Source organism: Mixophyes fleayi, chromosome 4 (assembly GCF_038048845.1).
Source record: "Mixophyes fleayi isolate aMixFle1 chromosome 4, aMixFle1.hap1, whole genome shotgun sequence".
NCBI classification, from domain to species: Eukaryota; Metazoa; Chordata; class Amphibia; order Anura; family Limnodynastidae; genus Mixophyes; species Mixophyes fleayi.
In genome coordinates, this window is record NC_134405.1 from 312,306,395 (window position 1) to 312,450,573 (window position 144,179).

The 144,179-nt window shown below is 42.0% G+C and overlaps 3 protein-coding genes across 10 annotated transcripts; 1 reads left to right on the forward strand and 2 right to left on the reverse strand.

Annotated features, from left to right (window-relative positions):
• Positions 1-28,372: 28,372 nt before the first annotated feature.
• On the forward strand, positions 28,373-84,505 carry TCOF1 (treacle ribosome biogenesis factor 1). Of its 6 annotated transcripts, none has more exons than XM_075210052.1 (29): positions 28,373-28,558; positions 35,322-35,374; positions 37,861-37,937; positions 38,107-38,171; positions 40,154-40,340; positions 40,942-41,036; positions 41,909-42,040; positions 47,073-47,222; positions 47,370-47,537; positions 47,922-48,107; positions 54,101-54,271; positions 63,007-63,168; positions 63,386-63,550; positions 63,891-64,016; positions 64,109-64,360; positions 64,488-64,619; positions 65,912-66,091; positions 66,209-66,373; positions 66,504-66,689; positions 68,648-68,848; positions 69,092-69,148; positions 69,915-70,049; positions 70,191-70,355; positions 71,573-71,677; positions 71,794-71,998; positions 72,312-72,749; positions 81,951-82,069; positions 82,931-82,989; positions 83,966-84,505. In XM_075210052.1, exons 1-28 carry the CDS (start codon positions 28,451-28,453, stop codon positions 82,952-82,954), a joined length of 4,209 nt encoding a protein of 1,402 aa, XP_075066153.1. In that variant the 5' UTR covers positions 28,373-28,450; the 3' UTR covers positions 82,955-82,989; positions 83,966-84,505. The 6 variants fall into 6 exon arrangements, with proteins under 6 accessions (XP_075066153.1, XP_075066155.1, XP_075066154.1 ...); XM_075210054.1 differs by having other exon boundaries at positions 71,573-71,650; XM_075210053.1 differs by having other exon boundaries at positions 47,073-47,213.
• An 8,408-nt stretch (positions 84,506-92,913) lies between these two features.
• On the reverse strand, positions 92,914-114,655 carry CD74 (CD74 molecule). 2 transcript variants are annotated; one of them, XM_075210058.1, is made up of 10 exons: positions 114,448-114,655; positions 108,824-109,002; positions 106,793-106,875; positions 104,703-104,765; positions 104,089-104,184; positions 100,288-100,375; positions 99,387-99,518; positions 97,543-97,737; positions 97,001-97,051; positions 92,914-95,497 (listed from the first exon to the last, which is right to left on the reverse strand). In XM_075210058.1, exons 1-10 carry the CDS (start codon positions 114,525-114,527, stop codon positions 95,478-95,480), a joined length of 987 nt encoding a protein of 328 aa, XP_075066159.1. In that variant the 5' UTR covers positions 114,528-114,655; the 3' UTR covers positions 92,914-95,477. The 2 variants fall into 2 exon arrangements, with proteins under 2 accessions (XP_075066159.1, XP_075066160.1); XM_075210059.1 differs by lacking the exon at positions 99,387-99,518 and having other exon boundaries at positions 114,448-114,653.
• Positions 114,656-137,698: 23,043 nt separating this feature from the next.
• Positions 137,699-142,759, reverse strand: RPS14 (ribosomal protein S14). Of its 2 annotated transcripts, none has more exons than XM_075210061.1 (5): positions 142,667-142,759; positions 141,384-141,534; positions 140,371-140,532; positions 138,472-138,548; positions 137,699-137,811 (listed from the first exon to the last, which is right to left on the reverse strand). In XM_075210061.1, the coding sequence occupies exons 2-5, from the start codon at positions 141,530-141,532 to the stop codon at positions 137,744-137,746; spliced, it is 456 nt and encodes a 151-aa protein (XP_075066162.1). In that variant the 5' UTR covers positions 141,533-141,534; positions 142,667-142,759; the 3' UTR covers positions 137,699-137,743. The 2 variants fall into 2 exon arrangements, with proteins under 2 accessions (XP_075066162.1, XP_075066163.1); XM_075210062.1 differs by lacking the exon at positions 142,667-142,759 and adding an exon at positions 142,392-142,527.
• Between the last annotated feature and the right edge of the window lie 1,420 nt (positions 142,760-144,179).

The window sequence follows — 144,179 nt, forward strand, 5'->3', positions numbered from 1 at the left end:
GCTGCCCAGGTATAACTTTATTGCATTCTCTGAGTGGATATTTTTAACTTAAAGTTGTAGTTAATAGAGGTTCACGAGAAAAGTAGCATTTAGCCTTTGTGCTAAAGTCGGTGCCTTCATTCCCAATCAGCTACAAATTCTCCCACCCATTGAATTTCAGAATGGCTTAAATTTTAGGGTAAAGTGCCGGTTCCCATGGCAACAGACAAAATATGTACTTTTATAATCGCTCACAGAAAAGAGTTTCCGAGAATGTTGATAAATTCAAATATGTTTTTTTTTCTTTTAAAAATGTCTCCATGGGAAATAAAATTAAAAAAAGTGGTTTATGTTACTATATGAATATAAAAGTATTTTATTGTACTTTGAATGCCATAATTGCCAACTTAAATGCCAGAAGAGACAGAAACAAAACATTATTGATCCCTCTGGTTCAATTTCCTCAAGACGATGGAATTTTACCACAAAATGGCTCTGGAAACATTATCTGTGCCTCTACATTGATTTTAAAAAATTAAATTACTTTAAAGAAGCAAAAGTGTTAAAAAATAAAACATGGTATTTTCCTTGCAAGCCTGGAAGATGCTATCATCTTTCAAAATATTCATAAATATACAGAGAGAGAGATAAAGACAGACAGTGAGAAACAGAGACTTAGGGATATATTTATTAAACTGCAGGTTTGAAAAAGGGGAGATGTTGCTTATAGCAACCAATCAGATTCTAGCTGTCATTTTGTAGAATGTACTAAATAAATGATAACTAGAATCTGATTGGTTGCTATAGGCAACATCTCCACTTTTTCAAAGCCACAGTTTAGTAAATATACCCCATAGAGACAGAGAAAGAGAGAGTAAGTTTTACTTCTAGTGGTGTGATTGAGCACATCCCCCATGCCTACTCCTACTGTACTTTCATAGTAATGGTATAGAGTAGGCAGGGTTAGTGTTGTCAGTGTCTCCCAGCGATATTTTATTAATAAATTATGGCAATAGGAGGTTTTTCTATTGCTGTAACAATGCCAATAGAAAACCAGTCCTATCGAGCTAAAGTGGGAAGAGGACTTTGGAGTGAAACTGGAAGTTGATGATTGGGCTAAAATCAGGACTCGAATAGCTAAAAGTTCTATTTGCCTGCGGACCAAAGAGAATGCATATAAGCTACTTTATAGGTGGTGGTACCTGGTCCCCACTCGTATAAAAGCTATATTCCCTGATGCTTCTAGTTCTTGTTGGAGATCCTGTGGGCAAGAGGGCTCTTTTTTGCACGTCTGGTGGTCATTTCCCAAGATGGTCAGATTCTGGCAAAAGATACATAATATAATCCTTAGAGTTACTTTGATACAAATTCCTCCATAACCTTCCTATTCACTCCTGCACAGGCCAGACGCTGCCAAACATGAAACAGCATTAGTGAGCCACATTCTTAACGCTGCTAAATGCGCGATAGTGGCAAGTTGGAAACACCTTGAACCCCCTACTCTGCCTGAAATAATCAACAGAATTTGGCAGACTTATCGCTGCGAACATATTACGAGTATACTTAATGACCGACCTAACAAATTCCGTAATACCTGGCAACCTTGGCTTGCTACTTACAGAGTAGAACAATCAAGCACCTCTCGAGATAGATACTGACACCATAAACTTAGTATCATATCTCATACTAAATATTTGATACTTGCTAAGACATTGGGTTGAGCTCCCCCCTTTTTTTCTTTTTCTTTCCTTTGCCCCCCCCCCCTTTCTCTTCTGGTGCTCCTCCCTCCCTCCATTCTTAAAGTTGTTGTTTTATTTTGCTATAACAAAGTTCTTAATAACTTTATATACCGATTGAGCGATTTGTGTTCTAATCTGTATGCTGTTAAAACTTGAAAAACCCTCTAATAAAATATGTTTAAAAAAAAAAAAACAGTCCTATTGCCCATTCTTTATGTTATACTACAAGAGATTCTGTGACCATATAAAAACATAAGGCCATTGACCACTCCTATATAAGGTACAAGAATTTGAGGTGACATCTAAAGTCCATTATTATTTTCTGAATCAATGTCAACCCACCGCAGGTTACGTGTTTAAACACCCGACATTGCCACTTTTTCCTTAGGGAAAATTTGAAAATCAGGTTGCAAACTTCATTACCGAACTGGAGAGGGATCACTGTAGATGCTCTCAGAGAGTCAGCTATAGAACACAATAGAAAAATAAATAAACAGAAAGAGACACTAAGTGACAGGTTAATGATGGTAAGTATCCAAGCACTAGAGGGACTGCACACACGACCACAGTATAATAAACACTTATTATAAGCAAAGAAAAACAAAATGTTTGTTTTTCTTTGATATTTGAAAATAACTATCTTGTTCTTCTTTTTCCATATATAAAGACAAACAAAAGAAATATATGCTTAGTAATTAAGGGGATTGATAGAGAAGTACAAAAATTTCTCTTGAAAGACAAATTAACAATGGATCATTGTAACTTTTCATTAATTGCAGTGGCTCATGATAATTTATTTGGTAGAGATTCATTATTCAAAATGAAGTATGTACATACTTTGCTCTTATGTTGTTTTTATGTATTTCAGGTAGAAACACATGTGAGATACAAAGTATGCGTAACTAAGGGTTAATTTTGCACTTCTCTATTATTGTCAGAAAGTCTATCGCAAAGGTATATAGTTATTGTGCTACCAAGTTCCATATGAGCTAACGATGGACGACACTTTGGTAGATGTAGTTCAGCAAAACCGCGAACCATATGGTAGATACACATTTTATTGCTCCTTATATAAGCTTTCAGTTGTTTCAGGTGCAAGAGTCCAGTAATGTCCACTCTGTCCAGCTGATAATGTAGTATGTGTCCAAATTAAGCTGTTGAAATTGCCTGACACATTTGCCTGCATCAGGGACTTCAGAGTGGGGTATATAAACACCGATCATTTAAGAGGTAACTACCTGGCTTGAGAAGCTACAGAGACACACCAGTCGGCCAAGCTACTTAGACCTGAGTGGAGGGATCATGAGCGACAAAGTTGAAGTCGGTGAGTTAGAGAAGGTAGAATTGAGAGAGACAAAGCTGAAGTTGATAGATTGGAGAAGCTAGAATCGTAGAATTTTGAGTGTTGAGTGCTAATGAAGTGTTATTTAAGAGTGTTGCTTCTTCCACAATCCTTTAGTTGTGTAAAGTGATGTTGCTGCAGTTGTCGGTGTTAATGGTGCACTGCCACCTGTTGTGTATAGTCAGTATTGCAGCAAATCCTCCCATTCATCTTTTATAGCTGAATGCAGTTCTAATCTATCAGCATATCGATGTAAAATAACAAACTAAAACAGTATGTAAATGAGAGATTCCAATTAAATGCAACATTCATATATTTAAAATAATATTTTATTATATATCACTCTAACAAACATTACAATCCAATATTCTCCCCTGCAGATAATATAAAATATTAAAATATAATATAAAAAGTAAATTGATATATGTATCTAACTACTACTATCATAAATGGAAATTATCCTGTTTTAATACAATTGCAGTGGCTGTCCAATCCTATCTTGAGTCAAAAATATATTTAAAAGTATCACTACTATGAATGATTAAAACATTGTTAACTGTACAGACATATAATTAGTTCACTTAAGTCAAACTAAAGTATAGGTATAAAGATTTTATGTATGAATCCTCAGTATGACAGTTGAAGCAATAGCTATAAAACAACATTCAAAATATAATATAAAAAAGTATATAAAAAAAATAACAAATGAATTTATTAAATATATAATATTTTTCGTTAATGCAATTTCTTTATAGATTATTTCAATAATTGTACTATTTTCACTACATAGTAAACATTGATTAACAAGAAGTAGACCAATTTGCCATAACAAATAGTTCCCAATTCTATATTATCTGCTCTGTTTAAATAAAATGAATAGTGCAGGAAGCCTATCACTATTTGTAAGTAATCACAAATTCCACAGCACTGTACAGTCAGCATATCATCTACAGTTTCTTTGCGGTCGTCTGGATAAAAAGTTTTATAATTATATCTCCAGAACACTTCCCTTACACATAATTTCATTATATAGTCTCCTTCTCACACCATAGGTTGAATACATTCAACCCCAGTAACATTTAAGTCTTGGGGATTACTCAGATAACACAAATTAGAGATGCCATGGGTTTCATTCTTAATCAAAATGTTTCTCTTGTGTTGAAGAACCCTAACTTTAAGTGCACGTATAGTTTGTCCTACATTCTGAAAGTTACATTGACATTCAAGTATGTAAGTTATGTAAAACATATGACAATTGATAAAACTCTTAGGGCATGATTCATTAAGGAAAGTAAGGCAAATAAAAGAGTAAATGTTCTCCGGGACAAAAAAAGGAGTAAATGTTCTACAAGACAAACCATGTTACAATGCAAGGGGTGCAAAGACTTTATTTTTGCACTAAAAATTTAAAGTTAATCTAGGAATGCCCTACCCCAACTATAAATCTGTCTCCACATTTTAAATTTACCTCCCCCTCCAATGCAACATGGTTTTGCCCAGGTGCAAAGTTACTCATTTTTTATGCTTTGCTCTCCTTAATGACTCTTAGGGGCGTATTCAATTGTCAGCATTAACACTGCAAAACGAGCGCTCGAAAAATATTACCGTTTATACGGTAATATTGCGCGCGAAAACCGTTAATACGGTAGTTTACTCACGGAATTTCAGCTCGCAGCTCAGGGAGCTGCGAGCTGAAATTCCGTGAGTAATTACCGTATTAACGGTAAGATTTTTCGAGCGCTCGTTTTGCAGCGTTAACGCTGACAATTGAATACGCCCCTTAATCTATGGCTTTGGTTTCATTAAATCTGATTACTGTTCTTCTATGAGTAATAAATAGATACAGTACACAAAGTGTTTTTCCACATCTATAGCATCCCAGTAGTTTTGAAAGTAACCATGATAAATTAGAGATAAGTTCCCTATCCTGGCTGATTTATTTTCTTGTAGAAAGTAGCAGCTGGTATATTTTTAAGGCTGTTGGTTTTTTATTTAAAACATAATCAAAGGTTGATTAGCAATAATAGATTTTAGTATAGGAAAATATTTTTCGACTATTTCACTTCATGTGATGAACGTGATATTTAGATATGAATCATATAGATCTGTCCAATTAACTGTTGTTCGTTAATGTAAATTTCCTATATAATAAATGATCCCTCTCTAGATTAAGATATTCTGTATAGGCTAAATGAAATAGATGCAAAGGATATTTTCTATCTCATAAATGCTTCAAGTATTTCTCTAGCTTGTTTATCAAATAACTCTTTCATAGAACAATTCCAAGTCTATGCAGTGGTCTCCTCTGTATATTTTTAGTGCATATTTTTGTAGGTTACTATTAAAATGTAAATAGTTATCGCCATCTACACTTTTCTCTGTAATTATGGTGTCATTGCATACTGAGAGGGTAATATCCATATAATTAATTTGGGCAGCACAGTGGCACTGCGTTTATCTATTCTGCCTCACAGCATTGGGGCCATGACTTCTATAGTGCCTTATATATAGCACCTTATATTATAGTGCCTTGTGTGGAGCCTGTATGTTCTCCCTGTGTACAGTACTGTGTAATTTCTGGTGCTATATAATCAAGTAAATAGCAATACATTTGTGATAACTGCTAGTGAAAATGAGATTAAATATATTATTAATGTTTGTGACAAAACTTTCCCACATTTCCTAGGGTCTCTAAGTGAACTGTAAATTTTGATCAACAGGCATTCCTTCTATTCATATTTATTTAAAAAAATAACATTTATTATAATTAGAGCACAGTGACAAATGCAAAGGTATATTTAGTTTATCTTTCATTAATTTTAACGTTGATTAAATCACCAACATTTAGTTGGCTATTTCTCACATTTATTTATTGCGTAATCCTTCTCTTGCTTACTAATTGCACTTATTATTACTACTTTTTATTATATTTTACAGTCTTTGTTTACTGTAGTTACCTCAAATTTAGATTTTTGCCTCTAGCCCCATATTATGTTGAGATGGACTATTTTCTCTAATATATTCAAATGAATCCCTAATTTCATCAAAAAATATGCAGGAATATTTCCTCATATTCAATAAATAAAGTAATGTATTTATAACCTATAGCAGTAAATGACACAGGTTCAAATATGGCTCTATTAATAAGCTAGTAACACAATTCATATTTCTGTAACACTTTCAAATCAGAAAACTCTCAAAATCCTAATAATAAATCAATTAGTGTGCAAAACTAAGTGACTGGGTTGGATACAGTCTTTATTCAAGAACAGGAAAGACTAGGGTTTATATTTACTAAACGGCGGGATTGAAAAAGTGGAGATGTTGCCTATAGCAACCAATCAGATTCTAGCTAACATTTTGAGGAATGTACTAAAAAAATGATAACTAGAGTCTGATTAGTTGCTATAGGCAACATCTCCACTTTTTCAAACCCGCAATTTAGTAACTATACTCCCAGGTTTTTGATATGTTAATGGTACAATTTCAGTGTATGACAGACTTATACCTCTGGAAGAAAGCAATTACTTGTCAATTAGTCACACTTCTTGATTACAAAAATGTTTTTCATTAAAATGCATTACATATAATTTTCCTCATTTTATTAAAGTGCATACATTATTATGGCATATGATTATTTTGACCCACTTTTATCCCTATAAGAATGATGTACTAACAGGATACAAGCTTTATAGATGTGCATTCTTGGGGCTATTAAGGAGACCCATTATTTGTAAAGCATAATAACAAGTCAAATATTATGTTTAATCATGCAGAAGCTACAATAATGAAAAAAAACAGTTGCAGGGACAGCAATATCATAGCACCACCCAATTGCTGTGTGACTGGATCATTCAAGCGCACACTCGGTACGTTTTTCCATTCCAACCTGGCTGGATCATTATGCAATCTGTGGCACGTATCCTCATCTATTATACTCCTATTTTCCTATAGGTCCTCTTACCTCTCTGTCTGTTTGTTAGTACCCAGTCTTATTTTAGCACTGTGTTTGCTTCCAATTGTAAAGTGGTATTATGCTGGTGCTAAATATATATGTAAAAGCAGTATCGTATGTAAAAATCAGGTTGTTGTTTTTAACAAATATCACAATAGTAGGCTATAAGAATTTTAATAACTAACATTTTCCCTATTTTTCAGAATGCTTTTGAAATGCAGATAATGATTTGGAGGAGGATAGCTAAGAAAATTGACAGACACATGCTTAAAATGTACTTAACTTGTTCTCTAAAGAAGAAAATAAATATATGTGTGACTGCAGCTTTAGTAAATAAACAAATATTTTAAATGCTTGCAGATTATGCTTTTTGACCTCCATCGGATTCCACTGTCCAAAAGATGTGGGAGTGGCTTTATCTGTCTATAATTAAGTGTCGAGTAGTGGATTAAAATAAGGGTAGATGGGGTGACAGCCTGGGACACAGGGCAATGGAGAACACGATTCCTATACCATTCAGTATGGTGGGGTATTTCTGTGATTTTATGCTTTTTTTAAAAAAAAATTCTGCCAATCAAGGTTCATAGAGGCCAGCCCTGACCATGGTGTCCTCCCCAATAGATGGCCCTACCAGGTTCACAGCCAGTCAGAGCAGGGGTTGATCTGCTTTTCCTCCTTCATGGCTCAGGTGGCTCACCCCTACTAATCCTGCTCCTCTCTTCCCATCTCCTCCTCACCTTCCCTCTCCTCTATTTTTTCCTTTCCCCACTGCTTCTCCCATTCCTTCCTCTTCACCCTTCAGCACACATGGGGCTAGTGCCAGCTCCCCACGTGTGCAGAGACCCTGTGGTCTGACTCCCACAGCAAACATTTGCAAAGATTAGTGTGTGGGGAATGATACTAATGTAATGTGTTATGGGGTTTTCAAGTACTGTGGGTGGAGAAGTATATTAATGTAATGTTGGGGCAGCACGGTGGCTAAGTGGTTAGCACTTCTGCCTCACATCGCTGGGATCATGAGTTCAATTCCCGACCATGGCCTTATCTGTGCGGAGTTTGTATGTTCTCCCCGTGTTTGCCTGGGTTTCCTACGGGTGATCCAGTTTCCTCCCACACTCCAAAAACATACTAGTAGGTTAATTGGTTGCTTTCAAAATTGACCCTAGTCTGTCTCTGTCTGCCTGTGTCTGTGTGTATGTTAGGGGATTTAGTGAGTTCTCTGTACAGCGCTGCGGATTCAGTGGCGCTATATAAATAAATGGTGATGATGATGATTATGTGTAGGGGAGGGTATATAATGTAAGGTGGGCTTTAAATGAAATGTGTCTATTAGTCTAATGTTGGGACTGTTCGTGTAATGTATAGGTTGGTGGTTGCTGTTATTTGAATACGGGCCTCTTTATTAATATGGGGAAATTCAAGTAATGTGGGGTTGGTGTTATCTATTAATATATGGCAGGGGCTAATAATGCAATGCAGGCACTCTGTATAAAATGTTGGGGCTAAAAATGTAATAACTGGGCTAGCTGGTGGAAGAAGGCTACTTATTAGTTGTGAACAATATGACAATTAATTAAGGGAGTAGGATACAGAAATCACCATTCTGCTCTTGTTAGCTCATATCCCTGATATAGTTTTCCTCGTTTTATCACAAATACAGAATCCATAAAAGCAATAGGTTTATGCAGAGAATCACATTATTCTACATTCTAGATGTATTGCAAAAATTACATATCAATTTATCTGCTGAGTTTAGTTAAATATCATCCAGAGCTACCAAAAGAGAGAAGCCAATTGTCAAATTAACAATGAACAATATGATACAGTTTTTGCCAGACTGTCACTCTTGAATAATACATTTTACAGTGAGGTCTACAAAATTCACCATGACCGAATGTAAGTCATTTTTCAATAAAACATCCCTTTCAAGGAAGGAAACCACAGGCATACCAGGTGAGGACACCGTAGTACACAATGCAAACCAAGAGAAGGCCTGAATAAACTCAGATTTTTCTTGCTTTAGAGGTCAAATGTTTTGTCTCCTTGAACTTGTGGGTCTAGTTAGTGAGCTAGACCTGGAAATGTCCTTGTTTATATCCCCCAAATGCTTGTTTAAAATGCAATTCTTATGCTTCAGTTACCAACATTTCAGAATACTTTCCAGGACACTAGTTTGCTGTGTAGGTGCATCTAACATCTAAGCCAGTGGCAGGCAATAAGCAGACTTCCCCTGCTGCCCTGCCTCTATTTTCCCGATCTGCCATATGCTTTGCATTGTTATAAAGCAGAGAATAAGACTGAACAAGAATAGCCAGCTTCCGCGTCACATGACCTATGCTGCACAACACAGGATAGATGGTAGTATTGGAGAATACACTGTACCACATCCTCCTTCTTCTACAGGCTCTGGTTGTGAAGCTAGCATTTTACACTTTACTCAGTGAATCACTGAGTTGGTCATGTAGTGAGGAAGGTGTAAGTAGCATGTGGGGGAGATGTGAGTGGCTTGTGGGGAAGTGTGAGTGGCATGTGAGATCTGTGGACTTGTGGGGATCTGAGGGCATTTTATGGTGATTTGGGGTCTGTGGGGCCCTTGAGGTATTCATCAAGCTACTGGAGGATATCGGGTTAGGGGTACTGTCTCCTGGGGTTAGACGGCTGCACCTCACACATTACAACCAGATAACTCTCCCAGTCCAGTGTCTTGGTTTAACAAGTCTCAGCTAGATTTATTCTCGAGGCATAAAAATAAACAAACAAAAACAAAATCCTAGTAGGTCTGTCTTTTAACTAGTACACAGGAAGTGTAGTGTACTAGTTAGTGTACCTCTCTCAAGTGAAGGACCTTGTGTCCCACACACACACAAAATAACAGCACCTACTAGTCATACATTGCAGTGTCTCTCAGGAAACACCTGGCATCCTCCCCAGGTAAGGAGAGATTCAATGAACTGCTTAAGAGGCCTTTTAACTGCACCTCATTAGTTGCAACTCCTGATTACTTGCAACTTGCTAGCTGGTTGTAAAATTCTAAATGGGCCTTATGAACGGAGCCCACACTTCTCACTCCATTTATACCCCAGGAACCCTTATACTGACTCTTCCTACAGCCGAACACACTCTTTGGGAATCTTTTTCACACACACACACACACACACACACACACACACACACACACACACACACACACACACACACACACACACACACACACACACACACACAATCTCCCTTGGGTTTTTAAAACAAAAATGACAAAAATTCAGAACTTATATGCCTGCCATTTACTACATTCCCAGTGCTTATGTCACACTACCCATCACTAATCTAAGTACTTTACAAGCGATACTGTATTGGCGGTCTTACAATCACCATCATGTCACATTTACTAAATTTAATTAGAACATTTTTTGGGTGTTTTAGATATTGCTCTTCAAGAAATATTAACTTATAAAGCGAAGAGAATAAACATATATGGTAAGAATAGTATCTAACATGTAGAAAATTAGTATTTTTATTGTGCATATGGTCAGTATTGAAAATTAGAGTCATCTGGCACTGTCCCTAGAAATTAGAGACATTTGGCAACTGTGTTGCTTATATACATGATCATATACATGCAGAAGCATCTAGATGTGGCACATTCATATAGGTGGTGCATTCATCCAGAAAACGTAGCACGGCAAAGCACAGACATTCATAGACAACCAAGAAAACAGACACAGAGAGATATAGAGAACAGGGCAGAGGTTTAGGGTACACAGATGACCAAATGAAAGACACACTAGAGGACAGACATCTAGGAGTACAGGGAGTGGCATAGATTGTAAGCTTGCGAGCAGGGTTCTCTTACCTCTCTGTCTGTATATATTACCCAGTATTGTCTTATTAATGTTTGTTCCCAATTGTAAAGCGCTACGGAATTTGCTGGCACTATCTAAATAAATGTTGAAGATGATGATGGCAAATAGGCATCAGGGTAGATATCCAGGGTATAATGAGAAGGGTAAATACACAGCAATACAGAGATCCAATACACAGAGCAGGAAAATAGCAGTACGTGATAGGTATTCAGGAAACATAAGGGGACAAATAAATATTAGAACAGACACCAGAGCCAATCAAATGGCTAACTGTTATCACCGCAGAACAAAAGGGCAAATCAATATTAAAAAAGGAATTGAGAACACAGAGAGGAAATGGTAGAAACATACAGATAAATAATATATACATATACTGTAGGTCAGTGGTTCCCAAACTTTCTCAGCTCGAGGCACCCTTAGGGTCACCATAATTTTTCCAAGGCACCCCTAAGCAAAAATAATTACCAGGTAGTCCCGTTTTTTAAGTAGTTGGGTCAAAATGACGTAAGATGTATTTAGACCCCTTCACCATCACATTGTGCCCCTTTATCATATCATTGCACCCCTTCACCATATTACTCTGTATCCCCTTCGCCATCTCACACTGTGTCCCCCTCTTCATCAGCTCTCTGTCCCCCTCATTCAGTGTCTCTCTCTGTCCCCCTCCTCCAGCGTCTCTCTGTCCCCCTCCTTCAGTGTCTCTCTGTCCCCCTCCTTCAGTGTCTCTCTGTCCCCCTCCTTCAGTGTCTCTCTCTGTCCCCCTCCTCCAGCGTCACTCTGTCCCCCTCCTTCACTGTCTCTCTGTCCCCCTCCTTCGGTGCCTCTCTGTCACTTTCCTTCAGTGTCTCTCTCTACGTCTCTCTGTCCTCCTCCTTCAGCACCTCTCTCTGTCCCCCTTCACTCTCCGTTCCTGTACTTACCTTCTTTCTTCATTTTCCGCCATCTTCTGTCCTGATGTCCTCTCTGCTGCTCCTCCCTGACACTGTCAGACGTGATGACGTCACGCCCGGCAGTCAGTGAGAACAGCGAGGAGGATCCGGCGCTGGATGGGTAAGTTGTTTTTTTTTTGTTTTTTTTCTTTCTTCTTTTTTTTGCAGGGCGTTCGCGGCACCCCAGTGACAGCGCCGCGGCACCCCAGGGAGCCGCGGCACACACTTTGGGAACCGCTGCTGTAGGTAGATACTTAGGACCCAATGCATTAGGTAAAAAAATATACTGCAAAGAACATACTTGCCAACTCTCCTGTAATGTCCGGGAGACTCCCGCATTTTGCGAGAGTCTCCCGGACGAGTGTGGCAATCTCCCTGATTGTAAGTGGGAAAAAATCAGTTTAAACGCCGCGATTCACCCGGAATCGCGGCGTTTAGCCCCGCCCCCGCTGTAAAATGACGCGATTTGCGTCATTCCGTAACGGGAGCGGGGCCAAAATGACGCGATTTCGCCGCCCCGCCCCCTGCACGCCCACCTCCCAGCCGGCATCTCCCGGAAAAAGAAAAAGAAATGTTGGCAAGTATGGCAAAGAATACCAGGATATACACTGGAATATGGAGAAAACAAGTAAAACAGACATCAAATTATAATAAAGAAACATAGAAAGCAGAAACTGAGAAGCAGACAAGGAAGAAGACAGCCACTGCTGGGCTTGGCAGGAAGTTAGTCACATGTGCAGAGCAGACTTCCGCCCCCTCAGTTTTATTTGCAGTCCAGAAATCTCGATCGTACCTGGGTATGACCGCAGCCACCATGACAGACTGTTTCTTGAACCAAAAGAATAAATAATAAGGTAAATTCATGCAAGGCAAACAGGTTCAAACATGCTTTAGCCAGTCAGACAATGGGGTATATTTACTGAACTGCGGGTTTGAAAAAGTGGAGATATTGCCTATAGCAACCAATCAGATTCTAGTTTTCATTTATTTAGTGCATTCTACAAAATTACAGCTAGAATCTGATTGGTTACTATAGGCAACCTCTCCACTTTTTCAAACCAGCAGTTAGTAAATATACCTCTCTGTGTGAGCCTGCTCACACATGAGCGAGCAGGTTCATTCTTAAATTACATTTACATACATTATATTTTAACAGCTCTTGAACGCAAATGGCGATCTTTAATGGGAAAGGTGAAAAATTTCTTTAATTATTTTAAAAATATTCAAAACGTACACTTTTTTTATGTAACCCCCCTGTCACTGTGTGTGGTGTGCGAAGTTACACAGTGCACCTCCTTCTTATGCCCTAACTAGCTGATGGGCATGGGTGTAAATGACCAGGGGGTCCCTGCACATGCAGGTGTTTCTTTGTAAGTAGTGGGACACAGGTGATGTCACTTTGTGGTGCAGTGCAATAAACGTCAGGATAATTTGGGCGCCAGACCATCTCTATGACAAACTGAACTCTTTATTTACACTCCTCTTCCTCCAGCACAATAATCATAATGTTTGCAGCAATAAAAGAAATATACATATACAGCTCCTCTTCAGCACAGTTCTTAATGAGCAATATGAATATGGTTGCAAGTATCTCTCCTTACTCCTCCTGCACAGTACTTAATGTTATCTAGATGTAATATAACATAGTTAACCTGTCTCTTACACTCCAGTACTCCATACTTCACGGCAGTTCACCCCTTCTGTGCAAGGGCATTCACATGAATGCTAACAGACAGGCAGCTTCTCAATGCAGTTCTGACACATGCTGTGTAACTCTCAACTCTTCTCTGCAGGTATGATTTCTCCTTTGGGCTCTGGCACTTCTCTCTGTGTACTCTCAGCCCCTGGCTCTGACACTTCAGCTACCATGCCTCTTGCAGCAACCCCCACTCCAGGGTCTCTTCCATGCAAAATGTCCCCTTCTCTCTCTTGGGTTTCTCTTTAGTGATATGGGGTTCTCCCGCATCACTGGGATTAGGGACTCCTCCCCTTTGTATATGGAACCACACTACTGCATTCAGCAATCCCTATTACTCTTCTGGGGTCTTTCGCTTTATGGGCTCCCACACTCTTGCTTAGGGGACAGTAGGGATTGTCTCTAGGCAGCAGCCACCACTCACCGACTCCTGGGCAAAGCCGGGGGACCCTGGGACATCCATCTCTACTGTGCCAGGGTCCCCAGCTTTCACATCATCTCTCCTGGTCCTGTCCCTATCTCTTTCTGTCCCTGGGTGTCTCTTTCTCCCCTTGCTGACAGCCCCTCCTTCTTCTCAGTCTCTAGCAGACTGAGCTGGGTTATCACCATAGCAACCATCTTGTGTCGCTTTTCACAAACACCTAACTTGCCCTCAAGGTGACCCATCCTGTATTCACTGGGGTGCAAGGTTTACTAAAATGCCACTAGGGGCATTATAATTAAAATGCACACTGTGAATACCAGCTGCAAATTCTGGACAACAAAGTTGATTTGTAGTCTGTTGTACCTCTAACATTTTCATGGCCATTAAACCACTAAAATTTGATAGATTATTGAACTGATTCTAAATTTTCAAACATCTTCTCCCTATTTATTTTTAAAAAAAGATTATTTCAAAAATAATTTATTTTTTTCAGACCAGTACTTCTGCCATATACTACTACCACGATACTTGATAACTAAGCCATTTAAAAGTATGATAACTATGTTATCGCAGATGGTAACCCCCTACATATATATGGTTAAGCAGGAAACCCTATTTGCTACCAAAGAGTGGTGAACTTTTTAGATGCAAAAGTGCTAAATATGGATCAACACCAGCGCTGAATGATTTTGTAAAAAGATGTTATAATCTGAATCATCCTCTCAGCTTGCCTGTTGGAATATCTTTAAACAAACATAGGACATACTTTTGAGCCGGTACAATTACATTAAGTAACAGCATATATGGGGTGGATTTTTCTGCAAGTACCCCTTGAGGTTACAGGGTGTTACAGCGAGAGGTAGTTGAAACTGAGCTACAGACAGCAAGAGATCAACTTGAACTAGCTATCTTAAAATAGAGCATTAGAAGGCACAATAGAAAACATAGGAAAAGCATATATATAATATGCACAAAATGTACTGTATAAGGTAGTCACTTACTCAGGAGTGATGCTAGCTCCACCAGCTATTGACACAAGTCAAGAAACCACCTTAGAGTTACTACAATGACTTGTTCTACACTATGGGATGCCTATAGAAATGCAAACCTCTTCCTGGCACCCATTTCCATGAGCAGAAAATGCAATAATGGGCACAAGAAAATGGAATACACTTGGACTTCCATAGACAATACCACCCACAAGCTGCTGGTCTGATTGAGCAAATAAATGGTTTATTAAAGGAGCATATACGTAAGCTTACACCCACACATACACAGAGGGGAGGGGATAAAGTGCATATAAGAGCTCTGACATTCTTGAACAATAGGCCATTGGCAGATAGCATACCATTAAAGAGAATGACTTGACAGGGGGGAAATCAGCAAGAGCAATGGGTGGTGACTGTGACAGACATGACAGATGTTACATAAACTGTAAACACCCTTACATTACCAGTAGACTAAGGAATACATAGTCATAGGAGACACTTTAAACAAACTTACTCCAACAGCTGCAACACAAGGTATACTTAAGTACATCCCAATAGGTATATGGGACATATTGTAAGATATATCCACAATATATGACATATTCCTTCATTCCACACTTTTGTTACTGTTAGGAAATGCAAAAGATAAGGATTGGGGGAAACAGGTGGAAAAAGAGAAACAGAGATTAAAAAAGTCAGTTCTTGGCTAATCCTATATAATACATGGTACCAGCAGCATGAAAATATACAGCAAGTGCCCTATATGTACACAAAACAACAAGACATTTGTTGTCAGCACTTGTCCTTATCTCTACAAAAGTGTATGTATCTAGCAAAATGATATAATGAGATAGTAGTACATATTTTAATCAAAACATTTAAGCCTGCATCCCAGCCTCAAGAGTACCTCACTGTATGCAAGCTTAAATGTTTTGATCTAAATATGAACCGTCTATCAGGCCTGTTTACCCTACTTGGGAGTTGAATACATCTGATTTTAACTGCATTTTAGTGGCGTTTGAAGCATATACTGTATGTTAGTGTAGGACCAGCATACACTGAGGTTTCTTTGATGCTGGGGTGGAGGCTTAAATGTTTTCTTCAAAATATGAACTCACCACATCATTTCGCTAGATACACACAGATATGCAGTAGTAAGGACAAGCGCTAACAACAGCTCTTATGAAAAAGAGAACATTTAGAAGAAAGTTATGAAAGACAGAAATAATAGTCTGGGGATCAGATTATACCACTGCTATTCTCTTAATTGATGATTATGATATCAGATATTTTCATTTTTACAGATTACTACCTCTGCCATGGGATGAAAAAATGTTTTTCTGTGACTGCAAATTAGATGTACTGCTGCATTAAATTGTTGAATTTATGCTGACATACCAATCAACTTGGAAACTAACGTCCTCTTTTACGGATTATCTCTTATTTTAACTCATGTTTTGTGCTTTTAGGTTTTTTTTTTCTTTTTTACTTAAATCATGAGTCAAAATCATAAGCAAGTATTTGTACCTGTTCTATGTATAGCAGGTGTCAATGATATGCCTCCTAACTGGCATATATGTGTGTCCCTTTGGGTCTGCATGAGCCACATTTGCGTGAACATGTCTTAACAGGCTGCGTTTGCACGTCCATTTCTTCCCATGTCCCAATGTGGATGTATGTGCCAGAATCACGCAAGTCTGCATATGTGCACTCCACTTTCTGCATAGGCCCCATTGTGTCTCCTCAATGTGAAGATTTTCTTGGAAGCAAAGTGCAATCCAACCTTGGCCAGAATCGTGAATTGGGATTCCTGGTTCAGAAATTATCGATAGTAAGCTATTATTAATCGAAGCCAAGCAAAATAATTTTTCTATTACAAATTTTGTGTCTGTTGTCATTCTTTCATTGTGCTAGTATTTCGTGATTGTAACCCTGATAACCTGATACATAGTTTGTTAAGAATATTTGTAAAATGGCACAATTCCAGTAATTATCACAATATCGAAAACAGTTTGTAGACTATTTAAGATAGATTTTATAGGACTTTGTTAGCTTTTTTTTATCCTACTTGAAGCAAGATATACAGAAGACCAACTTAGTTGACAAGAAGAAATCTTTTTGCATAAGTATATATTATAATTTACCAATTTTATAGCAGGGTATCAAACATGTTGCAATCCAGTCAGAACCTAGAGGAGATAGAATGAAGATTTCACCACATATGGCAGCTTTGAAACATAGAAATCAATGAGCAAGAAACAGTAACTACAACATAATACAGAAACATAGGTGCAAAACATTACAGGGCGGGATGAGAAGAAAGACAATAAGGGAAAGAGTGCATTCTCCTACTGGTACTTCAGGCTTAGGTTATGGATCATTTTTTACCTTGTCATTCTAAACATACCACATCAAATCATGATTCATGATGGTAATGGGGGTCTCCAGGTATGTCCCCTAAATTGGTTTGCAATAGTTATCTCTAATTTATCAAGCAGTGGAAGAAGGTGTAAAGGAATTCTTCATCTGTTCATCCACTTCTCAAAAGCATTCCAGGTTCCAAGCAAGTCAGTGGCAGGATTCAGAAGATCCAGGTCATTACTCAGTGACGGCTTTTCTCTTTCAGAGGAGGAAAATGAGAATCCTGGAATTTACTGATTTGACTGTGCCCCTACCAGAATCCTGACTTCCAAAGAGAAGAGTAAAGCTCTTGTCCAGTATGTGGAAAAACCTTCTCCATCATCAGGCAATAGTGTATTGTCTAAAAAACAAGAGTCCAATGCTGCTATTCTCTAATTTTATTGGTAAAAAAGATTTCAGGAGAAGTTCATTCATCTACCATCTCTATAGTGAGATGGGCATTATGGTACGTGAGGAGATTGCATTGCAGACAGTTTCTTAAGCAGTGGAATCATCAGAGTACATTCCCTTCAAAGGTCCTATCCCCTTGAAAGGTCCAATCTTAGGTGGTAGAAGAGAGAACCTAATCTAAAGAAGGACAGGTCCCTGGATCTTGGTAGTTGGATAATGTTTATATCAGATTGCAATTATTGAATTGAAGTGTTTTAATCAGACCCTCTGCCAGAGGTGTATAAAATCAAGCACCGAGCCATGCAGTCTCCATTTGCAAACATTTGCGATACAAAATGGGTCATTCTGAATAAGAACCTGAAATTTCATCCCTGCTAGATTGTCCACGGTCAATTGTAAGTGATATTATTAGAAAGCGGAAGCATTTAGGAACAACAGCAACTCAATCATGAAGCGGAAGACCACGTAAAATCACAGAGTGTGGTCAACGACTGCTAAGGCGCATGGTGCGTAAAAGTTGTCAACGCTCTGCTGATTCCATAGCTGAAGAGTTCCGAACTTCCGCAGGCATTAATGTAAGCACAAAAATTATGCGGTGGGAGCTTAATGGAATGTGTTTCTATGGCCAAGCAGCTGAATGCAAGCATCACCAAGACCAATGCCAAGCGTTGGGTGGAGTGGTGTAAAGAACAACTACAATGGACTGTAGAGCAGTGGAAATGTCTTCTGTGGAGTGATGAATCACGCTTCTCTGTTTGGCAGTCAGATAGGCGAGTCTGGGTTTGGCGGATGCCGGGAGAACTTTACCTGCCTGACTGCATTATGCCAACTGTGAAACTTGGTGGAGGAGGGATAATGGTATGGGGCTGTTTTTCAGGGTTTGGGCTAGGTCCGTTATCTCCAGTGAAGGGCAATCTTAATGCTTCTGCATACCAAGTCTTTTTGGACAATGCTATGCTTCCAACTTTGTGGCAACAGTTTGGGGAAGACCCTTTTCTATTCCAACATGACTGTGCCCCAGTGCACAAAGCAAGGACGGAAGAACCTGACTGTCACACACAGAGCCCCGATCTCAAACCAATCGAACACCTTTGGGATGAACTGGTATAGAAATTTTGATCCAGGCCTTCTCGTCCAACCTCATAAATGCTCTACAGAATGAATGGGCACAAATTCCCACAAAAACACTCGAACATCTTGTGTAAAGCTTTTCAAGAAGAGTGGAAGCTGTTATTGCTGCAAAAGGGGGGGCAACTCAATATTAAAGTTTATGTATTTGAATACAAGGTCATTACAGTCCCTCTTGGTGTAATGGTCAAGCGTCCGAATACTTTTGTCCATATAGTGTGGGTCAGTGTAGGACCTGCATAAAATGAGGTGCCCTTGAGGCTGGGATGCAGGCTTCAATGTTTTGATCAAAATAATAACTAATACCTCATGTTTTCATTTGCTAGATACACACAGATATGCAGTGTTAAGAACAAGAGCTGTCGACATGTCTTTTTATTCTGGTATGCTAATCTGTTTTACAATCAATTTATTTCCCTATTGTCCAAGAACAGGTCTAATAATGGGTTCTAAAAAAATATATCACAACTCACTTCAGGAACATAGCTGAGATGTCCATCACCTCTGTCACCCAACTCCGCTGCCTGGGGGTCACCCTTGACTACTCTCTCTTTTTCGCCCCCCACATTCATTCACTAGCCCAAGCCTGTCGCTTCCAACTACGCAACATTGCCCGCATCCGTCCCTTTCTCTCTCAGGATGCCACCAAGACCATCATACACGCACTCATCATCTCCTGCCTGGATTACTGCAACCTCCTCCTCACCGGCCTCCCCCACTCCCATCTCTCCCCCCTCCGCTCTGTACTCAACGCGGCCGCTAGACTCATCTTCCTCTCACGCCGCTCCTCATCTGCCTCCCCTCTCTGTCTCGCCTTACACTGGCTCCCCTTCCCCTACAGAATCCTTTTCAAACTCCTCACCACCACTTACAAGGCTCTCTCCCACTCTACTGCCCCCTATATCTCTAACCTCCTCTCCATTCACACTCCTGCTCGCTCCCTGCTCTCAGCCAATGATCGCCGACTCTCCTCCACTCTTATCACCTCTTCAGACTCCAGAATCCAAGACTTTACCCGTGCAGCCCCCCTTCACTGGAATGACCTCCCTTGTTCCATCCGCCTCTTTCCTACTCTGTGCTCCTTCAAACGTGCACTGAAAACCCACCTCTTCCTTAAAGCCTACCAACCATCCGTATAACCCCTTCACCTCCACTCGCTCTCTCCTTTGCCTCAACTGGCTCCCCTTGTGTCTTTCTGTTTTCCTTCCCTTAGGATGTAAGCTCAAATGAGCAGGGCCCTCTTCCCTCCTGTCTCCCTACCTGTTCTTCTGCTCCATGTTTATTGCTTTAACTTGCCTGGAGTTTCTGAAGTACTGGTATCTTTGTTTTTTGTTTTGTGCTGTTTCACCCTGTATAGTGTACTGTTTGTATGGTGTACGGCGCCGCGGAAATCTTGTGGTTCCTAACAAATAAAGGATAATAATAATAATAATGTGGCATTACTTACACTAACATAATTTAATTTTATGCACATATACAGAGAAAAGATGATTTGATTATATTGAATCCAATGGAAGATATGTCATCCTTATAAGTTCCTGATGAAGCATGTTTATGCGTCAGGATTGGGAACAGAAGCTGAAATAGAAACAGCGGCAGATTTAGGATGTTATAACCGTCTGTCTGATGTCAATGTCTCTCAGGTGCTTAGAATTACATAAGTGCTGAGTGGGCTGATTAATCCACTGCTAGTATTGGTTTCTGCTGATTGACTTAATACCTCTTATAGCGTTTGTTCACTTGGGGGTTGTGCTCTGTATCAGTTTGCAGTCTGCTTGTGTTTGACCCTGCCTGTTCTGACAATTTTGTCCCTCCCTGACCATGATTTGAAACCCCGATAATTCTTAGCCACCTGCCCCAATTTTTGGTTTGTTTCTGAATATTACTGCCATTTATATTACTGGTTCATTTTGTTCGTTTACCTGATGTTTTCCTTGTCTCTGCATAGGGATCTAGTCTCCACTATATTGTTTATATGCACCAGATCTGAATATAAACTATACTATTGCACACAAGACCTGCGGACAACTGAGTACTGGTGAGCAGTTAGTGCTCTATGTGAAAATAGGGTGTAACGATTGTCTCATTGTCTGAACGCAGAGATCCCTGGGTAGATGGATACACGTGTTAGCCTGGTTTAGCACTGGCCGAAAAGAGGCGCAGAGTCTAACGGTTTCTCCGGTCTTCACCAATAATAGCCGCAAGGCAGGATGGACTTTAGCGGCCGGGAACACGCAGGTCGCGGCCCTCTGAACAGTCACTAGGCGTAACAGAGTGGAGAGAAATGATAATCTGAAAGCAGGTCAGCTAGCCGAGGATTGGTACACTGGCGGTAGTGAGGTACAAAATCAGTAAGCAAAAGGAAGGTCTAACAACAAACCGGAATCTGGTACACAGACAGTAGCGGAGTACAGAATCAGGATCCGAGGAAGAGAGGTCAAAACAAGCAAGGACTGGTACACGAGGGATTAACAGGCAGAAGCACTTTCCAAGGAGGATTCACGAGACAGCAGCAATACAGGACAGCCAAACCAAGGACAGCAGCAATACTGCATAACAGGGAGTCAGTCTGGGTATGGAAACCTGTTGCTCTGACACTGTTAAGAGTGTGAGCTTTATATATACACTGCAGAATATGCCGCCTTCCAGACACAATCATGTGACCGCCAAAATCAGGAAGTGCTGATTTAACACGGCAACAGAGAGAATCAGAAGCACAGGTGTGTGAGCAGGGAGGTTCGTGACATAGTTGGCTGCAATAGGTGAAGACTGGGTGCAGTTTGGTTTATGTGGGAAGCTGATGGAATATATTACATTAGGTCATTAACACATGTTACTGTTAAGAAACATTTTGTTCACTCTAGCACGTCAGATCAGTTGCCTTGCAACAGTGGCTGGCATCCTCTCCCTGTCATCATGGCTGCATATCTGATTGATACTTGTGTCGAGGAACCTTTTGATCAACACTACCTGTCAGATCGTGTAACCGACATTGTCTCCTGACAGCCGCTTACAGTATTGCCCTCGTATGTTTGTTTTGCTGTAGTCTCCCTCACGTGTCCGGTCAATTACCAGCATTCTCCTTGCTAAGCAGTTACTAAGCTCTGCATGTCTGCAGGATGTCTGCCGTTGCACTCAGGATGATTGCCTATCACATTAGTGTCAACTCCTCCTATGCAGCCAGCACTTCACTAATTCAGCTGGTTGCTATGTAAATAGTTACCAGCTTCTCTACAGCTCTATGTCTGCAGCTCTCACTTACCACACTCATGCAGCTAATCATCCTGCAATTTCTGATTGATGCTACTGCCTTTATAAACCTCTTTCTGGCTTCATAACAATGCTTGTGATAGTTTCTGCTTGACCTAGTGTGCTTTGTTTTCTGACCTGTTCTGTTATCAGTTTGATCCAGACTGTTTAAAGGATTCTGCTGTCTTCTCCACTCCTGATCCTGGCTTGTTAAACAGATCTGCATATATATCTCTACCTGCCCTGACTCCTGGCTTGTATAAAGGAACTGATGTCTTCTCTATCCTGATCTTGTCCTGTTTGTTATTTGCTTAACCCATGCCTGTCTGATTCTCAGTTTGCAAAACTACACCATCTGTTTGCTCACTCTCTTCTACCATGTTCTGTCCACTCCATCGGGCAATTCCTAATCAACAACTGCCGCTACCCAAGCTTCAGTCCTGGGGGGCAATTGTGTACTGGAACAAATCAAGGTCCTCAGAAAGGCGGCTGCTATAGGGGAAAATCTTGAGAAGCAGTTCTAGAAGATGAAGAGCATATATTATTATTATTATTTTTTATATTATCGCAGACTTGTAAGGTACCACAGTGCCGTACAATAGGGAAAACAGTACATACATAAAACAGAGAAACAAGGCAGACAAAACAATTGCAGACATGAAAACAAAAGGTATGAAGGACCCTGCTCATTAGAGAGCTTACATTCTAAGTGGAATAAGGCACAGCTGAAACAAGATGAGCAAATTTGTCTCAGAGTGGAGATTGGGACAGTTGTGAGGGTGCATTAGTGTAAATAGTGTTATCAGGAATAAGGTCCCTTCTAAATAAGAGATGTGTTTTAAAGAGCATCTAAATATTTGAAGGCTGTAGGAAAGTCTGATTGAGCATGGTAGGGAATTGCATAAGTGAGGAGCAGCACAGGAGAAGTAGGCAGGAGTGAAATGAGATAAGACAAGGCGCAGGTCAGAGGTAGATCTAAGAAGGCAGGAGGGAGAGTATTTTGATATGAGATTTGAGATGTTTGCAGAGGTAGTGTTGTTGAGAGCTTTGTAGGTAAGGGTGAGTAATTTGAATTTGATTTTGGAGGACATATGGAGCCAGTGTAGGGATTTGCAAAGTGGTGCAGCAGCGAGAGGCGAGAGTGGAAGATCAGACTTGCAGCAGCATTTAGGATGGATTGAAGTGTGGATATATGGGTGTCAGGAATGCCAGATAGCAGGAGGTTGCACTACTCAAGACAGCAGATGATGAGAGAATGGATAAGAGTTTTGGTAGCATGCTGAATAAGAAAAGGGCCTATTCTGGCAATGTTTTTAAAGTGGAGTTGACAGGACTGGGAGAGAGTCTGGATGTGAGGAATAAAGCAGAGGGCAGATTCAAGAGTGTCACCAAGGTAGTGGGCTTGAGACACTGAGGAAATTGTGGTGTTATTGACAGTGAGGGAGATTTGAGGGCAGGTGGTGATTCTGGCAGGAGGAAAAATAATAAGCTCTGTTTTGAACATGTTGAGCTTTAGGTATCGTTGGGACATCCATGTGGAGATAGTATAAACACAGTTGGTTACATGAGATAGTTCAGAAGGAGAGAGGTCAGGGGAAGAGATATAGGTCATCAGCGTAGAAGTGGTATTGGAGGCCAAATGAGCGAATTAGTGCTCCAAGAGAAGAGGTGTATAATGAAAAAAGTATAGGGCCAAGAAAAGAACATTGTGGGACACCAAAAGATAGTGAGAGTGAAGGGGAGGATGTTCCAGAGGTAGAAACACTAAAGGAGCGGTTCGATAGGTAGGAAGTGAACCAGTAAAGAACTGTATCGCGAAGGCCAATGGAGTGAAGGGTGTGTAGGAGAAGAGGATGATCAAAAGTGTCAAAAGCAGCAGAGGTCTAGGAAAATGAGTATGGAGAAATGAATCTTAGACTTTGCAGTAAATATATTATTGATCACTTTTGTGAGAGCAGTTTCAGTGGAATGTTGGAGGCGGAAGCCTGATTGCAGAGTGTCGAGAATGGAATGAGAGGAGAGAAAGTGAGACAGGCTGCGGTTTGGTTTATGTGGGAAGCTGATGAAATATAACATATACATTGCCCTTTAAAGTTCCCTGGCTACTTTTTATACAGAGGTCTTCCCAAACATGTATTTTGAGAAATATTGCTTTGATACATTATATTTCTTATACATAATACATCATGAACTTGCATTGACCCAAATATTTTAGCTAATCTTTTAGGCCCATGGAACCCTTAACAGGGTACTGAAATAGGCAGCACGGTGGCTTAGTGGGGTCATGAATTTGATTCCCAACCATGGCCTTATCTGTGTGGAGTTTGTATGTTCTCCCCATGTTTGCGTGGGTTTCCGCCAGGCACTCCAGTTTCCACCCACACTCCAAAAACATACTGGTAGGTTAATTGGCTGCTATCATATTGCCCCTAGTCTGTCTGTGTGCATGCTAGGGAACGTAGACTGCAAGCTCCATTGGGGCATGAAGTAAATAGGATTTATTGATGAGCTAACAAGAACCTAATATAGATAATCTAATATTTATTGCTTCTGGTACGCACATATACCTATGGGTGTGATAGGTTCCACTTATTGGTCTGAAAATACTACACTATCTTTGGTATCTTTGTTTCTATCTCTATGGGCACGCATGTTTGAAGAATACGTATATGGTCCTTCTTGAGGCATCCAGGATACATGTGTTGATAAGCCTTTAAGATATTTTCATCTGCTACGCATATTATTATCACCTATTAGTTTGGGAATTTTATGCCTAAACTACTACATTATCAGGTGCCGTTGTTTTTCTATTTCCTATTCACTGTGTATACCAATATATATTTGATTTGTTTAAATTTCTATTGAAATCTAAAAATTAAGCTAGAGTACCTGGGATGTACAGCACTAAATCTTACATTTTTTAATTTTTACTTTTTAAACCGAATAATTGGCTATATGTTGCGAGGTTACAGTTATAGGGGTAAATGTATCATAATCCGGTTTGTACAAGTCGCCGGAAATCGGCGAGTTGACAGCTAAAATTTAAAGCGGCGCTGCCTTGTAAAGGCAAGTTTCCCTTTACAAGGCAGCGCCGCTTTAAAGTTTAGCTGTCAACTCGCCGATTTCCGGCGACTTGTACAAACCGGAGTATGATACATTTACCCCCTAGTGTTATCCCATCTGCTTTGTCATCCGTAAAAATTGCGCTCTTCTATCTTGGTTGTCTATAGTGAAACCCTTGATGTCTAGGTTGAGTTTAATTGAAGCTGATAGGGGTTCTATACATAATACAAAAAATGAAGGAGGCAGAGCACAGTTCCAGTACTCACTTGAATTTATTGTAGAAGGGTTAAAATATAGCATTTTCATAGGTGTGAGATATTTTCCCTTATAAATGAGGGAGTGGAGAGTTTGAAATATAAACAGATATGAAGTGTAATATAAATTCTATCCTCATGGACAATACGACTAACAAGTTTGAATCTATTTTTTTGGAAAAAAGCCTGGATTATAATGTAATAAGGGATTTTGAGACAATAACTAAGGAACACATGTTATGAAGCACCTACACAAATCTTCCATTCTGCATCTTTTGACAACAATATTAATAGTACAAGGTTTATATAAATAAATGATGATGATGATGACAGTTGGGAGGTATGTGATTGGCTGAGCGGCTGTCATCACTGTGACACCCGCAAGTTACCTGCTGCCCATTTTTCGGGGAGCAGCTCATAATCATAACCTTTTTTATGTAGAGAAACTGGCTGGCCTTTTAATGGATTTTTTTCTGACACATCCAAGCTTAAATGTTGTGATTAAAAAGAGCTGGAAACATGAAAAATATGACAAACCAAGACAAATTTAACATATTTCTTTTAATTTCGGGATACATTATATTTTTTCCGTATCATAACTTCTGCATCTCATTATTGCAATTTTATCTCTAAAAAATGTTCACCTGTCACTCCTAATACTTGTTACTCTCTGAGCTAATGTCTGAATGCTGCCTGCACAGAGCTAACAATTCCAGAAAAACATTACAGAGAAAGAAACATGTGGCAATGATGGGGATCCAAGCTCAACAGGATTACGCCACAAGCACTCAGGTAGTACAACCATCAACTAGGGAACTTTTACTAGTGTAAACTAAGCCTCACAAGTACCAGGTGCTAAGCAATTTAATGAAAAAATAAATGCTCACACCTCTCAACCTTTCAACTTGCAAATCTTGAAAGAGGCGTGGTGTACATTGAAGTGGGTGTGGTTTTGCCAGGAAACGGGCGTAATTGGGCAGATTTTGTGTGGCTTAGACAGATTAGAGTTTACTTGGTTTCAATTTTGCCTATGTAAAAAGAGGTGTGCATGTTTCCTGGTGGGCATGCCATTTTAAGGCTATCCTCAGCCCACATATATAACATGTAGGGGGTATTCAATTGACCGCAAGTTAATTTTTAACACCCAGTCTTTCTCCATTTTGGAGCGCGTTAACTTTACCCGCTATTCAGTTCAATTTTTAACGCACCATTTTTTTTCTCAAACGGTCCTATCACACTCAAGTTGAAGATCTATTGAAAGTATAGGGTGTACTATTCAATTGTTTTTTAATGCGGTGCGTTAAACAAGCCAATATGCTGCTTTATCTCGCACCTCTTTGGGGTGTGCTAAAAAAAAAAAAACAAACTAAGAAAACTATTTGAAATCATGTATTTATGAAAAAAAAATGATAAAACTATGTTTATTAGTGATGCATAACATGAAATAGTAGACTTTATTTTAAAAAAAGAATGAAAAAATAAATAAAATAAATACATAAAAAAGCACAAAAATCACTAAAATTAATAACTTCTGCCTTACAGCACTGGGGTCATAAGTGCAAATCCCAAGCACGGACTTATCTGTGTGGAGTTTGTATGTTCTCCCCATGTTTGCATGGGTTTCCTCCCACACTCCAAAAACATACCAGTTGGTTAATTGGCTGATATCAAAATTGACCCTAGTCTCTGAATGTGTATGTAGGGACTGATGTGAGTGAGGTCTCTGTACAGCGCTGCGGGATTAGTGGCGCTATATAAATAGCTGATGATGGGGATATTAGCTTGTCTCTAAATGACTACCTTATCAAAACTTGTTTTTTTTAATTGGATCCATGGCATTCACGTAGTGATAAAGCCACTAACTTATTTCAATTGGAGAGTGTTAATTTTGTCCATTGTTTGGAGAAATTCATCATGGGTCGTAAATGGGCCCCCTACTGTGATTTTTAATGGCTGAAGAGGAAAAATATAATTACCAAATTGAATACATGGTATGCTTCACTTTTTTTTTGCAAATTGATGCAGTGTGGGGGCCCAAAAGATATGCAAGCATGGTTATAATAATAAAAATAGTGACAAGTAGATGCAATAAACAGAAGAACAGGGATTATACTGAAACTAAACATTCTGTCTCTGAACGAACAAATTAATTATTCTTTCAATGAGCGCCTAATTACTATATTGTTAACTTTTAATATAAGGGAGGGATACCCTTCGTTAGTGCAGCTCTTGCAACCATTAGGTCGAGAGCGCGATTTCACCCTATTCTTAATGATCGTTAGGTGATTGGCCGGAAAATATAAAAAAGTACGATCAACCAAATGAGCCGGACACTTTGGAACGACTTTCGACCATCGTGTCACTATACACGAAAACGCTCCAGTGTGTACCAAGCCTAAGCAAGTATGCATTAATTAACCACAGATACAAAACAATAATAAAAAAAAATCTAATTAGCATGTCTGTGCACTAATTCACTGATTTACTACTGTGTGGAAACCTGTAAAACAAGTTGACGTGCAGGATGAAGTATCACTGCATGGTGGCTCAGTGGTTAGCACTTCTGCCTCACAGCGCTGGGGTCATGAGTTCAATTCCCGACCATGGCCTTATCTGTGTGGAGTTTGTATCTTCTCCCTGTGTCTCTCTCTCTCTGTGTGTATGTTAGGGAATTTAGACTGTAAACTCCAATGGGACAGGGACTGATGTGAATGAGTTCTCTGTACAGCGCTGCAGAATCAGTGGCGCTATATAAATAAATGATGATGATGTTTCCTTAACCTATTAACCTATTAACCTATTAACCGCAGTCAGCAAACAACAACACACAACAGTCTTCACATTTACAGTTGTTTTGCTCGTTTTACATAAAGTTGTTACAAAAAAAAAGAAGTCCTGGAGAAACACAAGCAGCTTGAGGAAACCCCGGCATGCATCTTGTTTACAGCAGTTTCCGGAAGTGCTGTGATAGGAAGCACGTGGTGGTACAGGTGGGATTATCGGAGCCAGGATCACAGGTAGCCAGCACCATGGTAAGAAATCAATACACCGACTCGATATTGGCTCTTATTCACCACCACCTGCTGCAATATGGATATACCAAGACGGCTAGAGAGCTGCAAATCGAGAGCGGAGAGGTAATGAGAGACGTGAATGTGTCTTGTTATGGTTCTAGTATTCCACCTATGGACATGTCTTCTGCAGTATTAATGTATATCCATACATGGTGCTTGTTCTTTCATGTGTGTCTATATGCTTCCTTTACTTAGCGACCTAACACATATTCCAGGGTGACACATGTGACTTAAGCTGCTGTGCATAGCATGCTGGTACCTGTAGTTTGGGCAACATGGCATGCTGGTACCTGTAGTTGGGCAACATGGCATGCTGGTACCTGTAGTTTGGGCAACATGGCATGTTGGTACCTGTAGTTTGGGCAACATGGCATGCTGGTACCTGTAGTTTGGGCAACATGGCATGCTGGTACCTGTAGTTTGGGCAACATGGCATGCTGGTACCTGTAGTTTGGGCAACATGGCATGCTGGTACCTGTAGTTTGGGCAACATGGCATGCTGGTTCCTGTAGTTTGGGCAACATGGCATGCTGGTTCCTGTAGTTTGGGCAACATGGCATGCTGGTTCCTGTAGTTTGGGCAACATGGCATGCTGGTACCTGTAGTTGGGCAACAGCTGGAGAACCACTTGTTGCCTAACCCTAATATATAGTTTCATGTACTTACATTTTTGTGGTCTTAATACTAGTGGTCCAAATAAAGATGCTTACATGTTATCCCCGTTACAATGGCCACGTGAAGGGGTACACATTTGTTCTCTTGTTTGATACTGGTATGCAAACGCAAGTAGCAAAAATAAATACATTAAAGCAAAAAACTTACTAATATACTATTGAGGATCATAGGGGAGTCTGAGTAGTGAGTGAATGGCAAGTTGCTTCCTGATGCTATCTTCAGTTTTTGTCTGTTAACGCAGTCTAGTTAATTGCTGTCCCATTGTGGAAAGGTGGCTGACGTTTAGATCCTTTATTGTTTGAAAATACTCATCTTAAAGAAATCCATTTAAGTTTTGAAAATACAGATGTTGGGATTTTTTTTTTAAAAAAAAATCTTTCCATCACACCTCTTTCACATTGGCTTATCTGCTGCATACAGCAGTTGTTCATCCTTATGAAAACTTTTAGGCCAGGCCTGGCCTGGCCAAACTGGCTTTCCAGGTGTTGTGAAACTACAAAACCCCAGCATGCTTTGACAGTAGATGGCTGTTAGATAGCTGGCAGGGTATGATGGGACTTGTAGTTTCACAACACCTGGAGAGCCAAATGTTGGCCAGGTCTGTTTTAGACCATGTGAAAAGGTACACAATAAAAATGATGCAGCTGGTATTTTTTCAGTACAGACTAATAACTAAGAAAAACAGGAAGTTTATGGTTCACCTTATTGTCATTTATTTGGAACTCACCAGAGAAGCCATTAGGGCTGATAACACTGAAATAACTGCAATGTATATGGTTATCCATTTAAAGCAGTGTTTCTCAACTCCAATCCTCAGGACCCCCTAGCAGTACATGATTTCCATATCTCTTTGCTGGAGCACAGGTGTATTCATTACCGACTGACACAGTGTACAGATGGTATAATTATTTCACTGGTCACCTGGCAATCCTGCACTGTTAGTGGGTCCTGAGGGCTGGATTTGAGAAACACTGATTTAAAGGGTCATTGATTAAACTTTGTAAAAGATGCTGATGGCATTTACAAATATACATGTGATTGCTTCAGAACTAAAGATATTACAGATAGTTTTGGGGAAGATGTTTTCTTACAGTAGACTTTTTGTTACCTTGGTAATCTCCTTGAAGGGTCCTCATTCTACCTCTTCTCTGCCCAAAAATCCTCGATAACAGGGAACCACAGCTTGTACTTGGTTGCATAGCAAATTTACATACAGTGTGACACGAATCTTGTCAAACCACATGAAATTGACCTGACCTGATTCCCTCCTGTTTCTCTCCTGCTATATAACCTGTGTTTGTCACTCTAAACAATGGTTAACAATCATAACATGACATTTGATTGAAGTTTTTAAATAAAAAATATTATTAGGATAACTGTAGCGATGTTGCAGTCCTGAAAATCTGCACCCTACCAGTTTCTCTTACATTAAGGGTCTCTTTTGTCATATGATTTTCGTTTGAAATAATCACTTCAAAAACATACTAGTAGGTTAATTGGCTGATATTAAATTGACCTTAGTGTCTCTCGGTCTGTGTGTGTATGATAGAGAATTTAGACTTTGAGTTCCAATGGGGCAGGGACTGATGTGAGTTCTCTGTACAGTCATGGCCAAAAGTTTTGAGAATGACACAAGTATTGGTTTTCACAAAGTTTGCTGCTTCAGTGTTTTTAGACTTTTTTGTCAGATGTTGCTATGGTATACTGAAATAAAATTACAAGTATTTCATAAGTTTAATTGACAAGTACATTAAGTTTATGCAAAAAGTCAATATTTGCAGTGTTGACCCTTCTTTTTGAAGACCTCTGCAATTCTCCCTGGCATACTGTCAATCAGCTTCTGGCCCACATACTGACTGATGGCTGCACATTCTTGCCTAATCAATGCTTGGAGTTTGTCAGAATTTGTTTATTTTTGTTTGTCCACCCGCCTCTTGAGGATCGACCACAAGTTCTCAATGGGAGTAAGGTCTGGGGAGTTTCCTGGCCATGGACCCAAAATTTCGATGTTTCGATGTTCGAGCCATTTAGTTATCACTTTTGCCTTATTGCAGGATTTTTTCCATGAAATCCTTTTCTCTGAATCCACTGGGAGGCAGTGTATGCCCTCCCTTTGTTCTAGTTCTTAGTTATCTTCTATTATCTTGGTTAGGATTCTCATCCACGTTGGAGAATGTTGGTCTTATCTCCTCCCTCTTCTGTACTTCAGGTTCTGTCCTTTGGGGAATTGGTAGAAAAATACTGAATTCCTAGGCAGTCTGTGGGGTTATAGAGGGAGAGGAGCTTGAGTTTTTGCTGTTAAATTTGAAAGTGCTAAAAAGGAAGATAAGAGTTGGTTTTGAAATGGTGCCCAAACAGTCTCTGAATCGCTGTATGCTTAGTGTGAAACCCATTTGTTGCATTAAAATTTGACTTTTATTAACCATTTTGTTAAAAAAAAAATATTAAAACAGCAAAATAAAGTGAAACGTGAATTTTAAAAATTGCAGAGTGCTCTGTGATTTATTTTTATTTATTGTTCCTAGTGAATCTTTATCAAAAGTTGATCTTAATTAGTTTACACATTTTTATGTAGATATTCAGAGTTTTCATTTCCAAAAGATATTTTGATGTTTCAAATAAGATTCTCATTTATAACATTTTGGGAAGTAAGTGTCATACAAAAAGACTCATCAACATTTGGGGGTAAATGTATCAAGCTGAGAGTTTTCCGACGGGTTTGAAAAGTGGAGATGTTGCCTATAGCAACCAATCAGATTCTAGCTGTCATTTTGTAGAATGTACTAAATAAATGATAGCTAGAATCTGGTTTTTCAAACCCGCTGAAAATCTCTTGGCTTGATACATTTACCCCTTGGAATTTAAAGCAACAAATAGTTACCATATAATTTATCTTAATCTCTCAGAATTGTTCTGAATTTTTGTTATTGAATACCCCCAATACCTCATAGAGAATATGCCCCAATTACTGTATAGGTTTTGTCTCTACATCTATCTTCTTTATTATAATTTCTGTGAAACTAATTCTATTTACTGATTTATGCAAAAGCCAAATATAGAGATAGGGATAAAGAAACTATTATCCATTGTCACAGACTTACGCTAGGTACTCACTACAGCCGCGGCTCCCAGGGATGCCGCGACGCTGTCACAGGGGTGCCGCGGGCCAGCCATAGAAAAAAAACATACCACACACAAACTTACCAATCCGCGCGGCGCTGGGACCCAGCATCCTCCTCTCTCACGCAGCTTGTCTTTGACAAGCTGCTGCGTGAGAGTGGAGGATGTTGGGTCCCAGCGCCGCGCGGATTGGTAAGTTTGTGTGTGGTATGTTTTTTTTTTCTATGGCTGGTGCGAGGCAGAGTGAGGGGGGACATCGTGAGAGGGGACAGAGGAGGGGGACATCGTGAGAGGGGACAGAGGAGGGGGACATCGTGAGAGGGGACAGAGGAGGGGGACATCGTGAGAGGGGACAGAGGAGGGGGACATCGTGAGAGGGGGCAGAGGAGGGGGACATCGTGAGAGGGGGCAGAGGAGGGGGACATCGTGAGAGGGGGCAGAGGAGGGGGACATCGTGAGAGGGGGCAGAGGAGGGGGACATCGTGAGAGGGGGCAGAGGAGGGGGACATCGTGAGAGGGGGCAGAGGAGGGGGACATCGTGAGAGGGGGCAGAGGAGGGGGACATCGTGAGAGGGGGCAGAGGAGGGGGACATCGTGAGAGGGGGCAGAGGAGGGGGACATCGTGAGAGGGGGCAGAGGAGGGGGACATCGTGAGAGGGGGCAGAGGAGGGGGACATCGTGAGAGGGGGCAGAGGAGGGGGACATCGTGAGAGGGGGCAGAGGAGGGGGACATCGTGAGAGGGGGCAGAGGAGGGGGACATCGTGAGAGGGGGCAGAGGAGGGGGACATCGTGAGAGGGGGCAGAGGAGGGGGACATCGTGAGAGGGGGCAGAGGAGGGGGACATCGTGAGAGGGGGCAGAGGAGGGGGACATCGTGAGAGGGGGCAGAGGAGGGGGACATCGTGAGAGGGGGCAGAGGAGGGGGACATCGTGAGAGGGGGCAGAGGAGGGGGACATCGTGAGAGGGGGGCAGAGGAGGGGGACATCGTGAGAGGGGGACATCGTGAGAGGGGGCAGAGGAGGGGGACATCGTGAGAGGGGGCAGAGGAGGGGGACATCGTGAGAGGGGGCAGAGGAGGGGGACATCGTGAGAGGGGGCAGAGGAGGGGGACATCGTGAGAGGGGGCAGAGGAGGGGGACATCGTGAGAGGGGGCAGAGGAGGGGGACATCGTGAGAGGGGGCAGAGGAGGGGGACATCGTGAGAGGGGGCAGAGGAGGGGGACATCGTGAGAGGGGGCAGAGGAGGGGGACATCGTGAGAGGGGGCAGAGGAGGGGGACATCGTGAGAGGGGGCAGAGGAGGGGGACATCGTGAGAGGGGGCAGAGGAGGGGGACATCGTGAGAGGGGGCAGAGGAGGGGGACATCGTGAGAGGGGGCAGAGGAGGGGGACATCGTGAGAGGGGGCAGAGGAGGGGGACATCGTGAGAGGGGGCAGAGGAGGGGGACATCGTGAGAGGGGGCAGAGGAGGGGGACATCGTGAGAGGGGGCAGAGGAGGGGGACATCGTGAGAGGGGGCAGAGGAGGGGGACATCGTGAGAGGGGGCAGAGGAGGGGGACCTCGTGAGAGGGGGCAGAGGAGGGGGACCTCGTGAGAGGGGGGGGACATCGTGAGAGGGGGCAGAGGAGGGGGGGGACATCGTGAGAGGGGGCAGAGGAGGGGGGGGGACATCGGGAGAGGAGGGGGACATCGTGAGAGGGGGCATCGGGAGAGGAGGGGGACATCGGGAGAGGGGGCAGAGGAGGGGGACATCGGGAGAGGGGGCAGAGGAGGGGGGAATTAAGTATTTCTGTCCTGACCTAAATACTTATTAATTTTTTTTTAACCCAACTACTTCTAAAACAGGACTGCTCAGTAATTATTTTGGAGGGGTGCCTTGAAAAATTATGGAGACTCTAAGGGGCATATTCAATTAGCTTTTTGATTCGCGGTAACGCGCGTTGCCGCGAAAAGTGCGCGTTCTTGCGGGTATTACGGTACCGCATTAACGCGGATTTTCGTTCGCAACCCTATGGGCTGCGAACGAAAATCCACGTTATTGCGGTACCGTGTATTACGTTTCGCGGCTGTTCCGGCGCGTTGCCGCGAATCCAAAAGCTAATTGAATATGCCCCTAAGGGTGCCACGAACTGCAAAAGTTTGGGAACCACTGCACTACGGGGTTTTTGTCCAATAATCGGCTCAACAAGTCGGGTCAGTGTGTGTAGTGACACGATGGTCGAAAGTCTGCCCAAATGGATGATTGTCACCTCATTTGGTTGATCGTACCGTCAAATATTTTCGTTCCAATCTCGTTTCTTTTGTGTAGTGTATATAAACTTCTGACCGATCCACGACGAAATTGCAATCATTGCTCACGACAACATGGCTGTAAAAAGTCGCTAAAGTGACGTCCGCTCGTCCCTTTATCGTCTAAAACAAGGCTAGTGTGTGCAGTCCATGGACCAAGCGATCGGACCATCGATCGCATGTAAAATCGATCGGCATAAAAAGTTGGTGGAAAATTCTGTAGTGTGTACCCAACTTTAGACTGTTAATGGTATGTGGCTCGCTACAGAGGTTATAATGTGGGGAATGGTCTGCTGTCTGCCTAAATGGTCACTAATACTCAGGATTTGGACATAGCTATTTTATCTTATAAATGGTCCACATGACAATCACTAAAATAAATATCGGATTTCCCAATTCTAACGGTGCTTGAGGAATATTCTAATATTTAAAGATCAAGTGCAACCAGCAAAAAACTGCGTTTCCCTGGTTGTGCTTTGTCAGGGAAAGATCCAAAAATTTGAAAGTGGCCAAGCTCATGTCACCGAACTCTATATATACCCCATTGGATTCAGAGAAAAGGATTTAACGCAAGTATGACAATCCCATTGTTCTTAGTATTCTTTGTTTGGAAATATTATGTGTGATCTGGGCAGTGTAGTCCTTTTTTATATATAGTGGCTGATCATTTGATATAGGGATGCTGTTTATTTTGTAAAGTTACATTAACTTTTATCCTAAACTCATTTTGTTTCAATACAGAAATTCACTCCACCAAAAGTGACCCTTCGTACTATCATCATTTATTGGAATAGGTAAGGGAATAAACAATGTCATGTGTTTTAATGAGGAATGAATAGTAAAATAAAATAACAGAACTTAAAAAGGGATGCTGCTGCTTTAAACCTGAACTTATTTGAGTTGTAGATGTTGGAATATCTAGTTAAATACTCACACATACAATATCTATTCTGTATGATATTTAGTGTATACAGCTCTGTGAGAGAAAGCCATGGCATCTGAATTTAAAAGTGCTTATTTTTTTTGTTAACATTATTATTGGACTTCTGAATGGGGTGGGACCATAGGGACATTTTCTGTGCATTGGAACATCAATCAAAGATCATTAGCACAAGTTATAAAACCATTATACCCCAAAACTGAAAACTGCAGGTATCATGGACCTTGAAGTTAAAATATATTTTTCGCTGTTAACCTGATTTTTCACTGCAGATCCTTTGCAAACTAAAATATTATTATACGTCGCTCCATTAGATAGCTAAAGTTCTGGCCGCACCTTTAGTATCTGATACATGTCAGATTTGACTGGTCGTTCCAATGACTTTTATTACTCTAACTTTTTTCACGTTGCACAGAAAGGGTGGCTGCACACTTGGAGCCTGACTCCAGCTGTACATTGGGTAATACACGAGCAGTGGGCACAACACTACCTAACAGAACGGTGGCAGTCACATGACCATGCGTTAATTTCTAGGGGACATCCGAAGTTCAACCCTAACTTCATATGTTTCTCCCACTTGACTCTCCACCATTAGACTTTTGCTGGCCTCCTGTGTATTCTTTTTCGCTGTTGAGGCTCCTTTGAGCACTGTTTTACCTTGTGGTCAAGCTGGAGTCATAGATCCACACTTGCCCAGGAGGTGCATGGTACCTGGTATTTTCTGCCTTGACTGGACCTGTTATCTCAGGTACCAGCAATGCATCCCAACCTATGTATATCAACAGCTTGGCCGTTGATGCCTTGTGTTGTGTGATCTTGAAATCCAAACTATACTTGGATCAAGGAAACCATAGTCTGCCTGAGTAGAACGGTGTTTGGAGATCACTCACCCAGAGCCTTTTTGCCTCCCATACTTTTGGGCATCTTGCAGTTGCTACTTGATTTTTGATGGAGCCTTAGTTTCAGACCCCTGCACTTGTGGTTCTTTTCCAACTTTCTCATCGCTTTCATTTCTCATGTATGGACCCATTTCTGCATTGTGTGGGTCATGTGGCCCCACCCTAAAATGAACCTGATGCTCAGTGTTATAGGAGAGACCATTTTAAGCTCTTCTCAGTTCTTCTAGAGCTTGTAACAGGGATAGTGGATGTTCTCATGGTCATCACCTCAACCTTGTAAGGTACCATTGCTTTTTTCCACTAAGACTGTTTTGTTGCTGCTGGTTCCTGTATTTGTTAAAAAAAAAAAAAAGTATCCTCTCTCCACCTGAATCAGGAACGGAACCTTCCACCTTCTCATTGCCCCACTCTGACAGATCCTTGGGGGTGGCACTTCAAGACTTGCCTTTAAGCAATAGTTTTGTTCAGAAACTCAGACTCTCTATTCTTTCCTCAGGACCTTGCCAGGAAAAGCAACTACTAGAACCTCATCACTTTGCCCAAGCTGTGTACACTTCCTGGGCTTTTCAGAGTCCAGTCTCTGGAATAACTGCATGCTGTTCTCCAACACACACCTTCACTGAGTTTTACAATACATATTGTGGTCCTTCCAAGCGCTGCCATGTCATGTTAAACGGGGGAGAAGGCTCCATGTACGTGGCAGCAGAGCCCTTGCTCAGAGGGGAACTGATCAAACAGGCTCAGTCTCTGCAGAAAACAAATGTGTGATCCGTTCCCCTGTGAGTAAATGTGAAGGAGCAGTGGTGCTGGAGATGGAGTGGTTAATAATAAGTGATTGCAGTGGCTAATATACTTATTAATCACACCAATACTCAGTCATAACGGGCTCAATCATAACTTGTGGATGGTGATGAATCTGAGATGTTTTGGGATATGAGGGGGACAAGGGGATGGAAAAGGGGATTGAATGGTTAGTGATGCTAAGTAATGGGGTGAGTAGGAATGGACTGAGGGGGGGGGGGAGTAGAAAAGCTGTGTGTGGATTGAAGGAGGTGTAATATCTAGAAGCTGTATCTAAAGGGGCTATGTGTATAGTCCACTATCTATTATAATATAATAAAGGTTTAAAACGTGACCTAAATTCAGGAGCAGTTTCCTAGAGCTCTGCATTGGCAGACCCCAGTTTGGGTGTAAGGTGTTGTAGACCATTGTGCCTTACTTACTTTTGGTTTGTATTTGTTTCCCACCCCATTGGCTCATTTGGGGTGTCCCACTGTAGGACTGTAGCCTAAGAATAGAATATTACAAGAGATGAGCATTGTGATTTGTTTGAGCCAGATGTAAGGCTGTGCAGCCAAGCAACTTGTGCATGAATGGTGTTTATGTAAGAATAAAACGCTGTGATGGATAACACTTTATGAATCTGTCTTCACATCCACAGGGAAGCAAAGAAGCGGAAAGACCACCGAGTACTAGATTCCGATAGTGCGCCTGAATCCTCTGACGATGAGGATAAGGGTAAGATAGCTGTAGAGGTTCAGACTGTGTATGAATGAGTGTACGCATTTTATTTTTTTGGTGGGTTTATTGATAACCAGTCTAACCTGTTGTTTGTTGGTGTGACTTCTTTACTGCCGGAGATTAGTCCTCTGCTGCTTTTATGTTCATATTTTGTATTTTCATTTAGCTCTTCAAAAAGAAGCAGCTGATTGTAAAGGAACCAAAAAGAGTTCTGAGAAGAAGACAGCTAAAGTGAGTTATTTCTTTTAAGTAAATAATATTCATTTTATGTTTTTGACATCTGTGATTCATTCTTTTTAAATACCACTAATTGGTGTTTCTGAACTGTTTGTTATGGCATTATAAGCCTTATTTAACGTGGACCATGGTCAGGGTCCTCCTTCCGCGGCGCGCTGTAAGCTGCTTACTGAGGAGATCTCGTGACACTCTCGCGAGATCTCCTCAGTAAGGAGAGTACTGAGCGCCGGAGAAGGAGGACTGCAGTGACAGAGCTCAGCATTGATTGGGCCGGGGGCGCCCCCGCCCTTGTCCCGATCAATAATTCTGCTGAGCTCTGTCAAGGGCCCCCTGGATGCCCGAGGCCCCTGGGCTGTAGCCCAGTTAGACCTCTGGTTAATCCGGCCCTGACCATGGTGCTTGTATGTGCGCTAACCCATAGCAATTGGTTAGAGGTTGGCTTTGATCGGTGTAATGCAGCATGGAGGTTACCGCCTGCATGTTTGTGTAATATATCTCCTGTTTCAACTATATTGAAAGGTTGCAATTGTTCACATTACACCAGGGTTCTTCACGGTTGCTATGACCAGTACTGGTGGCTGCAAGTTAAAGTACGCTCGTTTTTAGTTATTGAATAAGCATTTTTCAATGTTTATTAAGCTTTGTACTGTTCTATGTATACCAGCATGTTAGTGAAGTGGAATAACATGCTTCTAGCAACTTAATTATTTATTTATTTAAACATTTCTTCACTAAATAAACCTAATTCTGCAGAACAGTTAATGCACTTTTACCCATAAGATGGCAGCACAATTGAATAGATCTCTTCTAAAGCCCACTAAACCCCAAAACTGAAATTCAGTTATGAACCATGAGGGTAAAATACCGTAACCTAAAATTGCATTGCCCTTCTGTTTAATAAGTTAAATAAAAAAAATGAAAGATACAGGCATGTACTTTTTAAGTCCAAGTGTATCTAGGAAACCATTGTCATTTCAGTGGTTAATGTGGTTAGTGTCTACCAGCATGTCTTTAGTCAGATGTTAGCCTTTGACTTGATGATTGGTATACTTTAATATTTATCTGTAAGGGTATTATGTTGCATTTCCGCTTTACTTAGATACTTGAACTTGATATCTCTAATCTTTGAAAACACCATTCCACTATCTAGTCTTCCGTAGGTGTGTTTATAGACCAACTATGTATAGAGAAATCTGATTTTTATGTGGCTGAAAGTATTTGTGCATTCACAATTGTCAAAATGGCGTTTCTCACAATCCCTATTTATTGTCCATCTTTGATGTTGGTGCCCCAGTGAATGCAGTGGGCTTATAATAATCTGTTCCCATGACGAGCCATACAGTGTGTGATCCAGTTTCTCTGTCCAGCCTGTTAAGCCAGCCACTGACTTTCCCCATCACTGAGCTCACATTATTAAAATGCAGACACATGGAAGAGAATGTCTGGGTTTTATCCTTTTTGCTGCGGGCGGTGGGGAGGGGAGGGGGGGGGGGGGGTGAAGCATTGCAGTCACGTCTATCAGACAGGGCACTGGGATTTGGCTTGGAGAGCAATGCTGTGCCACATGTGTGTTGCATTCCTGCAGTGATCATTCAGTAGAGGGTAAGTATGTGAAATGTTCATACTTGTTGATGCACACCCTTCATTCATTGCTCATTGAGTCTTGGGAATCTTGAGAAACTGCCCTGAAGTCTTGTTAGGTTGTTTTTTTTTTGTGTTTTCCTCACCTGGAAAGACCTAAATTGCATATCCTAATGCTGTATTGTACCAGAGAGGAAGGATCGCTTTTCTGCTTTAGGATTTCATATTGCTCGGCTAGTAGAATGTTGGTGTGCATCAGTCCGGCTCTGGGAGATTACATTTTACAGCACAGTATGTAAGCCCTAGAACTGCTCCGAAAACAACTTCATCAGGGAAACTGCAAATCTGGCTCTGTTAGACATTTCAGAATTTATAGTTTTATTTTTTTGTACTAGGTCAAACCAGTAAGTGCTACATCAAAAAAAATGAATTCCACAAAAGAATCTGAAGTAAAAGTGAAAAGCACCCCGAAAATAACCAGCCCTCCTTTGAATGACAAGTCTGCGGCTCTGGACGCAAAGGCAGCTGCAGAATTGGCAGAAAGCAGCGACTCGGACAGTGAGAATAAGCCTCAGATACAAGGTAAGTGAAGGCTACATCTCTGGTGTCTGAGTAGGAAGAATGTTGAGTACTGATCTTGCAGATCTTCAGCTTTGTAAAGATTTGTGTGCCCACATTTTACAAGAGAGTATTTAATCATTCATGTCAGTCCCTGTACCAGTGGAGCTTACAATCTATATTCCTTAACACACACATACACAAGGGTTAATTTTGTCAGAAGCAAAATAACTTACCAGTGTGTCTTTGGGTGGGAGTTAACCCATGCAAACACAGAGAGATCATACGAATGCCACGCACATACACTTTACAATGTAAGACTCTTAGAACTCATTGGCTGGAATGCAGAAGAATTATTTTCATTGATAGTTGGTCAACTTATTGAGTTTTGTCTCCTGCATGTTGTCACTTGTCTAAGCTCCATGACATTGTGATTTCTGGGTGAACTTTTTAATTATTATCTGTTGAGGTGTTGTGGGTTTATATTGATTTGTTCATCTTAATAAAAATGTGAGCAAATGACTATTCTAACATACCTGCCTGCTGCAAAATTGTTTTTTTATATATATATATTTTTAATGGGTTTTGTTTAATTTTATTTTTTACCCTATCCCTGGTAATGTAGCATCCACATTGAAGCCCACCCCAGGAGCAGAAGAGACGAGTGCGAGCTCTTCTACATCTGAGTCTGAAGAAGAAGAAACTGCAAAACAAGTGACAGTAAGGAAGTAGTGTGTTATTTATTGTAATTCAATGAAAGTCTGTTGTACTTACATGGTTGAAGAGTATAGGGGCTGCTATTGGGGGGGAAGCTGAGAACAACATAGGAACACCCAAAGCCACCACTCCCAGCCTTCAAGCATACACAAGTGTTCAGTACGTTGGAGAAGATGTTGGTCATGCAAAGAGAGCATTTTTGGCAATAATTGTTTTGCACGAGCCACACCATTTCCAAGGTATTGAACACTTCTGCTTGAGGGCTGGAAGTGGTGGCTTCAGATGGTCTTTGTTCCATTCCCATGTTAGTCCATGACCACTTCTTTTCACTTCCCCCTGAAAGGTGCAATACATATTTTGCCAAAACCATACTCATCACTCACAACTTGTAATATATACCATGGAACTAAAATTATTTTGAAAGTGCCTCTCAATTCACAGAATTCTAACACCTTTCAGTTACTGTCACTTTGAGTTTAATACATGTTTGTCCTTGACGACAACGATGACAGTGATGTTTAACAATTGTAAATATTAACACACACAGTGCATCCTGCATTCAAAGTTACTGAAACTAATACATGGAGATGTTTTCACAGTGTTTGTCCATGACTGTGGAATTTCCCCTTTGCTTTTGATAATTGCCTTTTAATGGATCTAAAAAAAAAACCATAAAAAATCTCCTTACTTCAAAATACAAGTAGTCTCCAGGTGTCGCACTGAGCAGCAGGCGGTGCTGCCTCATTGTTCTCCCATGCTAGGAACTCGTTTATACATTTAGGTATATCTTGTGTCCTTTTTACTATATAAGGTTGGTGGGTTCTACTTTTAAAGCCTTAGTGTTTTCAGTCTAATCGTCTTTTTATTTTTTACAGACCAAGACAGTATCTGCTAGATCAACTCCAGCAAAAACACCTACTGCCAAGAAAGCAACGTCTAACGGGAAAGCAGTAGTGACAAATGATGTAAGCGAGTCTTCCGATGATGAAACAGACATTGATAAACCGGTAAGCCTTATTGGGTGAGGAGGGGAATTTATTATAAAGCCATAATACAGGTCAGATTTTTTTTACATGGTGTCTTGTGCATAATGCTGCTTACTGCCTTCCCTTTAGTGTGAGACAGGGCATTTGCATATAGAGGATGCTCACCCAGGCAGTTCTTACACTGAACTTTTTTTATTTGGCCACTAGGTGGCATTGTACCATTGTAGATTTTAGACTGAGTGTTCTATTCAAAGATGCTGATAACATTCACTGTAGAAACGCATTCAGTGCATTTTTGTTTTAAGCCTACATTAAAAATGGCTATCGGTGAAGAATATTTTCTTTTTAAAATTCAAAATGGCAATTTAATGTATTTGAATACATGGATTATATTTACGTGTTTGTGGAATTCTTCCATTTTTAATGTGCATTTGACTGGGGTCAGAACACTTTGTATTGAGGGGAAAAAAAAAAAATCAAAGCAAAAACTTCATTTGCTGCTTGTCTGGTATGTACTCCGTTTTTGAAGTGGGTGAGGATGGAACAACCGTTAACCAATCACCTCCTTGGAATGGTCAGGAGATGTGCTGATCTTGTAGGAGGCAGTGACCCGACCAATGTTATTGGATAAGCGAGGATACTTCCACATATGACTGGCTGCGTCACGATGTGACGAGGTAACTTGGCAAGTGGGAGATATCGGACAGTTAAACAGTAGACGGATTCCCAGACGACACTGAATATTGATGTTCTTTTTCTTGCTTTGCAATGATGGCACTCGCCACACCTGCATTAAGTTCTCCCCAAGCCAAAGATGCCATGGAAAAGCGCTCATGTAAGGTTAGCAATATAAATATTGCGCCTCTGCCTGAAACCAGTAGTATGGAAACTTCAGAAGCTAATCTTTTGGTCGTGTGAAAAGAGATCACCTCAAGCAGTCGGGGCTTAAGTGGTTAAAGAAAATCTACAGTTTACAACTGAGCTTTCCTTGGTAGTATCATCTAAATATTTTATTCAATACTCAATGTGATTTATGGATTGGAGTTTTTGGGTTAGATTTTTCTCCTGCATCCATTGGGGGACCCTGGGTACATTGTGGTATAGTGTAGGGCTCCAGACAAGTGGGCATCTTAATGAACTAAACTACCCCTGTCCATAGCTCTCCCTCTCCTGTTAGGCCTTCAGTTTAGTTTAAGAGCCCAGCAGGGCAGGACGTTTATTACTTGACAGCTTTTTTTTTTACTAATTATATTATTTTAAAAAGTGATTGTTCTGGAGCTGCATCTGTGGCAGTCTGTTCTGCAACGCACTGATGGCTGTGCACTGTCAGGAACGAGGGGCAGAGGTGGTGCCTTAGCTGCAGCCCTATGCTCCCAAGGATGGATTCCTCAGCTGGAGTTGGTAAATCTTGGTGGGACTCGGGGATAGCTGCCTCTTTTAGTATAGGGGCAGCAATTGGGTTCTTTAGGGGGATGTGGCAGGTGGAGTTACAACACCAGAGTAATTTTCTGCTAGGCACTAGATTAGTGGTGGAGGCTGTCCATCCCAGTGATGGCCCCTGGGGGGAGGTGCTTCTTCCCTCTCCCTGGTGGTCTTTCACTTTTAACACCAGAACAGCAATCATCTTGGAGCTCCAGCACTCCCCTTCTCTGTCCTCCTGTCTGTAAACTACCAGGTTGTAGGTTTGGTGTTCTGAGTGGCTAGTCCCTCAGATTTATTGGACACTGGGGCTGTATTGGAGGCTCACTTTCTTTTTCGTATTTGCGTCTCGTATCAGAGGGAGATCCTCGAAGGCTGAGGCTGGGGTGACTTCTATGACTAAGCTTACTATGCACGATGCAATGCTAAATTGACTTCTGGAGAGCCAGGCAGAGACTATATGTGCACAGGCTGATGGTCTGTTGATCGGATACTGTGTGCACCTGGGGGCTCTAGTTCTGACATGTAGTAGCCAATTGGGTGCCAGTCCTCCCCAACTTTACTCCAGTTCTTCAGGGAGTCTGACTGATTGTGTCTGTAGGGAGCTAAGTCAAGGTCCTGTGGTGGCAATCTCTGAGGAACCAGTTTGGGTCAGAGGTCTAGAGACTTAGCAGCAGGGTCTACTTTTGTTTTCCTCCTCTTTAGAAATCCACTCTGCCATTTTCCTTATGGAAAGATCAGTCAGAATCTGACAAACTACAATCCCCATTCTCTGTACAGACTGTAAAGGACGAGGGCATCCTTAAGTTAATTTTCGTGGCAGCAGATGCCTCCTAAAGGCCTGCCTTGGCATCTGCCTGGGCGAAGAAGGCTGTGGAAAGCTGGGACCAGCCCGTCTATTCCTCTTCCAGGTTCGTTGGTTTCAGACCACCAGAGATGCCTGGGTGAGACGAGCGGTACATGATAGATCTCCTCAGGTACCCCCCTCCCCCCCCCCCCCCCCCCCCCCCTTCCACAGTGCTTCCTGCAGATTGAACAAAGCATCTTACTCATCCACTCTGATTATCTGGAACTGATATAACCACTTCTGAAGAAATCAAAGAAGTTTGGAGTTTTATTCCAACCTGTTCCTGGTTCGTCCATGCCAATCCTGATCCTCAAATCTTTAGACACCCAACTGTATGCTCAAGTTCAAGATGGAGTAAACAATGAACAGGACTAGTTCTTGGTGGCTCTGGACATCAAGGACGCGTATGTACATGTTCCCATCTGGGAGGCCCTTCAGTCCCTTCTTAGGTTTTCCATTCTATTGGAATATTACAAATTCTTTCATTTGGTCTTGTCACGGTCCTGCGGGTCTTCACTAAGATCATGGTGGCTCTGTTGGGGTCCACGGGTGATACGAATATTCCTTACCTGGGCAATCTTTTTGCCACTGAACAAGATTCGGGCCTTACAGACTTAAGTACACGTCTGCCTGAAGGTTCTGGGCAAGATGGCATAGAGTTCTGGGGCGGTCCAGGTTACTCGGTTTCATGCAAGGGAATTTCAGCTGGAACTTTTTGAAGTGGGGAAAAAAGTCTCATCTGAACCTTTCCAGTGAGGTATTCCATTTTCCCCCATGTGTGCGTCGGTCGCTCCTTTTTGTTTGTCGTCCATTCTCAATCTGGGATTGAACCTTGTTTACGAAAAATGGCAGCCTTTGGGTTGGGTAGCTGTATGCCAGTTTTCAGGGTCTTTGGACCTTGCAGAACTCCATCGCTCCAATCAATGTGTTGGACTTGCAAGCAGTTTTCTGTGCTCTGGTCAGTGCAGACCACTTTCAGGACAGTGAAGATGCAGTTGGACAGTTCCAATCACCATGGCATACCTCAATTACCGGGGTGGTCTCAAGAGTCCTCTAGCCGTGATAGACACTCAGGATCTTTCATTGGGCCAAAAACTATGTTTAAGTCATCGTTGTGGTCTTCATCCCAGGGGTGTAGAATTGGGAGACCGATTTTCTGAGCAGACATACTCTTCACCAAACATATGGGCAGCACGGTGGCTAAGTGGTTAGCACTTCTGTCTTACAGCACTGGGGTCATGAGTTCAATTCCCGACCATGGCCTTATCTGTGAGGAGTTTGTATGTTCTCCCCGTATTTGCATGGGTTTCCTCCGGGTGCTCCGGTTTCCTCCCACACTCCAAAAACATACTGGTAGGTTAATTGGCTGCTAAGAAATTGACCCTAGTTTCTCCCGCTCTGTATGTCTCCCTGTGTGTGTGTGTCTATATTGGGGAATTTAAGACTGTAAGCTCCAATGGGGCAGGGACTGATGTGAATGAGTTCTCTGTACAGCACTGCAGAATTAGTGGCGCTATATAAATGATGATGATGATGATGATCAAGACCACCAAGTCAAATTTCTGTACAGGAACTTCTTAGGGCCCCCTCCATAGCCACTGAAGAGAGTGGGAGCCACACCAGGTTGTTGGCTCCTCCCACTACACGGGCAATCCTGGTTCTTTGTAACCGCTCCCCACCAAATGCTGCCTCCCCTCTCTCCTTGGCGCTCTAGCTGATAACAAGAAACTACACCTTGGCACTGTTCCACATCAAGTATTTTTCTTAAATCCCATGCTGAATAGTGAATGAGCAACGGTGGTGAAATATGGATCACCCAACTATATTTTCAAACATTAGTAAAAAATGGATGGGGAGCGCTTGTCTCCTTGATTTGACGCGAAACACGTTTCCACGTGTCTCCTAGTATGTCACTGAGAGATGGCAAAGCTTTCCCTTAAACACATAAATTTCTGTATTCTTTCAAAGAAGACTTACTTTGATGCATGATGTGCAGACGTCCTTACAGGGTGTACTTCATGTACAGTCTCCAAATGTTGCTCCTTGGGATTTAAACTGTGTCAAATACTTTGCAGCATTCCACCTTTTGAACGCTTGGACTCTGGACTTGAAATTTCTTACATGGAAGACTCTCTTCCTTTTGGACATTTCTACAGGTTGGAGAAGATTTTCAGAGCTAGAAGCCTTGAAAGGGGGGAGGGAGGGGGTGTTCAGAATCCTGTATAACTCGGGAACCAGTAAGCCATATTTAAGAGGAGTCACCAGGAACTTTTTAAGGGGCCAGAAAATGTGTATCCATTGACCTCAATAGAAAAGACTAATTTAGGCACCAGCAGTAACTTAATGTGTACTGGCTCATGGTTCAAGCATTCAGCCAGTCATTGGAAAAGCAAAAGCATCAGTTTTCATTATTGCTGCAATTTCTATTCTTTGACAAATAGTCTATAGGGATTATAAAAGGGCCTTTTTTAAAGGGCTTTTACCTTCTGTGGGCTTTTTTTATTTTTTCTTTTTTTTTTTCTTTTATGGGATTAATATGTTCGGGAGGCTAGGTGTGTTCATTCCTCTGTGTATGTCTGTCCCGGCCGCTGCATCATCTTACAGACGTAAGGGCTGAACTGCATTAAGAAGCACTTCATGCTGTTCTATTCAAAACCAATGATCTTGGGTTTGAGTTATTGTGGTATGTGAACCCGCCCCTGCATTGTTGTGTGTTTTTTGGCTCTGTGCTATAATTATTTATGCACCAATGTTTTTTTTTTTTGTTTTTTTTTCATTTGTTTGTAGGTGGTGGCATTGACTCCCAGACCAGCAGGTCCTTCTAGTATACAGACCGCAAAGTTAAAGGCACAAACCCCACCCACTGCGCCACAACCAGAGGCAGAGAGCAGTTCAGGGAGTAGCGAGTCAGAGAGTGAGGAAGAGTCTGTAAAACAGGTATTCTCATAGCACTGCACATAGTATAACCGTTGTTCCAATTATTTCCTGTGCCAGATAAGTGAATTAAAATGGTTGCTCTGGAATCTTATGCTTAGTCAACCCATTTTCTAATTTGTTAATTTTTACATTGTGTTCATGGAGCAGAAGATGCCAACGCCTGTAATCGCAGCTTCTCAGGTCAAAATAGACACACCACTGACCAAGGCCATAACCACATCCCAGACTGACTCTTCCCTAGGGAAAACCCAGAGTCTTACCAAGGCAGGGGCGTCTGAGAACAGTGACGACTCAGACAGTGAGGAGGAGCCAGAGGTAACATTGCTTGTGTGTTTAATCCACACCATTAACCTGGTGGCTCTGGAGGTGTCCAGGGTTAGGGGACCCCCATGTAAGTACTACGTGGTGGGATGCCTACCCTTTGGGTGAAATTGGTAAACAAGCAGTTGTTGCCCAATTTTAAATAGTCGTATTTAAAATGTTAGACAAATGTTACTGGTCAAAAAATGTGATCATTTCTCTCATGTTTGAAATAGAACCATGAGTATAGCTCATCTGGCTAGGGTTAGGATGCTAACGAACTTCTCTACTATGACTGGTTTAGAAATGTAGAATTTTGGTAATCTATCTTGCTTTACTTTTTTATATTTTTTTATATATTTTTTCCTTATTTTTTTTTTCTCTTTTTATATATTGCAGCACCAGAAGGTAGCTGCTTTGGTCCATGCAACACCAAAGAAAGGAGTATCACCGAAGAAAGTGGCAACTCCAGCATCTTGGGCCAAGGCTTCCAAGCCGGAAACAACTGCAGCTGACCCCAAACCACCGGAAAGTGGAGAGTCGGGTAGCAGTGACTCTGATAGTCACACGGAAGAAGTGTCCCAGGTAAAGATTTGGTTACGATCATTGTACCGTTCTATATAAATCGCAAAAGAAGTAGTAATGTAAAACGGGAAATGGTGTATATTGGAAATGGTAGCTTTTGGGAGATCAGTCCAGGTGTTTGTTAGGTGCAAGATTATCTGGGTTTCCAAGAGTTTAGGTTGGAGAACCTTTAGTTCAGGCAAGACTTGGGAACTCCTTTTTGAACTTAAGTCTTATTGCACAACACAATGGATTTTCTTGGATTATGAACAATCTATTGGTGGCACAGTGATTAGTATGGCTGTCTTGTAGTACGGTCACCCTGTGTTTGATTCTGACCAAGGTGCTTTCTCTTTTATCCAGTCTGGGGGACACTGCTTACCATGGGTTGTTGAGGGGAGCACAGGAGTTGGCACCTAGCTAGTTAAATTTAGCACTGCTGACAGGCCCCTCCCCTCTACAATCCCCCTGCCTTTTCCTCTTCAGTTTTTTCTAGGTGCCCAAAGGAGTTGGGCAGGTTTTTAAAAACAGCTAGTTATTTCTTGTATTTTTTTTTTAATAACTTTAATTTTACTTTTATTTTTAAACAATAGTTAGGCTTAGGGCAGAGCTGGGAGTGTGTTCTATAATAGAGAGCACACTCCCAGAAACAAGGCAGCATGACCGGGCTCTGTCAGAGGGAGCAGACTGCTCTCAATGGCAGAGCATTAGCGGTCAGATTATAGTAACAAGCGGTCTCCCGGACCACTGTCACTCTTGGTGGCTCCCCCGATTACCGGCGCTGCCACTGCAGGCATAGAGCGCCGGTTATCGGAATACTTTGCCGGCAGCCATGATGACGTCATCGGTCCGCGGAGGTGCAGAAGAAGAGGAGGAGGAGGAGAGATCAGGGGCCATACCAAGATCCCCCCTCAGATGAAAAGGAGGGGGCATCTGGGTATCTATCGCTGCAGGAGACCTCTTTTAAGGGGTCTCTATAACTCTGCCAAGAAGGATAAGTTCCTTTTTAAAAGAAAATTAAAAAAAAAAGAGACACAAAAGGCTGCAAGAGGGGGAACTATCACAGAGCTCCCCTGCTCTTCAGCACAAGTGGTACAGTCCGGTCTTCTGGCGCTAGAGAAGCCCGGGAAGGAACTTATCTTGGAGAGAGCAGGCACCAGGACACTGCAGTTGGACTTCTCCCCTGTGTGGCCCTTTTGGCTAAGTACCAAAACCTTTCTTTAACCATTTACAAACTGTATTTTGTGGTTTGAAGAGGGAGGCTAGTAAGGGTTATATTGTGTTCTCTTACTTGCACAAATATCGCACTGTCTGTTACACACATACATGTACATCTTTTATTACAGATTAGTTGGTTACTTGTTGCTCCCTCTGTCTATCTCAATATATCTTTAGCCAGTGTGTTTGGTGTGCTTTTCCTTGTAAAATGTCAGATAAAGGAAAAGGCCCTATGGCTAAATATTTTATATGTTCTAGATGTAAGGTTAAATTACCATGTGGGCAGAAGGACCCGTTGGCGCTCTGCTCTGACTGCGAAGGAGGGGTCCCCTCTGCGCAATCCCAGCTCATTCCAGCCCCACTGACTGAGGAACCGGCCTGGGTGGCCTCCCTGACAGTCGGTTTCCTCTTTAGCACAGATTATCCCTCAAACTACTCAGTTGCTGACTAGTGTGGCAGCCTCTGCGGCTAACAATGCTGTTACACCCTTGGGGCTCCCTGCTGCCACAGGTTCTACTGGAACGGCTATAGCAGAACCTTCCTCTTTGCTTACGGACCAGCCCCCTGTTCCCACAGAACCGGCATGGTCCTCAGCATTTATAAAGGGTTTGCACAGACTTAACCAGTTACTTGAATCCCCAGACCTGCCCCCTGCTAAAAGAAAGCGGCTTAGATCCGCTTATTCTCTTTTGGTCCTTTCGGATTCGGAGGGATTTTCAGAAGAGGAAGGGGAAACAAATTTTGATCCTGACCAGGTTCAACCTTTGGAACAGGAAGAGAACACTAAATATCAGTTTATTGATGATTTGGTTTTAGCAGTAAGACAGGCGTTGGACCTCCCAGAAATGGAGGATCCTAGTCCTAGAGACAGAAGTCTTTTTAAGAAGGCCAAAAGGAAGGTTATCCGGTTTCCCCCTTTTGTAGAACTCAGAAATATTGCAGAGGGAGCCTGGAAACAGCCAGAGAAAAAGTTCTCTGTTCCCAGGAGGTTCTCTTCCCTGTATCCATTGCAGGAGGAGGACGTGGCTCGCTGGGAGGGAATCCCTAAAGTAGATATTCCAGTAGCCCGCTTGGCCTGACACACTCTCCTACCAGTCCCGGGCTCAGCAACTCTGCAGGATGCCACTGACTGCAGAGTGGAATCTCAGCTAAAATCTATATTCGTAGCAGCGGGTTCTTCCTTTAGACCCACATTTGCTTCAGTTTGGGTTGCTAGAGCCATGAAAGCATGGGCAGAACAACTGGCAGAGGCCTTACAGGACTCTGATTTACTTCCCCTAGCTTTACATTTGAAAGAGGCATCGGGGTACCTTTATGAGGCGGCTCAGAGCACAGCGTCTGTGTCCTCTATTCAAGCTGCGTCAATTTCAGCAAGAAGAACGTTATGGCTGAAATCCTGGGAGGGGGATTCGGAATCTAAAAAGTCCGTCTAAACCATTCCCTTTTCAGCAGCAGGTTTGTCCCAAGACCCTTGGATTCGGGGCATTATATCAAGGGGGTACATGATAGACCTGCTGGGTCCGGTACCACATCGTTTCTTTGTAATCCCGCTATCCCGAAATCCACAAAGAAGACAGGCAATACAGGCCTGTGTCGCCTCTCTTCTTTCGCAAAAAGTTATTTGCATGGTCCCAGACGACCAGAAAGGGAAGGGATTTTATTCAAATCTTTTTCTGGTCAAGAAACCGGACGGGTCCTTTCGACCTATTTTAAACCAAAAGAACCTCAATGTGCACTTACGAGTGGACAAATTTCGGATGGAGTCCCTGAGGTCGGTGATAAACAGCTTAAAGAAAGATCAGTTTATGGCTTCCATAGACATAAAGGACGCATACCTCCACGTTCCCATTTGGAGCAATCATCAGTCTCTACTAAGATTCACAGTGGGGGCCTCCCACTATCAGTTTCGGGCTCTTCCTTTCGGCCTCTCCACAGCTCCGAGGGTCTTCACGAAGATCATGTCAGTGATGGCAGCGTGTCTTCACTTAAAGGGAGTTCAGGTCGTGCCTTATTTGCTCATCAAATCCTCCTCAGAGATTTGCTTACGTCAGCACTTATCACTATAGCGGTTCTCGAGAGCCATGGGTGGCTGATAAACTTCAAGAAATCCCAGGTGGTCCCGTGCCAACGTATGGTCTTCCTAGGACTCATCATGGACACCAGTCAGCAGAAGGTGTTCCTGCCTGTGGAAAAGATCAGTTCAATTCAGAGTATAACATCTCAGGTCTTGTCCTCTCCCAGTCCCTCAATTCATTTGTGTATTGGAAAGATGGTGGCCTCCTTGGAGACGATCCCCTACGGTCCGGCTCATTCTCAATGCTTCCAGTGGGATCTGTTGACAAAATGGTCAGGATCCCACCTGCGTTTGGATCTCCAGAGGATCTCGCTTTCCGGGGGCGAAAGTGGTGGCTGATTCAGGATCACATGTCGATGGGCAGGTCTTTTGCTCCATGGTCATGGATCATAGCCACAACAGACGCCAGCCTGAGAGGTTGGGGGACAGTAGTCCCGCACCTCAGGCTCCAGGGGCTCTGGTCAGTTCAGGAATCAGCCTTATCAATCAACACGTTGGAGTTGAAGGCAATTCTTTTAGCTCTTCGGGGGGCCCAGACTCTCCTTCAGGGCCACCCAGTCAGAGTTCAGTCCGACAATGCCACGGCTGTGGCATATGTCAACAGACATGGAGGAACCAGGAGGGCAGCTGCAATGCGAGTTGCAGCTCAGATTTTTCAGTATGTTCCAGCAATCTCGGCAGTGTTCATTCCAGGAATAAAGAATTGGGAGGCCGATTACCTCAGTCGCAATGCGATGATGCCGGGGGAGTGGTCCCACCATCCGGAAGTATTTCCGTCTCTAGTTCAGAGGTGGGTCTTCCGGATATAGATCTCATGGCCTCCAGACACAACAAAAAGGTTCACAGGTTTTGTGCAAGGGCAAGAGACCCCTTAGCGGTAGCGGTGGACGTGATGACCATGTCATGGGATTTCAGGTTGGGATACCGGTTTCCCCCGATCCCCATGCTTCCTCAAATACTCAGACGAGTGAGGCAAGGCGGTCGGCCGGTAATTTTAATAGCTCCCTCATGGTCGCGTTGAGTGTGGTACGCGGACATAATCTCCATGGCGGTAGGACAAGGATATCGTCTTCCGTCACGAGACGACCTTCTTCTACAAGGTCCTTTTCGTCACTAGAACTTACCTCAGCTTAGTTTAACGGCATGGCTGTTGAAGCCAGCCTTTGGAGGGCTAGGGGTTTCTCCCCCAGTGTAGTGAACACTATGCTGCAAGCTCCAAAAACCGGTTTCGGCTCGCATCTATCATCGTATTTGGCGAGCCTATATCAGATGGTGCGAAAATAAGTCCTGTCACACGTCTTTTCGTCTCCCTTGCTTATTGGCCTTTCTTCAGGATGGGCTGGAAGCAGGATTCCGTTTAGGTTCCTTAAGAGTTCAGGTATCTGCGCTTTCAGTTTTCTTTCACCTAAAGTTAGCGGAGTTGCCAGACTTCAAGACTTTTCTTCAGGGAGCCTTACATATTCAGCCTCCTTACGTTCCGCCTACAGCACCATGGGATCTTAACCTGCTACTGGATATGCTTAAAGGGCCTCCTTTTGAACCATTACTTGCGGCAGATTTTAGGTGTCTGACCTGGAAGGTCGTCTTTCTTTTAGCGATTGCATCTGCACGCAGGGTTTCAGAATTGGGAGCTTTGTCTTGCCAGGTACCATATCTGGTTTTTCACGAGGACAGAGCGCTATTAAGAACACTCCCTCCTTTTGTTCCAAACAGGAAATTGTTGTTCCGGTTTTCTCATCGACTTCTCATTCTAATCGGCAGTCTATGGAAAAGTTAGATGTGGTCAGGGCTCTCCGTATTTATGTCAAAAGAACTTCTCAGATTAGACGTACTGATTCTCTGTTTGTTCTTTATGATGCTAACAAAAGAGGCTGACCAGCCTCAAAATAGTCCATTGCAAGATGGATTACGGCTACCATTAAGCAGGCTTACATAAGGGCTAACCGTCCTGTGCCGGAGAGACTGACGGCCCATTCCACCAGATCGGTAGGGGCGTCGTGGGCAGCGAGAAATGGGGCTTCTGCAGACCAGCTTTGCAGGGCAGCCACCTGGTCCTCTGTCCACACCTTTACAAAATTTTATCAGTTTAATGTGTTTGCATCCGCGGATGCAAATTTTGCTCGTAGTGCTCTACGAGTGGGGCTTTCAGAGCGGTCCCACCCTTAGGGGGCTGCTTTAGAACGTCCCCATGGTAAGCAGTATCCCCCAGACTGGATGAAAGAGAAAAGAGGATTTTTGTACTTACGTTAAATTCGTTTCTCTGATTCCGTCTGGGGGACACTGCAATCCCTCCCTTCTGCTTTTCCTCTGTGTGCTCTTGGTTGATTTTCTCTTTAGGGCTTTTTAATTAACTGAAGAGGAAGAGGCAGGGTGATTGTAGAAGGGAGGGGTCTGTCAGCAGTGCTAAACTTAACTAGCTAGGTCCCAACTCCCGTCCTCCCCTCCCCTCCACAACCCATGGTAAGCAGTGTCCCCCAGACGGAATCAGAGAAACGGATTTAACGTAAGTACAGAAATCCTCTTTTTTTGCATGGAGATTGAATATTCTCCCCATGTTTCCATGAGTTTCCCCTGATGGTCCACTGACTTGTAAATTAGCTTCTGATTCAATTGGCACCACTGTTTCCTTTTTCCTAAACTTCCTAAATTTCTTTGTAAAATTAAAATCATACTGTAGATATAATACATCATAGCTACCTGTATAATTCTGATGCTTTACCAGAAGATTCCCACTCCCCGTCGGACTTCCACACTCAAAAAACAACCAGCGACACCATTGCGCTCTACACCTGTGGCTGTTGGAAAGGCTAAAACACCACTGCAAGCAACACAGCCTGCAGATGACAGTTCAGAGACTGAGTCATCGGATAACGACAACGAGCCACTAGCAAAGGTATTGTTAAAAATACACAAAGGTCCAGCTTTTATGTCTGTCTTTATGCACTAGATTTTGTCCCCTAGAGTCATCCTCATATATGCATCATGCATTTATATGAACTAAAGTGTACACATTTACCCCTGTAAGTAAAGCAGTTCTTTAAAATAATAATACTTTAAATTATATCATTACTTTCTGTATAATTCTGATGTTTTTCATTCCTTACGAGGCACTTTAAATATTTTAAAGGTTTTTTTTTTTATGTTTGAGCTTCTCCCTCTTTTCTATAAAGATTGCCCACAGGACATGGTGCTTTTTTGCTGGGCTGCCTTTCTCTATTGTGTACCCTGTAACTGTCCCTTTCTCCTCTTTACCTGTCATGTCTGAGACTGAAGATGTTTCAGAAATAACCGTTTTTATAATTGTTTAAAATGTCAGTCTACGTTTCTCAGTGGACACTGACAGCTTATGGCATCATGCAAGGCTGACCGTCGCCTGACGCACAAGCCTGCGGCTTTCGCCACTGATCTGGCAGAACCAGCCTGGGCCAAAAACCTGCTCCCGCAACATGCTACATGTTCACAGGGTGTAGCTGAAGGAAACGGACCCTCCTTACTCTTTTCACTGAAGCTTCAACGTATGAACCCAGATGTCTGAGCATGCCCTTAGGCAGTACCTGCGTCCTAACAATCCTGTCTAAGTCAGTGCATGGGCTGTTTAAGTTTTCTTCTCCCATGGAGAAGATTCTGAAGAACTCATTCGAGGTTGGGTCCTGCAAGCGTCCAAGTTCTTCCTTTGTCCTGTCCTGGGGAGGATCTGATCCTGAGTATTCCTCCCAGAAATGGTGCGAGGTAGCAGAGGGCTCTGTTCTTGAAGGTTCCTCATGTTTTGTCAAGCTGTTTGCGAGGAGTAGGGTGAATTTTAATTACATTAATATGCTCTACTTTTACCAATATGGTTTGATGAAAATAAAGGGAGCAAGCTGTGCATCATCTCGTAAAAACCTCTGTTCTCTTACAACCAGTATTGTTAATAGGTTTAAAGATACACTCCATAATAAATTGAGGAGATATATTGCTTTTATTTAAATAAGGGTGTCTTAGCTTCCTACAGTTAGTGCTGACAGGCTCACTCCCCTTTTACTTTACACATATACAAGACCTGGCAGGTGTTTGAACTTGGAGGCTCTGTCGTAAAAATCTACCTATCTGAATTTCCAGGATGGATAGGGCTGTTCTCTGTTCATAACTGTTTTCAGCCTAATGTGGTTTAAAAATTCCGCTTAAATCAGGACAGTGTGTTTTCCGATATTGGATCAGAATCTGTCTTCAGAGGAAGAGGAATCATGACTTATTGGCTCTTAAGTCGTTATAGATATGTCGGAAGGACATTAGAGTTTAGGAAAGCTGATGATCTTCTGGTCCTCTGTAACGCAGGTTGGCCTGCTTCTGAACAGACTATATCTAGATATAGTTCATCTAGACAACCATTTAGAGAAGCTTGTGCATATAGACCTGGAAGACAGTATTTCAGACAGCTGAATACCATGGCAAGGGCAGTCCTTTCAACCCTTTAAGACAAGAAGGTGTAAACAAGGATAGCAAAGGATCCAATGACTTCTCAGATCCAGTCTCTGCTAGTTACGGCCAGCGGCAGGGTTGCGTGTTTGGTGGAGACTTTGAAACAAACCACCAAAGGTCCAGTGGTCAGGGGCTACACCATAGAATTTCACACCTGGCCACAAAGAAACCCATTTATCCAATCACGGAACACAACATTTTTTTATAGAGCAACAAGCCCTAAGAGACGGCCTCTGAAGTCTGGTGGAAGCAGAGGCTATTGTGTCTGTCCCGGCAGTCAAGGAAGGCATGAGGTTCTATTCAAAACTGTTAGGCATCAGGAGTCTGTGTTGGACTTACATTCCCTCAATCGTTTTGTACAAGCAAGACGTTTCCGTATGGAATCAATCAATTCAATCCTCAAAGGGATAGAGAAAGGAGACTTCTTGACTGCAAAAGATCTGAAAGATGCATATTTTCTCTTTCATCCAGTCTGGGGGACACTGCTTACCATGGGTTGTGGAGGGAGCTTGGGGAGTTGGCACCTAACTAGTTAACTTTTAGTACTGCCGACAGACCCCTCCCCTCTACAATCCCCCTGGACTCTTCAGTTTTTTTCAGGTTCCCTGGAGTTGGGCAGTGTTTTTTTATTCTAGTATCATTTTAAAAGATTTTATTTCTTTTATTTCTTTTTTTATTCACTATTACAGGTGGCAGCGCTGGAGTGAGTTCTATAATGGAGAACACACTCACAGCCAGCAGCGCAGGCATTCTCCTGTCAGATGGGAGCCAGAGGCTCTCACTGACGGGGAAACTTAAAAAAAAGGGTGCCTAAACTGAGCAGTGACAAGCGGTCTCATGGACCGCTGCACTCCTCCAGCCTCCCCGATAACCGGCGCTGGCATTACAAGTAGCGGCGGCCATCTTGGATTTTCGGGCCAGCAGCGCTACGGAGAGAGGAGGAGGGGGGCTATACCACGGTTCCCCCCCTCATGCATAGGAGGAGGGCGCCGGGTATGTCGCTGCGGAGACGTCTCCACTGTCTGCCACGCTCCATTTTTTTTTTTTTTTTTTTTTTTTTAAAAAACGTTTTTGGAGCTATTGAAGGGGGGGGAGCTAATACATAGAGTTCCCCCCTCCTTCCACAGAGAGATGGTATATCCCAGTCTTCTGGCGCCAAAGGAAGCCCGGGAAGAGAGAGCAGAGCTGAGGGAGCAGGCACTGGACAAACTGCCGTGGACTTTCTCTCCTTTATGGCCCTGGGCTAAGTATTGCCTTTAAACACACATATTGTTTATTTCTGTGGAAAAAAGTAGGCTTGTAAGGTTTACATTATAGTCTCCTACTTGCCTACAAACATTTGGTGTTTAATTATTACAAGTACAACTTTTATTATAGATTAGTTGTTTCTTGTTATATAATCTGTTTTCCTGCATACATATCTCTCTCTATTCTCTCTGTTTACACAGCTAGATTAACCCTTAAATCTGTGTGATTGGTGTGCCTTCCTTTATAAGAATGACAGATAAGGGAAAGGGCCCTATTGCAAAATATTTCACTTGTTCAAAATGTCAAGTTAAATTACCGTGTGGGCAGGGGGACCCTAAATTGGCGCTCTGTTCTGCCTGTGATGCAGGGGCTTCCACTGTGCCGACTCATCAGTCCACAGCCCCTCTGACGGAGGAACCGGCCTGGGTGGCCTCCCTGACAGTCGGTTTCCTCCTTAGCTCAGATGGTATTACAATCTAACCAATTGCTATCTAATATGGCTACTTCGGTGGCTACTAATAATGGCACTCAGCTGGGCCTCCCTGTTACCACAGGGTCCATTGGAGGGTCTTTACCAGGACCTTCCTCTTCCTTTTCTGACCAAACCCCTATCCCCACAGAAGCGGCATGGTCTACAGCTTTCCTTAAAGGTTTAAATAAACTTAACTTGTTGCTTGAGTCCCCAAACATCCCGTCCGCTAAAAGAAAGAGACCTAGATCGGATAACCCTATCATGGTCCTTTTAGATTCTGAGGAATCTTCTGAGGATGAGGGGGCAGTTTATTCCGATTCTGACCAAGTTCAGTCTTCGGAACAGGAGGATAGTTCTAAAACCCAATTTGTTAATGATTTGGTTTTTGCAGTTAGACAGGCGTTGGACCTCCCAGACCCGGAGGATCCTACGCCTAGAGACAGAATTCTTTTTAAAAAGGCCAAAAGAAAGGCTTGCCGTTTTCCCCCGTCTAGGGAACTCGTAGACATTGCAGAAGGAGCATGGAAATTACCTGAGAAGAGGTTCTCAGTTCCCAGAAGATTCTCCTCCTTTGTACCCCTTACAGGAGGAGGAGGTAATTCGTTGGGAAAGTATCCCAAAAGTAGATGTCCCCATAGCCCGTTTGGCTAAACACACCTTACTTCCAGCTCCTGGTTGTGTCCCTTCCGGATGCCAGTGACCGGAAGGTTGAATCCCAACTGAAATCTATTTTTGCGGCTGCAGGTTCGTCCTTTAGACCCACATTCGCTTCAGCTTGGGTTGCTAGAGCCATGGAAGTATGGGCAGACCAGCTGGCAGAGGCCTTACAGGGTTCTGAATTACTCCCCCTGGCCTTACATTTAAAAGAGGCATCGGGGTACATTTATGAGGTGGCACAAAATTCAGCAGCTGTCACCTCCTCTATACAGGCTGCATCCATTTCAGCTAGAAGAACTCTATGGCTGAAATCCTGGGAAGGAGATGCGGAATCAAAAAAGTCTGTTGAAATCATTCCTTTTTCAGCAGCAGGTTTGTTCGGTCCGGAATTAGATACCTTGATATCCCAGGCAACTGGGGGCAAGAGTACTTCCTTGCCGGTTTTCCCAGATAGAAGCAGGAAACCCAGGTTCAGCTCAGAATCTCTGAGGTCGGTCATAAACGGTTTGGAGAAAGATCAATTTATGGCTTCCATAGACATAAAAGATGCATACCTCCACATTCCCATTTGGAAGGGCCATCAGTCCCTCCTCAGATTCACTGTAGGACCCTCCCATTATCAGTTTCGGGCCCTCCCCTTCGGCCTCTCCACAGCGCCGAGGGTTTTCACAAAAGTCATGTCGGTTATGGCAGCTCGTCTTCACCTTCTGGGCATCCAGGTCGTGCCTTATCTGGACGACCTGCTCTTCAAATCCTCCTCAGAGAGTTGTTTGCGTTATCACTTATCCGTTGCCTTGGCGGTTCTCAGGAGCCACGGATGGCTCATCAACTTGAAGAAATCACAGATGGGTCCGTGTCAGCGCATGGTCTTCTTGGGCCTCATCATGGACACCAGCCAACAAAAGGTGTTCCTGCCTGTCGAAAAGGCCACCTCAATTCAGAGTATAACTTCCCAGGTCTTGTCCTCTCCCAGACCCTCAATCCACTTATGCATGCGGTTGCTGGGAAAGATGGTGGCCTCCTTCGAGACCATTCCCTTTGCTCGAGCCCACTCTCGCTGTTTTCAGTGGGATCTGTTAACAAAGTGGTCAGGATCCCATCTACGCCTGGACCTACAGAAGATCTCTCTATCCCCGAAGTCCAGAGAATCTCTCTAGTGGTGGCTGATTCAGGATCACTTGACAGTGGGCAGATCCTTCTCTCCGGGGGCGTGGGTCATAGCAACGACAGACGCCAGCCTGAAAGGTTGGGGGGCGGTAATCCTTCACCTCCGGCTTCAGGGCCTTTGGTCGGTTCAGGAATCATCCCTATCCATAAATTTGTTGGAACTGAAGGCTATTTTCTTAGCCCTCAAAGGAGGACAATCCCTCCTCCAGGGCCACCCTGTCAGAATTCAGTCCGACAATGCCACGGCTGTGGCATATGTCAACAGACAGGGAGGAACCAAGAGTGCAGCGGCAATGAAAATTGCAGCCCAGATTTTTGGCAGAACTTCATGTTCCGGCAATATCGGCTGTATTCATCCCAGGAATACGCAATTGGGAAGCAGACTATCTCAGTCGCAACCAGATGATGCCGGGGGAGTGGTCTCTGCATCCGGAAGTGTTTCAGTCCCTGGTTCAGAGGTGGGGCCTTCCGGACATAGATCTCCTGGCCTCCAGACACAACAGGAAGGTTTCCAGGTTTTGTGCAAGGTCAAGAGACCCCTTAGCCGTGGCAGTAGACGTCATGACCATGCCATGGGAGTTCAGGATGGAATACCTATTTCCTCCTATCTCCATGCTTCCTCGCGTTCTCAGACGGGTCAGGCAGGGGGGTCTGCCAGTAATTCTGGTAGCTCCCTCATGGCCACGCCGAGTCTGGTACGCGGACATAATCTCCATGGCAGAAGGGCCAGGGTTTCGTCTACCATCTCGAGACGACCTTCTCCTTCAGGGTCCATTCCTACACCAGAATTTACCTCAGCTCAGTTTAACGGCATGGCTGTTTGAAGCCAGCCTCTGGAGGGCTAGAGGTTTCTCCCCAAACGTGGTAAACACCCTCATGCGAGCTAGAAAACCAGTTTCAGCTCGCATCTATCACAGGATTTGGAGAGCTTACATTAGATGGTGCGAAGGTAGGACTTGCCACTCATCCTCCTTTCGCCTCACTCGCTTGTTAGCTTTCCTTCAGGGTGGCCTGGAGGCAGGTCTCAGGTTAGGTTCCCTAAAGGTCCAGGTATCGGCACTTTCGGGTTTTTTCTATATGAAATTAGCCGATTTACCGGATATCAGGACTTTTCTCCAGGGAGTACTGCATATTCAGCCTCCCTATGTTCCGCCGACAGCACCATGGGATCTCAACCTGGTACTTTAAATGCTTAAAGGGCCTCCTTTTGAGCCCTTGCGTGTGTCAGAATTAAAGTGGTTGACCTGGAAGGTCCTCTTTCTTTTAGCTATCGCTTCTGCTCGAAGAGTTTCGGATTTAGGAGCCTTGTCCTGTCGGGAACCATATTTGGTTTTCCACGAGGACAGAGCGGTCTTAAGAACCCTTCCTTCCTTCGTTCCGAAGGTAGTTTCGGCTTTTCACCTTAACCAAGAAATTGTAGTTCCGGCTTTTTCATCCTCTTCACAATCTGATCACCACCAGACTATGGAAAAGTTAGATGTGGTTAGGGCTCGCGCATCTATGTAAAAAGAACTTCTCAAATTAGACGTACAGATTCTTTGTTTGTTCTCTATGATGCTAGTAAGAGAGGCTGGCCAGCCTCAAAACAGTCCATCGCTAGATGGATTACGGCAACCATTAGACATGCTTACATAAAGGCTAACCGTCCTGTGCCGGAGAGACTTTCGGCCCATTCCACCAGATCGGTAGGGGCGTCGTGGGCAGCGAGAAATGGGGCTTCTGCGGACCAGCTTTGCAGAGCAGCCACCTGGCCCTCTGTCCACACGTTTACAAAGTTTTACCAATTTTATGTATTTGCATCTACGGGTGCAGATTTCGCTCGTAATGCTTTGCGAGCGGGATTTTCAGAGTAGTCCCACCCTTAGGGGGCTGCTTTAGAACGTCCCCATGGTAAGCAGTGTCCCCCAGACTGGATGAAAGAGAAAAGAGGATTTATGTACTTACGTTAAATCCGTTTCTCTGATTCCGTCTGGGGGACACTGCGATCCCTCCCTTCTTCTGTTCTTCTGTGTGCTCTTGTTTGACTGGCCTTACTCCTAGGGCTTTTTAATAAACTGAAGAGTCCAGGGGGAATGTAGAGGGGAGGGGTCTGTCGGCAGTACTAAAAGTTAACTAGTTAGGTGCCAACTCCCCAAGCTCCCTCCACAACCCATGGTAAGCAGTGTCCCCCAGACGGAATCAGAGAAACGGATTTAACGTAAGTACATAAATCCTCTTCTCATATCCCCATCACAACCCAATACCAGCAATTTCTAAGATTCTGTATACAGGGAAAACACTTTCCGTTTTCTTGCCTCCCGTTCGGCCTTGCTACGTGCCCAAGAACCTTTACAAAGGTCCTGATACTTCTGATAGCAGCACTCGGAGAGCGAGATATAGCTTTATGGCTGTACCTGGAAGACATTCTGGTCACAGCAAAGTCAAAGAAGTTGGTCCAAGAGGCTACAGCTCAGGTAGTTCTCTTTCTACCATAACACGGCTGGTTGATCAACACATCAAAAGGTCATATGGTACCCTCACAGCAACTCCTGTTTTTAGGTGTACAAATAGATACAGAGCAGGACAAAGTATCACTCTCACAGGAAAGACTGGTCAAAACTCAGTCTCTGACACATCAGGTTCAAACTTGAACACGAGTTTCATCATGAAACTGCCTCCTTCTGTGAATGTACTAGACTATAGGCATCCTTCCGTGGACAAGGTGGCACGTGGGGAGACTTTGCTAAGTGACTAGCTCCCTCCCCATTGAAGGTACAGATAGGCGCTCTTTGCATTCTGCCTGATGCCAAGCTGGCATCACGGCGACGTGGCCAAGAATAAAACCGTTCCTAGCCCCCCTGGGACCTTAATACACTTCTGGATTCCTTAACTGAAGGTCCATTCAAACCATTACAGAGCATTTCTCAAGTGGGTCACTCTAAAAGTACTGTTGCTAGTGGCAATCGCCTTTGCTAGTCAAGCGGGAGACATACAGGCCTTTCACAACATCTATACGGACACTATATGGACAAAGTGGTATTAAGAATTAACCTAGGTTATCTGTCAAACAATTATACTTGCGTTAATTGCCTTGAAAAATTCCATGACAGCCCTATGTTTCCCACCTGTGTTCTATAGTGACTTTTGAAGTTGCTAAAGACGCCAGGATGGAGGAGCCATCTTGTATACCCTCCAGGTGAGGATTTTTTTTTTTCTTGTCAACAACTCCGCTAATTAAGTCAACTAATTGTCTGCCGTGGAGTATTTCAAGGAAAGAAAGTTAACGTGAGTATAATTCTCTAATTTTTATACTTGCGGGAAACATTTCTCTGAATCCCATTAGCGGGACACTGACTTCCCAATCTTTTTTCGCTCTAATTCTATCAAAAACTTATTGTTTTTTGGGTGGTGGTTTTTCCCTCTTGGTGGTTGTTTCTTATGGTTCTGTCCTGTGGAGCGGCGTTGGAAACATTAGCTAAACTCACTGCAGAATGAAGATATAGAAGAGGGAGGAGCTTTGGCCATTTACACTTCTGTAATTCCTAAAGAATGCTCTATATCTCCATGGCCCAGTGTATTCAGATAAAAGGATTTAACACAAGTATAAAAATCCTGTTTTTTGGTTTTTATTTCTTTCACTTCACCAGAAAATTGCCACTCCTCATCTGGCCACGGGCAAAAAACAACCAATGATGACACCACTCTCAACACCTGCTGGAAAGTCCAAAACCCCATTGCAGGCACCACCGCCTGCAGATGACGGTTCAGAAACTGACTTATCGGACAGTGACGACGAGCTACTAGTAAAGGTATTCAGTTAACAGTACACAAAGTTCCAGCTTTTATGTCTGTCTTGAAAGTGTGTAATTGTTGGCAGCTAAGAATGTATTCCCCCCCCTCCATATGATCTTGCCTATATATATGCAAACATATAAAATAAAGTGTGCACATCTACCCCTTTAAGTTGAGCAGCTATTTCAAATTTGATAGTTCTGTTTAGATTTCTCATATTTTGCACTTCACCAGAAAATTGCCACTCCTCACCTGGTATCCACGGGCAAAAAACAACCAGTGACCCCATCGCTCTCAACACCTGCTGGAAAGCCCAAAACGCCACTGCAGGCACCAAAGTCTGAAGAGGACAGTTCAGAAACTGAGTCATCAGATAGCGACGACAAGAAACCAGTAACGGTATTTAGTACACGATACACAAAATTTCATCTTGTTTGTCTGTCTTTATTTAGCCAGCTTATAAGTATTTCCATGCGACAAATTCTCACCTTTCATTGCATCCCAAGTTCATTGTTATCGGCAAGGAGAATGTTGGACACAAATATAAAAGTGCACATGGCAAAGGCGATTTTATACCCATTTAGAAATGTTTGAATTATAATTTATTTATTCTAATAATGACTCAGCTTGTTTCCATATTTAGTTCTTGTACAATGAATTTGTTTAAAATCAGTTATTGTGTAATCTTCCTGTATGCAATATTTATACAACTAACTCCCTAGTTTACTGTTCTTTCCAGGGCAGTTCTTCTGTTCCTGTTAGGAATTCAGTTCCAAGCACACCCTCTACGGCAGTTAAACAATCTGCACCAGATTCAGATGCTGATTCGGAGAGCAGTGACTCCTCGGATTCCGAAGAAAAAACGGTAATCTGTGAGGGACATCATTCTTGGTTGAAGGGAGGGTCAGTAAAAATGACACTATTTTTTCTATGTACTTTTTTTTCTTTTTTTTATAGCCTGTTGTAACCACTCCAAAACCAGCCACACCAGCAGTAGCTGCAATGGGAAAACTACAGACATCCACAGCCTCCCAACCAGGTAAAGAGAGCAGCTCAGACGACAGTGAATCGGACAGTGATGAGCCTGTAAAAACTGTTCCTAAAGCAACAGTAGGGAAGACTGTACCGGTCAAAGCGGTAGCAGCACCTATACTACATCCAGAAGACGGCTCAGAAACGAATGGTTCTGACGAGGAAGAAGAACCTAAGGTACAGCATACAATTTGTGGTGCCATTCTCTGCAACTTCTGTGTTCTTATTCAAGGGAAAGTCAATAAATAATATGAATAATTTGCATAACCTTTTTGTATCTTATATATTTTTTTTTGTCCTGTAGCCTGTTGTAGCAACTCCAAAACCTGCCACACCAGCATTAATTGCAAAGGGAAAACCACAGATTTCCGCGGTCCCCCAACCAGATGAACAGAGCAGCTCAGACGACAGTGAATCGGACAGCAATGTAAAATCGGTATGTGTTATCTGGGGACTATTCCTCTTATGTCTATAGATGACCCCTTTCCTCAGTTTTCTAATAGTCTTGATCGGCTTGTAGAACCAAACTATTATTATTCTGCTACCATGTTTTGCTTTATGTCTCTACTTATTTAGCACATTGTGCCGTTGACAAACTATTTAAACAAGTTTGCACCAAGCGTTATAGTTTTTTGCAATTTAATGGGTAAGAAATTATTTGGATTTGTTCAAGAAAAGGGTACATTACAATTATTGGAAGATAGCCTTTGCTCAGTCCTACATAAGAAGTAACAGGTACTCTTCAGTCATGTTGTTATGCTGGTGTATGTTTTATGCTTGGCTTGCTGAAGTCAAGGCTACTTCTCTCCGAAGACCTCACAAGTTATTGTTACTGAAGAGAAGACTACAGCTTCAGACCTAGTAAGTTGGCCCAAAGCCATGAGTAGATAGATCTGAGGTCGGTCTCTCCTCTCTTTGGTGAGGACCCTTCCACAAGTGCAGAATCCAATGTGTATACTCTTCTGAACCCCACATAACCAAATGTCCAACTATCATTTTACTCTAACCATAAGATGCAGGTGTTAGGTCTTCAAAATTCTTTATATGTTGTGGTTCCAATACTAAGGTTCTATGCTGCCCCCTTTCAGGTTGTTGCACGTGCCCAAGATGAAACGCCCGCTCTAGAACACTGGTCATCTTAAAGACTATGCTAAGAATGCTGTATGCTGCCAATTATTACAATGGGTCAGGGACATTGGCATTGTTGGGGAAACATAATTTACTGGAAGGGAGTTGTATCTTGACTCGTACTGTGTTCCTGGGTATGGCAGTAACAGGGAAGTGAAGAACAGCGTAGAGCCGTTGCCACCTCTAGACACAGCTGTTGGGCATTTCGGGGCCTGGTTCAGCAACTTCTTGGGGGCATGGCCACACAAGGTTGGCCCCTCACATTATGAAGGCCCCAGGTACTTTTGTCCCTGCTCCTCTTGGTCCGGTCAACACCAGATACTTGAGCTGAATTGCGTGTTTTCTTTGAAAGTCGAGCTGGATGCCAGTATGTGTGCGTGATGTGTGGGTTCTATGCCAATATATTATGCAGGGACAGCCTTGTAACTTTGTTAATACTTCACTGATTGATCTGGGTATTTTCATATGATGGATATAAAGTACTAACTTTTCTCTGCTTAGCCTTTTTGTATGTACTGCAGATCACGTGGTGTGTTTTCAGAGAAATAAGGGTTTTACCTTAATTGTATTTAATGTCAAACGTGTGACTTTACATTCTAGGTATTAAATGCATCCTTGAAAGTTGCTCCACCAGCACTAAAATCTGCAATGCGACCAAATTCTGCGGCCAAAGTAGGGAGTCCTGCCAAGGCTTTCACAAACACAAAGGCAGCTGCTGCAGCTAAGCGTTCAGACAGCAGCGACTCATCAGATGTTGAAGAAGAGCAAACAGAATCTCGGGTACTGCTATATGCTGCACTTCAGGCTATTAATTGATGTCCGCAAGCTGCGCAGTCTGTCAGTCTATTGTGTTTATTAAAGGGGGCTACTTTTTTTTTTCCTATTTTTATTTATTAGAAACTGCCGACAAAGCAGAAGTTGGATTCACCTACTCCATCTAACACCAATGTAGCCAAAGGGAAATCCTCTCAGCTAACAAAGACACCACCAGTGGAAAAGCTGGCACCAGCGGATGCCTCTGAGAGTAGTGACACAGACAGTGATGAGGAGGAAACGACACAGGTATTCTTGGCATACGAGGTCACCTCCTGTTGGTGTAATATTTCCCTTCCACCGAACTAGAGAACGTGCTTTTTGTGCATGTCTTTCAAGCAAACCCAATTTAAAAAAATAAATAAATTGTGGTTTATAGGTTTTAACTCCAACACCGAGTACTGTAAAGACAAAGGATGGAAAAGTAACTGGCAAGCTGGCAAAGACCCCCACACCGTCCAGCACCAAAAAGGTGAAGGCCACAAGCACCATTAAAACACCGGTTACAGTGAGGCAGGAGTCTACTGAAAGCGTGAGCGACTCTTCAGTAAAGCCTGCAGTGAAGGTATGTTCAGCGTGTTTATTTCTGGTAACATTGCTGAATAAAGCTGTGGTAGTTCAGTATCTAAGGTGTGTGTTTGTTTTTTTTATTTTGGTTTTTTTTTTTGTGCTTTATAACCAGCAAGAATTCAAACTATGCTCAGAATGGTAGGTCACTCAGGAAACTCTTTTATTTGGAATCTGTAAACAGTTTCTCTTTCATCAATCTGGGGAAAAATAGCAGCTCATGTCACTTTCTACCCCTACCCAAGCCCCTTTGCAGTCAGGCAATGTCAAGTTTTTTAAAAGTCCTCGGAGCATGTTGTTCATCACAAATTTTTTTTGTACTTTTTAATTAAAGTAAAATGGCCCCGTTTATTTTCTCCCAGTGTGCTCCTGTCAGTCTTATTGAAATATGACAATCCTCTAACAATATAGTAGGTGAGTGCCAATGGATATGTTTGATGCCAATGGGGCTCGTGGTCCAGTCCAGAAAGGACGGAGACCTGCCGCTCAAGTAGCAGACACACAACCACTTGAATTGCTAGTATCCTGTACAGAGGGATAACCTGAAATGGTCTATCAAATATTCCCCCTGGTTCTCAGCCCAGGTGTATAGTAAGAATTTTGGAAAAGATTGTGATTTACATGCTGCATTTGAAAGCCCACCATTTTTACTAACTGATTTAAGAAAAAAAAAGTCTTGTGTACTCCTACCTGTAGCAGCTCTGCTTAGCTTTTTGGTTTTGAATTTTTACATTTTCTTTGTTTTGTGTTCTACATAGTAGTAATAAGCCAGCTGCAAATATATATTTTTTTTATGGGTATTTTTGTGGAATCACCTTTGCTCAAACTGGTTTAGTGTACCACAGTAAGAAAAAAAAAGAAGAAATTATTATTTATTCAAATTACCATTAATCTTCTCGCCATTACAGTAGAAAAAGAAACTTTGCAGTATTTCTCATTGGCCTCAGCAATGCACCTTTCCTCCTGAGATTTTTGCACTAATCACCCACTGCTAGCATATTCATGCAGTAATACATTAAATTACAGAGTTAAAGGACAATCTTGCACATGGCCACTAACCCAGTGCTGCTGGTGCACATTACTTTTTTGTGTACTGTGGAGATGGAGAGGTAGTTATGGGTGTACGGTACACTGTATGGTTTTATTACATTTTCACTTGAAATAACTTGGTGAAAGAGCCCCTAAAAACATATAACTCTCATTATGCAAAGTGTTTTTTTTATGGGGTTTTTTTGGGGAATAAATGTATGTACACAGCGGAGTTACAGTTGGGATCTCCGTAGTTTGGGGGTTTTTTTCCCTGCCCATCTCTAATTTGGCTAATTTCTAACTGAGCTGCAAACAGTAGTAGCTTCATTATCACTAATTAGCAGATAATGCTGTCTGTACAGTACAGCCTATGACGTCAAGTCAGATTTTGTTGTTTTGTCAGTTAACCAAAGTGTCTAGTTGAGCAATACGCATGGGTGGCCACATCTGATAAAATTGTTCCTTTGGCAGTCGAGATGAATAAGCGGATTATGTGCTATTTATCGGTGACCGTATACGCGTGCTGATGCAGTCAATAGGCAATTGGATTTTTGTACACACCCATAATCATTTGTCTAGTGGGGATGGGTGATTTTTGGTTTTGTATTTTTGTGGGTGGATTGGTGGTGGTTTTGAGCAAGGAGATAATTTTAGGCCCATGAAGACTTTAGTCACTATTCATTAGTTTGCGGATAAAATTTTGTTTCGTCTTTTTCCAGGTGAGCAGTATATTCACTCATGCTGTAAAATACATATGAGCGTAAATTCTATGCAGGATGACTTGTAACCCTTTGTTTTGCTGAAGAGTTGTTGAAAAACGTTGACCATAAATTTTACTTTATATTAGTTGCCATGGCACAGTATTCTCTTTTGTGTTGAGCGTTTATATTTTGTCTTTACAAAGCTTGTTTTGGGGTTTTTTTTCAGAGGGGGAAGAAGGAAGCGGCACCAGCTGCTGTAACGTCTACGCGGAAAGCCAGCAAGTCCGTTAAGACCCCAGAGTCATCCGTCCTTGCAGCCCCCAAGACTAAAGTCATGAGCCCGATTAAAACACCAGTTGTATCGAAGCAGGCTGCTGCTGAAAGCTCAAGTGATTCTTCAGACAGTGAGGAAGATTCTAAAGCGATGGTACGTTTCAGTCTAGAGTATACTATTCATGTTTTTATGGACATTTTCGAGTGTACAATGACCTCTCAGTTACAGTAGCAGTCTCAAGCTCTGCAATATTTGTGGTATTGAAGCTGTTTCCACTGAGTATCCAAGAGGAGTATTTGCTGTAATTTAAATTTAGAGGGAAACCTTATGAGGTCTTTGGTTTAGTGCTGCAAGTCGGCTGCCTGTGATTTCTTCACATAGTGACCTTGTCCACAGATGCTGCAGGGTGCCAATCTTGATGGCACCAATGGAGTGAAAGTTTGGAGTGTGCAGGTAATTTATTTGTTACAGTAATGTTCTACAGTAGTAAACCTTTTCCTCTGGAAGTATAAGCAGAAATCTAATCTAGTTTACAGAATGCTAAATGTTGCTCTTTTGCGACTTATTGAAGTAAACTTTTTTTTTAGCAATTTGTTTGGGGGGTTTCTTCGCTATTGGCAATGGTACAGTTTGTAACATACAAATAATGTGTTTATATGACAGTGTTTCCGCATATGTTGTGAGTAAATAATGGAGAAGGGAAGTGCTTTCCTCCGTTGTCATATAAGATATGCTTCCTGTATGTGATGCCTAAAATTTGTGTTAATGGGTTTCCAATGGGCCGCTGGCTCTAGTTTAGCTTTTTCACCTATAATGTCCTGGAAGGCCTTGACACGTGCTGTGCCATAGGGAAGTCCAGTGTTGACTGCTCTGTCCTACCTCTTTTATGTGGTAGTACACAGTAGTTCACTGGATCACCATTTCTGGCTTTCGTAGCCATCATAAGTCAAGCTACACCTTTGGGTGTCCATGTTTTGCCACTGTAACCCTCTCCTAGTTTATAGTGAACACAATGCAGTTTTCCAGTGCATATACAGTGAGTGCTTGGGTTGAGTTACTGTGTATAGTCTGCACACTCTGAGCTTTATTCATTGCCTTGTGTTAGGTAACTAGTTGCTCTCTAGTTTTTCTGGAACCATAGTTGTGTAGGACATGGTGGCATGTTTAGTGCCACGACAGAGATCCGCAGTTACAAACCTCTTCTGTTTTTATCTTGTAGCCTAAACCAGCCACTCCAAAACCTGCAGCCCCAGCTAGTGTTGGGAAGAGTAAAAAGGCAGCGCCACCTCCTGTTAGTAAAGAGAGCAACTCCGACGACAGTGACTCCGATAGTGAGGAGGAGCCTGTGAAATCGGTACAAGATAACTTTTTTTAAAAAATATTTTCTGTTTTATATTTGGATTAAAAAGTTTTGTGATGAAACATTTACAAACAACTGTGTACAGGGCACTGAATCGGGTAACATTTGGCTAAGTGTATTTTATTTACTTATCAGAATGCAGAAGCTTCAGCCAGCATGGCAGCAAAGCAGGGGAAACCGGCTACGCCTACAAAGATGAAGGTTCCGTCATCAGCCAAGACCCCTGTTCTGGCTAAACCACCTGCAGAGGAGACCTCCAGCGCCACTTCCTCAGACAGTGAGGATGAGGTCCCTGTTCAGGTTCGTCAAGCTCTTCCCTCTGCTGTTGCACGTCCGTTTTGCTGGTTAGCTAGTACGTTTTCAGAGGAATGCTAACTATTAGATTGCCAATTACAAGTATATAATATGCACAGCTTACATCTTCATAGAAAAACAGGTGGTTGTGAAAAGATTAAAAGAAGCATGGACAATGCTTTTTTTACCGAAAAAAAAGATGTTTCTAATAAAGTTTATATAAAAAAAAAAAAGCATGGACCATTCATGTGTGATCCTGGAGGATAATCCTGGTCAGTGATTTCCTCTCCTATAGGCTTGTGGTACAGGAACATCTAGTGAGCAGGCAGATAGGCTCTGTGTACAGAGACTATTCAGTGCACACCTTGTAGCAAGGATGGAAGCTTCATTCACTTCCCACTAAAGACTCTGCTGTAAGACAGTGTGGCAGGAATGGGAAGGATGCACTTCACATTATCTTCACATCCCGAATCTTACATCTGTTTTGTCTAATTTACTGTTCTACAAGTGATTATTGGTATTAAACTGCACACTTGTCTGTGTTCTCCACAGAAAATGTTGTCAGCCAGGTAGGGGCAGCATAATTATTTGCAATGGTATTAAAAAATGTTGGAAGTTATTGCCCACATCTACCGGGACTGGTCAGACTGGTGGTCAGTGGTCTAACACACACTGCTGGCTGTAGTGCTCACATAGTGCCTGTTCTAGTAGGAGAAACAATGGTTCGTTTTAATGTAACCGGACTCTGTTGGGCTCCAAGAGCCGGGCGGCAAGTAAAAATAGTCGGGTGAAGCACCCGAGAAATATGTGCTGGGGGGAAAACTGCTTGTATCATTTATATTTAAAAATAAATAAATAAAGATAAATGAAAGATGTGTATCTATAGTTAATGGAGTTTTAAGCATTTTGCACAACAACATTGCAGGGGTCATTCTTTCACTTTAGAAACAGGGTGGTACAAGAACTGTGTAAAGAAAGGTGGGGTCTCCCATCACAGCTAATTAGATTGTACTAAAAGAAATGAGAAAGGTAACCTGCGATTAAGTCTGTGTATGCTGTTTCAAACTATTTGTGACATTGCAGAACAAAGCTTTGAGGTAGAACTGCAGTTATGAAAACAAGTAGCACACACTTATTGTATTGTAAAGTACAACTTAATTTTCTGTCAATGAATGAGCAATCGTTCCTGCCGATAGTTAACACAAATGTGTTTATTTTAACAGACGCCAACTTTGCTCCTGAAAATCAAAAGTCCTGTAAAGAAGGATTCTGGGAAAGTGGAGAAAAAGGCCACCGGAGCTGTAGGTGACAAGAGTAGCCATGAGCTGGTACTTTGTGCAGCAGTTTAGTTGATTGTTGGTTCTCCTGCTATTAGTGTAACATGTTCTCAGCAAATTTTGGACTTAAGGTGTTTTTTTTCCTGTTCTTGTCACCTTAACTTAAGCCTCTCTTCGAAGAGCAACCCCCTGCAAAACCCTCTATAAAGAAACGGAAGAGAGACTCTCAGGTGGAAGAACAATCGGTTTCAGATACTGAGAAAGTAGGAAAGGCAAAGAAAAAAAAGTCCGAAGGCAAAGTAAAGCCTGATGCGGCACCAACTCCAGCACCACCGGCTGCACCGGAACCTGTTCCACCAGCACTTTCAGGAGGTGTGTGTAATGCTGAGCTGTGATTCTTTACTGCGAAGGCGGCTTGATGGGCTGCGAAGGCGGCTAGCCGGGCAGCTTGATGGGCTGCGAAGGCGGCTAGCCGGGCAGCTTGATGGGCTGCGAAGGCGGCTAGCCGGGCAGCATTGACATAATCTAAAACTTTTTTATACATAATGTGATGTGTTGCTATTGTTTGCGTGCTCTCATTTCTTTATCTGGGTCTGACAGCATTGAGTGTCCCCCATATATTTTGCATTCTAGTTGTGTACTGTTTTGTCATTTGTCCTTTTATTGTCTGTTTTTATTACTCCAGCAATGCTGGACTCTGAAGAAGAGACTGTGCTGGCTCTATTGGAAGGAAGGAACCCAAAAAAGGCCAAGAGAATAAAGTCGTCCAAGAAGGATATTGTAGCTTCCGGCGCTAATACTTTAGCGGCAATCCCAGAACAGGATAATAACGTGCCTGCAGGTCCTAACCCCTCTGTGTGGGTCCCTGATAGTCCCAGCTCAGGAGATGAGGCTGATGTGAATCTTAATGTGATATCACCATCTGCACAGGAAATTGCCCAGTCGCCTGCCAAGAACGTGAAAAGTGGCAAGAAGCGCAAAATTTCCCCAGAGGATGGTCATTCCAAACTGAAAGCCAAATCCGCCAAGAAGAAAGAAAAGAAACTGAAGTCTGGCTTAGAGGGAGAGATTGTCGCCTCAAAAAAGGACAAACAAAAATCAGAAAAAAAGAAACCTAAGAAAAGTAAGTGAGATGTTAGGAATGGGTTGGTTTTGGTAACAGTGGAGCCCCAATGTGTTTGTTTTATAGACATTGTGTATAGCAAGTAATTACCCATCCAAACTGCTACACCTAGGAGTTCTCAATGTTCGTCTTTTCTCTTTCATCCAGTCTGGGGGACACTGCTTACCATGGGTTGTGGAGGGGAGCTTGGGAGTTGGCACCTAACTAGTTAAACTTTAGTACTGCTGGCAGACCCCTCCCCTCTACAATCCCCCTGCCTCTTCCGGTCCAGTTTTTTTTTAGGTGCCCTGGAGTTGGGGCAGTGTTTTAGTACTTAGTGTAAATTTAATGAATTTACTTTATTTTATTTGAGTTTTCTATCTTTTTTCTTTCAGCAGTGGCAGCGCTGGAGTGTGTTCTACTATAGAGAACACACTCACAGCAGGACAGCGCAGGCATTCCCCTGCCAGATGAGCGCCAGCGGCACTCACTGGCAGAGTCTGGAGACATTAAGATGTGTACCTGATTGAAGAGTGACAAGCGGTCTCACGGACCGCTGTCACTCCTCCAGCCTCCCCAATAACCGGCGCCATTACAGGCAGACAGTGCCGGTTATCGGCAACTGACAGACGCCGGCGGCCATCTTAATTTTTTACTGTCGGCGCTAGGGAGAAGGAAAAAAGGGGGCTATACCACGATTCCCCCCTCATACATAGGAGGGGGGCGTCGGGTACCTATCGCTGCGGAGACCTCTGTCCTAGAGGTCTCCACTACTCTGCCTTTAAAACAGGTTCCATTTATTTTTTGTTATAGCTGCAGAGACAGCAGTTACTGAAGGGGGGGGAGCTACAGAATAGAGTTCCCCCCTCCTTCCAGAGAGAGATGGTCTTTCCCAGCCTTCTGGCGCCAAGAGAAGCCCGGGAAGAGTGAACAGAACAGGCACAGGACAAACTGCTGCTGGACTTCTCCCCCTTTTGTGGCCTATGGGCTAAGTATCATCTTTAATTAAACACTTATCTAATGTTTTAATAACTGGGCTAGTAGGATTTACATTATAGTCTCCTACTGGCTTATATATATTGGTGGTGTTTAATTATTACAAGTACAACTTTTATATAAAGATCAGTTGATTACTTGTTTTTTATATCTGTTCCTCTCTATATATATATATATATATATATATATATATTACATATATACACACACACAGCTAGAGTCATATTTTATTCTGTGTGTTTGGTGTGCCTTCCTTTATAAGAATGACAGATAAGGGAAAGGGCACCATGGCTACATACTTCACATGCTCAAAATGTCATGTAAAATTACCTTGTGGCCAGAAGGACCCTTTGGCGCTCTGCATGCGAAGCAGGGGTTCCGACTGCACATACCCAGCAGCTTTCAGCCCCACCGACGGAGGAACTGGCCTGGGTGGCCTCCCTGACACAGTTGTTTTCCACCTTAGCTCAGATGGTTTTTCAGTCAAATCAGTAGTTAACTACTGTAGCAACTTCGGTGGCTAATAATGCTAACCCACAGTCAGACCTCCCAGCTTCCTCAGGTTCGAGTGCAGCGGGTTTGCCAGGACCTTCCTCATTACAGCCTGACCCGGCCCCTGTTCTTACAGATCCAGCATGGTCTACAGCTTTTTTAAAGGCCTTGAACAAGCTTAACCAGTTACTTGATTCCGCTAATAATCCGCCTGCTAAAAGAAGGAGACCTAGATCAGTAAATCCCCTTATGGTCCTATCTGACTCTGAAGAAGGCTCTGAGGAAGAGGGGGAAATTTATTCGGACCCTGACCAATTACACCAATTGGAACAGGAAGACAATCCCAAAAACCAATTTAACGATTTGGTTTTACCGGTTAGACAGGCGTTGGACCTCCCAGAGCCGGAGGATCTTACCCCCAGAGACAGAAGCCTCTTTAAGAAGGATAAGAGGAAGGCCAGCCATTTTCCCCCTTCTGCTGAGCTTAGGGTTATGGCTGAAGGGGCATGGAAGCAGCCTGAGAGAGAAGGTCTTCTATTCCTAGGAGATTCTCCTCCCTGTATCCATTACAGGAGGAAGAGGTGGTTCGATGGGAGACTATTCCCAAGGTAGATATCCCTATTGCCCGCTTGGCAAAGCATACCCTACTCCCAGCTCCTGGTTCAGCGTCCCTTCCGGATGCCAATGACCGCAAGGTTGAATCCCAACTTAAATCCATTTTTGCGGCTGCGGGTTCTTCTTTCAGACCTACATTTGCCTCAGCTTGGGTGGCTAGAGCCATGGAAGCATGGGCAGACCAGCTGGCAGAGGCCTTACAGGACTCCTAACTTCTTTCCCTAGCCCTGCATTTAAAGGAGGCTTCGGGGTACCTTTATGAGGCAACCCAGAACTCAGCGGCGGTTTCCTCTTCCATTCAGACGGCCTCTATTTCAGCAAGAAGGACGCTATGGCTGAAATCTTGGGAAGGTGATGCAGAATCAAAAAGGTCAGTTGAAACTATTCCGTTTTCTGCAGCAGGTTTGTTTGGCCCGGAATTAGATACCCTTATTTCACAGGCAACGGGGGGCAAAAGCACTTCCTTGCCAGTATATTCTTACAGGAGCCGCAACCCACGGGGCAGCTCTTTCCATCAGCCCTTTCGGGGGACCTCCTCTCATAGGGGACAGTCCTTTAAAGGCAGACAATCTAATTCTCGAGGCTCCTCCACTAGGGGGAGATCCTCGTTTGCATCTAAGCGCCAGGCCTCCAAGTCCCAGGAGAAGCCTGCGTTCTGACGACCACCCTGTACCACAGGGGGCCCCAGTGGGGGGAGGTCTGTCTCTGTTTTGGGAACAGTGGGCAGCGTCTTCCCAAGATCCTTGGATCCGGGGAATTATTTCTGAAGGGTGCAGGATAGACCTGTTGGGCCCGGCTCCACAGCGTGCGTTCCAGACCCCGCTACCCCGGGATCCATTAAGAAGACAGGCTATACAGGATTGTGTCGCTTCTCTTCTGCTTCAAAAGGTCATCTGCAGAGTTCCAGATTGCCAGAAAGGTCGGGGTTTCTATTCCAACCTATTCCTAGTCAAGAAGCCGGACGGCTCCTTTCGTCCCATCCTAAACTTAAAGGGCCTCAATATTCACTTAAGGGTGGACAGATTTCGGATGGAATCTCTGAGGTCAGTGATAAACGGCCTAGAGAAGGATCAGTATATGGCGTCCATAGATATAAAGGACGCATACCTCCACGTTCCCATTTGGATCCACCATCAGTCCCTTCTCAGATTCTCGGTGGGATCATTCCACTAGCAGTTTCGGGCCCTCCCCTTCGGCCTCTCAACAGCGCCAAGGGTCTTCACGAAGATTGTCAATAATGGCAGCATGTCTTCACCTGCAGGGACCTTCAGGTCGTTCCTTATTTGGACGACCTACTCATTATTATTTTATTATTATTAATTTTTATTTATAGGGCGCCACAAAGTATCCGTAGCGCCGTACAAGGACAAACAATGGCACAGTACAAGGTGAAACAGCACAGTACAAGTAACAGTAAGCACTATAACTCTGGGGGCTCAGGCACAGCATGAAAGAGAGGGAGGGAGGGGAAAAGTGAGTACAGGCAGGTAACTATGGCCCAAGAGGGTGGGCACGGATGACAGGTTGAGAGTCACTGAGGGGAGCGGAGAGAAGCGAGAGGAGACAGAGGGCAGAGGGACTGAGAGGAGGTGAGCTGAGTAGCTGGAGAGCGCAGTTAAAAGTGATGGAAACAGAAGGTAGGAGAGCCCTGCTCAAAGGAGCGAACAATCTAAAGGGAGGGGAAGACAGACAGACACATGGATGAGACTGAGAGACGGGAGGAAGGAGGAGAAGGGAAGAAGGGATGAGAAAGAGAGGTAGCCGACCGGTGGGAGTTTAGGCATGAGACTGGAAGGCTTTAAGGAAAAGGTGGGTTTTTAATTTTCGTTTGAAAGAGGACAGATTAGGTGAAGTTCTGATGAAGCAGGGGAGCTTGTTCCAAAGGAGGGGAGCGGCGCAGGAGAAGTCTTGGATACGTGCGTGAGAGGAGGTAATCAAAGGGGAAGAGAGGCGATGATCGTTGGATGATCGCAGTGAGCGGGAGGGAGTGTGAATAGAGATAAGGTTAGAGATGTAGGGAGCAGTGGAGTTGGCGAGGGCCTTGTAAGTCAGAGTGAGGAGCTTGAAAAGGATTCTGTAGGGGAAGGGGAGCCAGTGAAGGGCTTGGTAGAGTGGGGATACAGAGGTGGAACGGCGAGAGAGGAAAATAAGCCTAGCAGCGGTGTTAAGTACAGATCTAAGGGGAGCGAGATGAGAGAGGGGGAAGTCATCAAGGCTTCCTCAGAGAATTGCCTACTTCATCACTTATCCCTCACCCGGGCGGTTCCCGAGGGCCACGGTTGGCTGATAAATTCAAAGAAATCCCAGATGGTTCCGTGTCAGCGCATGGTTTTCCTGGGACTCATCATGGACACCAGCAAACAAAGAGTGTTTCTCCCAGTAGAGAAGATCAGCTCTATTCAGACTGTAACTACTTAGGTTTTGTCTTCCCCAAGCCCCTCAATGCATTTATGCATGAGGCTACTCGGAAAGATGGTGGCCTTTTTCGAGACCATTCCCTTCGGTCGAGCCCATTCTCGATGTTTCCAATGGGATCTATTGTCGAAGTGGGCAGGATCACACCTACACCTGGAACTTGAGATTCTCTCGCCCTCGAAGAGAGGGAGATCTTCTGTTCAGGGGTGGCTGTTTCAGGATCACCTGAAAGTGGGCAGATCCTTCGCTCCATGGTCGTGGATCATAGCGACGACGGACGCCAGCCTGAAAGGTTGGGGGGCGGTAATCCTGCACCTCCGACTCCAAGTACGTTGGTCGGTTCAGGAATCGGCTCTATCAATAAATGTATTAGAATTGAAGGCCATTCTCTTGGCCCTCAGGGGAGCACAGTCCCCCCTTCTGGGCCACCCGGTCAGAATTCAGTCCGACAATGCCACGGCCGTGTGGCATATGTCAACAGGCAGGGAGGAACCAGGAGTGCAGCTGCCATGGATATTGCAGCTCAAATATTGGTTTGGGCAGAGCTATATGTTCCGGCAATATCTGCAGTTTTCATTCCAGAAATAGAAAACTGGGAGGCGGACTATCTAAGTCGAATCCAGATGATGCCGTGGGAGTGGTCACTCCACCCGGAGGTCTTCCAGTCTCTGCTTCAGTAGTGGGGTCTTCCGGACATAGATCTCATGGCCTCCAGGCACAACAGGAAAGTTCCAAGGTTTTGCGCAAGGGCAAGAGATCCCCTAGCGGTGGCAGTGGATGTCATGACTATGTCATGGGAGTTCAGGATGGGATACCTGTTTCCTCCAATTCCCATGCTTCCTCGCGTCCTCAAACGAGTAAGGCAGGGTGGTCTGCCAGTAATACTAGTAGCTCCCTCTTGGCCGCGCCGAGTGTGGTACGCAGACATATTGTCTATGGCGGAAGGACCAGGGGTCCACCTTCCGTATCGAGACGACCTTCTTCTGCAGGGTCCATTCCAGCACCAGAGTTTACCTCAGCTCAGTTTAACGGCATGGCTGTTGAAGCCAGCCTCTGGAAGTCTAGAGGTTTTTCTTCCAGGGTAGTTAACACTATGATGTTAGCTAGGAAACCTGTTTCATCTCGCATCTATCACAGGATTTGGAAGGCCTACATTAGGTGGTGCGAAAACAGGACATGCAGTTCGTCCGCTTTTCGTATTCCTCGCTTGTTAGCTTTTCTTCAGGAGGGCCTGGAAGCAGGTCTCAGATTAGGTTCCCTAAAGGTACAGGTATCGGCACTTTCAGTATTTTTTTCATATGAAATTAGCTGATTTGCCAGATATTGGAACTTTTCTCCAGGCAGTCTTGCACATACAGCCTCCTTATGTACCTCCTACAGCTCCATGGGATCTCAACATGGTACTGGATATGCTCAAGGGGCCTCCATTTGAGCCTTTGAGCGAGGCAGATTTAAAGTGGTTGACCTGGAAGGTCCTCTTTCTTTTGGCAATCTCATCAGCTCGTAGGGTTTCTGAATTAGGAGCCTTGTCCTGTCGAGAACCTTATTTGGTTTTCCACGAGGACAGAGCGGTGTTAAGGACCCTTCCTTCTTTTGTCCCTAAAGTAGTGTCGGCTTTCCATCTTAATCAGGAAATTGTAGTTCCGGTTTTCTCATCTTCTCATTCAGATAGACAATCTATGGATAAGTTAGATGTTGTTAGGGCTCTCCGCATTTATGTCAAAAGAACTTCCCAGATTAGACGTACCGACTCTGTTTGTCCTTTATGACGCTAATAAGAGAGGCTGGCCAGCCTCAAAACAATCCATCGCAAGATGGATTACGCCTACCATCAGACAAGCATATATAAATGCTAACCGTCCTGTGCCGGAGAGACTTGCAGCCCATTCCACCAGATCGGTAGGGGCTTCGTGGGCAGCAAGGAATGGAGCTTCTGCAGACTAGCTTTGCAGGGCAGCCACCTGGTCCTCTGTCCACACCTTTACAAAATTTTATCAGTTTAATGTTTTTGCATCAGCTGATGCAAATTTCGCTCGTAGTGCTTTACGAGCGGGATTTTCAGAGTAGTCCCACCCTTAGGGGGCTGCTTTAGAACGTCCCCATGGTAAGCAGTGTCCCCCAGACCGTATGAAAGAGAAAAGAGGATTTATGTACTTACGTTAAATCTGTTTCTCTGATTCCGTCTGGGGGACACTGTGATCCCTCCCTTCTGTTTTTCTTCTGTGTGCTCTTGTTTGACTGCCCTTTTTATCCTTGGGCTTTTTAAAACTAACTGAAGAGGAAGAGGCAGGGGGAATGTAGAGGGGAGGGGTCTGTCAGCAGTACTAAAGTTTAACTAGTTAGGTGCCAACTCCCAAGCTCCCCTCCACAACCCATGGTAAGCAGTGTCCCCCAGACGGAATCAGAGAAACGGATTTAACGTAAGTACATAAATCCTCTCGTCTAGTTTTGTAATATAGATTCAATAGCCTCATGTAGATTATGATAAAATCTTGATATACGTAGTTAGATACAGAGAAAATATTAAGCCAAATGCGCTTGATAACATGTTTCCTCTGAGAAGGCTTCCCACAGTTCTCAAATGAACCTTCGCCCCTCTGTTCATTTTCAGATATTCCTCAGACATTCCTCAACCTCTGAGGGTGGATTCTGGGCATTGCACTGTCTGTTTCTCTTTCTCCAAGGCTGTAACGGACTAACCCACCTGTCGTAACTAGTAATTAGCTTGCATACAAGGGCCAGATCAAGGGAATGGAGACCCCCGGGCTAAGGGGGCCTCCATTCCCCCCGCGAGCATAACATTTGCTGTTAGCTGCCTACCATTCTCTAGCTGACAGGCGGGGACGCCCATGACCCGATGAATGCAGGCAGTCCCCCCAGATGCCAGAGGCCTTTGGGCTCTAGCCCAGATAGACCTCCAGTTAATCCGGCCCTGCTAGTCATATAAAACTGCAAATGTATTTTGTGAATTCATTCATAGTATTAGCTTGGTGTGGCTCAGATGAATTCTGTGTCCATCCATCTCTTTGTATCTCTTTGATTGTTTCTAAACTCTTCTGCTCTACTCATGAGGTATTGGATAGAGTGTTCCAGACACGTAGTTACTGATGAGTGCTCAATACCAATTTTTGGCACTGGATATAAAATATATTTGTCTCTCTTTTAAGGTTACATCAATATCTGTAATATGCACCAGACCCCTCATATTCTTGGTGATTCTTTGATATCTCAGAACATGTCAAATGGGTTTCAGAGCAGCTGGGATAAGTTTGAATGTAGGGAAATGTCATACTGAATGTCATAGTTTCTCAAATGTCATACTTACAGGAGTCATGTCTGGTATGTAAATGAAGGGAAACTTATGACCTGTTTGTATGGAGGTGTAATTATCTTTGTAGGACATTCTGGTAAGAAGTTAGGCCAGTGTAAATAAACCCTGACTTGAAAGGTGTTTGAAAAGAGGTCTTAAACAACTAATTTACACCAACTTCCTGGTAAAGACATTGCAGGTACCCACACAGCCCCCTTTACACTGTAATGTCATGCAAATCTAACAGATTTGTTCACTTTGGGAGTCCATTTCGTATTGAGTTTACCATTCATGTCCTCCAAGCAGACCAAAAACTGATCCTTTTTATGAGTTTACCATTTCTTTTTCATTCCTTTTTATTTTACAAGAAACTATTGTATTATATTGTTATTTTGTTCATTGTTTTCCATCTTAAGCATTGTGGATTTATTTTCCATATTAAATTACACTTAAATTCAAGTCTCTGCTCTTAAGAATTCACATGTTAGAATTGGCTTGGTTTTAGAACGCTACATAGTTGAAACCAGTGGTCGAAGTGAAAAATGGGATGGGAATGTATGCGAATGGAATGTGATAGTTTTACAATGAAGGCAGTAGATGTGGCGGTATGGCATACCACAGTATATACCCCCACTTCCACCACTGGTTGAAACGGAGGAGAACATTTTTGTTTATTATAACTCTGATAAGAGTAAATTGTGATTAGTGTAAAGGAGAACCAAATACTTTCTGATTAAGTTTTAATAGCTCTTTGCATAAAACCTTGGTGGCATAATTGGTAAGGCTTATTTAGTGTGTGTTTATAGACGGGGAACATTTACATTTTTAAACAGACCAGGTGGTGGTTTTTGATCAACCCTTTGTCACGCATGCTCAGATGAGTGCTGCATAGTGACCCCACCTATCAATGCATTGGTCTCTGTCCTAATGCTTCTCTTTTGTCTCCTTGCAGTCCTAGTTATAAATTGAGGAGGAGCAGGGGTTTATAGGAAGGTGTCTACCTACAGCTTCTGAGAAATAAATGTTAAATACAAAGTCCCCTGAGCAAGTGCATGGTGGCCAGATTAGATTTTACTATTAAAAGTAATCTAAACAGTGCTCTGTGACAAAGTACCTGGGTTCTGTATTTGCATCTGCCTCATTTTATTAAAAAAAATATTTTTAAAAAAAGATGACTGGTTCATTTAATTCTTTGTCTGCAACATCCCTCGTTTGGCTACACTTAATTGTGGGGTGGGGGGGGGGAGGTTTCAATAGAAATGTATTCAGAAATGTTGAATGTTTTTTCTTAAATCTACAGTGTTGTAGGTCCATTTTGCCTGCTATTGAGCTAAAAATGGCAATTCCCTGTGTTTGACCATCTCATTAATTCCCACTTCTTTGTGCACCTGCAGAAAAAAACTCCAAAAATAAGGAAGATAAGAAAAGCAAGAAACTAAAACATAGTATAACTGCACCAGTTGCGGAGTCCACGGATTCTGGAATCGGCCTTCTGTCAAAACCTAAGAAAAAGGTGACCACTGTCAATATACCTAAAATATTGGTCTTAACATGTAGTGCATAATTCCGCAGCGCTGTACAGAGAACGCACTCGCATCAATCCCTGCCCCAATAAAGCTTACAGTCTACATTCTCTAACACACACAGCTAAATTGACTAGGGTCAATTTAATAGCAACCAATTAACCTACTAGTATGTTGGAGCGCCCTGAGGAAACCAGCGCAAACACAGGGAGAATATAAAAATTCCACACAGATAAGGGCATGTTTGGGAATCGAACTCATGACCCCAGTGCTGTGAGGCAGACGTGCTAACCACTAAGCCCCTCTTCCTATGCTAATGAATAAATCTTAAAATGAAGAGTGTATTGACCACCAAATAACATGATTTGGACAATGGCCGCTTGTCTGTGTGTGTGCGGGCATCTGACCAACTGTATTATGTTATCAGCCAAAATAAGCTTGAATGAAAAGCAATGGAACTTAGTGGTTTCGTGTGGTCAAATTATACAGACATACATTTAAGTGTTTTAGTCAAGTATTTTGAGAGGTGAGGTTTGAGAGCTTTTGCACATACAACAGCTTCGAAATAAGTCCCGTGCGCTTATACAACCTTTTTTTTTTAGAATCTGTTAAACCAGGCCTGTCCAACCTGCGGCCCTCCAGATGTTGTGAAACTACAAGCCCCAGCATGCTTTGCCAGTAGACTACCTGTTGATAGCTGGAAGGGCATGCTGGGACTTGTAGTTTCACAACATCTGGAGAGCTGCAGGTTGGACAGGCCTGTGTTAAACTATCATTCAATACAGAAGCAAAATTATAAAAAAAAAATGTTTCTGTAACTAAACCTCTTTATGCCTCATTTTAATTTACAGAAGAAAACAGAAGGTTTAGGCTGACAAAAATATCCACTGAAGAACTCCTAAAGACTGAGGTAATATACCGTTTCTCCTTGAAGTTGATCCATAACTTTCCTTTTAAAATCAAATTTGTGTTTTAAATGGCCAAATAAGGATTTGTCAATTTCACTGTGTTTAAAAATGGTAAGGGACTTGCTACTTTTTTATTCCATATTAGTTGCCATTTTTCTCTCTAAACTATTTAAATATTTGAAGTCGATCTTTCTCTTATATTAATAGAAATATTTGGCTTAGATGTATAAAAGCAGCTCGGAATTAATGGGTTCTGTTATGTTTTGAGGTTTTTTATTTTTTTTAAAACTGAGCTGGACTCAAGTGTTGGATTATAATAGGGATGGTTGTGATTGCAGGCAGGTCTATGGAGGTGGCCAAGATGTACCTCAGTAACCCAAACACAGTGGGAAAAATAATTTGGCAAGTGTTGTGATAATCTTAAGATTTGGGACTTGCTGTGACTTCTAATGAAAATGTCAACTCATGGCTTCTCCAGACTTGATGTAGTTACTACTCAAGGCTAAACGAACTATATTAATGTGACTACGCTCATTGATTTAAAACAAATTTGACCTAAAGTAACAGCGTTTGACGGCTCCACCAACCACTAAATAGAGCCTAGAATGACTGTCTGCAATCCATCCATATTTTAGTCTTTACCAACTAAAGATGCAGTCTGTTGGTGACTGATATCTATCCGAAATGATTATCGGCACTATTGGATAGGATATGGGCATTTGGCAGTTGGTTTTGGCAAATTTCGACGCCCGTGTGTTTGGTTTCGTGGCCTGGTCACAGATCCAGATCTTAACATCTGTTTCAAGCTTTAATCCACCACTATTTCACATAGATTTATTTTAAAATGATTGTAGTTTTAGACAACCCTATACCAGGGTAAGAACGCTGACCTCTGAGTAGAAATGTATTTGATGGCGCAGGGTAGTGTAGTTCACTTTACAAAAGGACACTAATGAATATTTTTTAAATTCTTTTTAGGACTGCATCAGAGTGAAGACTTACAAGCCATTATGTTTTATGTGAATATTCGTCATCATGCCAGAGAAGAATTAGAAGATGGGAATAATGACAATTAAGTTTTTGTTATTTAAAGTCCTAACTGTGACCAAGTCTTTATGGTTTTAGACGGCTTTGATCTGTACATGAATTGTTTCAGCTGTGACAACCTATTTTCTGAATGAACGTTAAAGAAAAGAAAATATATATTTGTAAATCTGAAAATTAACGATATCTTGTAAGCAGGTCCCCTGTCTTGTGAATTGAAATATCTGGGTTTGTTTTTTTAAACCTTTGTAAAATAATTTTATACTTGTTATGCAGTTTTATTTTAGTGAATTAACTGCGTGAATGTTTTGATTTTTCTTTGCATGGGACTTGCGCTTTATAAGTACGATTCTGTGTGTGATGGCAGAAGTAATACTGTGTAATTTTTACAGTTCCACTAGAATTCAGGTGAAATTATGGTATGATTTCTTATTTCTTGTGGTATGTAATAAAATAAGGGGAAGATCAGTTCCACTCACCTAGTTAAGAAACATTTATTTCCTTAAGGTAAATACATATTAATACATATTTCACTCACATCCCTTAGGGGACACCGGGACCTTGGGGTATAGAGTAGGGCAGGCAAATGCTGGCACTTTAGCAGGAGGTGGGGTATAGAGCGGGTGGAGCCAGCGTTTTAGTTAACTAAAAGTTAGAGGCCAGTCTAGTTCAAGTGCCCGGTGAAGCGGGCTGTGCACGGGGCTGCTTAGCAGCCAGTTTTTTACTTTTTTTTTATTTTATTATTTTAATGATAGCGGAGACTGTGTCTCCGAGTTCTGACAGCCAGCGGCTCGCTGAGCCGCGTAGTTGACTGTCACTCAGACCCTCCGCTGCATAGTTCATTCATTCTGCTCTCCCGCGGCGGCGGGCGGCGGGGAGAGTGTGAGGCAGCGATGGGGGGAGGTCTGTGAAGCGCACAGCACGGACGGCTGTGCGCTGGCTGCTGGGGGGAGCGGAGGTCCTCCTTGTCTGCCTGCTCCCTTTCCCGATTATTTAACCCTCCATTGGAGCCAGACACAGTCGGTGGTGGCTGGGGTCTGTCCTCCTTGTACAGAGAGCATGCTGTCTGCACACACTGCGTCTGGAGGGTTGGCAGCAGGCAAGTGAAACTCTCTCTCAGCATAGTGCTGAGAGAGAGACATTAGAAATCGCAGTGGGTTCCCTGAGCTGGCTGTTTTTTCTAAAAGCAGTCTGTTTAATTGGGTAGAGATAAGAGTTCTATTTTTAGCTCAGGGAACAGGGTGAGGCAAGGGTCACTGTCTCAGTGAGCCCTGCTAGGCTGTGGATTGGTGGAGTTTTCTGTCTGTCTTAAATGTTAGCCGCCAGTCCAGAGCTGCGCCCTGAGGAGGGGGGGGGGTGTTTTACTCCTCGGCACTTCCCCCCGTGGTAGTCTTTCACTCCTCGTGTGTAGACACCTGAATAGGCAGCCATTTCTAAATCTTCTGCTTCTCCCCTTTTCTATCCTGTATACTGTAAGGTTGGGGGTGGTGTGTTTAGCATTTTGTATTTTTACACACTAAGGAGCTTTTGGCTGTATTGCAGGCTCACTTGTAGTTTGTGTGCTGCTAGTTATCTGTATTGTGTGCATTTTACTGTACTGTTTTGTCCCATCTTTGAACATGTCTGTGAGGGAAAAATCTACATGTGGCAGGGCTGGTGCTTCTATGTTAAGTTTCACCTCTGCTGTATGTCATGTTAAGTTACTGTCTGGGCAGTCAGGAACACAGGCTCTGTGTGTGTCCTGTCGGCCCACGGAGACTACTCCTGGTGAAACAGTTGCTGTCTGTTCAAACACGGAGGAGCCTGCTTGGGCTCGGTCTCTATTTAATACAGTGGAACTGCTTGCTCAGAAGGTACAGTCTCAGGCTGCTCAATCTTCTGATTCTGCTTCCTTAGTTCAGGCTTTACCTGTTGTTGCTCCAGTGCAGTCTGGAGAACCAGCCTGGGTGCAGGGTCTTGCATCCTCAGTACAGGGTCTGGTAGCGGTCTCTTCCTCCTTGGAGAGGATGATGCAGTCGGTCACTCCGCCTTCCTCAAGTAAAACGGAGGCCGGTGGCCGCCTCTTTTCTGGGACATGAATCTGATTGTGGTTCCCAGGAAGAGGGTGAGTTACCGCTGGGTTCTGACATAGATGCTGCTTCTCTGGTGGAAGAGTTAATTCAGGCGGTGCGTCAGGTACTTGATATTCCTGAGGACCAAGTGCCTGAAGCTTCTGCATCCTCTCTTTTTGAAAGACGCAAAAAGAGGGAGGTGGTTTTTCTGGCCTCTCCCCACTTGGAGCAGTTGCTGTTGAAATCTTGGTCTTCTCCAGACAGGAAGTTTCAGGTGACTAAGCGACTGCAGTCGTGTTATCCATTTCCCCCTGAGGTTCTCGCTAAATGGGAGACGCTTCCTCAGGTGGATGCAGCTGTGGCGAGGTTGGCAAAGGTAACTACTATCCCTCTGCCTAACCAGGCCACTCTTAAGGATGGTGCAGACCGGAAGGTTAAAACCGTTCTTAAGTCCATTTTTGTGGCAGTCGGTGCTTATTTGAGGCCTGCTTTAGCATCAGCTTGGGTTAACAAAGCTGTTGATCGCTGTTTGGAACAATTGTCTAAGGGTTTGTTGGCTGGCAGGCCATTCTCTGAATTGATTCCTTTAGTGGAACAGATTCAGAGGGCAACGGATTATTTAGGTGAAGCTGCTATGGAAGCAGGGACGATGGCAGCGCGCATTTCTGCCTTGGCAGTGGCAGCACGTCGGACTCTCTGGTTAAAGTCCTGGGAGGCTAACGTAGAGTCCAAAAAGGCTCTGGAGTCCATTCCCTTTTCAGGAGGTGTTCTGTTTGGTCCTCAGCTGGATTCCTTTATTAGTCAGGCATCAGGAGGTAAGAGCACTTTCCTCCCGGTCAATTTCCCAAGCAGAGGATGTCTAGATTTCGGGCCTTTCGTTCCGCAGGTAGGTCTAGAGGACCGTATTCCTCAGGACAATCCTCCAGAGGTCAGACATCCAACCCTAGAGGTGCTTTGCAGCGGGGACGTCAGGCCTGGTCGGCGTGTCATCCAGCTGCTAGGCCAGCAGACAAACAGTCTGCATGACGGGGATTTTGCTCCTCCATTGTCGTCGGTGGTGGGAGCCCGTCTTCTGCGGTTCAGGGATCGGTGGTGTCATTCCACTACCGATGTCTGGATTCGGGGAGTGGTGAGCCAGGGTTACAAGATCGATCTGCTCGGTCTCCCTCCCAGACAGTTTTTCACCAACGGGGCTTCCGTCGTGTCCAAGAAAACGGTTGGCTTTAACAGAGGCGATTCAATCCCTTCTGTCTGCCGGAGTGGTTATTCCGGTTCCTCATTCTCAAAGAGGTTTTGGGTTTTATTCCAATCTTTTTCTTGTGACAAAACCCGACGGCTCCTTCAGACCGATTCTCAATCTAAAGGCTTTGAACACTCAGATAAGAGTGCCCAGCTTCAAGATGGAATCTTTACGCTCGGTAATGCTCGGCATGGAACAGGGAGAATTTATGGTGGCTCTAGACATCAAGGATGCATATCTCCATGTGCCCATTTGGAGGGGTCATCAGTCCCTGCTGAGGTTTGCGGTTCATTAAGAGCACTTCCAGTTTCAGGCTCTTCCGTTCGGTCTCGCCACAGCTCCACAAATCTTTACCAAGATCATGGCGGTGATGGCTGCTTTGCTAAGGGCCAAGGGGATTACAATCATCCCCTACCTGGACGATCTGCTTCTAAAAGCAGACTCTTCACAGAAGCTTCTGTTACACATTCAGGTAGCAATCCAAAGCCTGGAGTCGCACGGTTGGATTATGAACTTCGAGAAATCCAAGTTAATCCCATCACAGCAGATGGTGTTTCTGGGTCTTCTATTCGATACCCGTCTGAGATGGGTATTTTTTCCTCAGGACAAGATTTTAGCCTTACAGGGGATGGTGAAATCCCTGTTGATGGCAAGGAGGCCCTCCATTCATTTTGCGATGAGGCTTCTGGGCAAGATGGTATCGTCATTCGAAGCGATCCAGTTTGCTCAATTTCATGCACGGCAGTTTCAGTTGGAACTTCTGTCGCAATGGAACAAATCTCATCGAAATCTGGCGAGTGAGGTGTTTCGCCTGTCTCCGCAGACGCGCCAGTCGCTGATCTGATGGCTACACAGGCAGAATCACTCCAGGGGCCGCTTGTTCTCCATTTGGAATTGGATTCTAATTGCAACAGACGCCAACCTTCGGGGTTGGGGGGCTGTATGTCTTCAGGCTCAGTTTCAGGGGCTTTGGACTCAGAAGGAGTCCAAGCCTCCAATAAACTTCTTGGAACTGCGCGAAGTATTTCACGCTCTAAAAAGTGCGCAACATTTGCTGCAGGGAAAGCCAGTAAAGATCCAATCGGACAATGTCACAACAGTGGCATATCTAAGTCATCAGGGCGGCACCAGGAGTCCTCTGGCCATGAGGGAGACTCACAGGATATTTCTGTAGACAGAAGCTCACGTTTCGGCAATCATGGCCGTATTCATTCCCGGAGTAGAAAATTGGGAAGCAGACTTCCTAAGTCGGCAGTCTACATCCAGGGGAATGGTCTCTCCATCCGGAGGTGTTTCAACAGTTGGTGATGAAATGGGGTCAACCGGATGTTGACATGATGGCATCTCGGTTGAATCACAAGGTTCCCCGCTACTGTTCCCATGCGAGAGATCCCGGGGCAGTCGCGGTAGATGCTATGTCCGTTCCTTGGAAGTACCGCTTAGTGTACCTTTTTCTTCCGATAGCCATGCTTCCTCGAGTACTGCAAAAGGTGAAGAGAGAGGGTGTTCCAGTGCTTCTAGTAGCGCCGGATTGGCCGCGCAGAGCTTGGTACACCGACGTGCTCTTCATGGCAGGAGGTCGGTCGTGGCGGTTGCCAATTCGCCCAGATCTTCTAACCCAGGGTCCCTTTTGTCATCAGGGTTTGCATCGTCTGGCTTTAACGGCGTGGCTGTTGAAGCCAGGATCTTAAGAGCTGAGGGATTTTCGAGGCGGATGGTTCAGACCATGCTTTGTGCACTAAAGCTGGCTTCAGCCAAAACATATCATTGTGTTTGGAGGACATATATTGGTTGGTGCGAAAAGATTGGGTATCCTACATCTTCTTTTCATCTGGCCAGGTTACTGAGGTTCTTGCAGGACGGCTTGGATGCAGGTTTGCGTCTTAGTTCTCTTAAGGGTCAGGTGTCGGCTCTTTCAATTTTCTTTCAGAGAAAACTTGCTGTTATACCTGATGTGCAGACTTTCATTCAGGGTGTTCTTCATGTTCAACTTCCTTATATTCCTCCGGTTCCACCATGGGATTTGAATTTGGTGTTGAGGGCTTTACAGCATCCTCCATTTGAGCCTTTGAATTCAGTAGATTTCAAATTTCTTACTTTGAAAACGGTTTTTCTTTTAGCCATTTCAACGGCACGCAGTTTCAGAGCTTGCGGCTTTGTCTTGTAAGCCTCCTCTGCTAGTTTTTGATGAGGATAGGGCAGTTCTTCGAACTAAGCCATCCTTCCTTCCAAAGGTTGTCTCTAAGTTTCATCTGAATCAGGATATTGTCATGCCGGCTCTAACTGATTCCTCGTCTTCTGATAACGATGACTCTATTCGTTATCTTGATGTGGTTCGTGCCTTGAGAATTTATGTTAAAAGATTGCAGGAGTTTCGTAAAACTGAGGATCTTTTTATTCTTTAGGATGCTCACAAAAGAGGCTGGCCAGCTTCTAAGGTGACCATTGCTAGGTGGATTACGGCTGTTATCCGCCAGGCTTACAACGGTGCTGGGGAGCCTGTCCCTGATAATCTACGGGTGCATTCTACAAGATCTGTAAGTGCTTTCTGCGGGGTTGGTTAAACATAGACTGGCCTCTAGCAGGAGGTTGGGTATAGAGGGGGTGGAACCAGAGCTTTACTTAACTCAAAGTTAAAGTGTCAGCATTCGCCTGCCCTACTCTATACCCCAAGGTCCCGGTGTCCCCCAACAGATTAAGAGAAATGGATTTTACGTAAGTATAAAAATCCCATTTTTGGCATTTTTTAGATAGTGGATGTGATAAAGGAGAGGTCTGTGGACCACAGAAGCGTGTACAATTGCCACTGATCAGTCCAGCCTTCCCAGTGGGAAGCACACTGGCTGTCTCAGGATTCGCTCATCTTTTCAAGAAGCGATTTGTTTTTCTAATTTCTAACCGGCCTAGTAGATGGCAAGTGAGACTTATACTGACTTTGAAGCATGGCAGGATAATACAGGTTCAGCCTTTAGAGTCCATGGTGTAGGCATGTTTAATTCTCAGGTATTATCCAAAAGAAGAGGTGCTAAGTTCTCCCAACTTCTTGGGATCCTTTAGTTATGTCTGACTGAATTACCTCCAAGAATGTCCTAAAATCCTCCTGGCAATGAGCTAAAGTGGGTCCCGCCCCTTGTGCAGTCTGTGGACCATATTATCACCTTATCTACCACCATGGAAGGAAAACTTTAGTACCTCAGGGCTAGGTCCCTAATTCAAGTTTTAAGTCTATTTGAGGAAAGTTTTGCTCCATGAAGTTTAGTCCTCAGCTGGGGAATGCTTTGGACAAGTCAATGGTGGATCCTTGCTCAAATGAAGAGTAAAGCAAAACTAGAGAAGCTGAAGAGCATGTGGTCCTAGACCAGTGGTTCCCAAACTGTGTGCCTCGGCGATCTCACAGGGGTGCCTTAGCCAGGGCCAGTGGTAAGCAAGGCGGGGGACTATGTGGTAATTATTTTGGCTTAGGGGTGCCTTGAACTGAAAAGTTTTAGAATCCACTGCTCTAGACAATTAGGCAGCCCATCTTTGAATCCAACCAATTGCTCACCAACTGATTCTGTCAACTATTTAAAGATGGTGCTTTCTGTCCTGGTCATTCAGGATTCTCAAAACCAAGATCAGCATCTGAGTGCCCCTCTTTTTTTTTTTTTTTTTTTTTTAAATCCCCAGAAAGTGATCCCATTGCTGACTTGTTTCCTGCCACCAAACAAGCTCTTTAATGAGTTGGCGTCGGTAGAATGGGTAGATCCATTTCTTAAAATCATGACATTTTGGAGCGTTTAACCCAGAGGTGCTCAATGCCTGTCCTCAAGTACCATCTACAAGTCATGTTTTCAGGAATACTTTAATCATGCACAGATGAGATTTATTTTGCTGGGTCAGTAAGTAGCCTGCCTGTTTCTATGAACATAAATCCTGAAAACACAACCTGTGCTGCTATTTTCAGGGAAGGCCCTCTAAAGCTAGGTACATACTACAGGTTTTTGTTTTTTTTACCCGATTATTGTGCCATGTGCACGATAAATGACTGTCTGGTCCGAATTTGCATTCGTGTGTACACACTCCCTCTGTCATGGTTTATTGTACCAAAGCACATAGTATTTGCTTTTATAACTAGACTAAAAGTCTCTATAAATGATGGAAGGGTATCGGTCACATGCTGAAGTGTGTATGCCCTTATGACCAGTAGTGTGGGCAGATCTCCATAGAGAGGTTATGATCTTTTCGCCTTATGGTTATGACATGACCACAGATATGCAGTTAAATTGTGTAGGTGTGCACGCATGAATAGGCATACTCATTGGGACTTTCAGTTGTTGGTAAAACTGGTAGATATCGCATCAGGAGAAATTTTCTGTTGTGTGTACCTAGCTTTAGGGCTGTGAGTATGATTCTTCTAATCTGTTAGGCCTAACTGCAAGCCTTTATTCTAAGTCAATTTAGCCACCTAAGCATCTGCAAACACTGGCTGAAATGAGTGTTGGGAGCTCTTTCGAAGACGGACTAATCATATTAAAAGATGGCTCATCTGCAAGAGGGATTGTGGTGGTCCTAGATAGCCAGCGGTCCACAGTTTGAGTGTCCCCATGCCAACTCTCACGGGGAAAAAATAACTCCACAGTCCTGAGACACAACAGCATTTTTTGTATCTGTTCTTACCCTGGACACCAACTTGTGGAAGAGCTGCTTTGGGGGGGCCAAATGTGCAATGAAATAGCGTCTTTTTTTTTTTTTTTTTTTTTTTAAAAGGGAATGCAAGGTCTTCTATAAATGCTGCTTTTATAAGACAGTCAACACAAATCTCTTGTCAAGAAAGACGGGTTGGATTTCGGAGCGTCTGCTGAGTTTATTTTTTGTATCTAATTTCTACCACTGACGCATCAGAAATATTTTTCAGGAGACTAATTGCTTGGGAAGGAGAATACTTGCGCTGTAGGCCTTCATCGTCCTCAAAAGGAATGTAGTGGACAGAATTAGGGATCCAATAGAGGTTCTAAGATGGAAATGGCTAAAACTTGAGAATAGAACTGTTACCAGCAAGTGTGCTTATTTTCAAAATTATCCTATAGAGGTGGTATAGGTGGTAAAACTGACAGCTGTTCTCTTACAGCTGTGTCATTTATTAGATTAGAAGGCTGTGTATTTTTAAGTACTGATGATCAAGGCCACCAAGAGAAATGTCGGTACAGGAACTTCTTAGGGCCCCCTCCATAGCCACCGGAGGCCACACCAGGTTGTTGGCTCCTCCTACTACACGTGCAAGCCTGGTTCTTTGTATCCCCACCAAATGCTGCCTCCCCTCTCTCCTTGGCGCTCTAGCCGATAACAAGAAATTATACGTCTACACCTTGGCACGGTTTCACATCAAGTATTTTCCTTAACAAATCCCATGCTGAATAGTGAATGAGCAACGATGGTGAAATATGGATCACCCAACTATATTTTCAAACATTAGTAAAAAATGGAAGGGGAGCGCCTGTCTCCTTGATTCGATGCGAAATGCGTTTCCACGTGTCTCCCAGTATGTCACTGAAAGTTGGCAAAGCTTTCCCATCGACCCATTTTTATTGACAAAATGAACACCACACTCAACACCAAGTGCTACATTTATTGAGCACATAAACATGTCAGTTGTACAATCAAATATACTTTATGAAGACCCACTTTAAACGGGTTTTAAAAATCATTATAAATTTCCTGTTAAAGACGGTTGTAAAATAAAAAGCGGAATTGTAGAAAACAAACACCCCACAAATCTATAACTCATTAGGCCAACCTAAATGTAAAATGATACATCCATACAAACAACGAAATAATACAAAATACAATATTGCTGTTTAAATGCTCTTTGTTAGACAAATTCATAAAATATAGCGGAAAAGCACATTGATTAGTTTTGCTAAGTACTCTATATGTGGATTCTATTTTAAGCAAAGGATTTTTCATAAAATGTGATTAAAACATGGAAATGATTTTCCGTGGAATCATTCACATTGTCTGCTTGGGCTATGTTATTACTTTGCATTCTTAGGAACACTGCATTTTTAATTGATTCCTCTACAACAATATTTATACATTCAACATATGGAAAGCAGAGAAAAGTGCATGAAATATACGTTTAACAAATGATTCTTTTTAGTGCCGTATGTGATCAAAATGTAAATGTGGCCTTAGATGTGGAACTTTTTCTATAAAAGTAGGAAGGATTTGGCAATCAGGTCTGTACCATCTTGTCATTTGCCTGCTCACTAACCCAGAGGACATGCACTCTTAGTGGTGTATACTACAGTGCCGTGAACAATGAGTATACATAAACTGTAACATTTCAATACAAACAGTGAGGCTTTCATTTCTCCATGGTCATGCAATTAAAGAAATATTCTTGTTGCTTTCAATTCCATAATCAACAAACAAATTTAATTTAGTATCTTTCTGTTCCCAACGATCAAAACAGTGGTTAGCAATTTGACCACCCATCAACAATGGCGACGCGTGTGTGCAGAAATGGAGGTCATACCCGTTTTATTCATCACACCTGTTCAAATTATATTGGACATTGCTTTAGTAAGTAGAGCATCTTAATAACTGTTTCCATTTACGTGTTCAAGATTATGTAAAGATCCTTGGTTATAATGATCTGTACCCAGCTTTATGGCATGCAGTGTTTTCTGCCTCTCAGTAAGGGAATAAAGAAGTCTCCCAGCCTGTCTGGAAGCATGATCACTATCGTATTTTGTCTCAGGAGAGGTGACTGTCATCAGGCTGCTCATTCCCAGATGGATGCAGACTGCCACCGTTTACTGATACTCAGATTATAAACTATTCAGTTTCTTTGATAAAGATTAATGGAACACTCATCGGAGACTTAACACATTCCAACCACAGTTAGATTCCAACATGTCAGATAGGGGATTCTCTTATAAATGGTGCAAACTTTTTAGCAACATTTTACAGTGTGTGGGATTGAGCAGGATCATTTTTGGGCTGATGGTTTCAATTTTAAGGTGGTGACTTAATGTTGCTGTACCCTAGCTGGTTTTCAGCCAGAAAAGGCCTAGCCTTTATGGCACTGGAGTATTCCCCTGCTGACACACTGAAGCTAATAGGGAAAGCTCATGCCCTGCCACAATGGAATGCTTACACACAGCAAACACTGCATGCAGCATTTTCTGAGTGTACGCGCTCAGTGCAGCTGAGGAAGCGCATTCAGTATTTACTTCACTGGCGGAACACTATTGCTTTAAAAGCTGGACACTTGCTAACGTTCATAGTCCCTATGCTCCCTATACTGCTCACATCTCTACTAACCAGATTTATAGAGCTGAATTGTGCATTTTTAACCAATAGCTATTAAGCTAATTGATAGAACTATACCCTCTGTGTTAGTTTTTTGTGTCATTTTTATAAATTTGGTACATTTTTTTTTTCTAATGATCTCAACAATGAAAGCTAGGTTATTAGTTTTAGTATCCTTCCAAAGTAATTGTGTGAGGTGCGCTATTACCCAAATTCTTTCTTTTTATCACTCAAATGTGCATTAAAGCCAATGATATCTTCCTGCTTGGAAGCATGTCAGACATCTCGCAGGTGTGATTGGCCACAGATACAATCGTTTGGGAATTTGGTGAACTTAATCCTACTGAAGGACAACGCAGGGACGCAAATGGCTGATTATGAAGCTGAACAAACGCTTACACTTGGCTGCATTGAAAATATCAAACTCCTTCAGGTCTGCCAAGATATGAAGACATTTACTGTATATTTGTAAATGTTACAGGATATATTAGGGAAACCTATGTAAAGTTTAATATACGTAGTATTTGCATCTTACTAATACTGAATGGGACATTTTACTTGCGATTTTATGCAATGTTTGGAAAGATTCTTACAAATCTTTAATATCAGTTTGCGATTTCCATTGAGGATTCAAAATATCAGTTACTTTGATAGTAAACCTTTAGCATCCAGTAGTACAATCTCATTGTTCGGAATAATTGAATTAATAACATTCAGAAATGGGTTTTTATTCTCCTTAACTAAAAAAGTGATTAGTAAAATAAAAAAGTACAATAATACAACACCAATATAAGCCTTTGCGCTAAGCTGGATTTCAACAGAGAAGAAGATGGTGAATTTGCAGAATCCCAATTTATCGTCTTCATTCATCTATTTTCTCTTCTGTGGAAACAGACAAACATTATTTTGATATGTAACAAACACAGGAATGCTGAAACACAGAAAACCACATATTTATGAGCAAATATCTACTGAAGAAAAAAAAAAGTAGAACACGAGATGTATACAAGTGTTACCCAAATCCATTCCGTCACCCCTAGAGACTGTCTTGTCGGTCAATGATATGCTCCTCAGTACACTTATAGAAGGATTGGTCAGTGCATGATGTGATCACTGTATTGGTTAGCACCACGGTGGCAGTAGGAGATAATGCATGGTGATTGGTCAGTGCATGATGTGATCATTGTATTGGTTAGCACACTAATGGCAGCAGGAGATAATGCATGGTGATTGGTCAGTGCATGATGCAATCACTATTTATTAGCACAGTAGTGGCAGCAGGAGATAATGCATGGTGATTGGTCAGTGCATGATGAGATCACTGTATTGGTTAGCACACTAGTGGCAGCAGGAGATAATGCATGGTCATTGGTAAGTGCATGATGTGATCACTGTATTGGTTAGCACACTGGTGGCAGCAGGACGAATCGGGGAGTAAAGGGAGTCATTATGACAGCCTGTGCTAGCTTCCATAATATCTCTCCTCCGTGAGGACCAGGAACAGCCCTGCATACTCACTTGCCCATTTTTTATTGTACATTGGGGAAAGTTGGAAAGAGATATACATTCAAGATTCACACCTGATTCATCAAGGCATGAATACTGTGCACAACCTGCATTTGGGTTACAATGCATGTATATCGGCTTTGTGCACACCCAAATTCATCAAGGCACACATGTCAACATACGTGTACAGTTGAATTTGGGTGTACATCTGCTGTGCTCTACTACACAAGACACTGCTTCATACGTCCAATACCAACGTGGATTATAAAGTCGCAAAAGAAAAACATAAAATAAAAATATATATAGTAAATAAATAATTCCACCAATTAATAATAAAGGCATTAATGATATATATTTCCCCCCATGAAATACATTTATTAGGATGTTGTTAATGTCTACTGAACATAAAATATATTCTTACAGTTGTTCCTGATTGCAAACACATGTTATAGCATGAATAAGAGACTGTCATCACTACTGATCAGGACTTAGACTAGCCCAGCAGATGGAGCAAAAGATACGGCAGAAAAACAAGTAATTTGAGATGGCCAGAGCTGGATTCGGAGGTGGCTGTGTGAGCTTGAGTTTGGTACGCCCCTACTGTACATTGCCAAGTCCCTTCTCCAACCCAATCACTTTACGAAATTGTAGACTATAGTAAGTGTCCTTTATGTACGAAGATGGAGTGGATAGGACAGTATTTTTGGGTGTATCTCCCGGTTCTAGGTATGCGCAGAGTGATTTTGCTTACGATACGCTCAATCAGCAGATACAGGCCTTAATGATCAGGCCCTTTGTGTCTAGAAAGTATATATTTTGATATGGTACCAAATGTATGACAATACTAGTGACCAATAAATATGTCTATCTTGCACCTACCATAAAGGGAGTTGTAAAAACCATCCAATTTCATTGGCTGCTCCACAATATCTGGGGGAAAAAATTATCTGTATTAGAAGCATCATAACAGAACTGTCTATATCAGTCGGACCAATCTCCGAAAATTGAATATTTTTGACATAAAACGAGCAAATTAACTAAATACGCTTATTTTGACATAAACCGTAGCTAACTAATAAGACATTTTTTGGGGGGGTGAACAAATAGGCACGAGAATGCAGGTTACAAATTTACTAGGAACCAGTAACATAGCCGAGGCATGAGGCACAGAGTGGCGAGCCACTGCTTCCTAGTGAAATTATAAGTGTCCAAATTATAAAGGTAAATGATGGAAGACATGTTTGGCTTCACCGAGCAAAAATATTTGAACAAATCATCTCTCTGACACCAGAGTAGCCTTGTGTTGTTCAGCAACAAGAACTCTTATTGTCTTTAAAATCTTATGTTCCAATCTCATGTCTCTTTAAGTCACTCATGAGATGTCTCACAGGCCGGCATGGGAGGTGGGTAGTTGTACTTACCGCTGCAGTCAGGTTTGGCGCGAGTCCTGGTTTCTGGCACCTCGGTTCCGTTCTGGTAGACGCACCAGCAGAATCCTGTGCTTCTCCAGCACTGCATGGGGGTGAAGTCACCCTTCTCATCACACTGAGGCAAGAAGGTACCAGGCATGGCATGGGAACTGGCCTTGATTTGGCAGGGAGTCAACACTGGGGAACCTTAGACATAAACCCATGCAAAATTATCATTATTACACAAAGGAAGTGAGCAGACCTCAGTGCATCAAAGAAATTAATCAAAATAGACAGGAATGTCTTAAATAGGGATAGAGAGAAAGAGAGAGTGGGGGGGGCAGGAGAGTTTTGGAGAGAAAGATTGGGTAAAGGGGCAGAGGGAGGGCGGACAGAGAGAGGGAGCGAGAGAAAGATTGTAGAGGAGGGAGGGAGGGAGGGAGAGACAGATGGGGAGAGAAAGGACAGGGGCAGGAGAGGGGGTATAGAGAGAGGGAATTGACAGCTAGCCCACTAAGAGCATACTTGCCAACTCTCCCAGGATGTCCAGGAGACTCCCGAAATTCGGGTAGATCTCCCGGACTCCCGGGAGAGCAGGCAAATATCCCGCAAACGGCCTCTTGCCATCAAAATGATACAATTTGCGGTGAATCGCGTCATTTTGGCCCCGCCCCCGTTACAAAAACGCCATTTTGTTGCGGGGGACGGGGCCAAAATGACGCGATTCACCGCGCCCCGCCCCTCCCTTCCCCCAACCACACCCTCCTGCCTGGGATCTCCCGGAAAGACCTTTTAAAAGGTTGGCAAGTATGATTAAGAAAGGTTTAGTATCCTGATTAAAACATTGCTACATTAGTCACTTATTTATAACATGCTATTATATAACTGAGAGTCTGTATATGAAGGAATGACAATCCTTTATTAATCTTTGTTTGCTGCCTTTCACTTGGATAGTTTGAAGATATCTAAATATATTTCAATGATACAAGGGTTTGCTTTCTATATGTTTAACTTGTGTTTTAAATTTAGTGAAACTATAACATAAAAATGTGTTTAATTTATAAACAACATATTCATTAAATAAGAGGAAATAAGGTTTTCCATTTATAAGATCTGTGGAAAAAATATAGGGTTATTTCACTCCTCACGTACTTGAAACTAATACTTACCACCAGCTCCAACACTATGATGGTAACAATACATGTTTAGTGGAAGTAAGGATGTTTGTGCAATATACAGTCTATAAAGTATACCTAAAGGTTCATTGTTTTTAGTTGGCAAAATAAACATTCTTTAAGCTTAAAATCCATTACCAAATTTAAGGCATAAAAAATATCTTTTTTTTGTCACATTTTAGGACAAAATAAGTCTTCTATAGTGACAGTGGCGTATAGTCTGTAGTGATATATCACAGGAATCTGTAGAATTCTCCACTTAGACCCAGAAGCCTGCAATAACCAGGCCCTCTTTAACCTTTGTTACTTATGTAATGTCTGTTCACCATTTACTATCTGTACAGTGCTGTGTTCATTTCTGGCTTTTAATAAATACGGGATGATGATAATAATACTTGACAATATATATGCGCCTTTTCCAAATTTTGCTGAATTATAACTGATACGGTACAGTACTCCTTATAACCTACAGATGGCAATGTATATATTACTTCTGTATATCAAGAGCATTTAGGCAACAATTCTGTTTGTGAGCAACTGTACCACCTATAGGCCATGACAGTGTACTGCAGCCATTACTAGAACAAAAAACATTGTGCTCCCCCGTGCATTGTATCACTTCTCCGTAAATGATTATGCTACCACAATAAGCATATAAGATGTAGGAGGGAATATATTCACCACTTGGGGTTTCATCGTCAAAACTGGACAATGAGTCTGTTGAATAACTGGTAGTGGCAAAAACCAAATTTCGGCTTCCTGTAAGCCCAGCTGGTAGATCTGTTTCCTGTGAGGTCAATAAGCCACTGTCTCCTGAGGAAGAAATCGTGAAGACTTTGAAATGCATTGGCTACAAGCAGCATGTATCCCATGTATTACAGCTTATCGGCGGAACTTCTATCATCTTGACATCAAATGGACAGTTTGGCTTTTTTTCAGTTCCAAAGCAGAGAATATCTGGTTTATGCATTACCAATGTAAAAATGAAATGATTCTCCAAATGGCAAATATATTCAGTCACACAGCATACAATATGCAGTGGGAGCTAAAAGGAAATACGTAATGAGTAAAATAGGTAAAATAAGAGCTCACTGTGGATGCAGCCATTTTGAGAGCTGAACCAATATTCACAAGAACGCAGCCTATCAATTCACTGGAAGCACATGACATCACTGGGGCCCTGTGTTATTAATATTCATGAAGCTCTGGTGAGAGGCTACAGTTCTCATGAGTGTTGGTTGACCCCACAAAATGGCTTCCCCCACTGTTCACCTCACAAAATGGCTTCCTCAGATGCCCTTTTCAACTGCACTTTCTTACCGTCTTCCTCAGATGGCAGCGTTGCTCTGTTTAACCATTTATAAGTTTCTCACTGAAAGCTGCCTTATTTGCACTAATATTAATCTTCTGTATCTCCGGTAAATTCATAAACTGCGCTCCTGGCAGAGATATATGCTATGGCAACCCCTTTAGTACCTCTTTTACCTTTCTGCTATGTTTACAGAGCCCCATTATAGCAGCTATTTATGCTTTCCCATGCAGCACCATGCCCGCGAGAAGCCTGAGTGTATGGATGTGGTACCTGTGCTCATAGGTCCCTTTGATGGTGGAGTTTTGGTGTTCTGCACCAAGTAAAACAGATACCATTGTTGCATCCAGGCATCAAATACCTGAAAGAGAAAAGAGCAGAAATAAGATGGCACATACTTATTAGTACTGCTTTTTTATACAACTTGACATCTTTATGTAGCCATGTGAGCTTATGATGTTTTTATGGGGGGGTGTTTGTGTGTTTTTATAGCATCATCCAAATTGCGGCCGTGCCATGGCTGTCTGCAGGAATGTTTCCAACAAGGAGCAAACATAGCTTTGTGGCTTTTGGGGGCCTTGTTCCACTTTGATCATTCCAATATGAACTTACATGAAAGCTGAATGGACATAGAGTCTGACATGGGTGCAGATCCCGGAAACAATACATCTTGTACACATAACAATGTAACATGTATATTGCTTGGACTGCAGTATACAGCAAATTGGCTATTTCCAATCAAGAACAAATTGTCCAGAAGACAGAAGAGATGTTATCAGGTCGCTATTTACATCATAGGCCCCATCTACCCCTCAGCAGGCATTCTGTGCTGAGACCCTCTCACACCCCCATCACTGAGAAGCTACATGTCTATATCTTCTACCACACTCCATCTGCATAAAAACAAAGTAGATTTATTAAAACATCTGAAAGGAAAAAGTGGAGATGCCCCATAACAACCACAATCAGACTACTGTTCTTTATGTAGTACAGTCTAGAAAATGAAAGCGAGAATCTGATTGGTTGCTACGGACAACACCTCCACTTTTCCTTTTCAGACAGTTTAGTAAATCTACACCAAAGTGTAAAGATAATGAGACAAGAGGTGTCCTCTCGCACAGTCTCAGCTTAGTAAGGCCTTCCCATTGATCTGTGCCTGGGTGTCACTCACCGGATTGTGAGTGCTACTTCTCGTGTGTTTAGGAACCGTGGCCGTCCACCATCCTGAGGGTCTGCGCATGTGCAGCCCTTTCAAACCTTCAGTACATGTTCCTTTTAGTTAATTGGCTGATCAGGCAACACTGCCTATTTAAAGCACCTGAGGTCAATACCTCGTTGCCTGATCTTGGAGTCTCATTCCCCATGAGCCTCTGAAGGTGTTCCTGTGTTTCCTCGTGTGTTCAGCTCCTGCTGATTCCTGTTGTTCGTTTGTGGTTTCCAGACCACTTCAACTCTCCTATGTTTCATCGTGACCGCACCAGCTGATTCCTATCCGCTGCCTCCGTGCTTCTAGTTTCCAGATCACTTCAACTCTCCTGTGTTTCATCGTGACTGCACCAGCTGATTCCTATCCGCTGCCTCCGTGCTTCTACAGTTTCCAGATCACTTCAACTCTCCTGTGTTTCATCGTGACTGCACCAGCTGATTCCTATCCGCTGCCTCCGTGCTTCTACAGTTTCCAGATCACTTCAACTCTCCTGTGTTTCATCGTGACTGCACCAGCTGATTCCTATACGCTGCCTCCGTGCTTCTACAGTTTCCAGATCACTTCAACTCTCCTGTGTTTCATCGTGACTGCACCAGCTGATTCCTATCCGCTGCCTCCGTGCTTCTACAGTTTCCAAACCACTTCAACTCTCCCGTGTTTCATCGTGACTGCACCAGCTGATTCCTATCCGCTGCCTCCGTGCTTCTACAGTTTCCAGACCACTTCAACTCTCCCGTGTTTCATCGTGACTGCTCAGCTGATTCCTATCCGCTGCCTCCGGGTTTCTGCAGTATCCTGCTCATCGCAACTCTCCAGTGCTCATCGTCTCTGCAGCCAGCCGATCCGCTGTCTCCGTGCTTCTACAGTGTTCCTGCTTGTGTCATCTCGCCTGTCTGCATCGGATCAACGCCCCGCTGCTTTCATCTCAGCTAGACCGCCTCAACTCTCCCGTGTTCTCCAGGTGCCCAGTTCTATATACTACTGCTTCCTGAGTATTGTTTCATTCCACGCTGGTCTACCTACCGTGCGCTGCACCTACTTGATTACCGCTTCCACCCTCCTGGGACTTCGCATTCCTGCCGGCCTCCAGCCGCTCAGGTATCCCTGCACTTCTCTCTGACAGCCTGCTCTCCTGAACCACGGTATGCATACTTCTCATTGACTTTGCTGGTGTATTGCATATCTTGTGGGACTGAGTTGTTCTCCTCCGGAGTTTCCTATCCACTGAGACTATTGCCATCATTTGACTGTGTTCCCTTTTAGCGTGGATAGTTCTTGTGACTTTGTATATTTGTGCAGTGCTGCTCAGTTATTATTATTTGTGCCTATCATCGTGGGATTAAGTTCAGTGTGCCCGTGTATACTCTGCATTGCATCTATCTCCCCGTGCTCCTCCTCACTTATATATTTCAATGGTACAACTTGCTAGAGGCAGACCACTGATCCCTGTTTCCTGAGTCACCTGTTTCCAGTATCCTTTCACATAGCAGTGGTACAACTTGCTAACGCAGACCACTGACTTCCCGGATACCTTCACCTGGATTCCATTCCTGCACCCAGACAGCGGTACAACTTGCTATACGCAGACCGCTGACTACCCTCACGTTTCCTTGTCCATCCAGTTCCTCGTGTACAGTTATCCACCTATTACCAGTGCTGCTAGTCATAGACTTTCCTCGAGCATTCTCTTACCATCTGCTGTCTCCTGTTCCGTGATCACCCCGCTACCAGAGTACCATAATACCAACTATACTGCTCTGGTAAGTCTATCATCTGGTGATACCTGGGTAAAGACTCCTAGTGCCCGTGACACTGGGTCTGTAATAATAACACACCAACACAAGTTACATTGTCATTCACGTCAAGTACACAAACTAACTTTTAACTATTTACACCCTGATTGTCTATCAAATGTTTATGCAGACAAGGGGTATATTGACTAAACTGGGAGTTTGAAAAAGTGGAGATGTTGCCTATAGCAACCAATCAGATTCTAGTTATCATTTATTTAGTACAGTTTACAAAATGACAGCTAGAATCTGATTGGTTGCTATAGGCAACATCTCCGCTTTTTCAAACCCGCACTTTAGTAAAGATAGCCCAAGGTCTGCCCAGTACCGATACTGCAAGGGTGGAGTGGTTTCATAACTGAGTGCTGCATTTTACATATTGCAGATCATGGGACTTTAGACATGGCAGAGACTGAAGCGTACTAAGTCAGAGAAATTTGGTGGGGTTAGAGAAACAGGAGAACTGACTGTTCACAAGGGCTGTAAGATGTACGACATTAGGGGAGGAAGAAAGTAATAGAACCAACATGTCACAGCTTGAGAAGCAATCACCGCAAATACAAATATGCAGCAACTACACAATCAGCTGTACCCAAGTTTCAAGCCCACCGATTTAAACAGGCCAGACAAATAGCAGAAGAATTCTGGGAACTTATCGTTTGGAAAGTTACAGCTTGCAGAGCTGGGGAAAGGGTTATAGGATGTCAGTTTGAAGCAAATCACTTCAGTTGTAAAAGAGCAGAATGTGGTGACAGGGGGAGGAGTTTAGTGTCACATGTCCATCACATGTTATTAGTATGAAGAAGGTGGATATGTTTGGCTACATGCATCAAACCCAAAACTCTGATTGTTTTTTTTAGCAAGGTTCAGGCTCATATTTGGCCAACAACTTCCAAATCCCAGAGATTTCAGAGCGCAGAACACCCCTTTTGCCTAAAAGCACAAATACAATTTTATTATTTAAACCCCTCTTGCTTATTTAAAAATGCAAATGGAAGAGTTAGGTGAGTATTTGGCTCAGCCCTTTGTGCAATCCTAAATAAATGTGAGTTGAAGCATCCCGAGAGATATACAGACCATCCATTCTTCCTCACTCAAGGACTTCTTCAGACTTCTCATGTTGTCCAGGATAGTGCCGTTGAATGTTGGATACTTCCTCAAGGGGTTTCCCCTCTGTAGACATAAAAGGTACGCCATATGAGAGAGCGGAATGGCAGGCCAGTCAGACAGCAGTCACACTTACAACTCTTTGTAGCATTACCCTTGTCATCCTCTAAATATTTATTGAGCGTACAAAGCGTAAACCAGTATATGACCCTTATCCCACTAACTCAGCCACAGATTCCATGTGAGCAACAGACATTGTCCAAGCTGCGCAGCTCCCTGACCTAGTAGGGATTCCTCTACAACAAGACTTTGCAGTCAAGAGTAGACTAATAACGATGTAGACTCAGTTATTTGTCTTAGGCAAAAGTTTTCGAGGAACAAGTAATAAAAAAATAAAATAAAACGTGAATATCCAGCTACAGACATTAAATTAGTGATTTCTACCTTTATGGTGCATAAAATATTGATTAATGCTACAACAGTTGTCTGTTACAGCGTACGCTATTGTACGTGCATATGATAGTAAGTGACGAGAGCACTTTGTTAGTTGCAGCAGAGTCCACTCACAGCACACGACCACTCACCAGGAGAATATATTTTGCTGCATCTTCTATCTTGTTGGTGGCCTTTGCAATTTCCTCCAGGTTCTACAGATGTTAAGGGTAAAACGCTTGATTATCAATTCTATTCATTAACATACAGCTATATTTCTTTTGTAATGTTCTACCATTTCCTTCTTACCGATTTTGTATTTCCATTTTATTATACTCATATTAATGAGATGTATATTTGACATTTAGGAGCCCTAGCTCTACGGCACTACAGTCTATTACTAATCATATATTGCTATTGATATTAATATAAAATATAATTATAAATGATCAAATGCAATAAGACTAAGGAGTAGATTTACTTAAACTTCTGGAATATACCAAATAAATGATAGTGGAATCTGATTGGTTGCTATGGGCAACATCTCCACCTTTCCTTTTCTGACGTTTTAGTAAATCTACCCCTAAAGCTTAAACTGGCACCAAGTGATGAAAACGGGTGCACATGTACCTACGTGTGCTCCAGGATGGCTCGCTGTGTAGAGTTTAGACAGATAATCTTTCCTCTACAGTGTAAATGTTCATACTGAGGATTGATTCCTGTACTAAGCTGCAGAACTGTGACCCATGTAGCTGCATTTCTGATAATATGACACTAGTACTTTTATGAAAGTTGGGCTTTATGGCAGAAAATATGAATCAAAATAGTTTAGTATTTATTTTTGTGTCTTTTTTATATATTTAGCTGCTGCCTCCTTATATAGTAGACCTGCCAACCTCTGTGTTACCCTCTTCAGCTGTACATTAAATACTACCTGTATGTAGCTCTAGCTATTTCAATAATAAGTTCATTTTTCATAAACTTAAAACACGCAAAGACACTACTAATAATATTAACTGTAGATATTTATGTAAAAGTCCTCCATACCTTGACAGAACTTGTATTTACATTTGTTGTGAAGCTGAGTATAAGCTAGTGCTCTCTGCAGTCAGCTTTTCCAGGTGAAGAGATACTAACTGCAGAGTTCTACAATGGGAAACCTTATCTAGTTCTAGGCTGGTTGATGAGCTTGTCAAACTTGTGTGTGTATGTATATGTGTATATATATATATATATATATATATATGTTTGTGTGTGTGTATATATAATACATATATATATATATATATATATATATATATATATATAATGTATATGTGTGTGTGTGTGTGTGTATATTGTTGCCAAATATTTAGCAAATTTGTTTTCTTTGCATTTAGTGGCCCTTCAAGTAAATTACACAAATCCTTATTCAATGCTTTCAGCTTTCAAAGATACCAATGTATTTTCAATGTTAGGGCATTTGTTTAATATAGCAGCCAGTTCAGCTCTGTAAATCCAGAGAAGGATGCCATGCATGACTACATAGAGACAATGGAATGTATGCAGCATGGTGGCGTAGTGCTTAGCACTTCTGCCTTACAGCACTGGTGTCACGAGTTCAATTACCGACCATGGCCTTATCTGTGAGGAGTTTGCATGTTCTCCCCGTGTTTGCGTGGGTTTCCTCCGGGTGCTCCGGTTTCCTCCCACACTCCAAAAACATACTGGTAGGTTAATTGGCTGCTATCAAAATTGACTCTAGTCTCTCTCTGTCTGTGTGTGTGTTAGGGAATTTATTAGATATTTATTTATATAAATAGATGATGATGATGATTCATCTCAATGAGATCAAAGCCCGGTGCACATTAATTAGCACGTATATAAAGTAATCATTGGCACAGATTGTAGTCATGATGCCTCTAGATTTCCAGTTACATCATTAAAGGTAACAATCATTCTGAAAGATCACTTCACAAGCTGAGCAAAAAAAGCCAGTTTTGAATTATTGATTACCCCCAGCAAAGATGACACAGATTGTGTTGAGGTGGAAGTTGTGTCTAAGCAATAGCCTTTATCCTGCTCTAAATACTCGGTGGATCAAGTACTGACTGAAGGGAATGCCAAATGCACTGTATTTCCCAAAAATCCCTTCCACAGGATACATGGGGATTATCTGCATAGTCTCCTTTTAACTACTGAGTCTCCCTAACCCTTCTCACTGTTCGAATGTGAATTAATGAGAACCTGCATTTATGATTACCGGGGTGGGATTGTTTGAATCTTCAGCAACCAGAGGGATGTTGAAAGAAGCCATCCTCATCTTGGGTTTGTTTCTGGCAGGCTCTGTAGGTGGATAACAGACAGATGAGAACGAGTTGGTGGAAATAACAGCACAGTCTTGTAAATCATTTTGACTCTTTTTGACTTGTGTTTTAAATATGCACACGTCAACAATTAATATAGTAATCTCCAGGACCATTTTTTATAGACTTAAAATATATTCTTCATACATTTTAATCTTTCTGACAAAAGTCTTCAGGCTGGCTTGTAAAAATCATTTAAACAGCTGTCTTCTCAATAGATAAAACATTTTCCCCTGTAGTGCTATGGACGGAGTGCATGGAGTTTGGTCCGGCACACGACTTCCAAGTGCTTCATAAAATGTTATATATTACTGGCATGAAAGCAAGAAGACCAGTAAAACCTGATCATGTAACTCCGACACCTAGTGGCCTATATGAGAATTGCTACATTGCTGCACTGCTGTATGACCAGTAAAACCTGATCATGTAACTCTGACACCTAGTGGCCTATTTGAGAATTGCTACATTGCTGCACTATCGTATGCAAAATAATAACTTGTAACAAAAAACTTTGCACTAATAACTCAATCTAACATATTTAATAATTGCAGAGTATTATTAGTTTTGTGATATAATAATTTTACAAATGCAACAATAAAAATATCAAAGTAAATAAAGAGTTTACCTCCTGACCCCGCTCTAGGGTGTATACACTGAGTCTGTCCCAATAGGTTGGTCTTGGGTCATATTTTGATTGCAAGTTGGGCTGTCATAGTTCACAATTGTAAAATCCCGTCCCCCTCCCAATAGCCAAAATAACTTCTAAAATCCAATTCAGTTTTAATATGGAGACGACCGATATGCCTTACTTCTCCTCTGCCTCAGACCAGGGGCAAACACAGGACTTGTAGAGGGGGGTTTCCACACCACGCCGCCAGTGGGTGTGACCAGCATGCATTGGGGCATGGCTATATATTTAGACAGTGCTTGGCTGCTCTCCTACTCTTCCTATCCCTATAATATACATGGGCAATGCTGCCTGTACTACTGTAAGGTGCACGCAGCTCTCCCTTTTCAAGCAGAGCCGTGTGAAGCGGGGGCAGGGTCCAAACACCTCAATTATACAGTGCCCCAGGCTTGGAGGGGAGTTTCCAGGCACTAGGAAACCCCCCATTGGTTATGCAGACCCCCTTGTTAAATGGTTTAAATGGCATGAACATATTATGAAGAGGTTGGTACCCACTCCTACTGACCCCGGAATTTCCTCTTCTCCTCCCATCTTCGATTTGATTGAATCTGCTGAACCCACCACTTCTGTTGATGGTTTTATTAGAAGCTTTTGGCCAAGGACGGAGTTCTCATTTCTCATTGGTGTACCGTACGAATTTTTTATTGTATTTACTTTCTCATTTACAAGTCATTAGGACTATTTATACTGTGTACACCCCCTTGAGTTGACCCATTTCACCCTTTTTTGTTCCTCTATGTCCCCCTTTATTTTGTGCCCTTTTATTTACCCTGAGATTTTTTTTTTTGGGGTGTGTGGCCACACTAGTTGTGTCATTAGGCCACACCCCCCTGCTCTACAATAACATGTTCGGCCTTATATAGCAGGGGGCGGGGTCAGATGTTGTGATTAGCCCAACCCACTTCACCAACAAAGCAGGCAGGATTTGGGAGGTTGCCCTGAGAGCTTCCAAAATTTCGGGAGTCTCCCGGTCATTTTGGGAGAGTAGACCACTATGATGTAAATGTACCTAGATGGTGCAAAGTATGTCCCATGTAAAGTAAAGCCCCACACCCGATCTCCTGCACCTCTGAGTATGTGTAAAAGTTATTTTGGGGGTAGGAGGCATTGTGGTCATTTGCTGATTTGGAACACCCCAATTCTCCCCAAAAACAAAATCTACACTGCTTTGCATTTGCAATCTGGCAGCTTCAAACATGACCCTTTGTTGCGCTGCCTGGTTACAATGGTTGCTACTAACGTGAGCCAGGGAGTTTCTTTATCAGTGCTTCCAACTTCATCATGTTCGTAGTGGTGCCCAGTTCAGTGATCTTGGTCTGCTGCTGAGTAAGGAAGTAGACGGTCGCAGCTTGACCGACGATAAGGATTCCAACGAAGACGGACAGCGCGGTCAACATGTTTCCTTTGTTACAGGACATGCTGAGAATGAAACATCAATACAGGTGAATAATTCAGATGAGAAGAATAAGAGTGATGTTCTGTCAGACCCTGGGTATCAGAGCCACCAATAAACACATGAAACTCCTAAGTTCAAGCTATACACATGCTTATACTTCACTGAAATAGGGTTGTTGTTTTTTTGCAGATCTCTAGAAATATATCATCACATTCAGGACATTCATCATGACCTCTCAAACACCTAACTAGTAACAAGTGTCAAAGATAACAGGAAGCAAAGTGGTGCATGGATCCGTTTAACACACGTAAGTGAGTCGTTTTATGACAGATCTCAGTGGCGCACGCAGGGGAAGTTTCTGAGTCTCTAGAAACCCCTCCCTGCGCTAACTAAGTGGCCACTGTCCTATACAGCAGCCGCGGCGCTGTCAAAGAAGCATCCGCGGCGGTGCTGTATTGTATACAGCACCGCGCAGACGCTTCTTAGACAGCGCCGCGGCTGCTGTATAGGACAGCGCTGGCGAAACGGCAGCTCTCTCTCGTGGGTTTTTTTTTTTTTTTTCGGTCCGAGGGGAGAAACCCCCCGCCCCCCCCCCCCCCCCCCCCCCCCCGACAATCCTCCGTGCGCCCCTGGATCTTTTTTAAAAAATACTGCAACAATCTGAAAAAGTAGCGATGTGAGAATCTTACCAAACTGGTGCAGGAAACCTGTCGCACAGCCATGTGAAATAAGTTCATGTAAGTTTTTTAAAAAAAATTATATTTCAATCAAGTTCAGCTGTCTGGGGGATACTGTCTTCTAGATGCTCTTCAACATATGTAGAGAATATACTTTCAATAAATAAAACACAGTATCCCCTGATTTAAAGCCTCTGATAAAATATATCCTGTCAGCTGTAAGCTTAGTTCTAAAATTGCAACAAATAATAAATAACTATGACTGCTAGCAAACATTCATTCATATCATTAACTGCTCATCTTTACTTTTCAGTGAAAAATAATTAAAATTTCTTTATTCTAATGAGTAATCACTAATATGCCTGATTTTATAGTCTGGGAGACTCCCGCATTTCTGGGAAACTTCCCTGGAGAGCAGGGCGGGGGCGGGCTTAATGACGCAAATATTGCATAATCTTAGCTCCACCCCCTGCTGTAATTGGTCGAAATTGTGGCAATCGCTTGTGTCAGTCAGTAATGATTACACCTGTGCTCCAGTAACGAGATATGGAAAGCATGCGCTGTTAGGGGTACTTGAGGACTAGGGTTGGGAAACACTGGTCTATATGATACTTGCCAACTTTTTGATGTTCCCCTCTAGGAGTTCCAGGGGGGAAGGTAGGGGGTGTGGCCAGAAGGGGCAGGGGTTTGTCGAATTGTGGTATTTTTGGCCCCGCCTCGTGATGCAATTACGCAAATGCATCATTTTACCGCAGTGCGGAAGGGATAAAAAATGACACGATTCCCTGAGAATCGCGTCATGGTGGCTCTAATCCTGCTCACTTCACTATGAAGTGGGCAGATGTGGGAGGATGCCCTACTCTCCCAGGAGTCTGGAAGACCTACCTGGGATTTAGTTGGCAAGTATGGTATAGATTAGTGGTGGGGAACAGGCGGTCTTCTGAGCCTTCACCTGCGGACCCCAGCTTCTTCCTGCTTTATTGTCAGATTTGTTTGCTATAGCTTGTAATACTTGCTTAAAATGCAGGTTGATATGTCATTACAGACAGGTGTCCCTTCCTTTCATTAAATTAATTCATAGTTGCCTATTTTTCTGGAATGTCTGGGAGACTCACGAATTTCTGGGAGTGCAGACTCCCAGGAGAGCACAACAACCTCCCGGATCCCGGACACTTTGTAAAGTTAAATGGAAGAGGTGGGGCTTAGTGACACGATTCACGCATCATCATGGCCCCGCCCACTGCCGACATAGGACAAATAGTGATTCCCGTTTAGGGGTGGGGCATAGTGATGTCATTCTTTGAGCCCCGCCCCCACACGCCCACCTGCCACTGGACCTCCCAGAAGCGAAACTGAAAAAAAGTAACAGTAACACTGGCCTATCAGCAGGCTGCTTTGCATATTTAATAAAAAAAATATGTTTATTTAGAAATATATCTGTCTATAGAGATGTGTATTGCACAATACAAGTGTCTTAATTAAGATGCTACTTTGTGACATTAATATTTTATTAGTGTAACACCATTGTGTTACACTAAAACATACTAGTAGGTTAATTGGCTGCTATCAAAATTGACCCTAGTCTCTCTCTGTCTGTCTGTGTGTGTGTGTGTGTGTGTGTGTGTGTGTGTGTGTGTGTGTGTGTGTTAGGGAATTTAGACTGTAAGCTCCAATGAGGCAGGGACTAATGTGAATGAGTTCTCTGTACAGTGCTGCGGAATCAGTGGCGCTATATAAATAAATGGTGATGATGATGATAATTGTGTAACTGGGAATGTTGTTGCCCAATATAAGTTTGTGAAGTTTGGGTTGTAAATTAGTCACTTTAGAATTCATCTACCTAGCAACAGAGACACCACAGATATTTAGACATTTCATTTGTTAGTTAAGCAATTGCACACTTCCATTTTCACATGCTAATAACATATCCTACTCAACTGCAAGGAAGAGAAAAGTTACTCCTAGGAATGATCGAATTTCTGTTTAGTTCGGTAACAAACATTAACAATTATAAAGCCTGACAAATAGTGGTTTTTAAAAAGGCATACTCATTCATAATAAAATCACGACATATATTAATAGACTGTAACTCAAACCCCATACGTCACATTTGCTTGCAGATAGTCAATAATCCTATGTCTTTAGATAGAACCACTGTGTGTTAAAATGGTTTAATTTAATTTAACAACCATTTTATTTTAAAATAGTCAAATATATCTTTATTTCAGAGATTCTATTAATGTAATGTCAAATGACACAACTAATTGTGATTTTTTTTTTTTAAAGTTCTAGGGCATGATTCATTAAGGAAAATAAAGCAAAAAAAAAAAGAAGTAGCTTTGCACCTTGGCAAAACCATGTTGCATTGGAGGGGGATGTAAATTTAAAATGTGGGGACAGATTTATAGTTCGGGTAGAGCATGTCCTAGATCAGCTTCACTTTTATCAGTGTAAAAATAAAGCTATCAAGTATGTGCGTCCTACAAGAAAAAACAGCCAGTATTTTCCTTATGTGCAAAATAATTCACTAATTCGCACCCCTCGAATTGCAACATGGTTTTGCCAAGGTGCAAAGTTACTTATTGTTTTGCTTTACTTTCCTTAATGAATCAGGCCCTTATTGTCTTTTACATTTTCACTTTTTCAAGAACTTTTCATATATTACCTCACTTTTATTCCTGATTTGTAAAGTAATCTGTATTTTTATGCTCAAACATTGTAAGTTAATAGAACTCTATGCAAGGCAAAGGTTCTGAAGTACAATCTACCCAGCAACAGTGATGTCACAGAACCATTAGCCTATCAGGAGACTGATTTACCTCTTTCTTTGTATTTCACAATTTAAATTATTATTCTGTTTGGTAATATTAATATTTTATTAGTGGGGCACCATTGACTGTGCTGCAGAGGATTTTGGTATCCCATATAAGAAGATTATACAATTTGGTTTATAAGTTAGTCACTTGTTTTATTATTATATCCTGAACCATAAATCTCTGATAAACAGAGAAAAGACGGTTTTGAAATTGCTCTCCCTAGCAACTGGTGGCATCACATATTCTTAGACATTTCATTTGTTAGTTAAGCGATTGGCCACTCCCATTTATCCGCATGATGATAAGATGCCCAGGTCCACTGCCTGGGGATTCATATTGAATTTAAGAATTGTTTTTTCTAATAATGTTATAAATCTATTGGAGATTAATTAGTATTAACTAAAACATCATTGGCGTTTTAGTTAAGGAAAACATATCAAAGATTGAACTTTATAAATAAACAACTTATTGCTTACAATTCACAAACTTGGTGTTTTTACTGGCAAGAAAAATTTCCTAACATCTAATTGCTTATAAATAAACAAACATAAATTTTTGGTGAATATGGCTGTGTTTAAAAGGTAAAAAGAGTTTATATTTAGGTCCTGGACTCTTAATAAGCTACGTCCACTTTTATTACAAAGGAGGAAAACAGAAAAACATTAGAAGTTTCACATTTAATGAGAACCTTTTGGGTTGTTTTGCCTTTTGGCAAAATATATAAATGCAAACTTGAAATTTGCCAACACTACGGCCTGAATATGCTAACAAGCATTTTATTTTGCTTGTTTTTTATACCTCAGGTAAGGCCATACATTACCTGTATTATAATAATGGATTATATATTGTATTGCATATATTAGATTAACCTATATTATATCTGCAAATATATTATTACTGTTTTTGTTTATTACTGTTTATATCAGTATTTTGTAAGTGTTATATAACTGCACTGTCCAAATGGTAGCCCACCAACCAGAGGTGGGCCCTTATAAGATTTATGTAGTCCACAAACACATAGTTATAAAAGAAATGGGTATTCTTGGAACACTGCAATTACTTACTAAACTAATTTTGTTAAATTGAGACAACTTTGTTTTGCTGATGTAATTCCCCTCTAATCAATCAAAATGTAGCCTGACGTTGTATCATGTTCCATACAGCCAGCGTCGCTACCATGGAAGCTTAATAAGTTGGACTCCTTGAAATTAGATATTTGCTTTTGAAACAATATCTCATTGGTAACACTTAACCCTGAGATACATAGACAAATGGCTGCAGTGTAAGAGCTGTATTACTGCCATGTCATGATTTCTAAATATTTCTTGTATCGCTTTACTGAATTGATCCCTCGTGTAAACTATCCTTTGCAATATATCAATATATATATATATATATATATATATATATATATATATATATATATATATACGTTAATGACAAATTAATGACCTACTCACCCCAAATTGCAGATACATACATCAATTGCCTAGATTCACCAGTTAGACTAACTATGGACCCAACCACCAAGATAGACTGATTCTGTTTAAAGCACCCTTATACCCCACCCCAGTCCTATCTTTGTTCCCCTCCTTATTTTCTTAGTCTGTCCCCCCTTATGATTTGTTATTTTCTTGTGGAAGCTGTTTTATGTATCTTCAAAAATGACTAATAATTACAGAATGTGCAAAAAAAATAGTATAACAATATACATAATATTGACAAGTTAATAGTTACTTAGCAACTACACAATTGAATCACACATTGTCAAAACACAATGTTACAATGTATAAGGTATTCTACGTTTTAATGCTTTCTTAACGTTTATCCTAATATTTACCAACCTTGTGAAACAGTTTTGTTCTATTTTGTACATTATTGCTATATTTTGTATTGCTTTTTTTGTATTAACTTATTGCAACAGATGCTCTAACAGGCAAGCAAATATATAGTTAATAATGTTAAAGGTTTATACCGGGGTCCTCTGTTCCCAACTTCGACCACATTCTCCTCTGGGATCTCATTTTGTACCAAGTTCTGGTTTTCTTCAGCCATCTTCTGCTTTGTTGGCTGCTCCTCTCTGAAGCTGTGTTATTGAGTCACTGAATTCGGATTAAAGAAGGCTGCTTTGTTATAATGTCTTGCAGTCGTCACAAGAACCAGATTAGGAAGTGAAAGTAATATATATATATATATATCCCAACTCATAAGAATTGGAAATACCCTGAGCAGTGCAAAGCTTGGCTTGCCTATATTAAAAATGTGAATTTCCTATTGGCTACTACACTGCATCACTTGTTGTCAAGTAGACATATTTTCTAGATGAGTCTTCCCAAAGCTTTACTGTGTACTGTAATACTGTAAGAAAATACAGAGTGCAATATACTGAAGAGGGATACCAGAAGCTGGCACAGGATTTTTATAGAGGCGATTCTCATTCCACCTTTGTTTTTCACCAAAGTATTGATATTATATGTATATGCATAATCTAGAATGTTAATGTATATGGTAAAAATTAAAATATGTTTTTATAATTCTGCAAACCTATAGTAAGGATCCCATACAGTTACTTGTGCAGTACGTTCATCATGAGGAAGGGTCCTGGGCACCTGTAACCCCCTATGCTTGCCTAAGTGTAGGTTAAAATGCTGTATTCGGTGTTCATAAACAGAAGCGTTTAGTCTTTGCTTTGTCTTAGGGGGGGTGGGATATTGGCTTCTTTACCACCTTTTCTGTCTTTTTTTGTTTATTGCTATTGTTTCTCTGGGGCGGGAGGCTGAAAAACAAAATAAAAGGGCAAAAAAATAAAAAGCAAAAAAAAGGATGAGCAAACAATACACCAATAAATGGCACATGTTCCTACTGAAAAACTGCAACGCAACAACAAGAAAATCTTATCTAAATGGGTAGATAAGGGACAAAATATTGTGACAGTGAATACAGTGGGGACAAGTGCTGCACTTGAAAGGCAAAGACACAGAGGATATCCACAGCAGAGAGACTATAGGTGATGCAAAGGGCCACACATTACTTAGAGCTGCAATTCTCACAGAAAGGGCTGCCAGTCTCACTGAAAAGCTGCCAATCTATCAGGAACAGCTGACAGCCTCTTTACAAGCTACAGAGCTACCAAGGGAGTCTATGCTCTGTTTGGGGACACAGGGAGAGTCCAGTTCTAGCACAGAGGAACAAAATTGGTTCAGGTCAAGCCCAGGAGAATAGAGAGAGTATAGAACCAGGGATTCCAGGTACGGCATTGTTCTAAGTCCCTGCTGCTGTTGCTAATACTATTATTACACTACTATCTATTTACTGGTGAACCCGCCAGGCCTTTGAACCATGCTAAAAAGCCGTCCTGATTCCCAGATCTGGTCAGTGTCTGCATCAAGCTAATTGCCAGTACTGCGGACCATTTGAGCAAGAGGCCTGATTTTTACCTGCCTTATACTGCTGTGCAAGGACCTACGCTGCACATTTTCCATTGCACTTATTTAGCCTTATTCTTGATCAAGGAACAGTATTTCTTGGTGTTAGAGCATGACCAGCTATTATACAAGCTAGATATATTACATGAATCATTATATGGGCATCACGGTGGCTTAGTGGTTAGCACTTCTGCCTCACAGCACTGGGGTCATGAGTTTGATTCCCGACCATGGCTTTCTCTGTATGGAGTTTGTATGTTCTCCCCATGTTTGCGTGGGTTTCCTCCCACACTCCAAAAACATACTGGAAGGTTAATTGGCTGCAATCAAATTGACCTTATTCTCTCTCGGTCTATGTGTATGTATGTTAGGGAATTTAGACTGCTAGCTGTACAGCACTGCGGAATTAGTGGTGCTATATAAATAGATGATGATGATATTCTTCCTCATGCTAGTTTTTATATGGACTACAACTGCCATCCTCATTACCTTCTTCTGAGTGACAGTTCTCTCCTTTGTTGTAGTTCTTTGTAGCTTTTTTTTTTTACATTATCGTAACCATCACCCACAATATATGTTGCTATCACATCATATTTAAGTTCACAGAGTTATGGTTTAAAATATATTAACATCATTTATTAGTTTCTCCATTTCATCTATGTCATATGCGTTTCTGGGTGTGCAGCCAAAGTTATATATAAGAGTGACGCCTCTTTTAAGCTAAGCCCACGTTACCCTGTGATCTTAGCAAAGTCTGCAGAGTATTATTTGTTTATTTGAGTATATAGGGACAGCCCAGTTTATGGTCAAACCTTTCTCTGCAATGGGTCCATGTCAAATTTGTACCTCACCATTTCTCAACTATATATATACACATACACAGCCTTGGATATCCCAGGCACCTGCATTTACATAACAGACATCATGTCTGGTAAACTGTTCCGTGTTTATTACATGTGTTTAGTATTTATATTTTGGCCTGTTACATGTATCTACTTATAAAAATATGTTGAGACAGGATTTGTCTGCTTGTTTGTTTGTTTTGTAACAAGCGGAAAGAATGAGACTCTGGTTGGACTATCCCAATCTCACCTGAATTTATACCATTGGAGCTTGTACACAGAGTGGTAAATGAGTGAGAGAGATACTTATGACCTTGCATCACACAGACTCAAGGTTGTTCTTAATCTCTAAATGCTCATTACTATTTTTATTTATTTGTCCTTGGATACCATAATGTTTATGCTCTCATTAAATCAATTGCAGTAGCTGTTCTAAGCAACCTGACCCTCCTGGTGGTTTGGTTTCCTCCCACTGTCCAAAAGCATACTGATAGGATGTATGAATAAATTGTTTAAAAGGGGCAGCAAACTGAATGTAAGGGGACTCTGTGTCAATGTGTGTCAGGCTACTCTCTAAAAATTATCATTTACTCTTTGCGTTTAATAAAAGACCTGTGGTCATTTAAAACTGAAATTGTCTTCATAATTCCCTTACAATATCTGCCTGACCATACACAATTTCTTGTTTTTGGTTAATCTGCAGTAACTTTATTTTCTTAGTCTATCAAAATATGAATATTGTGACTTTGCCATTGAGGAGAAGAGGGGTGAGACAAATGATGGAACGCGTCAGTGGGGCTTTGTAAGTGCCAGTACAGATAGGTTTTTTTGTTGCATCAGTTAACTCAGTTGGCTCATCAGTTTGTATCATCATCATCATTAATATCCGTTTGATAGATTATTAATATTAAAAAATGTATTTCTATCAATATTCATTTTAAACAGGGCAGTACATACCCAGCCCAAGTCTTCGACATAGAGAGGCAAGGAGTTTTACCTAGTATACAAGTGCACAGAATAGCCATTGGATTTTGTAGCGGCTGAGCACACTATGGTTCACCAGAATCAGAAGGACGAAAGGGTGGAGCACTTTCATGCAAACTTCCACCCGCCAGGACTGGGATAACCGTGGCACCTCGCGGCACATCACACAACCTCCTCCTCCGGATACAATATCTAAGCTTGTAACAACTCAATTTTGGAACAATGTATGCCAGCTGTATGACAAACTGTGTAAGTTCACTTACATAATTTATTACATTGAATAAGGAGATGGTAGGTGTTACTAGCATAGGAGATAGCACCAATTGTCTCAAAATGAGAGTTGATGAGCTAGTACAAATGCATACAGTACAACCTTGTAGGATGACACAGTTCAGTCACCACTTGAAAGCAAGCATTTAAAGGACACGCATGAAAATGAACAAGAAGGGGAGACAAAGGGGTATATTTACTAAACTGCGTGTTTGAAAAAGTGGAGATGTTGCTTATAGCAACCAATCAGATTCTAGTTATCATTTATTTAGTGCATTCTACAAAATGACAGCTAGAATCTGATTGGTTGCTATAGGCAACATCTCCACTTTTTCAAACCCGCAGTTTAGTAAATATACCCCAAAATCTCCATGTTAGAGGGGTTGTGGACTCAGTGGCCCCATTGAACTTGATTGTATCTCACTGCTTTATTCAGGCTATTGCCACGGATCAATCACTGCAGGAGGGGTAGCATTAGATTTTATAAAGAGTTTGTGTATTGACGTATGCGTTCCTTCTTATTCTCCCTGATCTGTACTCTCTTGCAGGAGAATCTACTGAGAGTTCTGCAGATCCTGATGAGGAAGTAGGACTGATAAAGTCTGCCTTGCCTGTTGTTTTCATTTCAGATCTCTTCTGACGCACACATTTACATAGGATTTGACGTGAAGGGGACTTTCTTTCTTATCCTTCTGCAACCTATTCCTACATGCCCAGCTTAAACTATTTTTTTGTTGATAGATCATCCTACTTCATCGATGACACATATCATTATTGTAAACCCTATTTGTCATGGGGACCCATTTATAGCTGCCGTAACCACCTATACAGCAAAAATGCTATAAACTTACAAATTGCAGTCTCTAAAATGGAAAAAGGGTGTTGGATTGATAATGGCTGCAAATTGTGTGATAATGGCACCTTGTGAATTGTGGCCGGCAACCCTGTTCCATTCCGTGTCATATGTCTCCAAAGGGGGGGGTAAATGTTTTATGACATAATAGTGGGGAATAGGTTTTGGCAAAATTGCTGACTACATTGTGTGGACCTGTTCTGTTATTCAGCCACCATCTCTAAATATAAACCCTGAATTGTCCCCTTTGTACAACTGTAAATTTTATTCAGCTGCCACCTACCAGGGCATATAAATAATGTTTGGTGATAGAGGATCCTTTAAGTAGATAAAAGCTTACCCTACCTGGAAAAATGATTGCCAGACTTTTGCCAAAATATTGCTTAAAGATTTTATACCCCTATGGGGCATCCTAGAGCCCCTAGATAGTAACCAAGGACCTGCGTTTGAGGAAAACATTATGAAGGGACTAGGGGAAGTACTGAATTTTAAGAGAAACTTACAATAACCATATCATGCCCAGTCATGTGGTCTTATGGAAAGGAAGGACTAAAACATTAAGGGCCTGATTCATTAGTGATCTTATTTTGTGCAAAAGTTAAAGATGCTTATTTTTAAGAAGAAACAGGGAGATAAGAGTGAAGTTAAGATGGATTTTTTTTATCTTAATTTAAGAAATTCTTCACTTACGCAGTGGATTTTGCTTCTTATCTCCCTTTTCTGAGCATGCGCAGAGTGGATTTGCTTAAGATAAGCAAAAAACGGCAGATAAGATCACTAATGAATCAGGTCCTAGGTTTGCTAAATATTTGTGAGGAAACAAAGCTGACCTGGCCATTGGTTTTGATGACCATAACAAACTAACTGGACTTAGCCCCTCTGAGTCACAATTGGTTGACCCATGTCAACTCGGGTCTCTAATTTCGGATCTAGCGTGGCAACGATGCGTCCTGTGTGAAGTAACCAATAACTCTCCGGGACTCTTGAACCTTTACAGGAATGAGTTAAGGCTACCCAAGTTACAGCTAGCACAGATTCATACAGTAATATCAACCTGCTGACTGGATCCTAGTCAAAAAGTAATTGGATGATCACCATGAGATACCACAGAAAGGTGGTCTGCCCAATCCCCGACCATTCCTTTAATGAAAAGGGTGCCCTGCATGTGCCAGCTGAGTTTAACTTTCTCCCCTATAGTAGTGAAATTTCACCCAGCCCCTAGAAAGGTGGACCTGATATATGATGGAGTGAACCCTCACAGAAATACCCTGAGAGTCAGGTAGTATAATATCTGTGGACACAGTCACACTGCTGGACCACCAAAGGGAAAGAGAAGCCTATGAGAAAAGAGTAAAAGAGGGACTATAGATGATTGGTCATGAGACTAAACACACACACACACACACACACACACACACACACACACATATATATATATATAGTGGAAAAAAGGATAGTTTGCCATGGACGGTTAAAAGAGAGGCTGATAGTTTTTCTAGAAGTCTGCAGGGTCTTGCTGCAGCCAGGGTTAATCCTTAACACCTCTCTGCAGAGAGATCACAGGTTCACAGGTGGGGCACATGGTTGTGATTAATTTCTGGTTTAGTTAGTGCTGGGGAGGGAGAATAAATAGCTGGTTTTGTGTTGTGGTCAGGGCAACCAATGCCAGATAGTGGCCGGTGTCTAGTGAGGAAACTGGATGTTTAGCCAGAAGCAGGGTCACGGGAAATTGTAAAATCCTTTGGTTTGTTTGATTGCTGGAACCGCACTTCTTGTTGACTGTACCATCCTTACATCTCATCAACATCAGCTATTTATATAGCACCACTAATTCTGCAGCACTGTTCAGAGAACACACTCACATCAGTGACTGTCCCATTGGAGCTTACAGTCTAATTTCCCTAATATACACACACACAAACCAAAAACAATTTAATAATGGCCAATTAACCTACTAGTATGCTTTTGGAGTGCGGGAGGAAACCGGAGCACCTGGAGGAAACCAACGCAAACACGGGGAGAACATACAAACTCCACACAGATAAGACCATGGCCAGGAATCTAACTCATGACCCCAGTGCTGTGAGGCAGAAGTGCTAACCACTAAGCCACTGTGCTGCTACATCTGTGAAAAAAGTGCAGCAAAGTGGTTCAACAAAACCTGTGTGAGCATCATCTATTACCGTGCTGTCAGTCTATATGTATACATCAAATCTAAGCTTTATTTGGTGACCTGCAAATTACCCTGACCTCTACTATCTCTAATAAACTATTTATTGCTATGATCATTTCTACGACTGATTCAGACAGGAAGAAGACATATGCTGCTGCAATAAGTGCCTATTACACCTCCTTGGAAATGTCCTTAGCCGCAATGAGCCCAATCTCCCACTGACATGCAGGTGCTCATCCCTGTGATATATGTTGTCAATCAGTTTTGCTTAAACTAAACTCCGTATTTCCTTTGGTAAGATTTATTCAATGTACTAATAAGGAAGGGAGGGGGGGGGGGGGGGGTGAGATAAAGCACAGCCTGCTAGTCGATAGAAACTTTGCATTTTGCATGTAACATTTTCTTGTAGTTGTTCTCAGTCAGGGATAGTGAGCGCATCAAATGGGATCCCACGTAACACCACAATGGTGTTAATGATAAGTTTTTTATGGGAGAGCACGAGACAAAAAGGAATAGTGGGCACATACTGTAGATCAAGCACAGATTTTTTATTATTGTAAAACTTTCTTCTCTACCAACTTGGTATTATGCATTGTAATTATTTTGGAGATCCCTCAGTGCAAAGCCATCTTACCTATACTATGATCATTCAGTACAAAGCCTTCTTACCTATACAATGATCATTCAGTGCACAGCCTTCTTGTCTACACAATGAGCACTTAGTGCAAAGCCTTCTTGCCTACACAATGATCACTCAGAGCAAAGCCTTCTTGCCTTCCCAATGATCACTCAGTGCAAAGCCTTCTTGCCTACACGATGATCACCCAGTGCAAAGCCTTCTTGTCTTCCCAATGATCACTCAGTGCAAAGCCTTCTTTACTATACAATGATCCCTCAGTGCAAAGCCTTCTTTACTATACAATGATCCCTCAGTGCAAAGCCTTCTTGCCTAGACAATGATCACTCAGTGAAAAGCCTTCTTGCCTACACAATGATCACTCAGTGAAAAGCCTTCTTGCCTACACAATGATCACTCAGTGCAAAGCCTTCTTGCCTATACAATGATCACACAGTGCAAAGCCTTCAGGCACATGTCCCCTTCACAAGCCTCCATAGGTATTGTTGCTACCCAGGACCAGCCATGATCCAATCATGTGCAAGTCTACAAGGAATGGAGAAACATTCATAGTCCACACAAGTCAGTGTCTTTTGTACCAATATTATCAGATTGAAAGTCTGACTATCTCATAGACCTCCCTATTGAAGTAACCTGCACTTCCCGCTACTTACCTGTATAACCTGTTTGAATGTATTTTGCTATGCCAGATATTTTGAAGTAGATGTTTATTCTAGACCACGGCATATTATGTTACGACATGAAGATGAACCAGCTCTACTGCAGCAGCCGTATTACTGCTAAGCCATACGTCACCATTGGCAGGCTGGTATACCCTCATGGTACCTAGGTAGGTTGGTCTACACCTGGCATTCAAGTTGTTGGAACAATTTTGTTGTTTCAAAATGTGTTAGATTGTCGTTATTGTTATTACAGTACTTAAGCAGGATTACCTGTATCTACACAGTCCACTTGAGAGACTGCTGTTCATATAGGGAATTGCTTATGCTATGATTGAATGTTAAAGGTTTATATTTTGATACAGAAAATGTAAAGATAAAAAAAGATTTGAAGTCAAAGAAAGCTAATTTGTTTATGGTTCAGGAAACACATTTGAACACCACAAAGACTCTTTACATTGTAAATGTGTTAGTATCCTACTTCCTATATGGCTATTAGTACTAGACGAGGAGGGGTTTCCATTCTATTGAGTAAAGACTCACCTTAGGGCAGTATGATAGCACAGTGGTTAGCATTGTTGTCTCACAGCACTGGGGTCATTGGTTTGATTCCCACCATGGCCTTATCTGTTGTGGAGTTTCTACATTCTGCATGAGTTTCCTCACACACAGTCCAATAACATAGTGCTGCATTAATTGGCTTCTGACAAAAACGGACCCTAGATTGTGTGTGGTAGGAAATATCAACAGTAAGCTCCAATGGGGCAGGAACTGATGTGAAAAATTTCATACAATATATGGCTGCCTCACCCTCAACCTTTAACAATGTAAAAGTGCTTCAAAGTCCAGTTTGGAGAAATGTGCTATATAAATATTATTTTTCTTTTTTTCTTTGCAGGGTACATACACATACCGAGAGATTTATTATTTTGATGTGGACTTATATAACAAAACAGTACTCCTAATGCATGTATATCTGCCTAATGTGAGCTTATTTACAGAAAGATTTAGAGATGATGGCTACTTTTAATTGTACAAATGTGATCATGGGGGGTGTTAGTTTAATGTACATCATAGGTGCCTACATGACCAACTCTCCAATATAATGTCAGGTACCTGGAGTTCCCAGGAGGTTAAACAGATAATTAGGGGCTAAAGATCAAATCTGTCATTCTACAGATGTTGTTTTCACTTTCTTTTTTATGTCACGTGCTTTTCCTTTGATCAATTCTTTACCTCACCTGCTGTGCCTCTTAGTCTCTGGTCAGACCACATGCCACTGAGTAAAGCTGGGTACACACTACAGGTTATTCACCCGCTTAGCGTGCCAAGCACATAATAAACGACGGTCGGGTCCGATATCGCATCAGTGTGTACGATCCAACGATCATGTCCTATCGTACCAAAGCACATCGTTCGTTTCACATGATTTTATAACCAGACTAAAAATCTCTATAAAGGATGGAACGATGTCGGGCAAATCCTGCAGTGTGTACGCACTCACGACCAGCAGTGTAAGTAAATCTCCATAGAGTTTACAGAGTCTGAATCTTTTCATCCAATGGTTATGACAGATGAAGAGCACAAATATGACGGTAAAACTTGTAAACAGTCTATAGTGTGAATACATGGATCGGCTGCTGATAGGGACTCTCACTTGTTGGTAAAATCATTACATATCGCATCAGGAGAAATTTTCTGTACTGTCTACCTAGCTTTAGTCTTTAGATTCTAAATCGTTTAACCAACTCTGTAGGAGGTTAAATGAGTCATTACTTTCTGATGCAACGTTTGTGGCTGACGTGAAAGTAGCTCTGATTTCTTACTACCAGACTAATTCCAGTTCCATGATCAGTTCCAGTAGGAGTATGGGAGGCTTAAGCCTTTTATTTGAGGGTATTTTATTATTTTATTTCTATTTCTGTAGCTTTACATAGACAAAAGGGAGCTAAACCCTTCATAAAACAAATCATTCCTCGTGAGTATTCCGAGCATTAACCAATCAAAAAAGGACTTAAAAGGTTGTGAAATGAAGGCTATAAAATGTGTTCATCTGCACTATACAGATGTATTACAGGAGAGAAACAATGTAGACTTGACCACAGAAGAACTTAAAAATATAGTTTATATAAAAATATAGTTTCCAACTATCTGTATTTTAATGAGGAACAGAGCCCCTTCCCATTGAGGGGGTTACTGGCCTATAATGTTATATATCTGTATGTACAGACAATATATTAGTTACAGAAACACATCCCGTTCTATCAATGTCTGCACTTCATGATGATCTGTCCAGATATGGAGTCCTCTCTGATAACAAAATAAATCAGAACAAGACAAAGGCCATATCAGTTCATATCCCCAGACCTACCTGGAAATTAATATAGCTTATCAGTTGTCCACTATAAAAAGTCATGAGGGTATATTTAATAAACTACGGGTTTGAAAAAGTGCAGATGTTGCCTATAGCAACCAATCAGATTCTAGCTGTCATTGTGTAGAATGTTCTAAATAAATGATAACTAGAATCTGAATAGTTGCTATAGGCAACATCTCCGCTTTTCAAACCTGTCGTTTAGTAAATATATCCCTTAGTGCTTACCTCACTTCATGGCTTCAGTGAAGATGAACATACTCCCAAAGATGAGCAAGCAGATGGAGAAGATTTCACCTTCATATATTTGTTCACTCTACTTTTCAACATGGCTGTGGATTGCGAGTTGTTCCATCCATGGAAAAATACAGAGCAGAAGTCGCTCATACACGTCAATGTGTAGATAAATTAGTGCTTTAAGACACAGGGGGGTATTCAATTGACCACAAGTTATCTTTTTAACACTGTGTTAAATCATTTTGACACGTTTTTTCTTCATTTTGGAGCACGTTAACTTTACCCGCTATTCAATTCAATTTTTAACGCACCGTTTTTTTGCTCAAACGGTCCTATTGAAAGTATAGGGTGTGTGAGAGGCAGCCGCCTTTAAAGCTATTCAATTGTTTTTTTAACGTGGTGCGTTAAACAGGCCAATATTCTGTTTTATCTCGCACCTCTTTGGGGTGTGCTACAAATAAAAAACCTAAGAAAACTATTTGAAATCATGTAATAATAATAAAAAAAAGATAAACTATGTTTATCAGTAATGCATAACAATAAAAAGTTGATTTTATTTTAAAAAAGGAATGAAAAAAAACCATAAAAATAAAAAATCACAAAAATCACTAATTAATTATATTTATGTATGTTTTTTGTACTAATATGTATGTACTAATATGTTTTGACATGGTATAGATGATTTTATAGTAAAAAATAGTAAAATAAAAAACAATATGCTAAAATAACGTTCTGTATGTAGATATTATCAAATAAATAGCTTGTGTAATGCAATCTAATCTATGCAAATGTATGGCAATCCTTTTTTTTTTTTGTATACATGACCTCGTTAAACCCTCCCCTTCACTCCCCTAAAAATTCGCAAGCACCAATGATTAACGCGCGGGGGCAGCGTTTACTGTTTTTCGATTGAATTGCACGTTTTTTTATGCGGCGATAGCTATAAACGTTTGCACCAGCGTGATTTATTTTTTTTTAGCCGACGGCAAAAAAAAAATAGATCCTGCCCAATTGAATTCCCCCCACAGACTTATAGCCTTGTACTAATAATATAGATATAAAGGGCTTATTTGGAAATCCTGTAAGAATACAAAGATCCACTTCTTATCATGACTGTATATTTATCACAAATTACAATTTTATGAAGAGAGAAAAAAATTTAATTTTCAGCACTCATTGGGACCTATAGATCCCATACTGGATACATTGGGCCTGAGTCATTAAGGCAAAAAAAGGAGTAAATGTTCTCAATGCAAGGGGTGAAAATTATTTTTATTATTTTGCAGATAAGTTAAATACTGGCTGTTTTTTCCTCTAACACACAAATACTTAATAACTTTATTATTACACTGAAATTTAATGTTGATCTAGGACATACCCCATCCCAACTATAAATCTGTCCCCACATTTTAAATGTACCTCTCCTCCAATGCAACATGGTTTTGCCCAGGTGCAAATGATACTCCTTTTGTATGCTTTGCTCTCCTTAATGACTCAGGCCCATTATCTTTCCACAAGCTACAGATAGTTCATAAGAAATCAAAGTCTCTAAAAATATTTTAGTTCCAAGTCGGCACTGGCTCAAAAAAAAATATGTTTCAAATGTAACTACAAAGGTAACAGTGTTCAAAATAAGACATTGTATGACTCAACAAAACTATGTTTAATATAAAACCTTCCACCAATTGGCTTACCACCTCAGTAATTACTTTAGAAAACTACATGACCTTTGAAAGTCATTATCCATGAGCATGCTAGAAACATTAAGGGGGGGATGCAATTGACTGTAATTTTAACCCGGATTTCTGCTAGTGGTTCCCAGCGTTAAAAATTACCGTACTAACAGTAATAATGCACACTAATATCATAGTGATGGTAATAGTACTTTGAGAGTGACGCAGCCGGTTGAATTCCCCCCCAAAGAATAAAATAGACGCAAACTGGTAGCAAGATACCATATCACCTCCAGATTCATACCTCCCCTATTTCCTTTCCCTGGTTTATCCACCCCGTCCTAAACCCTCCTCCTTTTCTGTTTTTTTCTCAGTTTTCTTTTTTTCATGTATTTTTTCAAAGTTATATCAGATGTGAATGTTAACAGGCAAACAAGAAATGGAAATTGTAAGTATTGTTCCTTTGTCTCAAATATTTTGCCTGATGTTATTCATTTACTTTGTAACCTTTGTTTCGAAAACTGGTAAATAAAGATTATATATTAAAAAATAGAAACAATTATATCACATTGCTGACCCAGCATTTAAAGCTCTAGTTTAAAGCTATAGAAAGGGTTACATTAGGAGAAAGATGAGGTGATATTCAAAAGAAACAAAGAGAAATGTTTTGGATTTTTAAATTTAAATACTTAACTTCCCTGTGATTTGTTATCTTTTACTCGTATATTCTGCTTCCATTTCCTTTACCATTATTCCCCTCATATGTCATTATTATATATCATACTGTAGAATGATATATTTAATTATAACAACAAGGATTAATGTGGTTTGACTGATTTATGATATTCTTTTAGGACTGGGTTTAACTGTTCTTTGCAATTTTAAAGCATCCTGGTGTGGACACTTAGACACACAGGTCCAAGGGTGGGCTGGGTGGGGGCAGAGTGGCATATGCCCCCTGGGCTGCTACAATCTGAAGTGTTGGTTGTTGGGGACCGGCTGCCCCTTGGCTGTGTATTATTATGAACACAATGAGATGTCCAGGGAGTTTCCAAGGCCAGTCACTTAGATGCCATACCCAGTAGACAGCACCTGGCACGCTGATTGGTGGATGGCACTGACCATTCAATCAGAGTGACGGGAGGTCTTTACAAACTGATTGGTGAATGGCTTTAACTCTCCACCAATCAGAGTGCAGGAAGATTTGGGGTACTCTGCATTATAAAGCCACCAGAGATTTGGGGTGCTCTGCATTAAAAAGCCACCAGAGATTTCAGGATATGCATTTTATTATGGCCTCCAGAACAGGGTTATCAATGAACAGTACTAGTTTGCATTGTGTTTTGACTAGTGGTCACGAGAATGCTCTCTGTATTGTATAGAGAACACTATAATTCTTTCTGTATTAAATTACTAAAATGTTCTCTCTATGGTATATTGTTTATTAATATGCTCTCTGCAATGCATATTGGTCACTGGGGTTTCATCTGCATTGTATATTAGTCACTAGGATGCTCTTTGTATTGTATATTGGTTACTAAAAAGCTCTCTGCATCAAACATAGATCACTAGAATGCTCTCTGTATTGTATAGTGGTCAATATAATGTTCTCTTTATTGTATGTTGCTTATTAAGTTGCTCTGTGTATTGTATATTGGTCACTAGAATGCTCACTGCATTGTATATAGGTTACTATAATGTTCTGTGTATTGAATAACAGTCACTAGAATGCTCTCTGATGAATACTTAGTGTATAGTATAACAGTCACTAGAATGCTCTCTGGTGAATACTCAGTGTATTGTATATCTGTCACTTGCATGATCTCTGTATTACATAGGGGGTCACAAGGATAGACTACTGGTAGATGTTGAATCTAATAACTCTTTGACATAACAATTTTTCTTATATTTTATTTTCTATATAATATCACACCCACACATTTTTGCCACACACATTTTTCTATCATGGTGTGCTTGTAGAAGAGCCTCCTCAAGCCAAATGTTTCCAGCCCACTTCTGGGGCAATACACCAAGCACATATCAGATTCAGAGACTGACTTTTGGACAGATCCATCAGATGTGGAGGACACTGCTCATTTGGCCACATTGTCTCCAGCATCGGGTAGGTGTGTGGAGAGGTCAGTTTAGGAAGAGGAACCTTCTGAGGTAGAGTTATATATATATATATATATATATATATATATATATATATATATATATATACAAGTTAACCCGTGCATGATACTCATGCATTCTAGTCAAATCAAGCTACTTAAGGTGTTAAAAAGGTTCTTGTCATGCATTTGGGCCTAGCCCAGGCCTCCTCAGGGGAAGAGCGTTACTTCCCGACGCAAGCGCCCTTTTTTAACGTGGTTTTGTCCACATGTCACCACCCTATCATTTTTCTCCATCACCTCATCATTCATCTTCATCGCCACATCCTTCATCAAGCTACTTAAGGTGTTAAAAACTCCCCACTGTCACCCCCGGCAACCACCAACCACTCCCAACTGTCACTTCTCCTTCAAGCAATATATAGGTCAGTTTATAACTCTGCCCAGCAGGTGGTGCTGCAGCTTGGTTGTTTTTTTTTTCCACACACGCCACTAGGCATTTATATAGTAGAATATATATATATATATATATATATATATATATATATATATATATAACTGTTTATGTTGGGTATTTAAACCACGTGGTCTCTGAAAACTTGTACACTGCATATCGGGTTTGAAGTTAACAGTGTGTAAACATTGAGTAAGCATATAAATATGCTGTAATACAGTCAGTGGCCTCTGTAGGGAGAGTGGTCACTATGGGTCCAAAGGTGAGAGGTGCCCAATTAATGCCAGACCGCTGAGAGGCCCTGCTCTGTATTAGCGGGGGCAGCGCAAGCACAACAAAGAGCTGAAGCAGGGGCCGATCCTGTTCACGTGCAGGACATGCTAATGGTGCCAGGAGGGGGTGGTCAGGCTTCTCTGGGCCCTCCCACAAATTTTGCTATGGTTCCCCAAGATGCTGTGTTGTGCCACTGAATTTGGTGTATTTAAAAAAACCAAAAACAAATAAGTATTAAACGTCCTTGCTATCTTCTGCTACAAGTATCAAAGACAGCAGAAATGCTTTGTATAGGCTTCAGATTGGTGGATTAATACACAGAGACAGAATGTCCCACAATGATAACTGACATGCTCTTCTTTGCAATTTAGGTTTTTGCCAGAGAGCTCTAAATATATGAGATTTGACCTTAGCTCTCTGTCATGAAGGGATAAGCTATTGTCCAAAACCACCTTATTTTGCAACCATTTCAACGGGATACCAGAGTAAGACTAAACAATGTATTTAAACGTTATGCTTCAAATATTAACATTTCAACGTTGATATTCAGTTGCCCTTTAAACACACTTGTATATTCAAGTGTCCAGAATATTCTGGAGTATTCATTCCAGAGAAACGATAGCAGAGACTTGTGGTGCTGTGGTTGGACCTTCACTAGTAACAGCAAATACATCGTCATTTGGAAATTTAGGTTCTGTTTGCTTAGATCAGCTAGCTGAAGGTATAAATATAGATTAGTAATGGGGAAATTCCAAGGACAGATCAGTCTGCTTTCACTCTATGCCACATCTCACTTTAATTTCTGCTTTCTGAAGAGATGAAGATTGCATCTGCTCCTATATATACGGTTTCACAAAATTACAAAAATAAAGTTTTATGTTAATGTCTCTCTCTGTGTTATTGTACAATCACTACAGGTAGCATGTCTCACTTTGTGATACACTTAAATGTAAGGCCAAGGCAGAAAACCTACAACTGTAATCTTTACCAATACAATTGTGAAAATTTACATTTGTAGATAGTATTGAGGAAGACATAGTTGGAATCATAAATTATATACAATTTTGATCATTGCTTGTTGGCAGTTTCAGAGGTATAATCACACATGGTGCTTTATTTTGAGTGCTCTAAAAACATTGCAAGCAGCGGGATCTTTGCTCCTTGTACCGGAATTAGAAATGTTCACTGACCCCCGTGTTCTGGTTTTGGATCTGGATTAACTTCGTGTTTTGGTTTTGGCAAAACCGCCCTCGTGTGTTTTGGTTTTGGATCTGGATTATTTAGAAAAATTGCTAAAATATGCTAAAATCGCATAATTTTGCTCGTTTTTTATTCCTACATTATTATTAACCTCAATAACACTAATTTCAAGTCATTTGCAGTCAATTTCGACCACCACACAGGTCACAATATTATTTTCATACACTTTCAGACAAAGACTGCAGCGACCTGGCTGATGGTAAACAACAGAGCAACGACACAAACACACGGCAGCTCCTAGCACATCTAGGAAACATTGGCACACAGCAGTGGCAGAAAAGAAAAGTGGTGCAAGATGGAATTGTCCATGGATCATGAAATCCGTTATGGTTCATTTGATCGCTCCACCCGTTCCCTTCCCTTACAACTGGACTCCACCTTGGTTTTACCTGGATGTTGGACAATTTGTGAGAGAGCAACATCTGGAGGGACTTAAACCAGACTTGTGGAAGCCAAAAACTGTCCACAAGCTCATCAGAGCTAAAGACATTATGGAGTCTGTTCCAGGGCTCTCTCCTGCAACAACAAAACACGTGTGGGAGGATGTGGCCTCTAAGAGGCTAATAGATACAAAGATACTGCATGAATGGCTATCCAGGGATGTCTGCCTCTCAGGACATTTATGCACTCCAGGAACCTGTGCTGATATATCCACTGCCCCTTCTACATCTTCAGAAGAGAAACAGCAGTGTCTTTTTTGGGACTGCCCCACTGCACAGGCACTGTTGCAGTGGGGCACATGAACTTAAGGACAGTGTGTCCTGAACTTGCCTTTCATACCATTCGGTATTTTATGGATTATTTCCTGGGACCCAAACCATTGGGGCAATCCAGGAGGCCTGGTGCCTTATGAACTGTTTTAAGGATGCTATTTGGCTTGCCAGGAATCGCCTCACCTTAAAAAGGGAGAAGATGACCATTCAGGACTGTCGCAGGCTGATCCACAGCCTGCTAAGAGACTATAACACCATTGACAGTCCTGAGGAAGAGGAAGATGATTCATTTTCTGTCTCCCTCTTCTCCTTCTCCCCCTATATGTCTGTTTAGTCAATAAAACCTTGGGCTTGTGTCTCCCCCTTCCTTACCCCCTCCAACCCATAACACAGTACAATGTGACTGCAGATTTACACCAAGCCTGCCAGTCCTAGTATTTGTATTTCAGCAATGACAATTAGCAATGGAGCTCTCCTCTTTGTGTGTTACCTATATAACACTGAACATTATGGAACTGCAGATTTAGCAGACCAAGCCTGCCAGACCTATTAATTCTATTTCAGCAATGGCATTAAGCAATGGAGCTCTCCTGAATGTCACTGTAGACTTTGACTACCCCCTCCTCTTTCTATTCTACGTATGACGCTGCCCAACTGCCCTACAGACTACCAAGAACTGTGCTACCCCTTCTGTGTCCCTCTGTGAAATGGCGCTCGATCGCCATGAAGGAATCCAAAAATCGCGAGATCCGACAACATAACGATGACGTTTTGCCTCGTTTCCAATTCCGAGGGCGCGTGAAAGTACAGAGCCGGCTCGGCTCTGTACTCGGATCTGTTAAGTTTGGGTGTGTTCGGTTCTCGGGAAACCAAGCCTGAGCATCTCTAACCTGAATGCATCTGTGTTTCACATGGACTGCATATAAACCTGGCCATAATGCTGGAATATCATGCATGCACAATGTTTCTGTATTTTGAACAGTAGAACGCTTTAGATTGTTGCTGTGAACATCAGACTCGTGCAGGTACAGGGATCACTAGTCCCGCTGCTTGCACTGTTGTCAGGGTGCTTTTCTCGCACGTTGTTCTAAAAGAAACACAGTGTGAGAAAATGCTCTATAAGTATCTTCGATATCATAGGTATTAATCAGGCACTAAATCTAAAACACAAGTTTAAAATATGAACATGAAAAGTATTTTCTGAATAACCACAAATATGTTAATGTTCCTACAACATGACTAAATAAGGTTTTCACATTAAGTTTTCAGTGGAATAAAGCCACATCAGTCTAGGTGGCAAAAGCAGATTAAAATTCAATTATATATTTTAATCTAAAGATGGTAACACGCATTTCAATCTTTAAATCAGATCATGTATTCGATTGTTAAAGATTCGACAAGGGTTTGGGTGACCGCCAGATGCAGACGGCCAAATTAAACGATAATCAAATCACTTTCAGTAGAACAGTTTCATCCAGAAGCATTGGATGTAGGCAAGTATGTTGTAATTGTGATAATCCTCCAACTCTCATATATAGCCATACAGAGGGAGTGATGTTTCACACTATACTGAACCTTGCTATTTACATCAAATCAATCTGTTGAGGATCATTTAAAAGGTACTATAATCTCTACATTATATGCTAGACATAGTTTTATTTTATCCCTCTGTACATGTATGGGAGAACTCAGAAGGTTGTATCTGTCACCTCTGCTCTCCATCATATTTTTGGTTCTTTCCAGACCTGACCACCCCCTCAAATACATCATACAATGGTGATGGTTTTTGACCACTCTTCCAGCCACCTGCCTCAACCTCTGCTAGTTACCGCATATCCTGTCTGCTACATGTATTGACCTCACCTTGTTACCGTTTATCCAATCTGCAGCCCAAAGTGATCTCTGCTTGTTACCGTTCATCCTGTTTGCTGCCTGAACTGACCTGTTTGTTACCATTCTTCATGTCTGCTGCCTGAACTGACCTCTACTAGTTACCATTCATCCTGTCTGCCGCCTGAACTGACCTCTGCTTGTTACTGTGTACTCTATCTGCCACCTGTATTAACCTTGGCTTGTTACCATTTATCCAATCTGCAACCCAAAGTGATCTCTGCTAGTTACCGTTCATTCTGTCTGCTGCCTGAACTGACTTCTGTTTGTTACCGTTCATCCTGTCTGCTGCCTGAACTGACCTCTGCTTTTTACCGTTCCTCTGTGTTTATTCCCCGGTCTGACCCCCTACAATTCTGCTGGTCATCTACACTTTTAGTATGCCAACACATTCACCTACATTTAAGTTTCTGAGTTTAGTCTCTTACATAGCTCTTTGCTTGCATCAGTCAATATATAAACCTATACTATATTGCACAAAAGACATAGGGCAACTGCATACGGTGAGCACATAGCACTCTATGTGAAATAGGGGCTGCTATTGGTGAAGATCAGACCCTGGTTCTATAGGTTTTTTGGGAAGTTGGTGGCAAACATTACAGCCAGGGTATAAACTCTAAAAAACATAGATAAAAAGAGCTGTTGTAAAAAGGGTGGTTCTTAATGCACTTTACAGGGCACCAAAGAAATGCTTAAGCCTTATGTATGTGGATTACTGGGGTTTGTTTCTTTTTACTTTGTAGAACCATTACTCTTTTATTTTAAAATGAATTTGTGGCTGAATCTGTAGATGTTGCAGCTTTGAGAAGAGTAGGTTACCACACCAAGTATATTTATCTTGGTCTGTGCATTATATACACCTCACAACAATCTGATCACCCCTGGAGTGCTGTTTTGGAGGACCTGATAAGGCCTTGTTTGTTTAGAAGCTTCTGGAGCCATAGATGGAATATGCCTGGGTTTCAAGATACTGAAGAGGACATAAATCTGTTGAGGGGAGAGAAAGGGAATCTTGCAGCCCAGCTGAATAATGTTGAGTACCCAGGGGTATGTGATGCGAGTCATTCCTCTTAAAAGAAGTGTTCATTTAGTGTAGTATGTGGTGTTCCAAGCATTTGTGAAACTCACTTTGACAGTTCCATAACGACTTCCTGCACATCCGGCTTTGAGGCTGGTTTGAAAATGGTGGTTAACTGGGCAAAAGTAAATCAATAGAGTCTTCAAATAAAGCTTCATCCTCTGTATGGAGAGTTGTCTGCCTCAACAGCCAAGTTTACCCTGGGAATTTTTTGTCCAGACCATATTTTTTTGGGTACTAAAATCTGTCTCTGTAGGGTCTGTCAGGCGGTTTCCATTCTTGGTCTAAAATATATGTGAGGGATTTAAATCTAAGAAAGCTGCTACATTCCGTCTCTTTTGCGTACCGATGATCTTATACACCTTTGAGGCCCTCCCTGGGTGAGAAGGGTCCTTCAATGTAATCGGCACTGACTTGTTTTGGCGTCAACAGGCATTGCAGTCCGTAGGCTCAGGTACTCCAGGTCGCCATAGCTGAAACAAAAAAAGCTTCAGTTTGTTGAAGTGCTATTTTGAGCCACTCTAGGAAACCGTTTAAAGAAGAAGCTTCTGTTGATACTGCTGGAGTTCGAGGAGATTGGGGTCGGTTTTGGAGACACAAGACCTGCCTGGCAGTAATCGGTATAATAGACGAGTGATAGAGGAATGTAGAGCAATGGCGTCAAATCTAGGTTAGAAAGAAATGGGGTGAAATCTTACAAGATTTACAGTGTGGAGCTCTTTTTTTTTTTTAGCCTTAGTTCCCTTATTAAATAGTTGGAAATGAAAGGGCAATAGTGGAATAAAGTATCTGGGGCTGCAGGGTATGAGGATACAAACCAATAAGATCAGAGACCTTCTAGAAAAACTGAGGTATCAAGTGAAGAGTTAAAAGGAAATAAAGTTCTGTTGCAGCACCAAATACCAACAATGTTTTGATGTAAAATAAAATGACTGCCCTTTATGAAATGTGACCAAGCAAGGCAGCTCCAACTACAGAAGTACTGACAGGAGAAAGAGGAAAAAAAAGTGCACTATTGCACCTTCTGTATAGGCCGACAAAGGATTTCCAGAATTATGCAGGTAGTGTCTCAAATTGTAATCATCCTAGACCAGTGTTGGATAACCTGTGACACTACAGGTGTTGTGAAACTACAAGACCCAACATGCTTTGCCAATATATAGCAGCTTATTGCTGGAACATGTAGTTTCACAACACCTGGAGTGTCACAGGTTAGCCAACATTGTCCTAGACCATGGATCCAATTACCTATGTGTTTCAGCCTAGCAACAAGGAGTTACCTGGTGGTCTAGGGACTGCATACGTAACCTTTCCTCTTTTATTCAACAGAATCCTCCATCCTTTGCACGTTACACCGAACTGAAGTGGTGACAGGTGAGGATTAGTATCAGTGACTAGTGGGAAGCTGGCACTATACTTTCACATATCTCTAGTCAACAAGTCAGGAGTCGCCAAAGTGACCACTCACTGCTGTACATATTACAGATGTATTCATTTTGAGAAGACATCATACAAATGGAAGCCTTGAACTGACAAGGGTAATGTCTATCCAACCAGATGCCAATCACTTTCATGTTCTGTCAATTTGTTGATACGTTATACAGGTCTTCCCCTATAGGCTATAAATGAACTGCAGTTTCATCATGTAACAGCATAGACATACATTCCTAAGAAAGGAATACATTATAAGAGGGTTATAATGCAAATAATGCTAAAAAGACATTTGTCCACATTTAGTTTGTTTAGATAGCCATCTATAGTTGCATTAAAGCACTGGGAAGTGTTGACCTGGCCAAATACAGGAGTCAGTCTTTGAAAGCCCTGTCCAAGAAGTTGTTTGTTCCCATTGGTCACTGAATTTTACATCACGGAGCAGCAAGAATCCTAGAAAACAAACAGGACTTGTATGTGGGTGGGGGGTCTTTTCAATACATTCCAACTGACCAAAGCAGAACAAGAGGATCCCATACTACCCACGGCTCAGAATGTTTCAACCAGCTTTGAAAACCATTTCTTCCCCCATCCTACAATATTGTTAAACTCTAAATATCTTCATAGGTGCATGTCCACATCGCAGCTTTCACAACAGTCCTTGGAAAAAAAGAAATCTGTGCCAACATTTGCTGGAATGACTAGAAACGCAGAGTGAAAGTCACTTAAAAAACTCCATCCTACTTCCAACTTTGAGGTTTCCTTCTCCTAAAATAGTTTGATTTAGTCTTAAGATGGGTTATACACTGATGCAATTATCGTGAAGATCACGAGAAAAAAAAAAATATAGTTTGGTCAGATGTTAAGGGTTTTATCATACAAAAACTTTGCATCCATGATTTGGTTTTATAAAGCTTCCTAAAAATCACAATCAACGATGTCGGGCAATGTATAAGTGTGTATGCAGTCAGGAGCAGAGAGTAGGCAGAGATCTGCAGTGTACAGTCACAATCTTTTCAGCAGATGGTTATGTTTTATTGTGTACACATGAATCTGCACGATCAGGACTGTTGATAGAAGTGTTACAAAAATCGCATCTGAAGTAAAATACAATAGTGTGCATCCAGCTTTACTCAGATAAAAGCAATTAACTATTGGGACAGTTTATACTAAATGTATTTTATACATTGGCAATAGAAGTGCACTTGGGTGGTGCAAAAGACAACCTATCGAAAGTATGAGTCTAGATTACCTGAATCGCTTTTCTGCGCTAAAGAAAATGCTTTGTGCCCCAGAAAATCAAGGAATTCCACCACAAATGAATCTTACACTAATAGTGTCATTTACACATGTGGGTGCTCAATTAGGTGTATTCACATACCAAGCCTGCAGTCCCCAAACACCTCCCATTAGATATTGCAAAATTACCACTACTGCAGCCATCTTAACTCACCATGTATTTTTGGCAAGCAACCATTAGTGCCTGTATTACAAACACTGCACTCTTGGCACAGCCAGTTCTGCAGAAGATGGACTGTTACAGCTAACAAGCTCTTCCAAACTGCATGGAGGAGGAATCACCCACTCTTACCAGTTGTGCAATGTCAGCAAAGTATCTCGTTGGGTAAATATAGTGGTTCCAGATATTGGAATCCTACACAATACTTCAAAGCAAGTAGCCGTTAAAAAGCACCTTTACCCTTCCAGCTTTACGCTTTAGCACAAATTCTAAAGGCACTATGGCCCCACCTTGTGGCAACCAAGGTTGCTGCAAGATTACAAGCCACAGAAATGAAAAATAGGCAGCAAATACATAATTAGTGGATTTTATAATGTGTTCATGATTTGCTCCACACAGTTACAGTGACCCAAATAACAAAGTCATGTTTTGGTCTGATAATTTTATTAACAACTGAAAGAAAACTGGATAACTACAGACGACGACCACGGCGACCCCCCTTTCTGCGTGTGCTGTCTGAGGGAATAGGTGTCACATCCTCTGCAAGGGGGAAAAAAAAATGCATTAAAAATGGCTAGTGAGATTTATGATGACAATTTCAGAAGACATGAATACTATAACAAGCCTACATAGCCCGCTCCAATATAGCTTAAGGGAACACTAGTACCCCCCTCATATGGGAATGGAGTTATTTTAGACTGAACTATAACTACAACAGTGTTAGCCAAAATTTGCAACCCAAAATATGAAAGCCATCATTGTATTTTCTTCTAGATAAGATACTTCTGGCATCTACTCAAAGCTCAGTTCCTCTGTTTCTCACAAGTTAGTAACAAGCACTGCGACTTTGTTTAAGAGACCTAGATGAAAACAATGGTGCCAGTAAAGCTTGAACGTTTTCAACTGTGCACAAAGTGGGAAGAGAAACAATGAACAAAGATGAGGAGCCTTAGGTACCACAAATTTGTCGGCACAAAACATGTTATGCAATTTAAGCCGCCATACGTGAAAGATATAACAAATCTAGAGACCACCGGAAACATTTTCTGGACAATAGGAATCCAAACAGGAGAATGAAACACTGTGCACTTCCAATTGGGATTTAGTAAATAAAAAGGTGCAAATGTATTTAAGTCAAGCTGTACACACAAAGATTGTGTGTACAGTGTAAAAAAAAAAAAAAAAAAAAAAAGTCCTTACCAATGCGACCAATTTTCATGCCAGAACGAGCCAGGGCTCTGAGGGCAGACTGGGCACCAGGTCCAGGGGTCTTGGTCCTGAAAAAGACATGCAATTTAATTACAGAGTTTAACAGGACTCATTACACCAATCATGTAAACAGAATTTCACTAACCAGTCCCATTTAATTCTCCAAATTCCTAAAGTCTGAGTTCCATAGTGAGCAGAGACATTACAGCCAATAGTGAATCTGACTACTCTTACCCTCTAGGGTCATTTTTAACATTTAGGGGTAGCTTAAAACAAAAAAATAAATAAAAAAAAATACCCCATGTCCTCTCTCCCTGACCATATGGACTACTGATGAACTAGGGCCCAATCTCCAGAAACAGCAGCAAAGGAACATGAAGTCGGGCCTTAACCCATTCCCTATTATAAAACACTTCCTCAGCCCACTGAGATAGCAGAAGAATGGCTACACATAATGCTGCTGCCTGGTCTGTAACTTAGTGCTCCATTCTGAAGGCCTCTTCACCATGGGTGGTAAGACAAATCAATCTTTATAAAGTGTATTGAAAATGGAATTATCTTTCGCACACTTGTAGCATTTAATGCAAAATAAAGTAATAAGGACTTTATGTACAAGACTTCATTGTTTCCATCCTCATTAATATTCTACAATACAAACTTCAAAAAGTGACAAAACAGGAAAGTGCTCATTATACAATGAATGCAACATTAATATATAATGGCAAAATTGAAGGGGGGGGGGGGGGGCGCATCTTAAAGGTCAACATGCACAATTTATGAGAGCACATACTTGGCTACAAGTGTAACTAAATAGAATTCATTATAGCCGTCAACATGCATTTATACCATCAAGCCACATATTGAGGGCTTACTCACCGATTGGTTACATGTTTACAATACTACAAGCACCCATAGTTCTGTCAAGACGCCAAGAACTGTGTGTGTGTCCCTGTTAGTTCATAATTCATTAAGATGGAGTCCAGGTTGTCACTTCAGATTTTGCAGGTACAGGTCACAAAACAAGGTAAATATGTACTGCACCTTGATGCTTTAGGACAGGCCTGTCCAACCTGCGGCCCTCCAGATGTTGTGAAACTACAAGTCCCAGCATGCCCTTCCATCCCAAGTACCATACTACTTTCCTCTCCTAATCCACTTTTACAAAAAGTTTAAGCAGGATTGATTTAATTTAGTGGACACGAGTCCCATGACTAGACATATAGTGTTGGGTCAAAGCCTGGGGTGAAACAGAAAGGGTGAGGGAGGGGGTCTGGTTTCAGGTTTGTAATTACAGATGGATAACTCCAAGAAAAGAGGTTTGCTAGATCGTATTAAAATTTCTAGCCAGGGATTTGCCATTATGAAGAACATATAGGTCCCCTTCCACCACTTGGACAGGAAAACGATTTGGCAGGGAACACTGCATGCCAACAGAATATCAAACAGCTCTGTTCCTCCCTCACCAGCACTTCTCATTGACGCACTGTGCCAGTGGGAAGCAGTTTCCGCAATTAGTCCGCTGGCTAGGCCGTCATGCATGCTAGCCACCAGGGTCATAGAGCTTCTCTTGAATGAACAGGAGGGCGAGAATTGGTTTTGCATCTTGCAGCAGATTATTTAAAGCCTCTACCAAATAACAACCCTGCTAAAGAAAACAGATCTACTAAGGAAACAATCCTGAATACTATGCCCCAGACATGTCATTTATAAATCCTGGAGTATTTGTGAAGTGGTAACACACGAATTTTGCTGATCAATCAAGTGCTGTTGTCCTGACAACACAGCCTTGCGCACAGGAGTGTATCAGGTAGGCTGTATGAACAAGTAATATTTTACAGAACAAAGCTTTACTCTGCAGTATTACATATAGAATATGCAGTCCAACATTACCTGTTGCCACCAGTGGCACGCAGCTTGATGTGAAGAGCGGTGATACCGAGCTCTTTGCACCTCTGGGCAACGTCTTGAGCAGCCAACATAGCGGCATAAGGAGAGGACTCGTCTCTGTCAGCCTTTACTTTCATCCCACCAGTCACCCGGCAGATTGTTTCTCTAAGACAGAAGACAAAACAGTTAGACTGCAGCCAAACCAAGCAATTGAATTCAAGGACAAACCCTAAAACTTAAACCTAGTTTTGGGTGGAATGCAGTTAAGTTGCAGTAGAAAACTTTACTTATTGGGGTTAGTGGTCCCCGAGTAATTATGCCACTGATGTAGCAGACACTCCCAAATGTCCCATCAGTCCAGTACGGCTCTCCAGCAGCACAACACAGGCGTAGCCGTCAGGAAAGCCTGCTGGATAACACTTCACCACATTCACAGAGACAAGCTTGGTGAACTTCACACAGTTTTGCATAAAATGTTTTACATAGAGATGTTACAATGGCAGCACGGTGGCCAAGTGGTTATCACTTCTGCCTCACAGCGCTGGGGTCATGACTTAGATTCCCGACCATGGCCTTATCTGTGTGGAGTTTGTATGCTCTGCCCGTGTTTGCGTGGGTTTCCTCCGGGTGCTCCGGTTTCCTCCCACACTCCAAAAACATACTAGTAGGTTAATTGGCTGCTATCAAAATTGACCTTAGTCTCTCTCTCTCTCTGTGTGTTAGGGAACTTAGACTGTAAGCTCCAATGGGGCAGGGACTGATGTGAAGGAGTTCTCTGTACAGCGCTGCGGAATCAGTGGCGCTATATAAATAAATGGTGATGATGATACAATGGGTAGAGTCAGCGCAACATTCAAACAGTGACTGAAAATGGACTAACATGATGCCCCATAAGAGATTAAAACAAAATGGGTTAAGAAAACAAAGATGAACAGATACAATGCAACACATGCAAAGCAATGCATTTACAATGAAACTCCCCCTAAATACATTAAAATTCGTTGAATATCACTTACTTGCCAGACAGATCAGTCACATGTACAAAGGTGTCATTAAATGAAGCAAAGATGTGGCAGACTCCAAACACATTTTCACCTTCAGCCACTTGTGGCCCCAAGCTGATAACCTGTTCTTCCTTCTTTTCCTTACCCTTACGTGGAGCCATTTCTGCAAAATTAAAAAGTTAAAGAATGTTCATGTAAGAGAACTGCAAAATAAGCAATCATCCCTCACTCTGAACTGTATACACAAAGCTCCTATATAGCATCCTTTGCTAATGGCCAGCAAGGAAAGTGTTCTGAGACAATCTAAAATATATTGTTAGCTTCAAAGCTTTGATTTTTTTTGTTACTTATATATTATGAATAAGGACCAACAGATAAACCAATAAATAGACCCAATATTTCCAAATAAACAAAGCAAAAAGCATGGCAAAACACAATAAATATCAAGTGACTGCAGAGGAACATGACATGTAAGATCCACTTATTATTATTACTATAATCATCCTTTACAAACAGTAGACTCTACAGGGTAAAACAGTACAAAACAAACAAAAATATCAATACTTCAGAAACTCCAGGCAGGCTAATGCAAAAAACGGAGCAGAAGAACAGGTAGGGAGACAAGAGGGCCTGTGAGCTTACATCCCTTAGGATGTAAGCTCACATGAGCAGGCACTTAACAACACAATCCTGCTGAGAATTAACACAATATATAGTGGAAATTATCCGGCACAGAATTACAACGTGCAATGATCATCTACCACCAGCATGTTCCACAACACTTCACAACTGATAAACTTAAAGTAACACAAAACAGAAGCTTGTAAACAGTATAAAAGGACGAATACTAACACACACAAGTTACAACAAACGAGAATTATACAACACTAAACGTAACCCAGAGAAGCAACTTAATATTGCTCAGCACCAGTCTGCCAGTACATAGACGATTAATATGGTCTGCCCACGTCAGTTACATCACCAAATACCAATAAAATGTACTTATGTGGTGGAGTATACCTAGTGGGTGTTATATATCATACACTCAGTCTATACAGGACACAGCTTCCAGGCTCGGGTCTGTATCACTCCAGCCCGTGGCTGCAGCAGGCCCCGCCGTATAACCCAATGGCGGTATTAAACCTCTCCTCGTATCCTGCTATAACTCTCCCGAGCCCAGTAACACCGGGCACAGTAACGTGGGAGGGCCTCTGACCACTGGCACCGGGGCTCAGACACTATCACCCCGCCGTTACAGAGGATTAATTCGGATTGTGGCGCCGGCCATCACTTACTGCTACGTCTTCTCGTGGAGCCGCTACAGAAAAGGAAGGAAAGGAAGCAGCGGGGGCAAAGGTCACTCGCTGCGCCGGAAGTGAGTGGAGCGCGACCTTCCCGGCTCCCCTGGCATATTATTGGTTTAAAAAAGCACATTTTGTGCAATAAAGCGCAAATATATTAATCTGTGGATATGTGTGGGCTGTCTGCTGAGATCGTGTATTAAAGAAAAAAGAGTTTAGTCAGTAATTGACTGGTTTGCCCTTAACCAATATGGCGATTTTGGCGTACTTGGAAGCACAGGATGGTTTTTGCAATATGGGGCTCTGCAGCTGTTGTGGACTTGTAAGTCCCAGCATACTGTTATGTGCAGTGCCATATCAGCCAGGGCAGGGTGCTTTATTGTGCATGTGGTATCTGGCAAGCAATGCTGGGATTTTAGTTTTACAACAACTGTGTATTCCATGATATTTCCAGTTTACAGTATGACTCACCATGTCAAAATATAGTGTGATACACTATCTTCATTCTACATGTCCCCTGTCACGGTGTCAGATATCCAAGTGTTGGGAAATATGGATCATGTCAGTGCTTAGTATCATACCATGCCAGTATAGAGCACAATATGCCTCATCATGCCACTGCACAGTATGATCTAACAAATTGACCCTAGTCTGTGTGTGCCTCTCTCTGTCTGTCTGTGTGTGTGTATGTTAGGGAATTTAGACTGTAAGCTCTAATGGGGCAGGGACTGATGTGAGTGAGTTCTCTGTACAGCGCTGCGGAATTAGTGGCGCTATATAAATAAATGATGATGATGATGATCTTCTGTGCCGTATACGTACTGTATGCCTTATCATGACAGTATATAAAATGCCCCTTGATCATACAAGTGCATTATACAAGTATAAAGTATGTCCCATGATTATGTTAGTATACAAAGTCCTCAAACACTCTTCATATTTGTACATACCACTACAGTTTATTGTTCTGTACTATGTCACCCTGTATGGTCTCCTGTTTGTATTATGTACTGCGCTGCGGAAACCTTGTGGCGCCTAACAAATGATAATAATAATAATAATATTAATAAAAAAGGTTTGCTGTTCTCCCCAATGATCTCAATAATTAGCAGCACCTGTGCTTTATTAATCCGTCTTTTGGCTAAGATCAAGTGTAGTATCTGTTTTTATTAGGCCCAACACCCGGTGGTCCTAATGCTGTCTACGGCCCGTAGATTAACATTGGTGAGGGTTCAAACTGGTAAGACTGTGCTACCTTTTGTTTCTTGTGCCTCAATTGCAGCTAAACATTTAACTGCCTGTCGAAGACGCATGAAGACTGCGAGGAAAGTTGACTTTGGGGAGGACGAAGCTCTGCGAATTCGAGCAATGGGACAAAACTGCCGGATCAACCCAGCAGAAGAACCTGCTCTTCTCTGCCGAGCCGGAAGAAATTTGCATAGCTCTGAACAAAATAAGCAACTTTCAGCCCAACAACCATTTAAGCCTCTTCTGCTCTAGCAAAAAG

Excerpts from the sequence above, each read along its gene's own strand:
- CD74 (XM_075210058.1), bottom strand. The coding sequence starts at position 114,527 with ATGGCTGAAGAAAACCAGAACTTGGTACAAAATGAGATCCCAGAGGAG. Across the intron at positions 109,003-114,447 it reads GTTGGGAACAGAGGACCCCG|CATGTCCTGTAACAAAGGAA; the intron begins GTATAAACCTTT and ends TTTCATTCTCAG. Across the intron at positions 97,052-97,542 it reads CGCCAAACCTGACTGCAGCG|ATATTGTGGAGCAGCCAATG; the intron begins GTAAGTACAACT and ends TTTTTCCCCCAG.
- TCOF1 (XM_075210052.1), top strand. The coding sequence starts at position 28,451 with ATGGTAAGAAATCAATACACCGACTCGATATTGGCTCTTATTCACCAC. Across the intron at positions 64,620-65,911 it reads CGGACAGCAATGTAAAATCG|GTATTAAATGCATCCTTGAA; the intron begins GTATGTGTTATC and ends TTTACATTCTAG. Across the intron at positions 82,070-82,930 it reads TGTCAAAACCTAAGAAAAAG|AAGAAAACAGAAGGTTTAGG; the intron begins GTGACCACTGTC and ends TTTAATTTACAG.
- RPS14 (XM_075210061.1), bottom strand. The coding sequence starts at position 141,532 with ATGGCTCCACGTAAGGGTAAGGAAAAGAAGGAAGAACAGGTTATCAGC. Across the intron at positions 140,533-141,383 it reads GTGACTGATCTGTCTGGCAA|AGAAACAATCTGCCGGGTGA; the intron begins GTAAGTGATATT and ends CTTCTGTCTTAG. Across the intron at positions 138,549-140,370 it reads CGTGCCACTGGTGGCAACAG|GACCAAGACCCCTGGACCTG; the intron begins GTAATGTTGGAC and ends TGTCTTTTTCAG.